Genomic DNA, 123104 nt, shown 5'->3' with positions numbered 1-123104 from the left:
TCATATTGGATAAGCCTGATGAAAGATTATTTCATTTTGTCATTTCAAAAGAATTTCAGTTCATTATTTCTTTTTGAATACTTCATATTATCTTGAGAATAATTTTCCTAGGGTTTTTATACAAACTGAATTCCCATATGTTTCATGTTTATTTTATGAGAGAGACTTCAGGTATAATCTGTGGAGAATTCACAGGGTTGGACTGTCTGCTTGCAGACTGGGGCTGAGATGCGCAGGAGGCATGCTAGCAGCCCTTATCTAAAGCACGGACATGACTTGTCATGGGAGCTTAACATGGCCTGCATAGTGGGCCAGCCTGCCTTCAGTGGTCTGTCCTGGGATGCAGCTCTGCTCTGCAAAGAGCAAATGCGACACCCTCAGGGTCCTCCTCTTCTTAAGGTGGACCCTATCTGGGAGCAGATGAGTGCACAGAAAATCCTCAGACTGTTTTCCATAGAACTTTGCAATGGCAGAAACACTGTGGTCCGGGCCCAAAGTGATGGCGCAAGTGGTAGGGCATCTGCCTTGCACACGCTAACCTAGGAAGGACAATGGTTCAATCCCCCGAAGTCCCATATGGTCCTCTAAGCCAGGAGCGATTTCTGAGCTCATACCTAGGAGTAATCCTTGAATGTCACCAGGTGTGGCCCCAAGAGTAAAACAAAACAAAACAAAACAAAAAGAACTAAAAGAAACATTGTGGTCTGGGGCCTGAGAGACACCACAATGGTAGGGTGTTTGCTTTGCACCCAGCCAATCCAGGACAGATGGTGGTTCAAAATCCGGCAGCCAATATGGTCCCCAAAGCCTGCCAGGAGCAATTCTGAGCACAGAGCCAAAATGTATGCATTCATCTATATATTTTCATCTATATATTGATCCTTTTTTCTTGGCTTTTTTGGATCACACCCAGTGGTGCACTAGAGCTTAATCCTGGCTCTGTGCTCAGGAATCATTCCTGGTGGGGCTTGGAAGATCATATGTGGTGCTGGAGATTGAATTCAGGGTGGTAGTGTGCAAAAAAAGTACTCTGCCTGCTGAATTATCTCCCCAGTACCAAAATTCTTTAGTGCAATTACCCAGTAATATCTAGTAGAACTTTCTGCAATGACAGAAATGTTCTTTTACCTGGAATGTCCAATATGGTAATCACTAGATAAATGTGCTTCTTGATCATTTGAACCATCATTGATGTGACTGAAAAACTGAATTTTAAATTAAATTTGAGTTTAAAATAGGTGGCTACCACATTGGACAATATAGGTCTAGCTAGCTGAGCTTTGGGAAGATTAGTATGGGCTACTAATGAAAGGTAAATAATTAGACTATCTTCAGAGGCAAACACTTACAAAAGATTATTATTGTTGCTTCAATATTTTAACTTAATAGACAAAATACTATAACTCTAAAGATATAAAATAGACAAAAGATTCTACAATACGTGGGAATGTTTTTATAGAGAATTGCTTCAATTTATTTATTTATTTTTTTTACATCCTTGTTTTCTAACTACTTTTCTTTATAAACACACAAAATAATGAGAAGTTCTGTTTCTGTTCATTCTATGAGGTACTTCTTTCCCCGAAGCCCTAAACTTTCTTTCTTTTCTTTTTTCTTTTTTCTTTTTTTTATTTAAACACCTTGATTACATACATGATTGTGTTTGGGTTTCAGTCATGTAAAGAACACCACCCATCACCAGTGCAACATTCCCATCACCAATGACCCAAGTCTCCCTCCTCCCCTTATTTTTTTATTTTATTTTATTTATTTTTTTGTTTGTTTTTGGGTCACACCCGGTGGTGCTCAGGGGTTACTCCTGGCTGTCTGCTCGGAAATAGCTCCTGGCAGGCATGGGAGACCATATGGGACACCGGGATTCGAACCAACCACATTTGGTCCTGGATCGGCTGCTTGCAAGGCAAACGCCGCTGTGCTATCTCTCCTGGCCGAGAATTGCTTCAATTTAAAAATAATCTCTGAGAAGTGGGTTAAGAGATGAAAAGAGGGCCAGGAGATAATTCAAAGACATGGAGTACATGTGTAAGAGGCCTGAGTTCAATCCTGATTTTCTGAGTACCACCAGGAGCGATCCCCAAGCACCAAATCAATAGTGGCCCCCAAACAAACACACAAACACAATTAAAACTCAAACAACTGTAATTTTTTATTAAATGTAAAATGCGATATTTGTAATAGTTGAATAATTTTGTGATTTTATTTTATACTAACATATAATTATGTGGCCAAATGTAAAGATATATTTGAAAAGGAATGGATGGGGGATTTTACACCATTTAACTGCCTATAATTTATATAACATTTACTTTAATTTTAATGCAACCAATCTTTATTTAAGAACCTTCTCTTGTTATTCTATATAGATAAATATAGCATTTATATTTAATTATTTTAAATGACAGAGGTAATTAAAACAAATCCATAATTTGATTACAATATTTACTTTATTCCTATGAATGTAAAAATGTAGAAGTATTTTAAGGCATAATATTTTAATGGAAATATAGAGATTTTTAAAATGTTGCATAATGCATAGACTGATCCATAATTTGATAGTACATTAAAGCAATATGAATAAAAGACTAAAATACATTTTTTAAATTATGATGATTCGTTATTATCATATAAATAAATTATTAACTAGTAATTGCATGGCCATTATGATCAATGTATACACATTTTGTAGATAAAATTTAGATGATAACAAGATCCACACCAGAATTTGTTGTCTCTAAATTTCTAGAATGTGCTTTGGTAGATTGGCAAAATGTCAGTTTGGGGTAACTCATGATGAAGAAGCAAGCAGTAAGCTACAGAATCAGATATTGTCTTTTCTTTCCTGCCTGCTTCTGTTCGTTCTTGCTTCAATGCAATCTGGGGAAGAAAACTTAAAGAATATATTTACATACTCTCTATATGTTTAAGTGCCTTTTTATGATTGCATATTGGATTGTTTATTAAATTTAGAGTATTAATTTTAAGCTTGAAATGGTGCCAAACAGAAATATTAATATCAAGCTTAAGAAGCTTCCTTTAGAGCCTGGAGAGACAGCACAGCGGCGTTTGCCTTGCAAGCAGCCGATCCAGGACCAAAGGCGGTTGGTTCGAATCCCGGTGTCCCATATGGTTCCTCGTGCCTGCCAGGAGCTGTTTCTGAGCAGACAGCCAGTAAAAAAAAAAAAAAAAAACACGAAGCTTCCTTTAGAATATCTAACTATACTAGTATTACCCAGGGGTATAAGTGAGGGATCCTTGGGTCACTAGAGGAAGGAAGTGGACACTCATGTGGATGTGGTGTTGGAATGATGCATGCATGAAATTATCAATAGTATTGTATATCAAAGTACCTCAATAAAATGACAAAGAAATAAGAAAATCTAATTGCATCATCAATATAAAATTGAGATGCTTAGACAACTTAATTGTGGGCTAATCTAAATTATAGATGAAGCAAATTAGAGCTAAATATTGGACACCATTATTAGCCTAAGCAGCAGGTCACAGGAGGACTGTGAGCTCTAAGAGGAAGTTGAGGGTCAGAGGTAGAGGGAGGAGGAAGGAGCCATGAAGTGGGGGTGGAGGTGTCGAGGTTGCTGTGACTAGGTCTGGCAGCCCCAATTCACCTCCCCTCTACACTAGCTGCTCCACCAAGAGTTTTGCTCTTTTACTATGAATCCCAATTTTGGCAGTCTACTCCCAACATATTTGTTGATTTATTATTAATTTCTACTCCCATCTAAACTTCCTTATTTGTGTCCTCCAGCCCTGTAAATTCACTTCCAGGTAGATAAAGAGAAAAATGTCTGAAAGGGTATATAGGGAAGAGAACCTAGACTGAAAGCTGGGGGGCCAGGAAAGAAACCTTTGACTAGCTGTGTGATAGGGCCAACTCAGACTTTGAGGTAAATTTTATGTGGACAGATGTTAGGGATGCATTTTTTCTGCAGCAAGTAGCACGGAAGTGAAAGCTGGTCTCTCCAGCTTGACAAGAAGTTTCCAGAATCTCTTTCAAAACATGCTGAACTCATAGAGACCCACCATGCTGGGAGGACTTCTCTAAAGGTTATGGAGCATGCACAGAGATGCAGAAAATTGGTATCAGCCAAGGTCTATGCTCCCAGCTGAGACCTGATGATGACTGTGATGCCTTCTATTTCATCACTCATGCTACACCTGTTCTTTTTTTTTTTTTTGTGGGGGGGTCACATTCGGTGGCGCTCAGGGGTTACTCCTGCCTCTGTGCTCAGAAATCACTCCTGGCTGGCGGGAGACCATATGGGATGCTGGGGATTTGAACCACGATCCATCGTGGATCTGCTGTGTGCAAGGCAGACGCCCTACCGCTGTGCTATCTCTCCTGCCATTAACCTGTTCTTTTTCTGGACTATTGATGCTGTGTTTTTCAAATCTCTGTGCCTTTTGTGGGTGATTGTTTCAAGTGGCCCCCAAATGTAGGACTGACATGCCTGCTCATGTTCCTCAACACAAGAAGGCTGTGAGAAGTCTAATGTTGAAAGCAGTCATGACAAAGGGTTTTATTCAAGCATGAGTTGTAATCCTCTTGGTCTTGAATTTGATATTAGTATATCAACCTCATATGCTGACTAAAGTGTTTCTAAACAGACCCAGTGTAAGGCAGTCAGCAGGACATGAAAACCAAGTTTGTAGTGCCAAAACAATGATGCAGAATTTCTGCTTCCTGGTTAGTGCCAACGGACAAGAACACCGTGATGTTGAGAATGGTCAAGTCTCCATTGTCCATGAGAGACAGGCCTTCCCTTCTACTTTGTTCTGGGAAGAGGGGATATAGGGAGGTTAAATCACTTCTGAGCCTGATTTTTATTTTGGGGGGGTTCACACCTGGCAGCTCTTAGAGGTAACTCCTGGCTCTACGCTCAGACATCACTCTTGGCAGGCTTGGGGAACCATGTGGGATGCTGGGATTCGAACCACTGTTCTTCTGCATGCAAGTCAAATGCCCTACCTCCATGCTATCTCTACAGCTCCATCTGAGCCTGATCTTGTTACTGTTACCCAGTTTTTTTTTTTTTTTTTTTTTTTTTTGTGGTTTTTGGGTCACACCCGGTAGTGCTCAGGGGTTATTCCTGGCTCCATGCTCAGAAATTGCTCCTGGCAGGCACAGGGGACCATATGGGACGCTGGGATTCAAACAGATGACCTTCTGCATGAAAGGCAAACGCCTTACCTCCATGCTATCTCTCCAGCCCTGTTACCCAGTTTTTATCTAGAAAGCTATAAATGAAAGAAGGTGGGAGCAAGATGCCAGTAAACAAGAATTGTAGGAAGCAGTTGTAGAGGACAAGTAGGTAAGGTTTCTTAGATTTTCAGCAGACAGGCAACTTTAAATAATGTCTGGGCTCCCAAGGGAGTCCCTAATTGTCTCTGTAGCTGATGATTAAAGCCAGTGCAAAATGATACCCAGAAAGGAAGTGGACCTAAATAGCTGAGTAGGAATGAAAACTGACCCACCTTTAGCCAGGGCCTCAGAACAGGGCCCAGACAGCATTAACAAAACAAAACAATATCACATGCCCAAGTGGGATTTAGGGTGGGCTCTAAAGCAATGACCAGTTTCCTTACAGGAGATAGGTGGAAGGAATCTTGTGACATGGAAGTACAGGAGAAGCCATGGGAGGGAAGCTACCACCAGCTAAGGAACCCCAGGCTCATCTTCACATTGGACAAAAGAATTTCAATTGCCGGAGAATATACATGATACTCATATGTGAAGAATCAAACTGTACCAATATCCTCTTGACCCCTCTCTGTACTAGAAAGTAGAAAAACACACACACACACACACTCACTCACACACACACACACACACACACACACACACACACACACACACACACACACACACACACACACATTGAGGCAAACACCATCAAAAGGAGATACACAAGGGACCAGAGCCATAGCATAGCGGTAGGGCAATCACCTTGCATGCGGCCAACTCCGGAAGGATTCTGGTTCGATTTCCGGCATCCCTTTTGGTCCTCTGAGCCTGCCAGGAGTAACCCCTGAGTACCGCTGGGTATGATTCCCCCTCCCCAAAAAAAAGAGATACACAAGGTGTTTTATGTATCTGCACCCTCCAAGGGTTATGTTGAAGCAGTTTGAAGCCTCAACTTTCTGTACTCTATTTTTTTTGTTTGTTTTGTTTTGTTTTGTTTTTTTTGGGCCACACCCGGGGGAGCTCAGGGGTTACTCCTGGCTATCTGCTCAGAAATTCCTCCAGGCAGGTATGGGGGACCATATGGGACGCTGGGATTCGAACCAACCACCTTAGGTCCTGGTCGGCAGCTTGCAAGGCAAACGCCGTTGTGCTATCTCTCCGGCCCCTGTACTCTATATTTTAAGAATCATATTACATGAGGAGTATACAGATACGAATGTTCAGTTAAGAGGGGCAAGAAAGCCCTTTTCACTGAAAGTGGTTTGAGTGTGAAGAAAGAAGCAGGCACTTCTAGGGGACTAATACAATGTATGAAGGAAAACACACTCACAGATACACTCACGGAGACGCATACAGGTTAAACACAAAGACACAGACACACAGACATATGCAAATTTACACACAGATACACTCAGATACACACACACATGTACATAGACACACTGAGATCCACAGAGACATATACACTTACATAAAGATAGAGACTTATACACATTCAAACACAGACATACATACACAAAGATACACAGATATATTTACATAGAATTACACACATATACACAGGCATACTTAGACATATATGCATTCACAGAGAGAAACTACGCATACACACAGATACACACACAGACAAACACACCTTCTTACTTAGAGATACACACGTTTTTACACAGACACACACACACACATTCACATGACTACATTCGCATCAGAGCTGGGGAACCTGGTCTTATCCAAGAAATGATCCACAGCCACCACCCCCCTGAATTGGCTCTTCCAGATCTCTTAAAGGCTTGAGGGCTCAACTCAGTTTAGTACCTGATACACAGTTAAGTGTGTACTGCATTCTGATGCTAAAGTCCTAGAAACAGGCTCTGTGCTCCTTCTATTCTATCATTAATAAACATGTTTGAAATATCACCAATGGGCGTTTCATTAATTAGAACCCACCCTGCTTCTTTCTTAGCATGTGCTGCCATCAGTCATGGCCACATGATGGTGCTGCTGACATGGAAAATTCAGCACTTGAGAGAGTTGATTGGATTGAGTTGGGGAGGGACTTCTAAACACTAGGCTAGACGTAGCCCTTGAGCAAAACCCAAAAAGAAAAACCTAGTTACTCCAGCAGTTAGGGCTCACAGAGCCTCTGTAAGGGTTCCTGGTGCTTGCCTAAGGTCCTGAGAGCAAGCTGCCTTGCTCTGACTGGGCCTGTGGACATTGGCTTTGTCTCAGGCTGGGTGGGAATACCACTTCCTCTTTTAGTGTTGTACTGGGCCAGGAGCAGAGGAGAGGGACACTCAGGGAGCAGAGCATACAGTGTCCTGAGATGAAAGGATTGTTTCTTGCATCCTGCTTTCCTTACACACCTTGTCCCTTGACTGTGGCTGACCTGTCTCTGGCATACAAGAGAGTCAAGGCGAGTCACCCAAGAGTCATCCTTGGCCAATAAGTCTCTGCTTGCCAAATTCCAAGGGAATGTGCAATACTGGGATTTTTGGGACGTGAAGGCTAGTGAGCCTGGTAACCAGACAAGGGAGAGACCAACACCCAAATTTGTTTCTCCTTCTATCTGCCTTGGTCCCAAGGTACTATGACTGGGCTGCGTTGGTAAATTGGACACCTTTTTCTGAAGCTAAGGTAGACCATCTCTTATAACAGGTGTGTTCCGGGGCCAGTGGAAGAGTCCAGAATGCACTTATTGACTATGCTAAAAGAATAACTTTAGGGGCCAGAGAAATAGGAAAGAGATTAAGGCACTTGCCTTACGTGTAGTTGAACTGGGTTTGATCTCTGGTACCACTTAACATTGCCATTTAAGTATTGCCAGAAGTGACTCCTCAGCACAGATACTGAAAAAAGTCCTGAAAACTGCTGGGTATGGCCTAAAACAAGCAAATAAAATTAAAAAAACACAACTCTCTAAATTGCAAGGAAATGTAATGTGGCACCCAAGGACTAAGGATGAGAGATACAGTATAGGCATACTTGGGAGAGATTTAGGTTTCATGGAAAGTTTGGGTCAAAGTACAGAACAGCAGAGACATTCCTTACGGATGGGGTTTGGGAGAGGACAGGAGTGTATTCTGGGGGGCTGAGCCATGTGGAGGCTGCGCCTGAAGCTGTAGTTCAACATATGAGCCTTGAGGCCGCGGGAGGCTGTGCATATAGGTTCATTGGGAGATCTGGAGACAGTCTGGTGCCAGTGGGTTTGCACCTTGCATTGGCTTCAGGGGACTCTGGGCTCAGTGCTGAGATAATTGCATAAAAGATTACCAGCAGGCCCTGACTGCAAAGTGGCAGGTCAAACCGAATCTTTTGGTCCACCCAGCCCTTCACAGGCTTTACTGTGACACTTCCTGATATGATGGTCTTCCAGCGCCCTCTACTGAGCATTGTCATCAGGCCACTATCTTGGACAGATAACGGAAGATTCCAGTTCTTGGATAACGGACACAAATTGAACTTAGAGAAGGAAGCCATAGCACAGCGGTAGGGTGCTTGCCTTGCACGGGGCCGATCCGGGTTCGATTCCCTGACTCAGCTAGGAATGATTCTGAGCGCAGAGATATGAGTAATCCTTGAGCGCAGCTAGGTGTGGCCCCAAAACAAAGCAAGCAAACAAACAAAATAACGCAAATGCAAAACAAAAACAAAGTGAAGATGGGGGGGGGATCAAAATCACTTTAAAAAACAATGATTTTTTTTTTTTGGTTTTTGGGTCACACCCAGCAGTGCTCAGGGGTTACTCCTGGCTGTCTGCTCAGAAATAGCTCCTGGCAGGCACGGGGGACCATATGGGACACCGGGATTCGAACCAACCACCTTTGGTCCTGAATCGGCTGCTTGCAAGGCAAACGCCGCTGTGCTATCTCTCCGGGCCCAAAAAACAATGTTTTACCTGAAAAATTTAAGGCTAAAGATGAAAAGAACTCTAAATATCATATTTGAATTGGTAAATTGGTTCCTGCATCGTGATATTAAACTAACATTCTTTCTTTGGAAAAGAGGGCCTCCCAAATAATACTCAGTGGTCCTGGGGACCACTCTTGATGATATTTGACTAAACAAAATGGAGAGTTCAATGCTAGAGCCAGAGTGATGTAGTAATGGGGTGACAGTCTGGCCCAACAATCCTATAGGGTCACACTCAGCAATGCTCAGGGCTCATATGGCACTAAGAATTAAACTCAGGATTTTAGTCATTCCAGGTGTGTGCCTTGATTCTTGATTTATTTCCCAGTCCTTAGATAAACAATTCTGAAACAATGCTTCATAAAAATTTTAAAAATGCTTTATAAAAATTTAAAGATTTTGGAATGTGTCCTGTTTGTTCACACAATAGGATAGAGATAAAAAAGAAAGGTTGGAATAAAATTTGAGATTAGGGGGCTGGAGAGATAGCACAGTGGTAGGGCTTTGCAAGCGGCCAACCCATGACCAATGGTGGTTCGAATCCTGGCATGCCAGGAGCGATTTCTGAGCAGAGAGTCAGGAGTAGCCCCTGAGCGCCGCCAGGTGTGGCCCAAAACCCAAAACAACCAAAACCAAAACCAAAAAAACCTTGAAATTATAGGGGCTGGAGCGGTCATGCAAGCGTAGGGCATTTGCTTTGCATGCGCTGACCTAGGACAGACCGTGTTTCAATCCCCCGGCATCCCATATGGTCCCCCAAGCCAGGAGAGATTTCTGAGTACACCCCTGAGCATCACTGGGTGTGGCCCAAAAACAAAAAAAAAAAAACAAAAAAAACAAAACAACAACAGCAACAAAAAACATGCCCCAAAAAACCTAACAAAATTATAATGAAAGATATCAGATTGCAATTCAGTAAAGACACAAAGAGACAGAGGAAGTTATAACATCGAGTTGGCTCTGATATCTATAGCTTAGTTGGCTAAGAAGAACTACTAGCACAACTAGGACTGGATATTGGTTTCTAAATATCACTGTCCAATAAAAGAAATGATAGCTTAGAAACGGCTGATTGGAAGCTTTGGGTGTAGAAAATATAAAATGAGCTTAGAGTATCTTGTAGGGCAGGCCAATGTGAGGCCATCCTGAAAGAGATCCCAAAGGCAAGGTTGGAATAATTTTTGTTGTTGTTTTTGTTTTTTTGGGTCACTCCTGGCAGCATTCAGGGGTTGCTCTTCACTCTACACTCAGAAATCACTCCTGGCAGGCTCAGGGGACCATATGGGATGCTGGGATTCAAACCACTTTCCTGGGGCCGGGTAGGTGGCGCTGGAGGTAAGGTGTCTGCCTTGCAAGCGCTAGCCAAGGAAGGACCGCGGTTCGATCCCTCGGCGTCCCATATGGTCCCCCCAAGCCAGGGGTGATTTCTGAGCACATAGCCAGGAGTAACCCCTGAGCGTCAAACAGGTGTGGCCCAAAAACCAAAAAAAAACAAAAAAAAACAAAACAAAAAACAAACCACTTTCCTTCTGCATGCAAGGCAAACGCCTCACCTCCATGCTATCTCTCCGGCCCCAGCTTGGAATAATTTGAGTAGTATATAGCAGAATAATAGATTTAAACCAAAATTCAAATATAAACACTTAAGAAATCATATGGACATAAATTGGTAACTGAAGAAAAAGATGAATAGGCACTAAAACCAAATCTTTTGTTTTTGCCACACCCAGTGCCATTCAGGGGTTATTCCTGGCTCTGAGCTCAGAAATTGCTCCTGGCTTGAGGAATCATATGGGATGCCAGGGATCGAGCCCACATCTGTCCTGGGTCAGCCGCGTGCAAGGCAAATGCCCTACTACTGTGCTACCACTCCGGCCCCCTAAAACCAAATCTTGGTAGAAGACTTGTAAATAACGCCTGTATGTCCTTTTTCATTCAAGAGATAAAATTAAGTTCAGTCTTTATGGTCCTTCTTCTGGGAGGGCTGGACTAACTTTCAAGGAACAGAAGTGAGAGAGGGAAGAATTGTTACTCACTAATGATGGGGTGTTGGGTTACTGTCTTAGTCCCATTGAATGTAATGACAAGGTCACCTCATCTCTTGGGTTTTTTTTCCCTAAAACACACAAACACAATGTAATCAAGACCTTTGGGTTACACTTGGGTGGTGCTCAAAGCTTACTCCTGGCTCTGTACTCAGTGATCACTCCTGACAGGGCTCCAGCGAACATATGTGGTGCCAGGGACTGAATCCTTGTTGGCTACATGAAGGCAAGCCCAAGTGTTCTGCCTCTTTAAAAGGAGATCTTAGTCCTGTCCACAGGACTAAGCCAGACTTTCTTTTTTTTGTTTTTGTTTTTGTTTTTGGGACCATACCCAGTGGTACTCAGGTATTCAGAGCATATTCCTGGCTCTGTGCTCAGGAATTCTTCCTAATGAGACATGGGGAACATGGTGAGCATTGGGGATCAAAACTGGATCAGTTGCATGTAAGACAAAATCTCTCCTGTCAGGGGACCACCTGGGATGCTGGAGATAGAATCGAGAGGTCCATCTTGGGTCAGCCATGTGCAAGGGAAATGCCCTACCACTGTGCTATCACTCTGGCCCCATATTATTATTATTATTATTAATTATTATTTCAGCTGCACGAGACAGATCTTTTTTAAAAAAACCTATCTTCCACTATTCCTTTCTGCTCCTTCCCCAGATGGAGTTGTGATGGTATAGTATGGATACACAAATATGCATATAGTACCAAAGCATCAACAATTTTTTTCTTTTTTTTTTAATTTTTTAATTTTAATTATGAGAACAAAGATGCAAAGAAAGAGGACAAGGTAAAGTTACAGTGGAAGGACAATCACCGTAACATAATTCTCAGAAGAAGTCCCCTTGCTGATATCTTAACTTTGAACTTTCAGCCAAAGAACATTAAGATAAATAAAACAGAATCCATGTACAATTACTTTGTCCCTCAAGTCCCCACATTGTAACACATTATAATATTTCTTAACAGCACACAAGGCAATCTAAAGCCATAAAACTTATGTAACTCCTTAAACATTAGAGGCATAGTATTTTTTACATTTCCATGTACATGCATATTAGCTTAAGTTAACCTCAAATTTTAAGTGGGTATTTTTTTAAGGATTAGAGTCAAAGGAGCACAGTAAAAACAGAAAACACCAACAATTTCAATGCCACTTGGCCTTCTAGATCAAACACTCTGTGATTTTTGAATTGTGACAGGGTGAGGTTTTGGTCTGTTCTAATGGATGAGCAGAGTGGACAGAAGGTGTATGTCGGGCATAGAATCGATGCATGCAGACGCTCTGCACCGGGCTGGTTTCCAGAAGCCCTAGTGACATCTGCCTTCAGCAAATTAAACAAGGAGGCCCTTACTCCCAGGCCTACTTAAGCAAACCAAGATCGAAGGACAATTCACCGCCAAGAGCCACTGAGGCTTCACAGTGTAGTCAGATGCTTTCTTTGCTTCCCCTCCTTCTCTCCTGAGCCTTTCCCTGGTTCCTAACCACTTCCAGTTCTGCACGGCGAAAGTGGAATTGATTTTTGCTCAAATAAGCTCTTCAGTACCTCTTAAGAGGTATGTATATATGCGTATATGTAACTTCAACCAGATCTCAGCCCCAGTTCCTGGCTGCCTTAACCTCAAGGCCTGTCTGTGGGCACTGGAAGCAGGAAGTCTGTAGGTTTGTCCAGAGACAAGTTGCTGATGCCTTTCCCAGGGGAGATCCTAACTTCCTGGGCTAGGCTCTCTAATTTATTTGGTCAAGTACGAGGCCTTGAGAAAGAAGAAGACGAAGGAGGAGGAGGAGGAGGAAGAAGAGAAAAAGAAAGAGAGAGAACAAAGAGAAGGGAGACAGAAGGGATAGAGGAGGCAAAGGAGAGAGTGAGAGAGCAGGTGTGAGACATGGACAAGTATTGAAGAGCAAGAAGAAACACTCCTCCAGTGTGGGGGAGTGAGAACCACAACATTTTGTGTTTCTTAGATCATACTGATTTTAGCCCAATAAAGTTGGCGGGGCTTTTTTTTTTTTTTTGGGTCACAGCCGGCGGTGCTCAGGGGTTACTCCTGGCTCTATGCTCAGAAATCGCTCCTGGCAGTGGACCTGTTCTCACTTTTTCTAGGGACTAGGCCAACATCCTCCCCTCATATCTCTCTCCTGCCTTTCCCGCTGCTGTCACAAGCCTGAAATGATCCCCAGAACTGTGCTGCAAACACAGTCTGAAAGGGCATCTTAACCCTTTCCCCAGTATTGGCATCTTTTTTTTTTTGTTTGTTTGTTTGTTTTGGGCCACACCTGGTGCCACTCAGGGGTTACTAATGGCTCTGCACTCAGAAATGGCTCCTGGCAGACTTGGGGGACCACATAGGATGCTGGGGATCGAACCTGGTCTGTCTTAGGTCAGCCGCATGCAAGGCAAATGCCCTACCACTGTGCTATCACCCTGGCCCCCAGTTTTGGCATTTTAAGGAAGCAGAGTACCAAGCCCAGCTGTGATGACTTGTGTCCTCCTCATGCATAGCTTACAAAGCAGAAATTTTAGGGGCCAGAGCAATGGCACAGTGGTGGGCATTTGCCTTGCATGCACCTGATCCAGGATGGATCTTGGTTTGATCCCTAGCATCCCATACAGTCCCCCAATCCAGGGGTGATTTCTGAGTGCATAGATAGGAGTAACCCCTGAGTGTCACCGGGTGTGCTCCCCCCCCCCAAAAAAAACAAAACAAAACAAAGCAGAAACGTTATAACTTGCAGAGCTAGAGGGGGTGCAGAGCACACCAACAGATCCCATTAGGAGACCTTGTGACAACCACCCACCTGGTCGGAACTGGGCTTCCAAATCTAGCAAGCAGTAATAATGAAAGCACTCCATATGAATCAGCACAGTCACGAACCCTGACTATTTGAATAGCCACTTTGCAGATGTCACTGCAAAACAACAAAAGGTTGTTACTGCCCTTTAGCCTGTTTCTGTAGCATCCCTGTGATTGACAGGGGGTGCTGGTCTTCCCTGCCACCTGCAGCTGTCTTAGGAACTATGTAGGGGCACATCCTTCAAGTAGAACTCCTCCTTTCCCATCAGCTTCTCTGCCTTGCTCTGTCAACACTCCCCCACCCAATTCTCTCTCTCTCTCTCTCTCTCTCTCTCTCTCTCTCTCTCTCTCTCTCTCTCTCTCTCTCTCTCTCTCTCTCTCTCTCCCACACTCAGTGATACTCATGGCTCCGTGCTCAGAAATCGCTCCTGGCTTGGAGGACCCTATGGGATGCCGGAAGTCGAACCAAGGTCCTTCCTGGATCAGCCGCTTGCAAGGCAAATGCCCTACCTCTGTGCCATCGCTCTGGCTCCAACGGTTCATTCTTGTGCCCCAATTGGAAACTGCTTTCATCCTGCATGGATGTGTTCCAGCACCTAGAGCCATGCTGCAACTGGGGAAAGCAGAGTCTGGCTTCCAGGCAGCTGACCTTTCTAACCCCTTTCCAGTTCCTAGCCTCTATCTTAGCCAGATTGCATCCTGGAATTTTTTACTGTCAGCTTCCCTGACTCCTGAAACTCTAGCTGGGCCCCGGACTAATGCAAAACTTAATCAACTGGAAAAAAGATAAAAAAAGGGAACTGGTGTGGGCTTGGGAGAGTGGGAGGCAGGCCAGAAGGTAGACAGATCTCCCCAGAGCTCAAGCATGGAGCACAAGGTGAATATTTTCTGGCGGAAGATCCCTTAGGAGCTTTCCTCTCTCAAGGTGGGTCCTGGCCCTGCCCTGCTGAGGGGATCAGGGGAGACACACAGCTGCTCAGTAGAGAAGTTTGTGCTGAATTTCTCACTGGTTTCTGGATTCTTTCTGTAGGTAACTTTGATGTTCCTGCTTTCTCAACCAGAGTTCGTTTCGGTTGAGCACAGGGCTTTAAGGCCCCAGTGTGGGAGGAGGGTTTACAAGACTGGCAAGACTTTCTGGGGCAGAACATTCTAAACCCTCCTTGCATGACCTTCCCAGCAGGGACACACAGTTTTGTGGGCAGCAGGATGTTATGAGGAGGACAGCATAGGTCTGTGGGGATCTGAGACTGCATTGTGGGTGTTCCAGTTTCTCCTTGCTCTGGAACCTCCATCTTTTCTTCTTTGATTTTTGGGGGGGGCACACCCAGTGACACTCAGGGGTTACTCCTGGCTATGCACTCAGAAATCGCTCCTAGTTTGGGGGAACCATATGGGATTCCAGGGGATCAAACTGTGGTTCATCCTAGGTTAGCACATGCAAGGGAGATGCCCTACTGCTTGCGCCACTGCTCTGGCCCCATCTTCTCTTCTTTGAGATGAGAAGATAATCTCAGGATCCCCCATAACAGGTGGTGAGAATCTGGTACACACAGCATTCTGCATCAACTCTGGCACTGAACCAAGGGTCACCAGTGTTGATACCTGTTCCTGCTTCTCACCTCCATCCTTCTCTGCCTGCTTTCTCCAGAGCTTATGCTCTAAACACTCAGTCCATACCACCTAGAGTACAACTTTGACTTGTGTTTTCTTATGGACATTCCTGCTCTCTGCTGTCCTCTGCAGCAGGGACAAAGCTGAAGGTTGACATTGGAAGGAAGGCGACATAATTGAGTAGAACCCAGCTTTATGGATTGTGGAGGGCTCCCAAAGTCACATGTTCCAATCAAGGATGGGCCTTTTGTGGGGACTCACAGACTGCAAGTTCTGTATGCCTTCATGCAGATGCTTTAAAGAAGAAACTATGTGTATGTATATGTATGTATGACATACCTGGAGACAAACACAGTTAATATTTTTTGGTGTTATGAGTACTTTAATCATAAGATTTCTGCCTACCAAGATAATTATCCAAGTCTAGATCAAAACCATCTTATCATTCACTTTCCCACCCTTCCTTCCCAAATCTACCACTCTCATTGACTGATTGGATTTATTATGCAAATTTATTTCTGTGGTGCTGAGATTACACCCAGGGTCTTCAAGAAGCTATATAAACTATTAGAAAGCATATGCTCCTGAACTGTGCTATACCCCAGTCCTATTCTGAAGTTGGTAGCTGGTGCCTTTTGCTGAACATTATATTTGAGGAACTCAGTCATATTGGTATATTCTCATTTATAAGTTTGTAGTATTTCAGTTTATTTATTCTGTCTATTACAAATAGATATTTGGAATGTTGATGACTCCTTTGATGATCTGTGTTTATGTTTTGGGATCACATACATTTCTATTGTGTGCATTTCTAGGAGGGAAGTACTGGACTGGAGAACTTTCAAATTGTCTAGAGTTTACACTTTTTGCCACCCTGATCTTTCTTTCTTTACATGGCTGTGGTACTTGAGGATGTCTAGTATAAATAAATGATGGGGAGATCATAAAATATGTCATACTCATTTTCCATCCATGTGGAAAGTATGAATTTGACCACAGGGAAAGGATTTACATCATGAAAATTGGCAAATGCTACTGAGGTTTAATTTTTTTGGGGGGGCTACACCCATTTGATGCTCAGGGGTTACTCTTGGCTAAGCGCTCAGAAATCGTCCCTGGCTTGGGGGGACCATATGGGACGCTGGGGGATCGAACCGCGGTCCTTCCTTAGCTAGCGCTTGCAAGGCAGACACCTTACCTCTAGCGCCACCTCTCGTAGGTTTAATATTTATAAATATATTGAGAAAGGATTTAATAGATTTATTGTTTGTTGGTTGTCTTGAGTTAGATTTATAAGGCCAAAAATGTTAATATTGAAGACTAAACTTGTAAGTTTTTGGTGGGGAATTGAGTCATATGGGTGAAATTCAGGACTCACGCTATGTTCAGGGTTCACTTCTGGAAATGTTTGGGACAACATGCTGTACAGAGGATATGGAACTATTATATTTGTCCCAAAATATGTGTTTACGGATACTGGAAATAGTACCACAAGTGAGCTAAGTATTTCTTCAGCTTTAGAAACTATCACCTGATTCAGATATAAGTGGCTAGGTCACTGATGAGTGAATGAAGTTCTGGCTATGTGATTTGTTTTCATCTTATTCTTTAACACACACACACACACACACACAGATATCAACCAATGAAGTGTACTTTCAGAACCTAATATGCAGCACTTCTCAACCTGGCACTGGTCATAGGCTTTATTCTGCTATAGCTGATCTTGACAGATTTTTTTCCAAATTAGATACTAGTTGGAAGGTTTTTTTTTTGGGGGGTGGTTTGAGCCACACCTGGTGGCTCTCAGTGGTTACTTCTGGCTCTGTGCTCAGAAGTCACTCCTGGCAGGCTCAGGGGACCATATGGGATGCCAGGAATTGAGTCAGGGTCTGTCTTGGGTCAACCACATGCAAGGCAAAAGCCCTACTACTGTGCTATCGATCCTGCCCCCTACTTGGAAGGGTTTTTATTTAAAAACAAAACAAAACAATATATAAGAGCTGGAGAGACAGTACAGTGGGTAGAACACTTACCTTGCACATGGCTGACCGGGTTCAAATGTTGGCAACCCCTTCCATAAGGTCACCTAAGTTCACCAAGAGTGATTTTTGAGCAAAGAGCCAGAAGGAAGCTCTGAATACAGCTGGGTATGGCTCCAAAACAAAAACAAAATTTCATTAGTACTTACATCATAGTTCTCTTTACTATCCTAGAAATGGAAGTTATTACTGAATACACAAACTAACACAGGCTAAATGACAGTCAGGGGCGAAAGACTCCACAAACTGAACCTGAGGATGGCTCAGTAGCAAAAGTACCTGCTTTGCAAGCCTGGGGCCACAAGTTTGATCTTTGGAAAGCTTCTCCTGGTGATTGAATGTATAACCACTGCAACTAGAAGTGTGTGGCAGCAGCAAGCACCAGTCAAGTGTGTGACATGATAGTCAAGCTTGTGTAAGTCTGGTCCTTACAGCAGGGTGAAGGAGGGAAGAAATAACCACTACCACCACCACCACCAATAACAACAACAATCACCACCACTACCAAAAGACAATCCAAAACTTTAAGACTGGAAAGAATAAAAAAAAAAAGAGTCTACAGGAAGTTTTCTACAGCGCCATGACTGAGGAAGAGCAGAGAGAGCCACTTAGCTTCCTGGAGGAAGCTACATTCTCATTGCCCAGTGAGTATGAGTGAGGCAGGCAGGACACAAGCACTGTGGTAAGCTAGGACTTGGCCCTATAATCATGACCAAAGAGTAGAGACCCAGTGGCACCCTTTCTCCTGCCTTCCTTGCTTGTGTGGCCTTTGGGAGATCTCCTGCCCTCTATTCAGGAGCCTCCTGGCCTATGTGGAAGGAAGCTGAGCTGGGCAGAGACTAGTTTGATTAATTCTGTTTCCTAGATAGGCTTTATTTCATGACTTTAAACTTTGCAATTTACAACTGTTTAATCTATTCTCAAATTGATTGGTGTATTGATATCTGGAGCAGCAAATGGCCTGTAAAAAATGAACAATCAGGCTGTGGTTCAACCCCCAGCATCCCATTTAGTCCCCCAAACCAGGAGTTATTCTGAGTGCATAGTCAGGAGTAACCCCTGAGCGTCACCAGGTGTGACCCCACCCCCCCAAAATAAATAAAAGCTACAACCTAATATCCAAATAAGAAGAGGTTTGCAGTGGTTCCCGACTGTGAGAAACTGTGAGTGTTGCCTGTGCGGAGAATGGTCTCACTCATCTATGGGTTTTAAGAAAAATGAAAGACATGTCTCAACAATTTTCAGAGACAAAAGAGGAGAGGGCTGGATGTTACAGCTGACCTCATGAACCTCACCACAAAGAGTGATGAATTTAGTTAGAGGAATAACTACATTGTGAACTATCCTAACAATGAGGGAAATAGAAAGCCTATCTAGGGTACAGGTGGGGCAGGGAGGGGAAGAGGGATATTTGGGTCATTGGTGATGGGAATGTTACACTGGTGATGGGGGGTGTCATCTTATACGACTGAAACCCAACCACAATCATATTTGTAACCAAGGTGTTTAAATAAAAAAATCACAACATAATGAACAATCATTTATTAAAAACCCAAACTATAGGCCAGAGTGGGTAGGGTGCTTGCCTTGCCTATCATATATATGGCTGACCTGGGTTGGAACCCTGGCATCCCATTTGGTCCCACAATCCCTTCCAAAGAGTGTTCCTTGAGTGCAGAGCCAGGAGTAAGCTCTGGCATCACCTGATATGAAACAAAACTAAAAACAACATTAAAAAAAATCTCAAAAAATCATTCAAGGCCCGGAGAGATATTACAGTGGTGTTTGCCTTGCAAGCAGCCGATCCAGGACCAAAGGTGGTTGGTTCGAATCCTGGTGTCCCATATGGTCCCCCGTGCCTGCCAGGAGCTATTTCTGAGCAGACAGCCAGGAGTAACCACTGAGCACCACCGAGTGTGACCCAAAAACCAAAACCAAAAACAAACAAACAAACAAACAAACAAAAAAACATTCAGTGCTGGTTTGCCACCAGCTAAGCTTGGATGAAAAGTAGGGATTCAGGAAAAGACTTTACACACCTGTAAAGAAAATATGCAAAGAAAGATTATATTAATTCGTATTGTCATAGTCCCACGAAGGCCGTTTTCTAGATCCTTGAGGAAGGGGAATTTGCTGTTTGAATACAGAATACATAAAATATAAAAGCTGAGTGAACATTGTCTAAGCAAAAGACACTTCTGAAGCTTGTAAATGAGCTCATTGTTCTTTTTTACCTGCAGGATAGACACTTCCTGCTCCTTCTAGCAGAGCTTACAATGCGGTCAACAAACTACAAGCTAGTTTGAGTGGTGAAATTTGCAGTGACAGATTCTGTGCTCTTGGATGGATGTGAGGGCAAAGCTGTGGTTTCTTCTGAGTTGTCAGTCAAGGAAAGGACCACATGAAGAAGAAACAAAGAACCAGAGGCAGTGAGAGCATGGCTTGCTTACCTATCACCATAGCAAGGAGAATGTAGAAGGGTTGAGTATGGCTTGAAAGGTTGTTAGAAAAGCCAGAATCCTAGACTCCTAAAATGTGAGATTCAGTGTCTCACAAGCTGGATGCACCATTTACTGTGTCGCCGAATGGAAACAACCCCGAGATAAAATGGATCCATGATCTCAAAACACATTTGAATAAAAGTTCAGACCTCTACCTTTGTTTTGTTTTGGTTTAGTTTTTAGATAACACCCAGAGAGATGTACTTGGGAGCTACTCCAACTTAGTCCTTGGGGTGATATTCAGTGGTACTTAGTGGGTCATGCACTGCCAGGGACTGAATGTGAGACAAGAGCCCCAGCTCATAGAGCCATCACCCCACTCCCAAACCTCTCTGACTTTGACTTCTGTAGAACTTTGCTATTGAGTGGTTACAGGGAGCTTCCTCCCTTATAATGCACCTGGAAACCAGAAGATCTGTCAGCTTGATGATATCCAGATTCGAATTTCTGGTCTACCCTGTCTCCCAATCTGTCCCAGTCATATTTTTCCGACATGCCAACCAAAGCAAATTCCATTCTTCTAGCTCTTAGGTGTCATCTTTTTTTTTTTTTTTTTTTTTTTGTGGTTTTTGGGTCACACCCGGCAGTGCTCAGGGGTTATTTCTGGCTCCAGGCTCAGAAATTGCTCCTGGCAGGCACAGGGGACCATATGGGGCGCCGGGATTCAAACCGATGACCTCCTGCATGAAAGGCAAATGCCTTACCTCCATGCTATCTCTCCGGCCCCTCTTAGGTGTCATCTTGGTGTCATCTTTGTCTTTCTGATTTTCAGGCATTGCATCTCCTGAATATAAGTAAATTCCATAGTGTCCACCTTAAAAAAAAACCAAGGAGAACCTAGCCCCCTTTTTTTTTACTACCTCCTCACTGCTGCACCCCAGAATGAGCTGTTTCCTAGTTGCACCCCAGAATGAGTTGTTTCCTAGATTATCCTTGAACCCCCTACTATCATCTCTCTGCATTCTCAAATCTTCACTTTCTTTTTTTTTTTTTTTTTTTTTGTTTTTTGGGTCACACCCGGCAGTGCTCAGGGGTTACTCCTGGCTGTCTGCTCAGAAATAGCTCCTGGCAGGCACGGGGGACCATATGGGACACCGGGATTCGAACCAACCACCTTTGGTCCTGGATCGGCTGTTTGCAAGACAAACACCGCTGTGCTATCTCTCCGGGCCCAAATCTTCACTTTCAATCCATTTCAGTCCCCTCTGACAGCTCCAGAGGAAAAGCTAAAGGTCTTCCAGTTACCCACAAGGCTCCAGATTCCTGGTCCTTATATAATATTTCCCTTATTCACTTGGTTCAAGTCAAATCCACCTTATGTCGATGAGTGGAAGCTTCTTGGATGGGAGAATATGGGGCCCTATTGCATTTTCCAGAGCTGCCACAGGTGGAACATAGACCTTTGGTGTCTGGTATTAAATCTAGACCTTTTCTTAGACATTTTACCTTTCCTGTGGGGATAATTGTCTGTTTCCTGTTCTCTTGTCTTTGGGGATCAGGAACCAAAATTAATGCATGGTGATGGCCCCAGTACAGATAAGGACTTGACTCAGACTGAATGCTTTGTGAGGATAATTTAAGCTATGGAATCAGTTTGTACAAGGAATCAGAAAGCCTGATCCTACTCAGCCCTACATACCCCTGCTGGATTTAGTGAGCCAATTGTAAAATAGTGTCAATGCAAAAAGTCAGTTTTAGGAATATCTGATTTTTTTAGTCAAATTGTTTTAACCTCAAGGAGCAACCTCAAGTCAGAAAATTTCCAAATACTGGGGCCGGGCGGTGGCGCTGGAGGTAAGGTGCCTGCCTTACCTGCGCTAGCCTAGGAGACGGACCGCGGTTCGATCCCCCGGCGTCCCATATGGTCCCCCAAGCCAGGAGCGACTTCTGAGCGCATAGCCAGGAGTAACCCCTGAGCGTTACCGGGTGTGGCCCAAAAACCAAAAAAAAAAAAAAAAAAAAAAAAAAAAAAGAAAATTTCCAAATACTTTGGAAATAGCTCACTCCCCTCACTCTTTCTTCTATTTCCTAATAGCCATCAGCTTCTGCTTTCTCTGTGGGATCCTCAGGTTTTGCCCACCAGTTCTTCCTTTTTTGAGTTATCTTCTATGCTCAGGGATTACTCATAGCACTGTTCAGAGACTGAATGTAGTGTTGGGGTTGCAAACCCAGGAGGACTGCATGCAAAGCAAGCACCTGAACCCCATCCTATCTTTTCAGTCCTACATGTATATGACTTCTGTATCCAACTCTAGAGTTCTAGCGTTATCTCATTGTCAAAATGACTTCTTTGCACCCAAGGACAAAATAGAGAAAGACACCTGTTCCCCTATGTTCCTTTGCATCACTATCCACAATAGCCATGACTGGATAAAGGAACTATGGTACATCTACACAGTGTAATATAGCTCAGCCATTCGGAAAGATAAAGTCATGCAATTTGTTGATACATAGAGGGATCTGGAAAGCATCATGTTGAGTGAAGTTTGTCAGATGGAGAGAAACTGATACAGAATGATTTCTTTCATATGCAAGTTATGTGAATATATAGTGGTGAAATAGTGAATATCCAAGGACAATGGAAACAAAGAACATGAAAACTAGTAGTCAGAAGGAAAAGTCAACTGAAGGGGTTGGAATTAGTATAGGAAGGGAGTAATATATAGGATGGAGGGAAGCATTAAACACCACCTCCTCCTCCCAGTTAAATGCTAACTAAAAATGGCTAAAAAAAGTGGCTAAATAAAAAATACAAACAATGTCCCTGCTACACACAAATACATGCACACACACACACACACACACACACACACAATATGATCCCTTTGCCCAATCTTCCCACTTCACCACTTCACCAACTCTTAAGAGGTAGTTTTGTTGTTTTTGCCAGTTTAGTCACTTTAGTATTCATGATAGTGACTAAATCTCTGTTTTTGAGGCTCAGGGGTGGAACGGTTATAAAATCCCACTGCGCAGTCATTTCCCAGTTTCTAGGTATAAGCAGGATGCAGGAAGCCAGCATAGGACCCACCAGAAGGTGAAAGTTATAAATCTCTCAGGCAACTAACTACAAGAGGGAGATAAGCCACGTTTGCACCTCCAGAGAGTCTGCAGATTTTTGTTCCGATGGGGAAAAATTCAAGATTAAATTTACTGTGACTCATCAATATGCTTATCAGCAGCACACAGGTGGCACTGAGGGCTCAGAGATTGTCCTGGGGTTGGAGAGTTAGTACAGAGGGAAAAGCACTTGAAACTCTGGAATCAGACTCTGGTAGAAGACGGATAGGATGGAGAAAGGGACACTGGGACAATGGTGGAGGGAAGAGACACTGTGGTAGACGGTGTGGTGTTGGTAAGATTTATACAAGAAACCCTGTCATTAACAGTACTGCAAACCGTGGTACCTAATACAAATTTTTTAAAAAGGGCAACATTGGCTATCTTTATTCTTTTCTTTTCTTTTCTTTTTTTTTTTTTTTTTTTTTTGGTGGGGAGGACACACCCAGCAACGCTCAGGGGTCACTCCTGGCTCTACGCTCAGAAATCGTTTCTGACAGTCTCAGGGGACCATATGCATGCCGGGATTTGAACCACCGTCCTTCTGCACGAAAGGCAAATGCCTCACATCCATGCTATCTCTCAGGCCCGCTATCTTTATTCTTTATAATTAAGTGCCTCTTGCCCATTCTTTGCAAGAGTTTTTTTCCTTTTGGTTTTTGGGCCACACACACTGGTTTTAGAGGTTACTCCTGGTTCTGGGCTCAGAAATCATTCTGGCAGGCTCAGAGGACCATATGGGATGCCAAGGGATTAAATTTGGGTGGGCCATGTGCAAGGCAAATTTGCCCTGCTCGCTGTGCTATTGCTTTGGCCTGAAAGCTCTCTTTCCTTAAAAAATCTTTTTTTTTCTCTCTCTCTCTCCCTCCCTCCCTTCCTCCCTCCCTCCCTCCCTCCCTCCTTTCTTCCTCCCTCCCTCCCTGCCTCCTCCCTTCCTCCCTTCCTTCCTTCCTTCCTTCCTTCCTTCCTTCCTTCCTTCCTTCCTTCCTTCCTTCCTCCTTCCCTTCCTTCCTCCTTCCTTCCTTCCTTCCTTCCTTCCTTCCTTCCTTCCTTCCTTCCTTCCTTCCTTCCTTCCTTCCTTCCTTCCTTCCTTCTTTCTTTCCTTCCTTCTTTCCTTCTTTCTTTCTTTCCTTCCTTCCTTCCTTCCTTCCTTCTTTCTTTCCTTTCTTTCTTTCTTTCTTTCTTTCTTTCTTTCTTTCTTTCTTTCTTTCTTTCTTTCTTTCTTTCTTTCTTTCTTTCTTTATTTCTTTCTTTCTTTCTTTCTTTCTTTCTTTCTTTCTTTCTTTCTTTCTTCTTTCTTTCTTCTTTCTTTTTCTTTCTTTCCTTCTTTCTCAGGGCTTACTCATGGCTCTGTTCAAGGGACCAGATGTACATGCTGATGAAGATCTAACCTGGGTGGGCCATGTGCAAGGCGAGGTGTTAACCCCAGTAGTATTTATCTGGCCTTTAAAGTTTTCTTTTTTTTTTTTAAATATGGAACACTTCACAAATTTGTGTGTCATCCTTGCGCAGGGGCCATGCTAATCTTCTCTGTATCGTTCCAATTTTAGTATATGTGCTGCCGAAGCGAGCACCCTTTAAAGTTTTCTTATGCCAGAAATTCTCTCATGAATTCTTCATAAATTTAAGTACCTGTTCACCATTCCCAACAATTTGTACCCACATATAAATGAAACAAATTGTATTTCACTCGCTTATTTTACTTAACCTTATCACCTTAAGCCCCATTTATTTAGTCCCCTATGTCATTTTTTCTATTTTTTTTTTTAATAGTAGAGTAGTATTCATGGCATCTTTAGCCAGGCACCCATTGGTAGGTATCTCAGTTGAGTCCATGGTTGGGCTACTGTGAATAGTCCTGCTATGAGCATAAGGGTGCATATACTCTTTCAAATTAGTGTTTGCGTACATCCTTCAGATAAATGTCCAGGAATGGTATTGCTAAATTGTATAATTTTCTCTTTTTCACTTTTGTTTTGGGGCACATCTCCTAGTGATCAGGGATTACTCCTGGCTCCACACTCTGAAATCACTCCTGGTAGACTAGGGAGACCATGTGAAATAAATGGGACTGAACTTGCACAAGTAAAGCACCCACCCAGCAGTACTATCTTTCTGACTCTCCCTTTGAACCTTTGAACTTTTTTTTGTTTTGTTTTTGGGTCACATCTGGGAGTGCTCAAGGGTTCCTCCTGGCTCTACGCTCAGAAATTGCTCCTGGCAGGATCTGGGGACCATATGGGATGCAGGGATTCAAACTACCGTCCTTCTGCGTCTAAGGCAAACACCTTACCTCCATGCTATCTCTCCGGCCCCTCCCTTTGAACTTTTAAAAATAAACCATTGTACCATGTTTCTTAGAGGCTGTACCAGATTATATTCCCAAAGTGTTCCAGGTCCCGCCCCCACCCTTTTTTAAAGTCACTTTATTACCTCCAAGATTTTAGATTTGCTTCGCTGGGAGAATAATAGTTGTGTCTACATTTTGATTCAGAACTGTAAATTGAAGGTTGTTTTGAGATGTTGATTGACATTTAGGCTGAAGTCTCTTGTTCATAATACATCTTCTAAGAGTAGATGTGAGAGCTGAGTAGACAATACAATTCTGGGAATTTTCAGTATGGAGAAGGTAATTTGAATCAAAAAAAAAGAAATGAATGCAAAGTTCCCAAGGAACAATGTATAGGGAAAAGATAGGGGGGGGCAAGGAACAAAATCTTGAGGGCTGGAGCAATTGTACAGTGCTAGGGCATTTGCCTTGCAAGCGCTGACCTGGGTGGGACCCAAGTTTGTTCTTGGGCATCCCATATGGTCCCCTGAGCCTGCCAGGAGCTATTTCTGAGTGCAGAGTCAGGAGTGACCCCTGAGTGCTGCAGGGTGTGACACCCTCCCCCCCCAAAAAAAAAAGAAATATTGGAAACTCTGTTACTTCTGTGGGTTGGAATGTTCCCCTCTGAGATAGGCTGCAGCAGGCAGCAGTGAGAGGCAAGAAGAGAGTAGCCAGAGCTGAGGTGGAAGCCCAAGGACATCCAAAATGGTATGTAAAAATTTTCCTGGGTACAGGAAGATGAAGGAAGGATTGTGAGGTCTTGAGCACAGACCTCATGCAATGATGGAATCTAGAGAGATTGGGGATGTTGATATGGATCTGGCAAACAGGTAAGAGGAGACTTAAGGAAGGCATGCTTTAAGCAGAGGGGAGGATATGGAGAAAGGCAGGAAGGACTGCCTCAAGCAGAAAGAAACTCTGATATTGCTGAGTTTCCTTTTTATTGGGCAACCTTGGGCAACTTCATTGTTAGTTCAGAGTTATTGCTTTTCTCTACCCCAGTCTCCACTCCTCAGCTGCTTCCTAACATCCGCAAACTACACAAGTTAGAGACGCAATATTTGTTGAAGAAGATAAAGAAATGGTGGCTAAATTCTTAAGAATCTTTCCCAATGGATTGTTCTGGAAACTCATATGCTCTGTAGTAAGATTTTGTTCAGGATCAAGAAAAGGGAGTCTGTGTCCCTCTTTTCTGGCTCTCTTATCACTCTGCAAGAAATGCATGGGAGGATAAGGATGTGGGCGCAGGGTGCCCACATCTGAGCCAGTGCTCCGGCACTGGAAGTATCTGCCATAATGCAAATATATATATATAATATAATATATATTATATATATATAATGCATGGATCACATGCATGCACTTCCTGAAGGAACCCAAAAACTGTGGCTTATGCTCCTTTTACTCCTGGTTTTAGTTGATACAGAGATTGGGAGGAAAAGGCAGAAGAAATCTAGAGCTGGGATGGAGAGGGGGGCAAGGGAAGGCAAAAGGCCCTGGAGCAAAGCTAGAATTTGAGTTTTAAACGGGTCAAGAACCTATTTGGAGATTCCAACAAACTCTATTCTACTCTAATTGACAAAGATGAAAGAAGGGGGCTGATCATTATTGCTATTCTTTAGTTCATTATTTTTGGGGCAGTGTCATGGATTGAACTCAGTTTCTACATATACAAGGCAGGTGCTCTGAAGCCTCATCCCCCACCCTTTCTCCCTAGGTAACTTGACCTTACCTGCAAGACCCCGCCCATTCCTGGGAGGGGGTCTTGAAAAAGGTAGATAAAGCCTTTGACCCAGGGGATTCTGGCCTTTTTTGGGTCTCTGCCCTTTTGGTCTTTGGCCAGCATGGAGGTGAAAGAGAAGATGGCTGAAAAGAGTTAAGATGCAGGGCTAGTGAAGAATGGCTGTGCTTGAAAGGTTATGATATAAGCCACACATGTGGTGAATAGGGCATGAATAAAGTTGATGCTTCCTGATGTCTGTCTCTGGATGAGTCTGATTCCTCCGTTCACCTAAACCTGGGACCCGCCAGCTGAATGGGGGTTGCGGAACCACGTGGCCTGGGGTGGCAGAGAAAGATCCCTCCATCCCTCCATCTCTATCCACCACCATCGTTAATTATTTAATGCAACAGTGCTCTACTGTTGGAATACACCCTGTTTTACCCTAAACAAAGACATCCGGCTTCCTCTTTTCTTTTCAACCATCCCTTTTGACAGGAAAAAAAAGTCCACCTAGCTTAGATTAGCTTGAAAGATACTTTTGTCTCTCACTTGACCCTCCCTCTACCGGTTGGGATTTGAGCTGGTGAATAAAGAGAGATTCAGTTTGTAAGGCCTGAAGACCATGAGGCTAGAAGCCATCCAATTCCATGCTTTTTCTCCCTCATAACCGTCTTGTTTTATTAATCATGTGGCGACTGCTTCAGACCTGCTAACCCAAGGTTGGGAATACGAAGTGCAGAGCCTTTACACTCCACCACTAAGCCATGCCTTTGGCCTCTCCTCGGGGAATTCATCTTGTTAAAAGAGAAGATTTATGATTGAATTGCCATGAGAGACATAATTACAAAGTTGTTCATGATTGAACTCCAGCCATACAATCTGCAATATCCATCCAGTGCATATTTCCCATCACCAATGTCCCTGGCTTACTTCTGGCCTCCCTGCTGAATGCCTCTATGGCAGGCATTTTTCTTTTCTTTTTTTTTTTTTTTTTTTTTTTTTTTTTTGGTTTTTGGGCCACACCCTGTGACGCTCAGGGGTTACTCCTGGCTATGCGCTCAGAAGTTGCTCCTGGCTTCTTGGGGGACCATATGGGACGCCGGGGGATCGAACCGCGGTCCGTTCTAGGCTAGCGCAGGCAAGGCAGGCACCTTACCTCCAGCGCCACCGCCCGGCCCCCATTTTTCTTTTCTTTCTCTCTTTCTTTTTTCATTTTAGTTATTGTGATTTGTAATATTGTTACTGAAGGGGTATCATGCATATCTCTTTACCTTCTTCAGTACCCAGTTTTTGTCCAGTGTGATCATTTCCAACTATTATTGTCATATGGTCCCTACTCTGCCTTAACTTTACTCCTTCACTCCTTGTGGCAAGCTTACTACTATGAACCTCCTGGTCCTCATTTCTATTGTGTCAGGTATTACCTTTCTTTTCTTTTCTTTTCTTTTTTTTTTTTGGGCCACACCCGGTAATGCTCAGGGGTTACTTCTGGCTATGTGCTCAGAAGTTGCTCCTGGCTTGGGGGACCATATGGGACACCGGGGGATCGAACCGCGGTCCGTCCCAGGCTAGCGCAGGCAAGGCAGGCACCTTACCTTTAGCGCCACCGCCCGGCCCCCTGTGTCAGGTATTATTACCCTATTATCTTTATTTTGTATCCCACAAATGAGTGTGCTCATTCTGTATCTATTCCTTTCTCCCTCTGATGCATTTCATTCAGCTTAATACTTTTTTTTTTTTTTTTGGTCTTTGGGTCATACCTGGCAGTGCTCAGGGGTTACCTGGCTCTATGTTCAGAGATTGCTCCTGGCAGGTTCAGGGGACCATATGGGACGCCGGGATTCGAACCACTGACCTTCTGCATGAGAGGCAAATGCCTTACCTCTGTGCTATATCTCCAGCCCCCCTAGCTTAATACTTTCTATATCATCCATGTATAAATAAATTTCAATAGTTGCATAGTACTCCATTGTGTAGATATACCATAGTTGATTTTTTTCAATCATTCATCTGTTCTTGAGAAATTGGGTTATTTCCAGATTCTGACTATTGTGAATAAAGCTGCAGTGAACATAGAAATGCAGATGCTTTTCCCGCATTGTTCTTTTGGGCCCCTAGAGAATATTCCCAGGAGCAGTATTACTAGATCTTATGGGAGCTCAATTTTTAGTTTTTTTTTTTTTTTTTTTTTTTTTTGGGAAAAATCTATATTGTTTTCCTAAAAGGTCAGACCAGTTGACATTCCCACTATGTGTGCCAGTCTCTGTAGCATGACATAATGCTGCATTATTGTTTTGATTTGCAGCTTCCTGATGATTAATGATGCGAAGCATTCTTTTTTCATGTGCCTTTTGGCTATCTGTATTTCTTCTTCAAAAAAAATTTCTGTTCATTTCTTCTCCCCATTTTTTGAATGGCTGGATTTTTTTTTCTTGTTAAGCTCTTATATATCTTAGATATTAATACCATATAGAATGGGTATTGAGTGAATAATTTTTCCCATTCTGTGGGGCAGCCTTATGTTCTATCATCATTTCCTTTGAGATGCAGAAGCTTCTTAATTTAATGTAGTTCTAGTTGTTTATCTTTGCTTTCAATTGCTAGGTCAATGGTGATACCTTAGTTTCAATGTTAAGGAGAGTTCTACCCTTGGGACATTCTTTTTCTTTTTTTGGTTTTTGGGTCACACCCGGCTGTGCTCAGGGGTTACTCCTGGCTCTACGCTCAGAAATGACTCCTGGCAGGCACAGGGGACTTGAACCACCGTCCTTCTGCATAAAAGGCAAACACCTTACCTCCATGTTATCTCTCCAGCCTCCCCTTGGGACATTCTTGATGACTCCTCTCATTGTCCCTCTACAGCTGTATTAGCTGTATACAGCTCCTCTGAGCCTCTCCCATACTTCCACAGCTTTGTCCTTGTACCAACTCTCTTCAGGACCCCAGACAAATCAGCCTGCCAGGGAATCTGTGCTTCAACACTGATTGTTCCATTCAAGAAGTCCTTCAGTCCTGCTCAGCACAGATGTTTCTACCCAAGGTCAAGGGCAGGGCCAGACTATCTGTTGGGTGTTCTCTGCAGATTGCAGACTAAGAAGGGGAAAGATGGGTCAATTTATTCCTTACCCTACACAATGTACTGGGGTTGAACATGGGAGATATGACAATTATTGTAAGCCTGTGATAAAAAAAAAATTGCTAGGCTGGGTTAGAGCAAGCCCAGTGGAGGAGTATCCAGAACAAAAATGGTGAGGATGGAGGGAGAGAGAGATAGAGAAACACCACAGGGAGAAGGAAGTCAAGGAGAGAAACATAAAGAGAAAAGGAGAAAGAACAAGGCAGAGACATGGAGGAAAAGCCAGGAAGCAGGACCAGAGTAAGATCGAGTCTTCCCCCAAATGGGTGTTGGGTGGCAGCTGTGTGCCAAGGAGGAAAATCATATAGGACTAACCATGAGGGACATCATGATCCCTGGGTTGGGCTGATTCTTCCTTTACCAAAGTTCCAACCTGAGCCCAGCCTGCATATATGCCATCCAGCATATAACCCCTGCATGGATCAGGTGACCCTAGAACCCTGGCACCAGCTGTTCCCCAAGCTTTGGGCATCAGTGGGGGTTCTTGAGTATCTGTGGATATCCCCAAAGCTTGTCTGTAGCGAGCAACTGTGAATATCAGATGTCAGCTCCCACTTTGCTTCTCTTGTCTTCATCTGCTTTAGAAATGGGTAGATGTTTTGGGTAACACATGCATTCCCCCCCATCCCCCCACCCCCAGTTCTTGCACTTCTGATCACCTCCCTAGCTCTTCTGCTAGTCAAAAACAGGTCTTGGCCTGAAGCTGCTAGAACAGGGTGACACTGGCCAGATCTGGGGACAAGGAGGAAATTGGTTACCTCTTCCCAGACATCCTCCCCCTGCCAGTGGGCAGCAGATATGAGGCAGCAGACACAGAGGCCTCTCTGAGAAGAATGTGGCCTGGGAGGGAAGCAAAGGGAACTCCAGGATCAGGAACTTCCAACTTGGGTTTCTTTCTGGGAAGAAATTTGCATGGGCAACATTGCCTCTCTCCAGGATGCCCTGGCTGGCACCTCTCTAGTTCATGGTCTGGGGCATATTCTTTTCTCAGTGAGAACTGAGATTAGGAAGATTTTATTCCAACCATGGACGTGTGTGTGTGTGTGTGTGTGTGTGTGTGTGTGTGTGTGTGTGTTGTAAATGGGCACAGTTGGCAGCAAGGTCTATTTTTAATAAAGTCACAGGTTTTCTGCTGCTGCCCTTGGGTGTAGCCCCCCTCCTAGTGGCAGTCTTACCATCCACAGATGCCATCCCAGCATTTCCAGATGGTGGGTTCCATGACGCTGCTGACTTGTATCCCTGTGAACTTCTTTATCAGAATACCACTGTCCCAGTGATGGGACCTGATGACGATGGGGGAAAGGGTGGTGAAGCAGAGAGTACTTAGTTTAGTTAGTTTTCATTCTGGCCCACCCTGCTGGGTCTCAATGGAGTCATACAAGAACCATCTATCCATTCCAAGAACGTCTGCACAGGCCACTAGCCTTCATAGAAGTTTGGTCTGGTCCTTGCCTGCAGGGACAAATTGCTTTGACTGAGTCTCTCAGTAGGGGCTCCCAGGATGATAAAAAAAAAAAAAACATGGCGTGGGGAAGGAGGGTAGAAGGGTGTGCTCAAAGTTTGCTGTCTCCCTTCCTGGTGAGATCCATGTAAACTGGGGACTGACCTGGTCCTCTGTTCCTGCCTCCTGAACTCTCTGAGCGTTCTGGGCCCCCATTGTGGGCCTAATGGGACTCTCAGAGCCATCACAGACAAGCTTCAATTTATGTGTTTACTGGGGACAGCAATTTTTGGACTCAGAAATAGTTAGACAGCTCTACTGGAGAAAATTTAAGTTCATCTGGGTGTTAAGGCTTCTGATCTGTCTCTCTCCTAAGATACTTCAGTCCCCACACTAACACTGCTGGGCCCCGAGTGCCTCCAAACAATGGCAAACAGGTAGTACTGTACTATGAGTGAACATAATTCGTAGTTTTTTTTTACTTTCTATAATGTCACTACTAACTGATTTCAAGCCATTTATGGTCTGATAATCCATAACAAAAGTCCTATTTAACCTATGGTTCTACCAGGTTAACAAATGCACACCTCACAAAGAATGAGAACAAACAGTGCTGGCGGGGATGTGGAGAGAAAGGAACCCTTATCCACTGCTGGTGGGAATGCCGTCTAGTTCAACCTTTATGGAAAGCAATATGGAGATTCCTCCAAAAACTGGAAATTGAGCTCCCATACGATCCAGCTATACCACTCCTAGGAATATACCCTAAGAACACAAAAATACAATACAAAAATCCCTTCCTTACACCTATATTCATTGCAGCACTATTTACCATAACAAGACTCTGGAAACAACCAAGATGCCCTTCAACAGACGAATGGCTAAAGAAACTGTGGTACATATACACAATGGAATATTATGCAGCTGTCAGGAGAGATGAAGTCATGAAATTTTCCTATACATGGATGTACACAGAATCTATTATGCTGAGTGAAATAAGTCAGAGAGAGAGAGAAAAACGCAGAATGGTCTCACTCATCTATGGGTTTTAAGAAAAATGAAAGACATTCTTGCAATAATAAATTTCAGACACAAAAGAGAAAAGAGCTGGAAGTTCCAGCTCACCTCAGGAAACTCACCACAAAGAGTGATGAGTTTAGTTAGAGAAATAACTACGTTTTGAACTGTCCTAATATTGAGAATGTATGAGGGAAATGCAGAGCCTGTTTAGAGTACAGGCAGGGGTCAGGTGGGGAGGAGGGAGATTTGGGACATGGGTGATGGGAATGTTGCACTGGTGATGGGTGGTGTTCCTTTTATGACTGAAACCCAAACACAATCATGTATGTAATCAAGGTGTTTAAATAAAAACAAAACAAAACAAAACAAAACAAAAAAAACAAATGCACACCTGGGACTGGAGATAAAAAAAAAACAGTAGGGCGTTTACCTTGCAAGCGGCTGACCCAGGACAGATGTTGGTTTGGATCCTGGCATCCCATATGGTCCCTCATACCTGCCAGGAGCAAATTCTGAGCACAGAGCCAGGAATAACCCTTGAGTGCTGCTGGGCGTGGCCCAAAAACCAAAACCAAAACCAAAACCAAAACCAAAAACCCAAAACAAAACCAAATGCACACCACTGGCAGGGGCAGGAGATAAAGCCTGGCTGGGGTCTCCTACTGGCCAGGCTAGAGTCCAAATGTGAGTGAATACCTTTTTATTTATTTATTTATTTTTGTTTGTTTGTTTTTTTGTTTACAGATGGTGCTACTCAGGGGTTACTCCTGGATCTGTGCTCACAAATCGCTCCTGGCTCAGAGTATCATATGCTGGGGATGGAACCCACGTCCGTCCTGGGTCAGCCATGTGCAAGGCCAACCCAGTGGTAATCCTACCATTGTGCTATCACTCTGGCCCCCAGGATGAATGTCTTTTTAGAAACTCCTTTTTCCTTTTAGTCCATCTAGAGCTGATATTGCTCTGATTTCACACTTCCTTACCAATACTTTTCTTGGGGTTTCAAACCAGAGGTCACTACAAAGGAGCAGGATGTGAGGTTTACCGTCCCATTATGGGGAAAGCTTAGCTTAAACCAGTGTAAAAGGCTTGGCATGTGAATTGCTGGGTTGAAAAGGGCATAAGGCTGGGATAAATGGGATAAGAGTTGTAGTCTCTCACCTGGACTGATGTAGTAATACCAGTGGTTTGAACCAAAGCCACTTTCTTTGTGCTGCTAACATTCAAACTATTGTTCCAGCATTAAAAAAGCTGCATGCTACTTCCTGCCTAAGTTCTGGCCCAGTAACTGCACATTGGAAGTATGCCATTGGTTATGTATGAAAGCTTTGGGGTGGCTAGGCAGAGCTAAACTTGACCCTCATTATCTTTCAGATCTGGCACATTTCTAATAGGATGCTTTGCCTGTTTTTCCTCCTCTTCTTTTTTCTTCTCATTGCTTCATTTATTCATCAAGAAATATTGATGTGGGGCCGAAGAGATAGCCTGAAGATAAGGCGTTTGCCTTTCATGCAGAAGGTCATTAGTTCGAACCCGGTGTCCCATATGGTCCCCCGTGCCTGCCAGGAGCAATTTCTGAGTATGGAGCCAGGAGTAACCCCTGAGCACTGCCAGGTGTGACCCAAAAACCACACACACACACACACACACACACACACACACACACACACACAAAGAAATATTGATGAATATTGATGACTGTCATATGCACAGGGTTAGCTGATTAGAGAGCTGGAGGATGCTCTGAGGCTCTTTGTTTGATGAATTTGGTGAAGGTGCCTAGCTGGAGAGATCAGATCCATTGAGTTTAGGTGGCTTCAGAAGTACTGTCCGGAGACAGATGAATAATGCTCAGGATAAAGGAGATGTTGCTAATATATATATATATTTTTTTGTGGGGGAGGTGGAACACCCAAAAGTGGTCAAGGGTTACTCTTGGTTCTGCACCCCAGTTAATATTTATTTTATCAAGAGGTCCAAACCTGGGGCCGGAGAAATAACATGGAGGTGGGGTGTTTGCCGTGCATGCAGAAGGACGGTGGTTCGAATCCCGGCATTCCATATGGTCCCCCGAGCCTGCCAGGAGCGATTTCAGAGCGCAGAGCCCAGAGTAACCCTGAGCGCTGCCGGGTGTGATCCCCAAACAAACAAACAAAAAACAAAACAAGAGGTCCAAGCCAAAACTTGAGTGACCTTTATTATTCCTAATTACTATTGTTCAGTAATTAGTCCATAAGTAGGAGCAGCAACAATAAAGGCTGTCTATTTGGTATCCCTCTATTAAAATACTCAAATTGTTTAAATTCTACCCTCCCTTCAGTTATTACGAACAAGTGTTCTTCCTCAGATTCTTTATGGGAACCAGGCAATCCTCCTCCACCTCCTACGAGCACTTCCTCTTGCTAGGTTGCCTTCTCTTGCTCCCCTTTGGCCTGTGATCCCTCACTGCTCACTATGCCATGAAGTCTTGCAGGCAGCAGAATGTTGGGTTCAAGTTTATGATCCGTTTTGCCACTCTGTCTCTCTTCACTGGTGCATTTAGTCCATTAACATTGAGGGAGGGAGATTGTTGCCATGTGGTTTGTGCTCTTTTTTTTTTTTTTTTAGTAGAAGTTTGGTGTGTTGTGAGGTCTTAAAGTAGAGCATTCAGTTCTTCTTTTAAAGCTTAGAGGTTGTAAAGTTTCCAAGCTGTTGTTTATCTGTGAAGCAGTGTATCCTTCCTTCAAACCTGAATGAATGTCTAGCTGGGTGAAATATTCTTGGTGAGGTGTTCACTTCACTGAGTTTTCCCCCACTATATCCCACCACTGCCTTGGCCTGTAGGGTTGCTTGTGATTAATCTGCTGTAAATTTTAAGGATACTTCTTTGTATGTAATTTCCCTTTTTAATTTTTGGGTCACACCTGGCAGCACTCAGGGGTTACTCCTGGCTCTATGCTCAGAAATCGCCCGTGGCAGGCTCGGGGGACCATATGGGATGCTGGGATTCGAACCACCGTCCTTCTGCATGAAAGGCAAACGCCTTACCACTGTGCTATCTCTCCGGCCTCTGTAATTTCCCTTTTTGATCTTGCTGCTTTCAGTATTCTATCCCTGCCTTTCATTTTCATATTGTGCTTAGGATATGCCTTGGGGTTCCTTTTTTAGGGTCTCTTTTAGCTGGTACTCTTAGGGTATGCAGTATGTCGGTACATGTCCTCAGTTCTGGTAGCTTCTTAATAATGATGTCTTTGTCTGTTGCTTCTTCATTGGAGTTTTCTTCTTGCCTCCCTAGGCCTACAATAATTCTTATACTATTCCTGTTGAATTTATCCCAAATTTCTTTTTTTTTTTTTTTTTTGGCTTTTGGGCCACACCCATTTGATGCTCAGGGGTTACTCCTGGCTATGCGCTCAGAAGTCACTCCTGGCTTGGGGGGACCATATGGGACGCCGGGGGATCGAACCGCGGTCCATCCTACGGTAGCGCTTGCAAGGCAAGCACCTTACCTCTAGCGCCACCTTCCCGGCCCCCCAAATTTCTATTGTTGTTTGTTTGCTTATTTTGATCTTCTGGTCATTTGTTGTAAGGCTCTTTTCCAATTTCTTCTGTTTTATGGAGATATGCAGCTCATCTTCCTGCTCACTGATTCTGTCTTCTGCAGTTATTACTGCAGAAGTGAGGGTTTCCAGTGAGTTCTTCATTTCAGCTGCCAAGTTTTTCTGACTTGTTATTTCAGTTTGAAGTTTTCTCATTTCTACTCTCATACCCTCTTGAGTCTTATGTGCTGTTCATTCAGTTTATTCCATGATTTTGTTGACCATCCTCCACATTTCCTCACTAAAATCTTTATCAGAGAGGCTATTTAGTGGCTGATGTTAGTTGAGTCTTCAGAACTGCCACCATTCACTAAGTGTGGTAGGGTTCTACATATCTTCCCATTGGGACATTTGCAGTATATGTTTTTTTTTTTTTTAATGTGTTGTGGCTGGTCTTATTGCCTAGAAACAATGCAAAGCCATGAAGCAAAACAGCTTCACTGCCACCTCACTGCCTTGGTTGGCCATCTCACAGCCATGCTCTGGTCACTCTTAGCCTTAGCTTGCTCCCCCAATGCTAATGTGCCATGAACTCTTTTATTTTTCCTTTTTTTTGAGGCAGGGGTCCACATCCGGCAGCGCTCAAGGGTTACTCCTGGCTCTATGCTCAGAAATTGCTCCTGGCAGGCTCGGGGGACCCTATTGAATGCGGGGATCGAACCACAGTCCCTCTGCATGCAAAGCAAACACCCTACCTCATGCGATCTCTGCGGCCCCTACCATAAACTCTTAAAGACAAAGATGAACCTTCCTCCCCCACCTCTTGCCTGGTTGGCATCTTCCTTCATGTAGGGACCATTTCTTTTTTGTTCTTTTTTCTTTTTTTAAATTATCTTTATTTAAACACTGTGATTACAAATATGATTATAGTTGTATGATTACAGTCATGAAAAGAACACCCCCGCCTTCACCAGTGCAACATTCCCACCATCAATTTCCCAGATCTCTCTCCTCCTCACTCCACCCACACCTGTACTCAAGACAGGCTTTCTACTTCCCTCATTCATTCACATTGTTATGATAGTTTTCAGTGTAGTTATTTCTCTAACTGCACTCATCGCTCTATGTGGTGAGCTTCATGTCATGAGCTGCACCTACCAGCCCTTCATCTCTCTTGTTTCTGAGATATTGTTAAAAATGTCTTTCATTTTTCTTAAAACCCATAGATGAGATGCATTTTTCTCTCTCCCTCTGACTTACCTCACTCAGCATAATAGATTCCATGTACATCCATGTATAGAAAAATTTTATGGGCCGGAGAGATAGCATGGAGGTAAGGCATTTGCCTTTCATGCAGGAGGTCATCAGTTCAAATCCTGGCGTCCCATATGTTCTCCCGTGCCTACCAGGAGCAATTTCTGAGCCTGGAGCCAGGAATTACCCCTGAGCACTGCCGGATGTAACCCCCAAACCCCCCCCCAAAAGAAAAATTTCATGACTTCATCTCTCCTGACGGCTGCATATATTCCATTGTGTATATGTACCACAGTTTCTTTAGCCACTCATCTGTTGAAGGCATCTTGGTTGTTTCCAGAGTCTGACTATTGTAAATAGTGCTGAAATGAATATAGGTTTGAGGAAGGAATTTTTGTATTGTATTTTTGTGTTCCTCGGGTATATTCCTAGGAATGGTATAGCTGGATCATATGGGAGCTCAATTTCCAGTTTGTGGAGGAATCTCCATATCGCTTTCCATAAAGGTTGGACTAGAAGGTATTCCCACCAGCAGTGAAAAAGAGTTCCTTTCTCTCCACATCCCCACCAGCACTGCTTGTTTTCCTTCTTTGTGATGTGTGCCAATCTCAGTGGTGTGAGGTGGTACCTCATAGTAGTTTTTTTTTTTTTTTTTTTTTTTTTTGGTTTTTGGGCCACACCCGTTTGACGCTCAGGGGTTACTCCTGGCTATGTGCTCAGAAATCGCCCCTGGCTTGGGGGGACCATATGGGACGCCGGGGGATCGAACCGAGGTCCTTCCTTGGCTAGCGCTTGCAAGGCAGACACCTTACCTCCAGCGCCACCTACCCGGCCCCATCATAGTAGTTTTGATTTGCATCTCCCTGACGATTAGTGATGTTGAGCATCTTTTCTTGTGCCTTTTGGCCATTTGGATTTCTTCTTTTACAAAGTGTCTGTTCATTTCTTCTCCCCATTTTTTTGATGGGGTTAGATGTTGTTTTCTTGTATAGTTCTGTCAGTACCTTGTATATTTTGGATATTAGTCCTTTATCTGATGAGTATTGGGTGAATAATTTCTCCCACTCAGTGGGTGGCTTTTGTATTTTGGGCACTATCTCTTTTGAGATGCAGAAGCTTCTCAGCTTAATATAGTCCCATCTGTTTATCTCAACTTCCACTTGTTTGGAGAGTGCTGTTTCCTCCTTAAAGATGCCTTTAGTCTCAATGTCATAGAGTGTTTTACCTACATGTTGTTCTATATACCTTATGGTTTCAGATCTGATATCAAGGTCTTTAATCCTTTTGGATTTTACTTTCATACATGGTGTTAGCTGGGGGTCTCAGTTCGCTTTTCTGCAAGTGGCTAACCAGTTGTGCTAACACCACTTGTTGAATAGGCTTTTTTGCTCCATTTAGGATTTCTTGCTCCTTTATCAAATACTAGGTGATTATATGTCTGAGGAACATTCTCTGAGTACTCAAGCCTGTTCCACTGATCTGAGGGTCTGTCTTTATTCCAAAACAATGCTGTTTTTATAACTATTGTTTTGTAGTACAGTTTAAAGTTGGGGAAAGTAATGCCTCCCATATTCCTTTTCCCAAGGAGTGCTTTAGCTATTCGAGGGTGTCTATTGTTCCAAATGAATTTCAGAAGTGTTTGATCCACTTCTTTGAAGAATATCATGGGTATCTTTAGAGGAATCACGTTAAATCTGTACAATGCTTTTGGAAGTATTGCCATTTTATTTTATTTTATTTTTTTTTTGTTTTTGGGCCACACCCGGTAATGCTCAGGGGTTACTCCTGGCTAATGGCTCAGAAGTTGCTCCTGGCGTGGGGGACCATATGGGACACCGGGGGATCGAACTGCCGTCCGTCCAAGGCTAGCACAGGGAAGGCAGGCACCTTACCTTTAGCGCCACCACCCGGCCCCAGTATTGCCATTTTAATGATGTTGATCCTGCCAATCCATGAGCAGTGTATGTGTTTCCATTTCTGTGTGTCCTCTCTTATTTCTTGGAACAGTGTTTTATAGTTTTCTTTGTATAGATCCTTCATATCTTTAGTCAGGTTGACTCCAAGATATTTAAGTTTGTGTGGCACCAATGTGAATGGGATTGTTCTCTTAATGTCCATTTCTTTCCTATCATTATTGGTGTATAAAAAGGCCATTGGTTTTTGTGTGTTAATTTTGTTGCCTGCCACTTTGCTATATGAATCTATTATTTCTAAGAAGCTTTTTGGTAGAGTCTGTAGGGTTTTCTAAGTAGAGTATCATGTCATCTGCAAACAGGATAGGGACCATTTCTTACGGTGCCTCACTGCACCAGTACTGGCATACATAAGTGAATAAATAAATTTGACAATACAACAGTTGAATATTATCTTTTTAAGCACTGATCTTCCCTAGATCAGTGTCCCTCTTAGAGGCCCTGGAGGACTGTTTTGTCTGAGAACACATTCCTGCCTGGGATTAGGTTGTTCCTAGCAGACATAGTAAAAGGCACCTGCTCTTCTGCCTCTTGGGCATTACTTAAGCTCAGTCTTCTGTGTGACTTCAGATTCTCTGTGTTCCTGCTAGTGCCATAATAAATAGGAGGTTCTAGAGGTCTTTGATCTTCCAACCTATCTTTTTTCTAATTTGCATGCTGAAATAGAGATATGGTCATGTGTAACCATGTTTTCTTTCTTTCTTTCTTTCTTTCTTTCTTTCTTTCTTTCTTTCTTTCTTTCTTTCTTTCTTTCTTTCTTTCTTTCTTTCTTTCTTTCTTTCTTTCTTTCTTCCTTCCTTCCTTCCTTCCTTCCTTCCTTCCTTCCTTCCTTCCTTCCTTCCTTCCTTCCTTCCTTCCTTCCTTCCTTCCTTCCTTCCTTTCTTTCTTTCTCCTTTTTCTTTTTCTTTTACTCTTTCTTATCTTTCACTCTCATATCCAGTGATGCTCAGGGATGATTCCTGAGTTCTCACCCAGGAATGCTGAGTGAAGTTGAGGGAACATATGGGATGCCAGTAATTTAACCTGGGTTAACCGAGTGCAAGGAAATTGTTCTACCTGCAGTACTGTCTTTCCAGCCCTCATTTTACTTCTTTTACAATCAAAGAAAAGTAAAGCCAAGCTGCTAATTTGGGTACAAAGATGGTTTATTGCTCCTGGGAATTAGTCAATTTTATTTCTTCATTGTTTCTGAAATAGCCTTTTGCAATTATTGATGAAAGCATCTTTCAATATTGCGAGATTGTGTTTCTAAACAATGAGATACTTTGAATCTGTCACTCCAAAGTTTACCTTATTATTCTGGTTAGAAACTTGAACTCTACCTTAGTGACCAACAAACAGAAGTTTTGCTCAGCCCTCCTCCTGTGACATAGTAGGACAGAGGGGGTCCCGCAGTACCTCAGATTTGAGCTGAACCTCAACCAAGGACCTGCTGTATGCTCTCTTGGGTACCAGAAAATATCCAAATCTCCACTAAGGCTGCCTCAGGAATTTCCCATTGCTTCAGGAAACACTTTGTCTAAAACAGTTAGAGTAGAGTTGATCAACTTTCTAGGACAAGCAAACTTCTGAATTATGATTATCCAAATTCATCTTTCAGGAGGGATGACCTGCAATTGTCCTTCCTTCAATACCTACTTTTAAACCTTGTATCTCTTGTATATATATATAATATATTGTATTATATATTGTACATATGTATGTATATATGATATATATGTATTTATGTATGTATATATTATAGAAGATATATATCTTGTATATATCTCTTGTATACTTTCGAACCAAGTATCCCTTGGAAGTAAGATCATCAGGATAGCTTGTCCTTCCTGAGACTTCTGGTGGTACCACAGCAAGGTCACCCCCACTCAAGATGGAGGTTTAGTTTGTTTGCATCTAAACCAGATGGCAAACAGCATTGCCCTGAATACCCTCAGACATTAGTTGTAAACATTGACAAGAGGTATTCTTACAAGCAAAAGGCTAGCTTTTAAGTCTAAAAGTAGCCTCTGCCCATACCTTCCATCTTCTGGGCAGAAAAAACAGTCTAGCTCCTCTACTAAGCTCAAAAGACAATGGTGATTGTCCACTTACCCCAGGCAGTCTGCCATGTCACCACACATGACATTTTGTGACAGATATGGCCCAGCTCTACTACTTAATCTTATCAAACTTCCAGGCTATTCCATTCGTTCCAGACTTATAGATCCTGGACCGTGAAGCTACTCAACACCCCAAATTTTTATAGCAGTATCAGCCCAGTAGCATTATAGGAAATCTGATGAGAAAGTTACATAGGAGACCTTCAAACTCAATGAACCTAAACTTTAACAACACAGAAGCACCAATCAAAACTCAGTATATCCTTAGACACTCAATGACTTTACTAACACCACTGAGATATAGAACAATTATTTCAATCTGACCCTTGTTGACCTAAGTTTCAATAATTCCACTTGTCTTTGTTTTGTGACAAAAAATATGAAATAAATTTGTTTTGTGCCTGCAAAGGGGGGGGGGGGGCAGGCTTGGGTGGTGGGTGGAAAACTGGGTATATTGGTGGATGGAAGATCACTCTAATGGTAGGATTGATGTGTGTACATTTAAATCTTGAAACAACTATATTATAAATAATTTGGCAAATCATGGTGTTATAATAAAAATAAAACAAAAACCCAGTTTCTATGCATGCAGAAAGGGCCTGGTTCCTAGACAGATATAGAAGCGACCCCTAGCATCATCAGGAGTGGCTCATTCTCAATATATAAAATACAAATAGCTTCTGGATCAGAGATGATCAATCCTGTTTAGAGCCCAGTGTGCCCTCTATCCCTTCTAAGTACATCCAAGTATAGCCTTGGAGGCCTCAGCTCAACCAGAGTGACCAGGCGGTTCCCCACTCCATAGGGCAGGAGCTGCAAAGTATCCTTTGGACTTACCATTGAATTGGGGCACCAATTTATTAATGAAAATGAGGCTTGCAATCCATACTATCACCAAAATAACAAGCAAAACAAAACCAACCAACCATCCAAAAACAGCAACAAAGACTTGTGTAGCAGGACTTGTGCTTAAACCAACTTCTGTGGGCAGCCTGAATCAGATCTGACAGCGTGTTCTCTCTCTGCTGGCTGTCCCAGGAAAAAGGGAAAAGGGGTCCTCTCTAGAACTCGGGGCTGGGTGCTGGGCCAGAGCAGCAGAGAAAGTTGCCTGTTCTAATTGTCCTTAGACACCCCCCACTCAGGAAAAGGGGTGCCAAGATCAAGTAGGGGTTCCCCTTGGAAGCCTCATCTGTGTAGGGTTCCCTAGGAAGCAGTGAGACAAAGGCAGGGACAGTTCTGGGGCTGCAACTTCCCGGGGGGGGGGGGAGGATTACAGATTAGTTGGGGAGAAAGAACACCTCAAACCTGAGCTCAGCCAGGCGGATAGGAAGGACTGAGGGGTGTGGCTATGGGCTGGCTGGCCTGGGGCTCCGAGTTTAGTTCCTACCCACCCTTCCTCTAATCCCTCCCCGCCCCTTAGTAGGGTTCCTGGGCCCCCGGAATCAGGGGGTGGAGCAAAACCCTCAGTCACCCAACCTAGATAAAGGGGTGCAGAGAGGACGCAGGTGGCAGAGAGCTTTCATTCTCAGGAGTCTGCTTAGAAGAACCCCAGAAATGAAGCTCATCTCCTCGGCCCTGCTGGTCCTCGGTGTCCTCGGTGAGTGAGGGTACCTGGGATGCGCCCCCAAAGCCCACTAGGCCTTCGTCTTGGGTGATCGTCCCTTCCTACTTCCCCATAGGGTGAGCCCTCCGACCCCGCAACCCATCAGCCAGTGCTCTCCCCAGGTGGTCTCCGGGGGGACCCGGGATACTGAAATTGACTTGCCCTAAGAGAGGAAGGCTGTGCTGGGACGCCCAGGCCCCGCCCACACGAACCAGGCCACACCCACAAGGACTAGGCCACGCCCACATGGACTAGACCCTGCTCACCTGGATCCGCCCCACCTGCACCAGACCACTCCCACCAGGACAAGACAGCCCACATGGGCATAGGCCACGCCCACACATCTAGGCCCCGCCCAGATTGCTTAGGCGCAAGCGGTAGGGCCTTTGCCTTGCACACATTAACCTAGGACGGACCTGGTTCGATCCCCAGCGTCCCATATGGGATCCCCAAGCCAGAAGCGATTTCTGAGCACATAGCCAGGAGTAACCCCTGAGCGTCAGCAGGAATGGCCCCCAAACCAAAAACCAAAAAAAGCAACACAAAAACAAAAACAAAAAACAAACAAAATGTTCTTCCTGGATTTTATCTTATTTTTCTCCTGTTAGGCTAGTGGGTGACTATAGAAACGTCACCAAGCTTGGAAGGGGAAAATAATGAGGCTCTGGATTAATGAGCGACTAGCCCCCCAAGACTTCTAGGAGACCCCAGTTCCAATTCCAGCTCCCTCCAGGCAGTGCAAGTTGGGCTCTCGAGAACCTTTCTGGGTTTCTTCTGCAAAAATGATGAAAAACAAAACTGTGAAAATCCAAAATGGTCCGTCCACATGTCCTGGCCCAGAGCTGTGATGTGAGGCAGGTCTTCCCTGACAGAGGGTGTGAGAGAAAACTTTGAAACCAGCTCAGCCTAGAGGGCACCCCAGAGGGAATTTGGGGTGGGCAGGAGTGATGAGCACATGGGAGGGGGTCTTCCTGCATTGGGGGAGGAGGGTTGGGGCCCCTAGACAGTGCGTGGGGTGTCAGAGTAAAAGCTCAGGGCTCATCTCCTTCTTCCAAAACAGCCTCCTCCAGTTTTAGGGCTTCCTGGATGGAGGGAAGGGGGCAGATTAGAGCTTTGAGTTTAAACTGCCAACCCTCCAGAAGAACATCTCTTCTAGCCTGGCCTTCTGGGCCCATCTCCAAATCCATCCAAGGATGTTGTCACCCCTTTCTTCTCCAAGATGGGGTTGGCCTGGCCAACCAACTGCTCTCCTCCTCTTTGTCTCCTACCCGGTGTTCTTCTCTGTGCACAGGCTTAGGTTTACCTGAGAAATCATTTGTTTTCCTGGTGGGTTTCTCAGTCTTTCGACTGGGATAGTGCGGAGGAGGACTCTGGCTCAGTTGCACCTCCACATTCAATGACGTCTTTGTGGCTTTTGAATTGGAATTTAAATTCTACAGTCAATAGGGGAGTGTCCCACTTACAGCAGCTACTTTTTTGGAGCTGTGTCTTTTCCTTGATTTCCTTGCTGTCCTCTGGGGAGAAATTTAGATTTTTTGCAATTTAAAGAGGCCCCCATTTCTGTAGTTTGTGGGCAGGGGAAAAGCCCTACTTTGTGAATGCAAGGAATCCTTCACCAATTTTTTTAGGGCAGGATAGGTGTCAGTGTGGAGGAAAGAAAACCCAAGTCTTGATGGTCTTTTCAAATAATTGAGAAATCCTGGGGCCAGAGAGAGATAGCACAGCGGTAGGGCATTTGCCTTGCATGTAGCCGATCGGGAGATACCCGTTTCGATTCCCCGCATCCTATATGGTTCCCCAGCCTGCCGGGGGCGGCGATTTCTAAGTGCAGAACCGGGAGTAACTCTTGATTGCAATTGAGTGTGGCCCAACAAACAATTAATCAATAAATAAAGTTTAAAAAAAAAGAAGAGAAATCTTGTTCTAATTGGTACCATTGGTTCACTGGACACCTCCACTGAGGAGAATGAACTGACTCAGAGATGAGCTGAGAGATATGGGCAAACGCCGTCAAGAGGATGAGACTATCTCTTCCAGAGACAGCTCTGGTTGAGTCCTGACTCCTTTGCCTCTGTCTTCCAGGACTGTGTCTGGCTGTCCCTAAGAGAAATGTTCGCTGGTGTACCACTTCACCTCTAGAGAATGCCAAATGCTCTCAGTTCCGATCACATATGAGAAGGTTGGGTGGCCCCTTCGTAACTTGCGTTACGAAATCTTCCCACTTCCAATGCATCCAGACCATAGCGGTAAGTAAATGCCATACACAGGAAGGAACCAAATGGGATAGAACGGAAAGAAAGAGAAAGAAGTGGAATCAAACAGGAAGTATGTTCTCCCATGCAGACTTGCTAGATACCTGTGAGTCAGGAACTGAAGTAAACATACTAAGGTAGGGAGCCCATGGGTGGGGAATCTGAGATCATGTGATAAATTCTTTTTTTTGGGGGGGGGGGTGTATGCCTAGCAATGCTCAGGGATTACTTTTGGCTCTGCACTCAGAAATTGCTCCTGGCAGGCTCGGAGGATCATATGGGATGCCAGGAATCAAACCCACATCCGTCCCAGGTGGCTGCATGCAAGGCAAATGCCCTACTGCTGTGCTATCTCTCCGGCCCCTTGTATGATAAATTCTGTGTGTGTGTGTGTGTGTGTGTGTGTGTGTGTTTTGGATCACACCCGACCACACTCAGGAGTTCCTCTTGGTTCTACACTCAGAAATCGCTTCTGGCAGGCTTGGGGGACCATATGGCATGCTGGGATTCGAACCACTGTCCTTCTGCATGCAAGGCAAACGCTCTACCTTCATGCTATCTGTCCAGCTCCGCATGATAGATTCTTTTTTTGGGGGGGCCACACCCGTTGACATTCAGGGGTTACTCCTGGCTATGCGCTCAGAAGTCGCCCCTGGCTTGGGGGACCATATGGGACACCGGGGGATCGAACCACGGTCCTAGGCTAGCACTGGCAAGGCAGAACCTTACCTCTAGCGCCACCATGCCTGCCCCACATGATAAATTCTTAACGTGACACAAAAGATAGATAGATAACAGGGGCAAAAGTCAAGGTTACCCCGAAGAGAAAACCGAGAGAAGATAACCAAGTATTGACAGAGATAAGAAAATGTTTGTTGAACCAGAGAGGTAGCATAGTGGTAGGGTGTTTGCCTTGCATGGGGCTGACCTGGGAGAGACCAGTTCGATTTCTGGCATCCCATGTGGTCCCCCAGCCTGCCAGGGGCGATTTCTGAATGCAGAGCCAGGAGTAACCCCTGAGCGCTGCTGGGGATGGCCCCCAAACAATCAATCAATCAATACAGTTTAAAAATAAAAAAAGATAATGTTTCTTAAGAAAATGTTGATGGTTTAGGTAAATAATCTATCTATCTACCTACCTATCTATCTATCTATCTATCTATCTATCTATCTATCTATCTATCTATCTACCTACCTACCTATCTATCTATCTATCTATCTATCTATCTATCTATCTATCTATCTATCTATCTATCATCTATCTATGTATCTATGTATCTATCTATCTATCTATGTATCTATGTATCTATCTATGTATCTATGTATCTATGTATCTATGTATCTATGTATCTATCTATCTATCTATCTATCTATCTATCTATCTATCTATCTATCTATCTATCTATAAACTATCTGGGGCCGGAGAGATAGCATGGAGTAAGGCATTTACCTTGAATGCAGAAGGTTGGTGGTTCGAATCTGAGCCTGCCAGGAGCAATTTCTGAGCATAGAGCCAGGTGTAACCCTGAGCACTGCTGGGTGTGACCCCAAAATATATATATATAAACTATCAATTGTGAATATAATAAGTGAACTTGTATAAATAAGTATGAGGGCAAACATGTTTTATTACGGTAATTTTAAGGAGTTTTTTTTTTTTTTTTTGGTTTTGGGTCCCACCTGTCATGCTAAGGGTTATTCTTGGCTCTGCACTTAGGAATTACTCCTGGCAGTGCTTAGGGGACCATAGTAGGTGGCTAGGGATCAAACCTGGGTCTGCCACATGCAAGACAAAAGCTCTACCCATTTGCTCTGGTCCATAATTTTAAGAAATCTTATTATTGGTTTTCTGCTCCATAAAAAAAAACAACAAAATAGAGCGAGTAAGTGTTGTCTAAACAACTTTAGATAGGAATAGGGCACCTGGTGGAGGGAGATGATGGGCAGGCACATCGGGGCAGATAGAAGGCTCATCTCAGGAGTGAAAGAAGTTGGGCAGAGGCCCTTGAACCCAATGATTGGCCATGGTGTGGACAATGTATCATGAGAGAACATGATGAGAAGTGGATCCCTCCCTTTTTATTTTCATATGCTATTTGGTTGAGAATAGAGCAAGTAAAGAAATCCCATAATGAATGAAATCATCACACAGATGTCTTTTTGGAACCCAACCTTCTTATGCACCCCCAAAATGTGCTTTGTGGCTTTAGCAATTTATAAAGAAGGGGGGAAATTACTGAAAAAGGCCATTATTTAATGGTGAAAGAATCAAACTATTGAGGTCCTATGCAGGCTATGGCCCAAAAAATGAAAATGGAAGCTACACAGATCAAGCAAGCCTTGGATTGCTGATAGTAAGGCATTTAGGAGCCAAGTTGGTGAGAATTCTCAGTGAGCACTGTAGGACCAAGTGCACATTGAGGCTGTTGGTAGTAAGTCACACATAGACACACAAACATCACACACACACACACACATCCACGCACACACAGACACACTCCCCCTAAAGAGGAAGAGTTTTACTGGGTTATACATTGTTAATGTTAACTCAGTTCATTTTTCCTAATGGTTTGTGCTATTGTTGAACCAGATTGAGCTCCTCCTTTGGGGTGTGGGGTGACTGGGCCCAGACATTGCTACTTCTGTTGGTGGTGTGACAGGGTTGTATCCTAGACCCCACATCACAAAGTAAAAGACCAAAAAGCAAGTCTGGCATCTGATATGTGCTATGACTTCCGTGAAATTAAGAGCGAGAAACTGATCCTTTGAAAGATCTTCCAGTGGCTTCTAACCTCCTGAAGTTCCAGTGGCCTGGGTTTGGGGCAGATTTTCTCCTGCAGCTGTTTTGGCCTCTGCTTTCAGGAAAACAAGGCAGATGCTGTGACTCTTGATAGCAGTTTGCTGTATCTGGCAGGCCAGCCCCCTTACAATCTGAGACCTGTAGTAGCTGAAGTCTATGGAACTAAAGCAGGTGGGTCCAACCTAAAGACCAGGAAATTGGGGGTGACCTTGGCTCCAAGCTCTGGGGAGTCTTGGAGGTGGGATTTCAGTCAGTCAGCCACTTTGAGGGCTGCAGTGGCTGAACCCTTTGGGTCAGATGCTCCACAAGGGAAGGCCATGTGGGTACCCCTGGAGAACAGAACAGGCTCTCAGAGCATGTGTTTCTTTCACGGGACCTTGGTTGGGAAGATTCTTTTTTCTCCCCTGATCTGGACTCAGGGCGTTCCAATCTTGCTCCCCTCTTTGCAGCGCCCCAAACCCACTACTATGCTGTGGCAGTAGCAAGGAAAGGCACCAACTTCCAACTGAACAACCTTCGAGGAGTGAAGTCCTGCCACACAGGCCTCAACAGGATGGCGGGGTGGACTGTTCCTCTGGGCGTGCTGCACCCCTTCTTGAAATGGAATGGGCCACCTGAGCCTCTTCAGAAAGGTTAGATGGCTGGGATAGGGGGTGGTGGAAACTGAGGTGATCTAGGGCAAGCATTTCCTCTCTGGTCGAATAAGCAAACCACTTGGCAGATAAAAGTGGGAATGAAACCTAGACCTGGGGAAACTTAGGCAGCTTGGAAGCAGCACCAGGAGCCTTTTAGGGTGTCACTGGGGCTACTCTCAGTTACAGAGCTTTTCTCTGAGCTTTTGGCCTCACATAGACTGGGTGAAAGGGCTGGAGGAAGGGGCTCTCTGTCTGGAAAGGCCAACTGTCTCTGTGTTTACAGCTGTGTCTGAGTTCTTCTCTTCAAGCTGTGTTCCCTGTGCTGATGAAATGAAGTACCCCAAACTGTGTCAACTGTGCGCGGGAACAAGGGAAAATAAGTGTGCCTGCTCTTCCGTCGAACCATACTTTGGCTACTCAGGGGCCCTCCAGTGAGTGAAAATGTTTTCTCGTTCCCAACGACCTATGTGCTCTGTGAACTTAGGCCAGGAGGCGTTTCCTTGGATCTAGAGAGGTTATAGCCTACTCATCAGACCCAAAACATGAGGCACAGGTCTGTTGCTACTATGTAGAGGGAGAAACTGAGACCAGGGCAGGTACTGACTTGGCCCCGTGCATGCCCCACTCTACCTGCTGACCCTTTTTCCTCTTTACCAGCCTGAGGAATAGCAATGTTGTCTGTGGTCTCTTCTGTTTTCCGGAGGATTCTGAATCTTATTTTGTCCCCATGTTTGCTCAGATTCCTCCTACCTGGTGCTTCCCCCTCTAACACAGAGAACAGTCAGGCCTGCCTCTTCAACCAACCTCAGGCTGGTGCTGGGTATTGGCATAACTGGGCCTCTGCCAAATACAGACTTTTTCTCATACCTGAACCTCTGCCTAACTGAGTCTCTCCTCCACCTGGGCTCCCCTGTTCCAAACCTCTCCCTGAGCCTGAGAACCAGTGTGTTTTCCCTGACTGACCTCACATCTTTGGTCCCCATTCTCAGGTTCAGCTCTCCTCTTTAGCCTCTTTCCTGAGCAGTCCTGTCTGAAAGAATTTCAGGGCCAAGGACAAAAAGTCTTTACCCTCATGTCTAAGGGATTTTTCACTTTGACATAGAAAGAAAAACAAACAACCCCCCCAAAAAAAACAAACAAAAAAGTCCCTGCCCCCTTAGTTCTTAACGTGGGCAGTGGGGCATCTAGTCTGTCTCTGAGCCTGTCATTACTTGGAGGTAGCCCTTACCACCTTCCTGAAGTGATGCTCTGAAGCCTCAGGGCCAGGAGGTGGTGCCAGAAAACCAGTGCCAGGGATGGTGGCAGATGAAATCGGGAGGAAATGTGGTGTTGACCATCTGGTATATCTATTTTACAGGTGCCTGACTGATGGGGCTGGAGACGTGGCTTTCGTCAGGGGTAGAACAGTGTTAGGTAAGAGCAGGGAGAAGAATACTGCTGTCATCACCTTTTATTGAATCCTACTTCTGGCATTGGCACTGTTGGCATCCTTTTATATCAAACTTCCCTATAGGAAACAGCTCTGAAATGACATTTCCTATTCTCAATGACCAGTTTTCTTGAATTCTCTCTTGCCTCCTACCTTTCTCCTTCTCTTCAAGATACCTGTTCCAAGATGTCCTCCAAGATATATGTGGTCTGACACATGTCCTCCAAGATGTATGTGGTCTCATGAAATGTACAGTGGTGATGTGTATTTCCCACCTTGTTGTAGGGATTAGCCTAAATTATTCAGTTCTTTGTTCATTGATCCTTCATTCATGAAGAATGCTCCATAAAACAGGTCTGTGAGATTGTACTTTATCTACCACTCCAGTCATGGATTAAGTCATCCTATCTTTACCACACACAGTACTAAGATTCATGCCCTTGCATATGTCCCCATATTGTCTTGTAGGAGAATGTACCTAAAAGATTACACATTGAACATGTTCAAGATGAATATATTTTCCTGAGGCCTATATGAGACCAGCCACTACATACTAACTCATGAGAGATAGCTACCAGACTCATAAGAGACAGGCTACTATACATACTTTGGTCTACTAGGTCACTCTGAAAATTTAACTCATTCACTAGCACTTTGCATGTCTCATTTCTCCATAATTTCAATTAGATTTACTTTAGACTTTCACATTTTTTTTGTTTTGGTTTTGGGCCACACCAAGCAGTGCTCAGTGGTTTGTGCTCAGAAATTGCTCCTGGCAGGCTGGGAGACCATATGGGATGCCAGGGATTGAACTCAGGTCTGTCCCAGGTCATCCGTATGTAAGGCAAATGCTCTACCGCTGTGCTATCACTTTGGCCCTAGACTTTCATTTTTTTTGGTGCAAGTAATACAAATAATATGTATCTCATTGGTTGCTTGATTTACCATATATTTCCCTGACATCTATAAATTTGATGGTTTCAATCTACTTGTTAGAAATTTGGGTTTCTCTTTATTTTATAGCTTTTTCCTTTTTTTTTTTTTGATTGTTATTTTGTATTTGGTGCACATGTGGTGGTACTTGGGATTTACTTCTGACTCTGTCCTTAAGGGAAGTTTCTACCAACTAATACATTCGGAAGCAATTTGTAGATGATACAGATAAATAATTTCAAGTGGGGTTGAGTTAATTTATAAAAACAGGCATTTCTATTTTTTAAAAATATATTCGTGTTGAGAAGTAAGTCAACTATATTTTCTATTAAAATTTTTTTTTTATCCTTCATGTTATTTCTAGAGACCGGGGTGGGGTGGTAGACCTATCCTGGTCCCCTTGTCTAGGTTTCTGGGCTCCCCACTAGTGCCTCTTTTCCAGTGAGCTTGTAGAAACAGATGCAGTTTTGGCCTAGTCTCCTTGACTTGTTGGGCGCTGCTGCCAGATCAGTCCTTTTGATCCTGTCATGGAGCAGATCAAAGACTCGACCAGATAGATCACTGCATCAGCCTCCAAGACTTTCTGGCATCTGTCTTTATCTTTTGGAATGTTCTGGAGCAGTTCCCTGTCTTTCTGTTGCCCAGTTTTGTCTACTATGTGAGAAATATCCTTCAGCTCTTATTATGTGAGGATGAGAGAAGTACAGCTCATGGTTATAGCCTGCCGTTGGCACATTTGGGCTTCATCTTCCCTCAGAAAACCTCCCAAATAAGGCCCAGCAGGACCAGTATGAGCTGCTGTGCCCAGATAATACCCGAAAGCCGGTGAACAGATTCCGAGAGTGTCACCTGGCCCGAGTCCCTTCTCATGTGGTGGTGGCCCGAAGTGTGAATGGCAACGAGGCTTTGATCTGGAAACTTCTTCAAGTGGCACAGGTATTCTTACCCATAGTTCTCCCCAAGCGATTGCGTTTAAATGAGGGAGGGACCTTCCTTCTCCCAAACTTCCTGTCACTCCTAAAATCCTTTTGGAGCCTCCCTGGGCTAGAGTTTCTGGATACAATGGCCTATGGCCTAGTGGCCTAGAGTCCTAGACCATACCCTGGGCATTCTCAGATACAACAAGGCCTTTTGTCTCATTGACAACACCTCAGTGGCTGGAGCAGAAGCATAGAAGGGGTGTATTATTATGGCTCCAAGGTTCTGGGGCTCTAGCAGCTAGGCAGAAGATCAGCTGTTGCTACAAGGTACTGGGATGGCATGAGCTGCCCTAAAGGAGGACTTTGACCAAGGTGTCAGTTCTGACTCATCATGAGGCTCCAGATTCACTTGTCCAACACTGTTTTCCCCCATGGTTGCCTCCCTACCTATCACCAGTGCCAATAACTCTTCATTTTTTTTTTTTTTTACCTTGTCCAACACTGTTTTCCCCCATGGTTGCCTCCCTACCTATCACCAGTGCCAATAACTCTTCATTTTTTTTTTTTACTTAGGAAAAATTTGGGGGAAACAGATCCTTGACATTCCAGCTCTTTGGCTCCTTCCGTGGGAAGAAAAACCAGTTGTTTAAAGACTCGACCATTGAGTTTTTGAGGATTCCCTCAAGGGTTGATGCTGAGCTATATCTTGGCTTCAACCTCTTCAGTCTCATGCAGAACCTGACCAAAAGTGAGTGAGAGACTAGCCTCAGTTCAGAGGGCAGGCTGTGGTGTGTGTGTGTGTGTGTGTGTGTGTGTGTGTGTGTGTGTGTGTGTGTGTGTTGGAGGAGGGGGCAGGTAGAGTTGGGGATGAGTGAGGGGACGGAACTTCTCAGAGCACCACATCACCCTACCCTCCACCCCCTGATAGGCAGCAATATCTGTTCTGTCATGATCACCTCCATCTCCACATCCTGGGAATTTAACACACATATGAGTGTCCTCTGTGGATCGAGTCAGTACCTTGTAGACTCTGTAACATGGGTCAAGGGACCTGTCTTTCAGATGACCACCACTTGGTCAGTGCTGTCACATGTTCTTTTCCTCCGTTTTGTTTGCCCCATCAGAAAAACCTGCATAAACTGAGGAGCAGAAGGGGCTGAGTGGAACTGGGGTGGGGGACAGGGGTCCAGCCTAGCCCAGTCACTGCCCTGTCTCTGTTTGTAGAGGATTTGGGTGGATCCAGGGGAACAAGAAGCTGCAATTAATGATGTGGACTACTGAACTTGGGGGAGATTAGGACAGTTCTCAAGGTCCCTTGGGTCATCTCTGGGGGCTGCTACTTTTCCTGTGGCCTGGCCACATCAAGTGAATCATTCCACTAAGAATGGAAGGTTGTATTCAAAGCCAAGAGCAATTGAAATGAGACACGAAGGGGGTTGTGGAAGCTCTGAGAGTTAAGGGGGTGAGGCAAGGCACCCCATCTCCCATGAAGAGAAAGTGTCATCTGAGGGGGTCAGGGCCCCAGGAAGGTGGGGATGGTACTCCCACCTAACTGTGTCTCTTTGGCAGGCAAAGAGCAACTGTTGGAGCGGAGCAAGAGCCTGGTGTGGTGTTCGGTAGGTAGTGAGGAGGAGAGCAAGTGCCAGAGGTGGAGTGTTCTGAGCCAGATGCAAGTGACCTGCACCACAGCTGACACCACCGAGGACTGCATCGCTGCTGTGATGGTGGGTGCCCATCTGCATGTGACACCACATCTTCCTCTACTGGGGAGTTACCAGGAGTTTTTCTGGCAGGGCCAGTTGGGATGCCCTGGGAGGGGACCAGGAGGCTCGCTGGTATACACAAGGGCATACCTTGGTGCTCAGAAACTATTCTTGTGAGTCTAAGAAAAACCCACCCCCTCATCATTGCAGGAGATTTGGAAAACATAAATACAAACTTAAAATTAAACAGAAAGCAAACCACTTGTGATTTCTCAAAAGCATACATTGTAGACAGTCTTCCATTCAGGAATTTTTTATAGCCCAGCTAGGCAGTGGCCCTGCACAGTCTTGGACTGACTAGCTTTATGGTTTCTGATTTCTTCTTTACAGGGTATCACAGCTAGTTTCCCCTGTGAATATTCTTTTTTTTTTTTTTTTTTGCGGGGGTCGAGGCACACTCAGTGGCACTCAGGGGTTATGCCTGGCTCTGTGCTCAGAAATCGCTCCTGGCAGGCTCGAGGGACCATATGGGATGCTGAGAACTGAACCTGGGTCTGTCCCGGGTTGACCACATGCAAGGCAAATGCTCTATAGCTGTGCTATCTCTCTGGCCCAAGATTTAGTTTAATTTAATTTAATTTTTTTTTTAGTTCTTAGGCCACACGCAGCAGTGTTTAGGGGTTACTCCTGACTCTTCACTCAGAAATCATTCCTGGCAGGCTCAGGGGACCATATGGGATGCTGGGAATTGAACCTGGGTCCATCCCGGGTTAGCTACGTTCAAGGCAAACGCTTTACCACTGTGCTAACACTTTGTTCCCCCCCTCTGTGAATATTCTTTGAATACATGGTGACACTCAATTTTAGGATGCTTGTCTGTGGCCATGACTCTGTTGAGCTGTGGCTCTGTTCTGTTATGTTCCTTTTGTGAGTCTAGAGTGGCAAGTCTTTGATCCATAGCTCCAGTTATGGGGAACAGGGTTTGGGTGTGAAGAAATAATTACTCAGTCAAGAAGGTAGCTCTACAGCCTGGCCAAATTCATGCTCTGGTGTTGGAGGGCAGGTTGTGTATTTTTTTTTTTTTTTTGGTTTTTGGGCCACACCCGTTTGACGCTCAGGGGTTATTCCTGGCTATGTGCTCAGAAATCGCCCCTGGCTTGGGGGGACCATATGGGACGCCGGGGAACCAAACCGTGGTCCGTCCTACGCTAGTGCTTGCAAGGCAGACACCTTACCTCTAGCGCCACCTTCCCAGCCCCCAGGTTGTGTATTCTTTTTTTTTTTTTTTTTTTTTTAATTTTATATTTATTTATTTATTTATTTTTTTTAATGCATAATTTTTTTTTTATTTAAACACCTTGATTACATACATGATTGTGTTTGGGTTTCAGTCATAAAAGGAACACCACCCATCACCAGTGCAACATTCCCATCACCCAAGTCCCAAATCTCCCTCCTCCCCACCCAACCCCCGCCTGTACCCTAAACAGGCTCTACATTTCCCTCATACATTCTCAATATTAGGACAGTTCAAAATGTAGTTATTTCTCTAACTAAACTCATCACTCTTTGTGGTGAGCTTCCTGAGGTGAGCTGGAACTTCCAGCTCTTTTCTCTTTTGTGTCTGAAAATTATTATTACCAGGGTGTCTTTCATTTTTCTTAAAACCCATAGATGAGTGAGACCATTCTGCGTTTTTCTCTCTCTCTCTGACTTATTTCACTCAGCATAATAGATTCCATGTACATCCATGTATAGGAAAATTTCATGACTTCATCTCTCCTGACAGCTGCATAATATTCCATTGTGTATATGTACCACAGTTTCTTTAGCCAGGTTGTGTATTCTAATGGTGAGCCAGTGAGTCTTTTCTGTTCATTTATCGACCGGCCTACAAGATGTAGAGTGATGTTGATGACCTGGGATCTGAGAAAGCTTGGGCCCTAACTCCCTATCTTCCCAATGATCCAAAACACACAGGAACACCTCAAGATGGCAGGCAACACACAGAGAGGCTTGTTCAGAGCACAGAGTGATCACCATGGGTAGCTCCCAAAGTAGGTGGCAGGAGAGGGCAGGTGAGGTGTGTGACATGGGCAAGTAGGGAATTGATAAAATGAAGATGTTTCCTTAGAGGGCTCAATTCTGGTGAACTGGGCACCCTACAGGCTATTCTTTTTCTAAGGGGTGACTGGACAGCTTTATCTAGAGGGTTTACAATGTCTTTGCAGAAAGGAAAGGCAGATGCCCTGAGCTTGGATGGAGGGCATATCTACATCGCAGGCAAATGTGGGCTGGTGCCTGTCCTGGTGGAGAAGCGACGTAAGTGGGGGCAGTGTCCTCTCTGGCTTTTCCCTTCTGTATCATAGGGTTAGGGGAACAGAGACTGGGGATGGAGCAATAACCCTACTCAGTGAGTGGGTCCAGATATAAATGAAGATATCAGGTGGGAGAAGGAGAAAGTAAAATCCAAAGGAACCAAGTTACTCCAGAACCTCTGCTGTTGAGAACTGATAATGCAGAGTGGACACCTAGTCTTTGTTTTTTAATTTTAGGGTGATGGAGAAGATTTGGGTTACATTTGGTAGTGATTAAGGCTTACTCCTAGCTCTGTGCTCAAGGATTACTCCAGGCAGTGCTCAGAGGACCTTATGTGGTGCCGTGGATTTGAACTATGCTTGGCTATGTACAAAGCAAGTGCCCTAGCTATTGTACTCTCTCTGGCCTTACTCTCTTATTCTCTTTTTTTTTTTTTTTTTTTGGGCCACACCCGGCATTGCTCAGGGGTTACTCCTGGCTGTCTGCTCAGAAATAGCTCCTGGCAGGCACGGGGGACCATATGGGACACCGGTATTCGAACCAACCACCTTTGGTCCTGGATCGGCTGCTTGCAAGGCAAACGCTGCTGTGCTATCTCTCCAGGCCCTCTTATTCTCAATTCAGATTTTGTTTTCCCACTAAAATATTATATACACAAAGAAAGGGACATAGTAACTATGGTTCCTTGATATTTCACCTACTGGTATGTCCCTAAGTACAAATGAAGACATGATGGAACTCATAAGTTCCCTTGTGCTCTTGGTCACCAATCTCTTACTAGGGCAAGTATATTGATTCCTAATTTTAAACCATGCAAATCAGTTCTGCCCTTTTGGAATTTGTTAATTTATTATTTATTTTATTTAAATTTAAAAAAAGTTCTGCCTGGGCCCGGAGAGATAGCACAGCGGTGTTTGCCTTGCAAGCAGCCGATCTAGGACCAAAGGTGGTTGGTTCGAATCCCAGTGTCCCATATGGTCCCCCGTGCCTGCCAGGGGCGATTTCTGAGCAGACAGCCAGGAGTAACCCCTGCGCAACGCCGGGTGTGGCCCAAAAACCAAAAAAAAAAAAAAGTTCTGCCCTTGATCAGTATTATAGTTGTGTTGTTTATCCATGGAAGTGTGTAGTCCAATATAACACTCTTTGATGTCTCATATTCTACTGAGGGACCCTATCACTGTACTTGATGTATTCAACAATGGATGGGCATTGGGTTGATTCCAGTTGGTGATAATTGTGAACAGTGTGGCATGAACACTGTGCCATGACTCTGTGAGCCTTGGGCTATAATTTTGCAGCACAGAGCTACTTGGACATTCCCTTTGGATCTGGTTCCATATTGTTGAACTTTAAAAAGTCTGTGACTTCTCAATAAAACTAAATGTTTAAAGACATGTTGCCTTTTCTTTATTCTTTCAGAATCCTCCCAGGACTCAGACTGTGTAAATACTCCTGCAGAAGGTGAGTGGGTTATGAGAAAGTTTTTGTAGTAAGAGGATGATGATGATGATAAAAAAAAAACTTAGAAAGAGGAAATCAGAAAAGCTAGTCAGAAATGCTTCAGAGGGCCAGAGCGATAGCACAGTGGCAGGGCATTATTTGCCTTGCATGTGGCCAACCCTGGACAGACTTCGATTCAATTCTTGGCATCCCATATGTTCCCCCCAGCCTGCCAGAGTAATTTCTCAGTGGATAGCCAGTAGTAACCCCTGAGCACTGCCGGGTGTGACCCAAAAACCCACTCTCCCCAAAAAAGACATGCTCCAGAAGTTTAAAGATGAGTAGTTTTGTTGATCTTCACACTTGGCAGAAAGCTTGGCAGCATTCTCCATTGTGTCTTGGCCTGTGGAAAGAGACGTGATAAACAGTAACTCAGAGGCAATTTGAAAATGCCCTGCACCTCAGTCACAGCCTTAGATAATGGGTGGCAGATCCTGGCCCTGAACTAGGGTCCCTTGTGCTGAATCCAGGATTCTGTGGCTTAATGTGTATTGTTAGTGACTCATCCTTGGCTAGGCTCAAGCATCAAGAGTTGTTGTTTAGCAGCCCGCACGTAAAGACAAGTTGCTTGTTTGTAACTGGGCAGGGGATGGGAGGAAACATCTTATGGTTGATTCAAACAGTCTCTGACAATCATTTAAAGGATCAGTTATACTTACCATCTCATCTCATGGCCTGTCTTACCATAACAGAGAACAGCGATGTCAGCATTTTTATCCTACAAGACACATGACTAGTTGGTGTTCTATGACCTATGTTGGCCCTGGCATCCACATTGGTAGAGTCCCCAGAGGGGTAGTAAGACTTACTTTTTATCATCCCAGGCTATTTGGCAGTGGCAGTGGTCAGGAAGGAAAACGCTGATATCACCTGGAATTTTCTGAACGGCACGAAGTCTTGCCACACGGGATTGGACAGAACCGCAGGCTGGAACATTCCTATGGGTCTGATCTTCAACAACACAGGCTCTTGCAAATTTGGTAAGAAGGCAGAATGGAGGCCCAGGAAGCTTGTTTTGGGGGGTTGGGCATGTTGTGCTGTGGTGCTGCTGGGAAGGGGACCAGCAGTGTGATGAGGATGGTGTTTGTCCTCTTGTAAGCTTCTTCCTATGTCATGGAAGGGTTTTGGGCATAATACTTCCAATGCGCCTCTCTACCTACCCCAGGTGAAAAGCTCTGTATCTTGGTCTGTTCCACTGAACCCCTAGAATGGATGCAGATGCTGCAAAATCAGTGCTATTTTATGTATAGATATATACATATATATTTATTTTACCCCTTGGAAATTCAGGTCTGGAGTTTGGATTTCAATTTGGGGAAAGGATTAGCTTGTTCCAAGATGGGAGACTTCTGTGACTAGATTGGTTAGCTTCCCACTCCACATTGTAAAGGGAGCTGAGTATGATCTCATGGCTCCTGGTATCTGGAACCCATCATTTCCAAAACCCATATCACCTGGTTAACTTTACTTGCTGGCTACTCTCACTCTTTGTCCATTCGCAATCCTCATCTCATGGCTGTTCCAGCCACAAGGCAGTGTGACTTGATGCACAAGGAGCAGGCACCCAGATCAAGGCTTTGACAGTGGAGGAGCAGCAAGTGGTTTGAAGGTGTCCTGGCATTGCTACTAGTCTGGTTGCTGATTGTTGGGAGGCCTGTTGACACTGATGGTTGGGGGATGTGTCTGTAGTGGTGATGGCATTGTGATCTGTCTCCCTGGCAAAGGGAAGCAAATAAATCTCTCAGTTGGTAGTAAGTTGTTAAGGAACTCTGGAAGGAGAACACTTCCCATGTTTCTTTTTCTCAGGTGAATTCTTCAGTCAAAGCTGCGTCCCTGGGGCCGACCCCAATTCCAACCTCTGTGCATTGTGCATTGGTGATGAACAGGGCCAGAACAAGTGTGCTGCCAACAGCAAGGAAAGATATCAGGGCTACACAGGTGCATTCAGGTGAGCACTTGCCCTCAGGTAAGCTGCTTGTCTCAGCACCCACAAGGCCAGGTGGGGCAGGACCAGAGTTCACCAATGGAAAGTCCACACTGCCTTTTTTTCTTGGGGAGTTGAGAAGCTTTAGGGCTATGCAGTCTTGGGGCTCTGGAACCTCCAGACTGCTAGGCTCTTCCCCAAACCTGGAGCCGCAGTAACCACTGTTGGCTTCAAACTCTGCTAATTAGAGGATGTTGTGTCTAAATATCTTTCTCTGCTTTGGTTTTTATGGGGTAAGAATCCTCTTTCCCATAACCACTACTCCCCTCCCCGCAAGACAAGGTCTTTATTATAGATTAGGTTTCACTTTTCCCTTTAAGTTTGGTCTTAGAAATGGAAACAACAACAACAACAACAACAAAAATTGGAAACAACAATTTTATTGTTGAGTTATTCACTGAATCTACCAGTCATAATCAAGAATTGCTTGATGGGCACTCTGCATTTCCCGTATTTTACAATCCCATTTGTCATACACCGTTAGGGTTTGCAGGGCACAGCATCTTCATCTACTTTTTGGTACCCATCTCAAGTTGCCAACCTCCAACACTACATCTCCCCAGGAGGTGGCGCTGTGAATCTGAGCTGGACGATGACCAAGTGAGATGATATGAAGAAGTTGCTTTGGCTATTCCTTGAGTGTCTTGTAAAAAATATTTTATGAGGGTGCAAAAGAATCGTTCAGTGAATAAGAACTTGCAAACATAGAGGTTGTGATATTTCCATTCATAAATATCAAGTTGTTTCATGCCTGATAAGGAATTAAAAACCAGTAGTTTCTATTTTTGAAGACCAAAGCAAGATCTTCTTATTTTTATTTTTATTATTTTGCTGGAAAAACCAACATTTTAGTATTTACGTTTATAATTGAGAAAGTTTCTTCCATTTTGCTCACAGTGAAAGCTGGCAGCAGAAGTCCTACCTCTAAATTTCTTTTATATGCATTTTGTTCATTTAGAAATATTAATTTAAAGACCCCATGCTTTACAAAGTTATTGGTAGTAGAGCTCTATCACAAATTCTGCCGCCAGTTTCAACTTCTATCTTTCTAACATACTTCTGATTTTGAATTTTGAGTATTTGGTTATTTTTTGCTGACTTCCTATTTCAGAAGAAGAGGCAGCCTCTCACACTATCCCTGTCTACCTCCTTTCCATAGCCAAAAGCTGCATCTCTTTTGACTGCCTAAGATGACATCTTAGTCCATAGCTGGCATGGTTAAGAATGTAAAAATACCATTCTCATATTAAATATAGCTATAAGAACATGATGCTTTCCTAGAAACCATGGTCTTTGTCTTTTCCACGTTTATTTTTATGTTTCAGGGCTTGGAAAGTATATTGCAAATATTTAGGGAAGCTCAAATAATTTCTCTCCTTTGGAAATGCTTATTTTCCGGACCATTTCAGGTGCCTGGTTGAGAGAACTGGAGATGTTGCCTTTATAAAGGATACTACTGCCATTCAGAACACAGATGGTAGGTAAAGATGCTTCTTTGCCCTAACCAGCAGAGGCCAGTGCCCCAGGCAGCCTGGCACTTAAATTAGCCATTGTGAAGCTATAGAAACTTCAGTTCAATTTCATTCAGAATTTTTTTACCTCGGCATAAAACTTAGTGGCAACTGCTGTTATCACATTGATTTTGAAATGTAATATTCTCTCTCCTTTTCCTCCTTCTCTTCCTCCTCCTCCTCCTCTTCATCCACCTCTTTCTTCTTGTTGTTTTTCTTGTTCTTCTTCTTCTTCTTGTTCCTCTCTCTCTTCCCTTGTCTCCCTCTCTCACTTTCACACACATAGAACCAGCTAGACTTGGTAGTTGTTGCCTCCCTCTTTTTCTCAGGTTATCTACAGAAGTGTATGGACAGTCTGTAACAGTCTATGAGAGACTAGCTGTGTATGATACTGAAAAATATTGAATATATGCAAATAGAAGCTTTCCTTTTTTAAAAATTAATGAGTGAGAGGGGACTTGAGTAATAGTATAGTGCAGGGGTCTTCAAACTTTTTAAAGTGGGGGCCGGATTATGGTCCCTTAGAGAGCTGGAGGGCCGGACTATATGAGCTACTAATTCCTACTCACACTGCACATATCTTATATAAATAAAATGAAACCATTTACAAATAAACAGATCATGCACCAGTATTTCAATGGGAACTGTGGGCCTGCTTTTGGCTAATGAGATGGTCAATGTCCGGTTCCATATTTGTCACTGCCAGCCGTAACAAGTGATGCAAGTGGGCATCAGTTAATCTTGATCTGGTTGGAGATTTCAGATGTTTCATTCTTGAAATAGTCTGTTCACAGGCATAAGTGCTACCAAAGATGGTTACCATTTTGAGTGCATGGTTCCTGATATTTGGATATACACTGAGTGGATATGCTGGCAGGTATCTTGGCAACCAAACAGCGCTCACTGCTGGCAGGCCGGATCAGACTCCTCTGCAGGCCGCCTGTGGCCCACGGGCCATAGTTTGAAGACCCCTGGTATAGTGGGTAGGGAGCTTGCCTTGCACAAAGCTAACCCAAATTTGCTCTCTGGCATCCCATATGATCCTCTGAGTCCGGCCAGGAGTGATTCATGAGTGTAGAGCCAGGAGTTGTCCCTGAGCACCACCAAGTATGGCCTCTTCAACCAACCAACCAACCAACCAACCAACCAACCAACCAACCAAACAACCAAACCAACCAAACCAACCAATCAACCAATCAAGAAACAAAAAAAAAGAAGGGGCATTCATTCAGCTCCATATGTGCCTCACTTGTTCTACCAGTTCAGCTCCACATATGGAGTCAGAGGGAACAAGATCACAGGTGGATGCAGAATGCAAATCATCTCCCAGACAGACATTGCTTGCTCATGTTCCTCTGCTTTCCAGACAGAAATTATAATGACCAGGGCCGAAGCAATAGCACAGCAGGTAATGCATTTGCCTTGCACGTGGCTGACCAAGGTTCAATCCTTGGCATCCATATGGTCTCCCAAGCCCTATCAGGAGTGATTTCTGAGGGCAAAGTCAGAAGTAATCCTTGAGTGCCACTGGGTGTGTCCCCAAAGCCAAATAATAATAATAATAATAACAATAACAACAACAATAATAATAACAACAACAACAGGGGCTGGTGAGGTGGCGCTAGAGGTAAGGTGTCTGCCTTGCAAGCACTAGCCAAGGAAGGACCACGGTTCGATCCCCCGGCGTCCCATATGGTCCTCCCAAGCCAGGGGCGATTTCTGAGCGCTTAGCCAGGAGTAACCCCTGAGCATCAAACAGGTGTGGCCCCAAAATCCCAAAAATAAGCAACAACAACAACAACCACCACAAATCATTATTTGCTTCTTCCCAAACGTCCTCTCCCTTTAGTCGTTGCTCAGCCTCCCCATCCCTGCTCCTCAGCAGGTGACTTGCCACTTTCATTTTGTTCCCTGAGAAAGAGCTGCCTAGAATTTCTGTACTCCTGCTTTAGTGATCACAACACACACACACACACACACACACACACACACACACACACATCCTCTTCATGTACCTTCTCCAAGCTCTCAGAAAGAAAGTTAAGGCCATATATTCAAAGTTCGAATTGTTTCAACATCAAGTGCCCAAAGAGTCATGGTCTGTGTCAAGTGGAGAGGTCAGAGGAACAGACAAGTTGGGATCAACAATGAATATTTACTCACATAGCCACAGACATGTGTATATATATATTTTTTTGTTTGTTTGTTTTTGTTTTTTTGGGCCACACCCGGCAGTGCTCAGGGGTTACTCCTGGCTGTCTGCTCAGAAATAGCTCCTGGCAGGCACAGGGGACCATATGGGACACCGGGATTCGAACCAACCACCTTTGGTCCTGGATTGGCTGCTTGCAAGGCAAATGCCGCTGTGCTATCTCTCTGGGCCCACATAATTATATTTTAAAGTCTGAACCATTAAACTTAGTGCTCTCCAGGGAGCAGAAGGCTGTCAAATTGATTTTTAAACTTCAGTGGTATTTTATTGAAATGAACTACATGTAATAGAATTGGCTAAACATTGAAGCTCCTATCTTTTCTCACGTTGCCCACAGAACATTTGAATATGGAGGGAAGGACACAAGTTCTCTTTGAATATCAACCAGCTATTAGGTCTTTGGAACTTGTGGGAGGTTTTCTTCTTTAAACGGTTTAGCAGCCTTGTTCAATGTGAGATGTGTTCATATTGTGTCAAAACCACATGCCCCAGTGTGGACCTTTGTGACACCAGTACTTCTATAGCTGTGTAGCCATTCACATGATTGCTTTTAGAGACCAGATATATTGAATTAAGTCTTCAGGTTCCAACACCAGAACACTGGAGAGACGTGGGTCTGGAATTGATGGCAGTTCTGAAAAATAATACACACACACACACATGCATGGAGAGAAAAGGATTTTGAGGAGTTTCTCCACATACCCTTTGCTCCTAAAAAAGCAGCCAGATCCCAGGAGATCCGAAACATAAAGGGCTACTTCCTCTTCAACAGAGGAATTTTATCTGAGGGAAAATGTCACACCTGAAAGTTGGTACCAGCTCTCTCAATACCAATCCAAGGTGCTACAATCAAAGCTGATTCCAACCAATGAGTATCAAGGCGTATATTGAGTGAGGTGGAAACGAATCAATCCTGTAATCTCACAACCACACAGCTCCTAAATACTTAAGTTTTCTAGCTGGCATGTTCTGCTCTTTGCAGTTGGACATGGTAACTCTGTTCTCTGGTTCCCTCATTCTGAAACATTGCATATGTGGAACAAGCCCAAATCATGTTGTCTTTGATGACTGGCATCTTCTTGGTCTTATGGTCTAGGTTCTTCCACATGGTAAAAGTACAATGTGGTACTTCACTATTGTTTTTAAGGTTGGAGGGGCCTCTTCTGCTGAAGGTACTCATTTTGTGTGGGTTGATGGTGAGGTGTTTGGCTCATGATATAATGTAGCTTGAGCTCAGAAGTGCTCGGTTCCACCAGGGCCACGCCCAGCACTACTTGGGGAGTTCAATGAATACATTGCCTGGGATTGAACTCGAGGCCTCATGCTGGGCCCTGCTCCATCTGAGTAATCTTCTTGGCCCTTCATGCCTTTTCATGGCGGGAGAAAGTTCTAGTATATAGGTGTTGCTGTCACATCTGGCTTTGTCCTTTTTTGATAGTGCTTGGGAGACTATACATAAGTGTTAGGGATCAAACCGGAGTTGACGGTGCTTTATCCCCGTACTATTTCTCTTGCCTCCCTTCCATTACTTTCTCATTTATTTTATTGTATTTTTGTTTTGGAGCAACACCTGGCAGTACTCAGGGGTTACTCCTGGCTTTGCGCTCAGAAATCACTCCTGGCAGACTCGGGAGACCATATGAGATGCCAGGGATTGAACCTGGGTCCGTCCTGGGTCAGAACCGTGCAAGGAAAACACCCTACCGCTGTGCTATTGCTAAGGCCCTCCATTGCTTTCTGGACTGCAGTCGCCCAGTTTGTGGTAACTGACCTGTCGATGGTCACAGAAGCCTGGTGAGGACCTTTTCTTGGAGCCCTACTGTGTGGCTGATTGTTGTTGCCTTCTTTCTCTTCCCAGGAAAGAACAATGAAACATGGGCCAGAAATGTGAAGCTCACAGACTTTGAACTGCTGTGTCTCAACGGCAATCGGAAGCCTGTGACTGATGGGCAGGACTGTCACCTGGCCATGGCCCCTGGACATGCAGTGGTGTCTCGGGCAGACAGGGCCCACTTTGTGAGGCAGGTGCTGCTCCAGCAGCAGGTAAGAAGCACCAAGGGTTGTGAGCCTCTAAGACTCTCTCTCTGGCTCCCTCTGCTGACAGTAGGTAGTTGACAGCGTTTGCTTCCTGCTTTGGGCCTGCGTAGGCCTCCTGGAGGAAGAGGAAGCAGTGGCATGGTGAGATGTACCTGCTATCCATCTTGGGTTTTGGGTCCCCTGACTTGGGCTCACTGAACTGCCTGAACGCAGTTACTCTTCTTGTTTCTCCTATTGCACTTCATATGAGGGGAATGTTGGTCCTTTCTCCCACAAAGCTGGGTATTGTTTAACCAAACTAGGAGACCTGAGCCTGAGCAGTGTTCTAGACAAGGCCTCTGCATTGAAATCTCTACCAATGAATCTAAAACTTTCTACAAGTTGAAGAAAGTCATCTAGAGGAAATGGTTTGAAGGAAATCTCACAATTTTCTGAAAGTGTGTGATTCCCATTGGAGTTTTTGTTGGACCTAGGTGACTCAGGTATCTGGAAAATTAAGGCAATCATTGCCGTCTAAAGAGCCCTTATCTGGGTACACAACGAGGATTGGTGAGAGCTCTGCCATTCTTTTGGTGCTTGGTTCTAATCATCCTTGCAGGATCCCTGGGGAGTGGAGGAGGTAGTCTGGCCAAGGGAGTCCCCGGGAGCTGCCCAGGCAATGAGCAGGGCAGCAGGCTTTCCTGCTGGACTGCCTCCCTGGGAGAGAAGGTTATTAGTTTTGGGGGCTCATGTCAAAAAGGTCTGTAAGATAAGCCACAGATGTGTCCCTCCCCACAAAAAAGAAAAAAATAGTATTCCAAGGATGGATGGAATAGACTAGAGATAACTATGCTGTAATAGACTGGGCATTTAAGAGAGTAGATCCTAATAATTTCCATTGTAGGATAAATTATTTTTTGTGATTTTGGGGTTACACTCAGTAGTGTTTGGGACCTACCCATGTTTTGGTGCTTTGGGCTGCGCTCTTCCTACCCCACAGGAGAAAAATCTTTTCCTTTCCTCTTCTGTATTGCACTTAACATGAAAAAGCTACAAGCAGAAATGACTGGCAATCTTTTCATAATATGTGCAAGAAAAACCATCATGTCCTATGCCTTAAAGTACATACAGTGTTGGGTTGCAATTATTTCTCAGTAAAACTAAGGAAAAAGAAAGAGGGGAATGGTGAGAGGTGAACTCTGCGGGAGGTGGGGGCTCACTCAGGGTAAGCTCACCTGTTTCCCTCTGTCTCTGTACTACAGACTCAGTTTGGAAAAAATGGAAAAGAGTGCCCAGAAACATTTTGCTTGTTCCAGTCTAAAAGTAAAAATCTTCTATTTAATGACAACACCGACTGCCTGGCCAAGCTCAAGGACAATGAGACATATGAAACCCATTTGGGACCCAGATACATCTCAGCCATTGCTAAGCTGAGGCAGTGTTCCCCATCGGGTGAGTAGAAAGACTGCACCCCTGGCAAAGTTCTAGGGATGAACTAGTCAAGGGAGGAAGAGTGGCAGCATTTTCTAGACATGAAGAAGGGTATAATGATAAGGCAAAGCAATATGTTGATAAGTCAGGCAGTTGCAGTCTTACTAGTAAAGGGAAAGAAAAAGAGAATAATATTAAGCAATCTATAATCTATATTTATCAGGATAAATTTTTTTTGTTTTGGTTTTTGGGTCACACCTGGCAGCGCTCAGGGGGATATTCCTGGCTCTATGCTCAGAAATCACTCCTGGCAGGCTTAGGGGACCATATGGGATGCCGGGATTCGAACCAATGACCTTCTGCATGAAAGGCAAACGCCTTACCTCCATGCTATCTCTCTGGCCCCCAGGATAAATTTTTATAATGCTAAGAAAAATGTCATGGGAGGTATAAAAATGAATCATTGTATTCAGTAAAATGAAGTGTCTCTCTTGATGTATGTACATATACATATAAAGACACATATAAACATATATTGAAAATTTATTTACCATGGAAATTGAAGATTTAGTTACCATAAATACTAAATTGAAAATTTAAAACTAAAATTTAAAACTTAAAATCATAGTTACCATAAATATCAATCATAGACAAAGTCTCAAAATAATTTCACCAGAAAAACATGTTGACAGTCATTGCTACCATATTTGCCGGCGTATAAGACGACTCTTGAAACGAAAAAAGTCAACCGAAAATCGGGAGTTGTCTTATATGTCAAGTATATCCTGAAAAATGTCTCAATATGCCGCTAAACGAAAATCATCTGGATATTACACAAAACGAATTTTCCAACTCGATCCTGCACCAATCACTGCCAGGCTGCTCCGACTGCCTCTCTAACTCAGCCAATCCAAGCAGGCTGTTTGTTTATGCATGCCAATTAGACAATGTTCTGGACCCGAATCTACACTGTCAAAAGCCTGCTCAGATGGGCCAGAGTCAGAGAGGACGTCTATTACAGCATAACCTTTGAACCTTTGCTTGTTGGGATTGGCTCACTGTGGTACATACAGTTGCAGCACAGGAATGTTCTGTCTGATACAGCGAATATAGGCCTAAACCTATGTTTTAATTGTAAAATTAGGGGGTTGTCTTATATGACCAGTTGTTTTATATGCCGGCAAATACGGTACTTTAAAAACATATAGAAGGATGTTCTGAGTGTTCTAAGACTCCAGGGAACAGTCCTAGTTTTTAGCATGTACTTCCCCTCCCCATGCACTTGGGCATTTAGATTTTTCTTCCTAGCCCCTCACTCAGAGGTTCTGAGACTCTGGTGGGATTGGGAATAGTGACAAGTGTCTCTATACTAGGGATTTTCAACCAGGTCCAATTTTGTGCCCAAGGGGGGTATTGGATATACTTGGACATGAGTGCTACTAGCTTCTAGTGAATAGAAACCAAAAGAAGTCACTAAAAAAAGCACAGCAGAAAACTCACAATCGGGCCCGGAGAGATAGCACAGCGGTGTTTGCCTTGCAAGCAGCCAATCCAGGACCAAAGGTGGTTGGTTCGAATCCCAGTGTCCCATATGGTCCCCTGTGCCTGCCAGGAGCTATTTCTGAGCAGACAGCCAGGAGTAACCCCTGAGCACCTCCGGGTGTGACCCAAAAACCAAAAAAAAAAAAAAAAGAAAAAAAAAAAGAAAACTCACAATCAATAATTACTTGGCCCAATGTATTAATAGTCCCTAAGTGGAAGAGAAATGCTGCTTTATGTCAACTGACATCTTAGGGCCTTACTTGGGGCACAGGACTTTACTGTAAGAAACTCAGCCTGTGAGAAATCAGATCATGACTGCAGAGATTCTGTTCCCCTCTGGGCAGAATCTCTGTTCATCTCAGCCTCCAGTCCTTGGCACAGCCATTCAGTAACACAGAAACACAGTGTTCAGAAAGTATTTCCAGATGAGAGAGTGAGAGAATGAGTGGCTGAGCACAGTTGCAGAATTTGTATTTGTATGATGTTGTGAAGTACCATGTTTTTCACTCTATAAGATGCACCAGACCATAAGGCATACATAGCTTTTAGATGCTTTCCTCCCCTGCACTCAGGCTTCAGCTCCAGGTGGCATTTGTTCTATAAGACACATCTTTTGAGGAAAAAAAAGTGTTTTATGGCATGAAAAATACGGTATTCCACTTCTCCTTCTAGAAGTTAGAGGACCATCTATGCCCTGTGGATTCGAGGGTGGGGTGGATTGCTTAACCAGGGCAAGATTGGAAACTCAGGGCTGCCCTGTAGTGCCCATGGCTCTGGGTAGCATGAGCGTGGGAGAATTTAAGTATCCTTCTAGGTTTGCTCATTGATTCCCAAAAGAAATAAGTTTATGACTCTCTGTTTTGTTTCTTAGAACTTCTGCAAACCTGTGCCTTCCTGAGACAATAAAATCCGAGAAGACATCTCGGCCTCCCCACTCAATCATCACTCCTCAGTGCTCCCTCTGTGGGCTGAGACTCTTCATCCTGTATGCGGAGTGTACCAGTTTCAGCTGTTTTTATAATTCCCTTCTGACTCTTTACAAGAAATAAAAAACAAAACAAAAACGCTCTTGGTTTTCATTTCTAAGAGTGCATCACTCATTTTTCTAGAAATGTATCCTGAAATCCCAGTTGGACCAAATAGCCACAGAGTGGGTCATTACTCTGAGTTTTTCTATCCTAGTCCTTTTCTCTGCAGTTGTGGTGACAAAGCCCAGTGGTCTAAGGACAGTCTATGTCTTAAGGTATCAACTGCTTGCTCACAGGCTTTTCTCAGTGTTTGTAGTGTCTGTGTTCATGTATGTGTGTGTGTGTGTTTCTAGGGTCAGCAACAGAGTGGGAAGTGAGGGAAGCAGGAAGTAAGGGCAGAAATGATATCAAGCAGAGTTGTATTTGGTGTTTGAATTGAATAGCAACTGATATAGTAACTATACACATAGAGACATCACAGGAAATTATAGCTGCTACTAGCTCTTGACCTCTGCTTAACCTTGACTTGTTATTTTGGGGCCTGCTTTCCTTAGCCAGTCTCTTCAAAGCATACTTTTGGTGGACTATCTTCCCTTCCTTTAGTTAGTGGGAGGTGGATGGAGAGCTCTTTCTCTCACCCCCACAGTTTGATTCTAACCTGCCCTTTCACCAGGGACTCTAGAACGGGACAGCTGCTCTTCCAAGCTTCCCTAGGTAGGTTTTGCAGAACTCCAAAAAACCCATGATCTCTGCCCCTTCCCCAGCCCTTTGCTCTTTATAATGCTGATAACCACACTTTGAACTTTCAGCTTCATGCAGCTTCTCCTGCTTTGTGCTCTCCCTTTTAATGCCTTTTGAGGGTCAAGCCTGGTCCTCTAAGTGTGTTACTCAAGGCTTTCTTCTCTGGAAATTTGTTTTGGTCCTACTTACTCGAAATTGAGAAAGGACATGAGAGGAAATTCTGCTTTCTGCATAGGGTGTCCAGCAACTTCCTAATATCAGTGACTTTCCTCTAGAAGGAATCATTTATCTGCTCTTTGTATCTTCCATAGACTCATTGATCCCCAATGGCCAAATTTGAAATAGCAGTTCTTCGAACTCAACTAGGGATGCAGAACAATTAAAATTTTTTTAGAATACAATGTTGATAGGAATAGAAGAGCAGTTGTGGGACTGATATCTACAAAAGTAAGGTGAGATAAATGACAGTAAATGAGGTTAGTGAATAAGGAAACATGACACTTCACTTGCACCCTCTAAATCTCTATCAAAAATCTCTCCTGGGGGGCCAGAGTGGTGGCGTAAGTGGTAAGGCATCTTGCCTGCGCTAGCCCCCAGTGTCCCACATGATTTCCCTGCCCAAGCCAGGAGCGTTTTCTGAGTGCATAGTCAGGAGTAACCCCTGCTTGTCACCAGGTGTGGCCCAAAACCAAAACCAAAACCAAAACCAAAAAAACCTCTCCTGGGATTTACCTTAATAAGAAACATGCAGAATTCTGGGAAATATAGTTCAGTAGCCAAGTTGACTCATTATAAAGCCAACGTCTCTACAAAGAGATGATCTTAGGGAGGCAACTCTTATTAGTAAAATGTTTTTAAGAATGATATTCCTGGGGCCGGAACAATAGCACAGTGGTTTTTGCCTTGCACGGGACCAATACAGGATGGACTGTGGCTCGAATTCCGGTATGGTCCCCCGAGCCTGCCAAGAGTGACTTCTGAGTGCAGAGCCAGGAGCAACCTCTGAGCGCTGCTGGGTGTGACCCAACACCCTCCCCCACAATGATATTCTTTGCAACATAAAGTTTGAAGTGATAAAAATGCTATACCAGAGCACAAAGCTTATAGGTATACCAGAATTATTAATTTTATAATCTTATTTATTTAAAGAAATGCATCACATAGTTGACATAATTGATCATAATGCATTTGTTTTTAGATAAGTGAAATCAAAGTTACTGAAAAAACCGGAAAGAAAAAATAAAAAGAAAATGTATAGTAGCAAGCTCATTGGTGAAAATTACTGCATCACCAATAAAGTCACTAATACAATGGAGAAAGTTTAGTAAACTTTTGTTGTTATATGTCCAGTCTATTAAGTTGGGGTGTTCATTTAGAGATGACAGTATCAAACAAATGAAGTTGCCTAGACATTCAAAGCTACCATACTACAAATTTTATATTCAGCTGCAGAGACTCCTGGAAGAAGGCCCTGTTTGAACAGTGGCTTCGGCAGGGTTGTGGCTTGACCTACCCTCTCCTCCTGAGATGGCCAGCATGGCTGGTGTAGTCATAATCTTTCACAGCTCGGTTTACATCTCAGTTCAGAATAGAGTGAGTTTATGGATCTGGTGACTGAGCATGTGGGTGTGGTTACAGCTGCCAAGTTTGCTAAAAGAAGGGAGATACACAAGGAAGGGTGCCTGCACTCACTCCAAAAAAGTCCTGGTGAGGTCAGCTAAACAACTGGAATATCTAGTGTGTAGTCAGATTGGCATACCTACAGAGATAATTTTTATAGTCTTGAAAAAAAAACAAGCATTTGGGGCACAGACCATGTCCACCAACAACATGTGGACCCTCGGAGGCTGAACAAAGTGCCGAGGTACCAGACCCTGTCAACCCAGTGCAACCCAGCCCTGGACTACTCAACCACCCCCCCCCCCCAATGAACCTGCTATACATGATCTTTAGCATGTATGAGTTCAGGCTCAAACTGAAGTAATGTGCTTGGGTTGCTATCTATTGCTCCTTTATTAATTTTGCCAATTCTCAGAGTTCTGAAGACATGAAGCAAATGGGCAGTTTCCTGTTGTCCATCTTGGCTGTAGTGATGCCCTATCTGCAGAACCCGTAACCCATGATGTTCTCCTGGTGAGGACAGCCCAGTGTCCCCTTCTGGACCCCTCCTGACCTCAACCTCCCAATCTGCTACTGCTGCTGCTATTCCCAGCCTGTAAGGCCCAGCGTGGTTGTCCCTGGGGCGTGGGGGGGGGGGCTGTGGCTGTATAGAGGGAGTCAGACCAATCTCCTGGTCCCACTGGGACAGAACAGGGCAACCCCCAGCTTACCTGCTACTACAGGAAAGGAGATGATGCCACCCACACCCACCCATTTCTAGCTGTTGCTTTGTTGTTGTTGTTGGAACCAGTTAATAGAGTTTTGCAATCTAAAAAATAAAGAAAAGAAAAAAGCATTTGGGATGTGTAGAGAGGTCTTCATAGATTATGAATGAACTAAGCAGACTTCAACGCCCTTTGTGGCATTGAGATGCATATGAAAACATGTCTGCAAATAGCAGGAAACATGCAAAAAGTGAGAACATTTGAGATAGGACAAAACAATGTTTTTTGTTTGCTTATTTGTTTGCCTTTTGGCCCACACCGGATGATGCTCGGGGTTTGCTGCTGGCTATGCATTCAGGAATTACTTCCGGTGGTGCTTAGGGGACTATATAAAATGCTGGGGATCAAATCTGGCAAAAGCCTTATACACTGTGCTTTCACTTCAGCCCCCACATACAATGTCTAGGTGGCACATGATTTGCTATTTTTATGTTCCAATATTGGTCTGTGGTAATTATAATTGATTTAGCCATTTTTTATGCTCAGAAATCATGCCCCCCCACTCTTCACCCCAACAAGTCAGTACACCCTCACTAGTCAAACAGCTGCTCCCATTGGACCCACATGTAGAGTTATTTCATTCAGAAGCCACAGATCTTAGTAATATTTCCAATTTATGATGGCAAAAGCTGCTGAAACCTTCTAATATTAAAGTGAGTTATTTAGTTTTCCCAATGGAATATAAACTATTGACAGAAAGTGCTCCCTGTCACCCACAGTCACTTCTCCCTTTGGTTTTGTTGGGAAGCACAAATGCCACCTCTCTCTGGGGGGGGGGGGGGAATCTAATGGTACTTGTATTGCAATTAGAAGTCTCCTCATTCATCCTTCATCCAAACTTTTCTAGTTTATTTAGAAGCGAATTAGCAAAGCCTTTGCCCTCAGTCCTTCAGAGACTGGTGCAGGCACAGATACGCATAAGCAAAATTATCTTCAGATGAACTTGGTCTAAGTTTGCACGTACAGATTGTACACTGTGGAGAATGGAAGGTCTATTCACTTGCATAGGGTCCTGAGATCTGGATCTAGCTGTCTACACCTCCAGGAAACTTGAGGCAAGTGTGCTGCAAAGACAGGCCTTAAAAGGGATTGTGGGCAGGAGCTTTGCTGAGGAAGCTGCCTACAGATTCATAGAGCAGAACTGTTGAACAGATCACATGGTCACAAGCAAAAGAAAACATATTCTATATCGGGTGACATGATCTAGCACTCCTTAATTTCCCTGCAAACAAGAATAAAGAGGTTGAGCCACAGGCCCCCAAATCTTGGAGACAATAGTATTAGTTATGGACCTGTTAGGACTGTGGATGTCTCTAAGGAGAGAGGGGAACCTATGAGAACTCCAAGTCCAGCGCTGTCAGGCTGGCTCCTCTGAAGGAGGCATTCTTCCTGGGTCCCCAGCTGTTGGCAGCATGAGAGCCAGATGGCTGGGAGTAGGTTCCATGGGAAGTGACAGACACCCCTTCCCACCCATTCCCTGGGTAGGCATGGCAGAGGCATCCCAAGTGAATTACCCTTTTATTGAGAGCTAAAGGGAAGGATCAAGAGATTGAAGTTTGAAGCTCACATCAAAGCTTTTCTTGCTAGATGTGCCAGAGATGGCTCTAGGGAAAAGAACTATGCTTCTCTCAGTGGCTATAAATGGGTGGTAAAGGGGAGCAGTGAGCACAGGATTCTCCTCCAATCCTCCAACCTTTGGACTGATATCAAAAATCTAGTGCTTGAATAAAAGGGGATGTACTGGATAGACAGAACCCATATGGATGCACAAGGCAGTGGTTTGTGGAGGCATTTTATGTAAGTAGGAAGAGCATAGGATATCAGGAATGATTCTGTTCATCCAGATAGGAGTGTTGTGTGACTACAGCCTATTTCAACACTTCTGAAGTGAAGCCCTTTGGCTCAATTTCCTTTGAAGAACTTGCTTGCTCGAATGTCTGAAAGTCCACTGGAAGGGGACAGAGGTCAAGAACAGGGCTTGGGTGGGGGAAAAACATAGGCTCATGTGGTCACAGCACATTTGAGAAAGGGAACAAGAGTATTTTTTGTCTAACGGAAATGGCAGATTATCTCAGCTTTCTGTAGCGTAATTTTTTTCATTTGTGCTTCTCGTGATCAAAATCATTTCCATTGTCCTCCTAAATATTTTGCATCAAAAGAAGATTGCTCATGCAATCTCACTATTTTTCTCAAATGTTTCACATCAGAGTGACAGTGTCCTGATAAGGACTTTTTTTTTTTCATGTTAGAAAACAATTTACAGGGTGAGAATGATAATGATAGTTCAATAGACTGGACCACATGCTTTGTATGCAGGATGCATGGGTTTGATCCCGGAAATTCTTGATAACTCGAAACTCGAGATAATGATTTCCTGAGTGTCTTCCAGAAGACTGAATATCATTAGGTGTGGTTCCCAAAACAAAAATAAACATAACATACAGGTTAAAGAAAGAAATACTGGGCCCGGAGAGATAGCACAGCGGTGTTTGCCTTGCAAGCAGCTGATCCAGAAACAAAGGTGGTTGGTTCGAATCCCGGTGTCCCCATATGGTCCCCTGTGGCTGCCAGGAGCTATTTCTGAGTAGACAGCCAGGAGTAACCCCTGAGCACCACCGGGTTTGACCCAAAAACAAAAAACAAACAAACAAACAAACAAACAAACAAAAACAAAAACAAAAAAAAAAGAAAGAAAGAAATACTGAGAGCATAGCAGGTAGATTTTTTAGTCTTGCACACAGCTGACCTTGGTTTAAGATCCTGCGTCCCATAAGGTTTCCTGAGCCTGCAAAGAGTGATTTCTGAGTGCAGAGCCAGGAGTAACTCCTGAGCAATGCCGAGTGTGGCCCTCTTTCTAAAAAGGAAAACTGTTTTCTTGTCTACATCTTACTCACTTTCTTATTTAAAAAAAATTAAAAATACAACCAATTCCTAAATTGAATCTCGGTGCGATACACAGTTACAAGGCTGTTCATGATTGAGTTTCAGTCATATAATGTACAACACCCATCCTGTCACCGGTGCACATATCTATCCACCAGTGTCCCTCCTCTTCATTTCTTCCCCTCTTCCCTCTGCCCTCTTCTCTACCTCTCTCTATGGCAGACATTTTCCCTGTGCCTCTCTTCCTGTTTCCCTTTTAGACACTTGTCATGCTCTTCTTAGTTTTTATTTATTGTTTGTTTTTTCAGTGCAATAATGGAAAGGTGTATCCTATTTTTTTCTCTTTAGAATAACTATCCTGTTCTGACAGAGGAGGGAGATCATGTTGGACCATTAATGTTCCACAAACATCTTCTATGTGTGTGGGCAATTATAGTCAGATCATTTGTTACAAATCTTTGATTTTCTGTAACTATTCAACTGTCAGTCACAGTAAGAGTCTGCAGGTTTTTTGTTTTGTTTTGGTTTTTGGGCCACACCCGTTTGACGCTCAGGGGTTACTCCTGGCTATGTGCTCAAAAATCGCCCCTGGCTTGGGGGGACCATATGGGATGCCGGGGGATCGAACCACTGTCTGTCCTATGCTAGCGCTTGCAAGGCAGACACCTTACCTCTAGCGCCACCTTCCCGGCCCCGAGTTTGCAGGTCTTTAGTCTCTCTAGATTCTATATTTAAAAAAATTTTTTTTTTAAATTTCTGCGGTGGAGGGAGGACAAATTTGGTGAGGGTAATTCCCCTGATTAATGTCAATATGTACCTAAAATATTACTGTGAAAGATATGTAAGCCACCATGATTAAAATAAAAAATATATTAAAAAATAAAAATAATAATTTTTTTAAATTTTTATTTTATTGAACCATTGTGAGCTACAAAGTCCTTCTTAGTTGAATTTCAGACGTACAGTAAATCAGAGTCATTCCCACCACCAGTGTTGACTTCCTACCACCAATGTTTCCAGAATGTTCCTATACTACCACCCTTTGGCCCCTGGTCTGCCATTCTAACAGGACCATTTAAGTTTAGATTGTTAAAATTTAGGCGTCTTTTTTTTCCTCTTTGGTTTTGGGCCTCACCTGGCAGTGCTCGGGGTTACTTTTGGCTCTGCACTCAGAAATTGCTCTTGGCATACTTGGGGGACCATATTGAATGCTGGGGATTGAACCCGGGTCAGTCCCAGGTTGGCTGTGTGCAAGGAAAATTTCCTACCACTGTGCCATCACTCTGGCCCATAGTTTAGGTGTCTTTATTTTATTGTTTTTGATTTGGGTTGGATATTTAGTTCTGTCATTTTTTTCTCCACAAATGCACCTGTAGACTCTATGTTTTATCCCAAAGATGCTGACAAAATAATTATTTGTCATTATGATGTTTATAAATAAAGTGCAAGTGCCATTTTCTTGAAGATTTCTCTTTTACATGTGGTGGAAATGGAGAGAGGAAATCCAGACTTTTTTGGTTTAATTGTTTTAAGAGGATTTACCTCTTTTTCTTCACTTCTTAAAACTCTTGATCTCTTCCTGATGCCATGCATAAATCAAATGTATTAAGTCAAAATGTCAAATCATAATTATAAATCAAAATGTCAAATCAAATAAAAAATCAAAATTAAATCAAATGCCAAATCAAAATGTATTAAATATCTAAAAAGTAGTTCATGATTAGATATTAGACCTGAATCCATAAGGTACATAGAGGAAAATATCGAAAGAACTTTCCATGACCTTGAAACTAGAGGCATCTTTAAAGATGAAATGCCACTGACCAAGCAGGTGGTAGCAAACATAAACAAATAGAACTACATTAAATTAAGACATTTCTGCACCTCAAAGAAAACAAAGACCAGAATACAAATCCTTTCCTGATGAATGAATGAAACACGAATGAAGGCTTTCAGGTTAGGGGTGTATATGGAGGCCTCTACTACTCAGAAAATAAAATTTTCTTCTTTGGAGCTGGAGAGATAGTTTAGTAGGCAGGGCATTTGTCTCACATGAGACTGACCTAGGTTAAATCTCTGACATCCCCTGTGGTTCATCTGTGCCCACCAGGAGTAATTCCCAAGTACAAAGCCAAGAGTAACCCCTGAGCATCATCACTGAGTGTGGCTCCCAGATGAACAAACAAAACATTCTCATTTAATCAATATAAAACAAATTTTCAATCACTTTCCTTAATGGAAAGTAGGAATAAAAGACCCTTTTTGTTTGGGCCAAATTCAAGCTTTGGGTGGGTTCAATGCCACTGAGTATGTGTTTGCAGATATCCACTTCAGATGGAAGGAGAGGCCCAGTGAGTCCCTCCAAAGTGCCTCAAGAGGGACAGTGCTGGCCCCTATGCTTGAGTGCAGAGGAACAGTGACTGGGTGGAGTTGCAGCAGGCATCACACTAGGCCTCTTTGTGCAAAGAAGTACACCAATTCAGCACATGTCTAAGGACTCAGCCATGAACAGTGACTGCATCCCACAGCAGAAAGGCAGAGGTGACCTCTAGGCCTGAGGGACAGAGACCAGTCATTAAGAACCCAGTGAATATGGGTTTAGCAATTAACCATCAACAGGATGATTTGGGAGCAAGAAAGAGCCAACTTCACATAGCTGGGGCCTCTGGGACCCTTGTGAGGAATAGATCTGCTGACTTGGGAGCCTGTACACTGCTAGTGCAGTTATAGAAGAAGATGAGCATAATTTTATAGTTGTGAGCTGGTGAGGTCCAAGACACTAAAGAACAAAACATGCATTAAGGTCAGCACTTCTAAACAACAACTACAATTGGTAAATACTGGGAAATAAATGCTAGAAAACACATCAGTTTTGGGTACTTAGGGGCTTAAGGCTGTGTTCTGAAGAAGCCACGATATTACTTTTTATCTGCAGCGTCCAGGTCTTTCCATGACTATAGAAAAAGAAAACCTGTTTGGAAAACAACTTTAATGTGCACTTCTGAGCAGAATGCAGTCCAGTTGTGTTCTTAAGCACCTTTCATTGAACATGTCTTCTTGCCACTTGTTGAAAGTGTGGCATGCAGGATGAAGTTGAGACTCTGGAGAAAATGACTCCTGTGTCTGTGTCCTGACCCTGTAATGTCTAGCCAAATGTCTGAGCCTGTTCTCCCTCAGAGAAATAGCTCTAATTCTACATACATCTCTGTGGTAGCAATGAAACAGGCAGGAGCCTGTGTTTGTGAATAGCATGGTGCTCAGAAAAATCAGTTCTTAGTAAATGTTTACTTTGCTGCTTCCAAATCACCTCTATCTTATTTTGCATGCAACTGTGTAAAGAATAAAAAGCACCCCTTAGACAAAATATAAATTGAGACATTTCGTGAGAAATTTATTTATTTTAAATAGAGGTCATACCCAGCAGTGCTCTGGGGCCCTTGGAGATACTTGAGGACTCTGGGCTAGGCACAAACTCCACTGCTTGATTCACATCCCTTGTCCATAGAAAATTAATTTAAACATGAGAGGTACAGTTGACTTCTCCTAGTGAGGTGTCTTGTGCAGATTCTGGACGTGACTGATGTGGACTGGCTGTCCACAGATGGCAGAGGTGTGTCCTAAAGGCCTTGTCAAGAATCACATAGAGGAACGGATTGATGCAGCTATGGATGGCGGCCATAATTTTTGTTACCTGAACACCCTTATCCAAGTTGTAGGCTCTCTTGCAGTCACTGAGAGAAAAGTTCTCTCTGAACGTAGACAGGAAAAGTGCAATATTATAGGGCCCCCACATCAAGAGGAAAACAACCATTATGGCAAAGACAAGCTTGAATAGGTCAGACCTTCTATCCTTGTACCTTAATGTTTTTCTCAAGCGTACATAGCAAAACACAAAAGTAAAAAGTGGAAAAAGAAATCCCAAGATGTTCATTTTTAAAGTTAGAAAATGCTTCCAGAATGGCCCCTCTGCAGGCAGAAACTCAGGCTTGTTAAAGGAGCATAGATTTTCCTGGCCTTCCCTGTGAGGCCTATAATATAGAAATTCAGGCAAAGTGAGCAGAATGATAATGATCCAGGCCACAGCGTTGATGATGATACTGCAGAGCCTCATCCTGGCAGCCTTGGAACATCTCATGTTGAAAACCACCAGGTACCTCTGCACAGTCAGAAGAGTGTTTCCAAGAGCCTGGCCATATAGTCCCAAGGAGTAGAGGCCTACAACAACTATACACACGGAGTTGCTGAGAAGTCCCCCATGGTTGGCTGTGTAAGCCCAGAATGGCAGAGCCAGCAAGAAGCAAACATTAGAAATGGCCACATTGAGGAAATAGATGTTTTCCACATGCCTAAGTCCTTTGTACTTCATTAGGACAAGCATCACCATTATGTTTCCCAGGATGCCCACCACGAACACTGAGAAATAGAGTAGTGGGGCCAGCTGGGCCAAGAGGATGCTGGCGTTATACTTCTGGCAGGGAGGCCCTGGGATGTTATCCAGTTCATCCTCTATGAGCACATCATAGTCTTCGTCTGGTGCTGCCGTGTAGTTAGCCATCAGCGGGCTGCCCTGTGGAGATACGTATGATTATTTTCTCTCCATTCAGCAATCCAGTCCTGGAGGAAGCAAACGGGACATGTGTCCAGACTGTCCCACTTTCCCTTCTCTGAGATTTAACTTTAGTCTAAGTAGGGCTATAGTAAATATATCTCTCCCATGTCCCCAGAGCAGCTGCTCTCATTCATCTTTGGTGGTGTTGACACCCCAGAAGAGAGAAAAAGCAACTGTCCACTTTCTTCAGAGAACTCGGATTGGACCTACCTGAAAAGAAGGGAGCAGGAGAAAACACCCACGATGGGACAGAAGCCAGAGTCCGTGGTGTCGGTTCAAGAAATCCGAGTCAGTGACAGCGACAGCGCTGTGTTTAGAAAGCTGGCCCAGCCTCTACGGCCTCTGTGACAGGCTGAGAAGTCTGACGTCTCACAAAGGACGAAAACAAATGTTTGTAAAAGTGAAACTGCCCCGAGTAGCCACATGGATCAAAGGGGTTAAAAACATCCAAGACTTACCATTGACCCAGGCTCCCAGGGGAGGGTACAGCCTTCTGACCCACTATCCAAGTTGCTGTGGGAAAGGCCTGGGGCAGCAGCACCATAGCTTTCTTCTCAGTGACCAGCCCTGACCCTAAAGACAACAGAAGTCCCTATTTTTTCCAACTAGCAGCTCTTACCCCAACCCTATCCCGTCATAGGCCTCCCCAAAATTAAGTAACTTGAAAGCTGCCCCAGATCTCCTGGGTTTTTTAGAGCTTCTGAGAGAAACAGGGAAGTTGTTTTCTCCTCCTGCTTCCCCTTCACCCCGCCTTTGATTTCACCACTGGCTGTCGTCCTGGCAGGGTAGATAAAGGAACTAAGTCACTGCTGGGCTCCTGTGATAGCAGTGAAGAATAAACAGGCACTTCTGACACAGGCTACTCTGAGCAAGTGACAGCTAGAAGTTGGAAACTAGTCTCCTGTCTCCACCTCATCCCCCCACATTTAGACCCCAAGGGATGGCAATGCCCCAGTCAGTGTGAACTCGACATCATTCTCCTATGGGAATACCTCAGGGAGTGAGCAGCGTGTGCCTGGGAGTTTATAGCCACGTTGGAAAAATACCATGTGCTTTGGATGACGGGTGGGGGAACTCAGGGAGGATGGACTCTAATGGTAGTCACAGAGCCATGCCAGTTGAGCAAGACTTTCAGAGACAGGGACTGTTGTGCTCATAAGTGTGGGGGCTATGAGGGTTATGGGGGAAATGGATGATCAGAAATCAAGACACCAGACTCTGCTCCCAGAGGAAGTTTCAGGGAGGAAAACTCCATGGTTAGCTAGTTGAGGCGTCCTCATGTTGACTGATAAATTGTGAGAGGAACAAACAAGCTCAACCTCAGTGGGATGATGGGGGCAGGGGCAAGGCTTGAGGTCAGTGGGACCGGAAATAGAAGAGCACCCTGTGGAGGTGGTGGGGTAGCTTTGGGAAGGAGGAAATGAGAACTAAGAAACATGTCTGAACCTCACCCAATCAATTGTGCCTGTAATGGACCTACTTTGGAAACAGGGCTGACATATTGGTTCAGTAGATAGGCACCAGTTTAACCCCATAGAGGAATCTGAAGCATTCAATCTGCTCAATCCACAATGTGTTCCTGTTGGAATAGAAATAGAAACTATTCAGAGAAAGGAAGAAAAATAAATATTAAGGGCCCAGCCGAATATTTGATAAGCAATTAAATTTAACTCAAAGGGAAACATTTCTGTGTCCCCAGCATGGCGGGGATGGTGCCATGGGAACCATGGCTGAGACCGTTTCCCAACAATTCTATGTCCTGGGAAATTTTGCCTGTTCATGGTTGTGGCCCTCATCTTGGAATCAGTCATGGCCCTTCCTCCTGAAGCTCATCTTAGCTGAATAGGTCATTTAGGGCTATTCAAGGGCTCCCCATAACCTTCACTGAGGAAGTGAGTGTGGCTTATGAGGTCTGGTGGCCTGAAATTCAATTGGGAGTCCCAGGCCAAAAATGGAGGAGTTAGTCAAACTTAGAATTGGAAAATCCCACAAATCACACCTCATATGGTTATGTGGAAACCAGAAAAAGCATGCTAGCAGCACCTCATCTGTCACAGAATCATGTGAACTGTAGTTTCCCAAAGAAAACAAGAACTTCCTGTAGTTAGTTTGGCCTTCACTTTCAGTATGATTTTATGTTGGCTTCATTCCTAGTAACCTGCATATCTATACTCAGGCCAAAATTCTAGGCTAGGGTACGATTTTTGTAGCAGGGAGGGTTCTTGTTAGGGTGAGGGTTTAGGTTTAGCTCTGCTTAAAGTTCAGTATTTCTTTACATGACTGAGACACAACTACAATCATGTTTGTAATCAAAGTGTTTAAATAAAGATATTAATAAAAATAAAGTTGAGGGGCCGGCGAGGTGGCGCTAGAGGTAAGGCGTCTGCCTTGCAAGCACTAGCCAAGGAAAGATCGCGACCACGGTTCAAGCCCCTGGCGTCCCATATGGTCCCCCCAAGCCAGGGGCAATTTCTGAGCGCTTAGCCAGGAGTAACCCCTGAGCATCAAACGGGTGTGGCCCGAAAAACAAAACAACAACAACAACAAAAAAATAAAGTTGAGTATTTGAGGGGGGTAGTGGTTTTGGGCCATTTCCAATGGTCTCAGGGATTACTTCTGACTTTGTAATCAGGAATCACTCCTGGTAGGCTCAGAGGATGGGATGCTCTAAAGTATTCAAGTATTCAAGTTAGGTATAGGTTGATTGTAAAACTTAAGAAAATTATTTGGTTAAGTCCTGGGGTATGGTAAAGTTATTGTTAGGTTAGTATTAAGATTACAACTCCTATTTGGGTCTGAGTTTAGGTTTTGGTTATGTTCAAAGTTGTAAAAGAAAATTCATCGGAGCTGTGGTGCAGCAGTAGTGTGTTCGCCTTGCATGCTAGAACATATCGAGATTTGATCCCCAGCGTCCCATATGGTTCCCCAAGCCAGGAGCGATTTCTGAGCACATATCCAGGAGTAACCCCTGAGCATCACTGGGTGTGGCCCAAAACATCCCCCCCAAAAAAGAAAGTTCAATATAGGAAATTGTTGCACCATAACCTAAGAGGAATCTGATCAGAAGGCCCACTGAGAAGTTTTTCTCTCAGTATGGATGGCTTATCAAGATTTCTAAGGGGGGGTGCTGGAGAGATAGCATGAAGGTAGAGCATTTACATTGTATGCAGAAGAACAGTGATTTGAATCCCAGCATCCCATATGGTCCCCCGAGCCTGCCAGGAGCGATTTCTGAGCGTAGAGCCAGGAGTGTGACCCCCCTAGACCCTCCCAAATAAAAAGATTTCAAAGAGGAATCTCATCAGAAAGTCCACTGAGAAGTTTTTCCCTCAGTGTGAATGGCTTATCAAAATTTTTGTTAATGGAATTGACATTCTGCATGCTTTGTAACAAATATTTAATTAAGCTAAGGATGAATCTCCCTTCTGGTGTATTTAATGTGTATATAGTTGAACCTTATACTTCCTAAAATAAGGATTTTTACAGATAAATATAATCTTGATTAATTTCTCTTTCCCTGGAAAACTCAGCACCAGAAGATACTTAAAATTTTTTTTATTTCTTTTTGTCTTCTAAATGCCCTTGCAGTTTTATACAGAAAGTAAAATTATTCTTTTTGGACATCTCTAAAAGACTTTGAGTATTTGCTAATAAATTCTTGCCTCAGAACTAACATCCAAAGTTTTATCCAGGAAATAGCATTGGGTTATTGAGAAAACCTTCACCAGGTAGATTTGCATCTCTTTCAGATAAGCTTGTTTTTTTTTTTTCCCTAAAAACAATTTCTTAGTCAGATCTTAAGAAGTTAGTTATCTGTATTTAGCCCCTAAAATAAAACCTGCTCCCTGTGAAAATAGGAAAAACCGGCTCCTTGCAAAATCCCCTAATCAGTACTGACATTAAAGACTAGCCTGATAGGAACTGCTTTAACATGTTAAAATTTATCTTCTCTTTTAACCTTGGACTCTTACTTGAAATATATCTATTCATCAGGAGCCATGTGAATTTTTTTTTATTTTTCCGTTTACAAAAGAATTATGCTGTAATTTAACAAAGGAGAACATTCTTTTTATACCATAGAAAAAACTGTGGCTGGCTAAATCCCCCATTTATACGCCTTCTTCTTTACATTAAAACCAGAACCCCTTGTTCTCCCACATACATTGTTTTTGGGACACACCCGACAGTGCTCAAGGGTTACTCCTGGCTCTACACTCAGAAATCACTCCTGGCAGGCTTGGAGGACCATGTGGGATGCTGGGATTAGAACCACCATCCTTCTGCATGAAAGGCAAATACCCTACCTCCATGCTATCTCACCGGCCCCTCCCACATACATTGTGTGGTCTCTCATTTCTTCATATTTTGCCGTTTGGCATTCGTGTTACCCACTCTCCTGGGGAAACTCAAAAGAAGTTCTCTAATGCAACCAGCAGGGCACTTGACAATTTTAGGCTAATTGGAAATTTTAGAATGAGGCTAGAGAAAAGTTAGTATAGGGATAGGGATAGGATTAGATTTAGGATTTTGGCTAAAGTTATATTGTGAGATGGGGCCGGAGAGATGGCACGAAGGTAGGGCGTTTGCCTTGTAAGCAGAAGGACAATGGTTTAAATCCCAGCATCCCATATGGTCCCCCAAGTCTGCCAGGAGTGATTTCTGAGTGTAGAGTCAGAGCACTTCTGGGTGTGGCCCCAAAACCAAAAACCACCTCCCCCAAAGTTATATTGTGAGATTTCAGATTAAAGATAGGATTTAGATGTAGATTATACTCAAAGTGACAATGAAAGTAAGGTATAGGATGAATGTCAAATTGAGGATATTTGGTAAGTTAAGGCATAAACAGGATTAAACTTTAGTATAAGGGTTTGAGTTTGGATTAGGATTAGGCTAAAACTTAATGTTAGGGTTGTGTTTTATATATGATCAAATTGTAAATGAATGGTAGGTACAGGATGATTGTTTAATTTAGGCTGATTGGTAGTATAAGACCTATGCTAGGGTACAGTAAATATAGGGTTGGAATTAGGCTTAGGTTTTGGCTTTCGGTTAGGCAGCATGAAAAGATTTCAATTAGAATCAATTCAAAGTAAAAAATGAAAGTAGTTTTAGGTTGATTGTTTCATTTAATTCCAGGTAAAATTAAGGTTATTTTAGGGCTAGGGTAAGGGTTAGGATTAGTATTAGGATTGCTGTTAGGATTAGGGTTTAAATTTGTATTTGTGGAGAGCTAAGAATTAACATTTGCTATAGGAAGATTGTTCAATTTAGACTAAATGTTATGTTAAGTTTTAGTCTTATTATGGTGTTAGTGTTAGAATTAGTATTTTGGAAAGAGTTTGGGTTCCTGTTAGGGTTAGGGTTTAGGTTTTGGCTCTGTATACAGTTGAAAGTGCAAGTTAGATATTGGGTGATTGTTAAATTGAGGTCAATTGTTTGGTTTAGTTGTAGGCAAGAGAAAGGTTATTGTTAAAATTATGGTTAGAGTTAGGGTTAGAATTTGGGTTAACTATGTTACAAGTTAAAAATGAAAATTTGGGGCCCGGAGAGATAGCACAGCAGCGTTTGCCTTGCAAGCAGCCAATCCAGGACCAAAGGTGGTTGGTTCAAATCCCGGTGTCCCATATGGTCCCCCGTGCCTGCCAGGAGCTATTTCTGAGCAGACAGCCAGGAGTCACCCCTGAGCACCGCTGGGTGTGGCTCAAAAACCAAAAAAAAAAAAAAAAAAAAAAAAAGAAAATTTGGCATGCAACAATTAGAAGGTTATCCATTGGATTGGAAGATCCATTAGCAATATTAGACTAATTGGAAGGCTTATACCTAGGCTACAGTATAGATTAGGGATAGGATTAGGTAACCCTAAAGGATTAGGACAAGGCTGAGATTTTGGGTTAGGTTTAGGGTTTTGGTATGACTGTGCTTAAAGTTGACAATGAATGCTAGGAATAGGTTGAATATTAAATTTTGGGCAATCAGAACATTTAGGCATAGGTACAGATAAGGGTTTGAGTGAAGGGTTAGAGTTAAGGTAAGGGTTTATGTTAGGGTCATGGTTTACTTTTGCTCTTTTGAAAGTTGACAATGAAAATTAGGTATAGGACAATTGTTTATTTGAAGTAAAATAATGAAAGCTTTAGGCTTAAGTTTAGGATTAGGGTTAGGTTTTGGATTAGGTTCCAGAATTCACAATGAAATTTAGGTCTAGGTAGATATTAGAATAATTGGTAAATATAGACCTAGCCATAGTTAAAGGTTAGTATAAAAGTTTGAGTGAGGATTATGATCAAAGTTAGGGTTTGGGTTTGGCTAAGTTCAAAGTTCTAAATGAAAAATTTAGGTATATGACATTTATTTTTCTTTTTAAGTTTTATTAATGCCTGATTATTTACAAAGTTGTTCATATAGAGTTATTTCAGACAAACAATGTTCCAGCACCAAACCCACCATCAGTGTTCCCTTCTCTCCACCAATATCCTTAAATTCTCTCTTTTCTTTGACATCATTGAACATCCTTATTGTAGTGTCACTAAAGACAATAAGAGTTTACTGGTGTTGCTGAGACATAAGGGACTGTGGTGTGGGCCCTTTTATATGGTGGAGCCAGCTGCAACCTATTTGGAAGGGAGGAACTCTGTTTCCCATCCCATTCTGGATTAGACCTATTAATGTCAGCTGGATGCAAGCCTCACCTGGAATGGTCAGAGCAGCCGGCAGAAAGATGTGAGGAGAGAGGCCAGGGAATAAGGGGATTTTTGCAAGCTGGCCTTGAATATAAAAGAAAGTCTCTGTTTAGAGACTTGTGTTCTCGGTTATTATGAGTGCAGCATGAGCTAAGGAGAAAGCCATCCAAGTCAAACAACCTGTCTAGTTGTCTAATAGTGCCATAAGCATTGCAAACGCTATCTTTACATACTTCCTGATTTAATGATGCCAGGGGCATTGTAACCAATATCTTTGCATACCATCCAAATCAATGATGCCATGTACCTTGTGACTGTTGTCTACACATACCATCTTATTGCTGTAATGCCTAAGCTCTATTACCCACATTCTGTTTCCTGCCTAAAGTTTCCCCTTAAAATAAGTCTTGTCCCTCCCTTCAATAAATGAAGTCTATTGTTCTGACAATTCTTCCCTCTGAGTGGTCTGTGGCTCAGTCCGGCCTCTGAGGCTACGGGCTGGAAGAGACCCTCACCTACTCTTGCATCAGCCTTGTTGGGAGGGGGTGGGGGCTAGTGCCAGAACCCTACAGAAAGATAAACTGGTTTTAAAATTGAGGCGAATGAGTAGGCTTAGGCCTAGTCAAGGAAGCTTATTACAGGATTTGGGTTAGGGTTAGAGTTAGGGCTTGTTCTCTTTTTAGAGTTAGTTTTTTTTTTTTTTTATTTTTAATTTTTGGGCCACACCCGGTAATGCTCAGGGTTTACTCCTAGCTATGTGCTCAGAAATCGTTCCTGGCTTGGGGAATTATATGGGACGCTGGGGGATCGAACTGCAGTCTGTCCTAGGTTAGTTCGTGCAAGCAAATGCCCTACCCCTCCGGCCCTAGAGTTAGGTTTTCATTTTACTTTCTCCAAATTTGTAAACAAAACTTAGGTATAGAATAATTGTTAAATTTAGGCTGAATTTTAGGATTAGTCCGAGGCTAGTTTAAGATTTTTGTAGGTTTAAGGTTAGGGTTAGGGTTAGAATTTAGGTTTGACTCTCTTCAAAGTGAAAAATAAAATTTAGGTATAGAACGATTGTTAAATTTAGGCCATATTTTTAATTGTAGGATAGAGTAACATTATGTGATTAAGATAACTTTTTTTTTTCGAGATTAAAGTTTAGATTTTGCCTATGATAAAAATTTGAAAAAAAAAAGGACAGTTATATTTGTTTATTGTATGTTAATTGGAAGATTTAGATCTAGACTAGAGTAAGATAAGTATAGGGTTAAATTTAGGATTAGAGGTAGGATTCTGTTCAGAACCAGGATAATGGTTAAGTTTAGGCCTAGATATGGTTAAAGTTTAGTATAATTATTTAGGCTAGGATTAGGGTCAAGGTTAGGCTAACATTAATTTGACTTTAAATACATTTAAATTTATTTTTATTCTTTTATTTATAAATATTCAATTCAAATAAAACAAAATAAATTAAAAAATTAAATTTCAACTAGAATTTTAGTCATAGGCTAGGCAAGGTGATAGTAGGTGATTAGAATTATTGATATAGTTAGTATTTATGTTTGTATATTCAAAGATACAAATCAGGAATAGGGATATTGTTCAATTTAGATTAATTGCTAGATTAAGGTTTAAGACGAGGTTTAGAGTTTGGGTTAGAATTAGGATTAGGCTGTGTGTTATATTAGTTAAATTAGGGTCTATTCAAAGTAAAAAGTAAAAGTCCTATAGAGATTGTTAAATTTATACAATTAGCACTATTTCCAAGTTAGTCCTAAATTTATGAGTTAGTCCTAAAATAGGTAAGGTTTAGGGTTTAAGGTTTTGGATTTGGGTTCGGGTAAAGTCTAGTGTTAGTGTTAGGGCTCATCATAGAATTAAAGGTTTGGCTATGTTTAAAATTGAAAGTAAAATTGTTGTTGATACTAATAGGTAAGTTTAGGCTTAGATAAGGGTTTCTAAGCACTTAAACTTGATTAGGATCAAAGTTAGAGTTACTTTTTAAAGTTTATGTTAGATAAAAGGTATAGGTTTGGCTGTGTTTAATAGTAAAAGTGAAAGTTAGGCATGGGCATATATTTAATTGAGGTTAATTAATAAGTTTATCTTTAGAAATGGGAGGGAGGTTAGTATGAGAATTTGGCTAAAAACTCATGGTCATACTGGCCTGGCAGCTGCACAAACACATCCTACAACTGTGACACCATTTACCCACTTTACTGCCTTTTCTCTAATCTCAGCAAAGACTCCTAGTGCTCCAAACTCCAGGTATGCTGGTTTTATGGTTGACAGATCCAGGTACTGTTTGAAGCCAGGGTGAGCCATTCTAACAACCCTACCCACTCTGGCCCCCTGTATTTCCAGAAGTCCTGGCAGTCATATCCATGAACCACTGTTGTCACCATCTGAGCTGATTGTGTGATACAGGATATTCCTTACATGCAATGATTTTAATGGGGGTTGTCTAGAACACTCATGGCATCAGAGTATAGTGAAGAGAAGAAATAGAGGGAAGAGTCAGGTGAGAAAAAATGGGGGACAGGAGTAAAGGAGATTCAGGTGCAGTGGGGATGTTAAGAAAGGACAGAATTGGGCCCGGAGAGATAGCACAGTGGCGTTTGCCTTGCAAGCAGCCGATCCAGGACCAAAGGTGGTTGGTTCAAATCCCAGTGTCCCATATGGTCCCCCGTGCCTGCCAGGAGCTATTTCTGAGCAGACAGCCAGGAGTCACCCCTGAGCACTGCTGGGTGTGGTCCCCCACCCCCCCCAAAAAAAAGAAAAGAAAATTGAAGTCTCCATTTGGTTCAGGTTTCTAATAGGGTAGGGTTGGGATTAAGATTTGGGCTAGGGTTAGAGTTCAGGTTGTGTAGGGGTTAGATGTAAGATTTTGGGATATTTAAACTTAAAATTGAGTGTAAATATAAAGATATTATACTTAGGTTAATTGATAGTTTTAGGTTCAGGTTTAGATTAGAATTATGATAAGGGTTAGTATTAGGGCTCTGGCTAGAATTACTGGCAGGTTTATATAGGCATAAATTTAAAAATAATTGATAGGTTTAGAGTGATGTTAAGTTTTTCCGTTAACAAATTTCAAATTGTAAATAAGCTAATTGGAAATTCTCAGCCTTGTATAGGTTCAAATTTCCTACAGTTTGTGGGGCTGGCATTAGAATTAGAACTATGGGCATGTTTCAGGTTTGTATTGGGGTAGGTATTAGGTTTTGTTGTGCCCAAATTGAAATGCATGTAATTTTTTTGGTTCAGTTTTTAAAATTAGGCTAATTTATAACTTTAAATCTCAGTTATAATCAGGGTTAGGTTAGTGTCTGGATTAGGTTCAGAGCTAGGGTTATGGTTTGCCTGTGTTGTGTTTAGGTGGTTATGTTTGACTGTGTTTCAACTTAAAATTGAAAATAAATGGGGCCAGAGAGATAGCATGGAGGTAAGGCTTTTGCCTTGCATGCAGAAGGTCGGTGATTCGAATCCCGGCATCTCATTTGGTCCCCTGAGCCTGCCAGGAGTGATTTCTGAGCGTAGAGTTAGGAGTAACCCCTGAGCGCTGCTGGGTGTGACCCAAAAACCAATAAAATAAAATAAAATAAAATAAATTGAAAGTAAAGTATAGGGTTCAATTTTTGGTAATTGGTAAATTGAGGTATAGACTAGAATAAGATTAGGGTAAGGATTAGGATTAAGGTTAGGGCTAGCCTTATCATTAGTTTATGTGGGGCCAGAGAGATAGAATGGAGGTAAGGCATTTGTCTTTCATGCAGAAGGATGGTGGTTCGAATCCCGGCATCCAATATGGTCCCCTCTGCCTGCCAGGGGTGTTTTCTGAGTTTAGAGCTAGGAGTAACCCCTGAGCACGCCGGGTGTGACCCAACCCCCCGCAAAACAAAACAAAACAAAACATTTAAAAAAAAAACAAAAGAGCTGAGAGTAGGTCCTGGGCTGTCAAGGCTGAGAAGTATGTTTTTCTGAGCTTAGATCATTAGTTTATGTAGGAATCATGTGATAGGTTTTTTTTTCTTTTTAATATTTACTTATTTTGGTTTTGGAGCCACACCTGGCAGTGCTCCGGGGTTACTCCTGGCTCTGCACTCAGAAATCTCTCCTGGCAGACTCTGGGGACCATATGGGATAACGGAAATCAAGCCCTGGTCCGTTCTGGGTCAGCCCCGTGCAAGGCAAATGACCTACCATTGTGCTATCTCTCTGGCCCCTCACATTAGGATTTTGCTGTGTTTATAGTTAAAAGTACAAATTTAGGACAATTGTTAAACTACAGCTTTTTGAAAAGATTAAGCCTATCTTAGATTTACGCTATTTTTAGGTTAGGGTGAGGATCAAGATTTGGGCTAGGGTTAGAGTTTAGCTTTATATTGGCATGAATTGTTAGTTTTGCTTTGTACAACAATTTTAAATTCAAGTGCAAGGAGATTGTTAAATCTAAGTTAATTGGTTGGCTTTGATCTAGTGTAAGAGTCACGGCTTAGGAGGTTGGTGTTATATTTGGAAGGTTTCATCTTAAAATTGAAAATACATTTTTAGATGATTCTAAATTTAGGCAAATTCGCTGTTTTAGGCATAGGCGATTGTCAGGATTAGAATAGGATTAAGGTAATATTAAGGGTAGGGTTAAGGTTGTCAAGTTTGTGTAGTTGGTAGGTGTTAGTTAAAAATCCAAGGTAATGGAGGCAATCCTCTACCAGGGAAGACCCTACCGCTGCTCTGACATTGACCTACTCAAAAGAGACTTCCCTTAACACTGAGAAAACTTAACAACAACAATGACCTGCTTACTGGACAGGGATTTCTGTATTGCCCCTTAATTGTGAGGTGAAACTAGAGGATACTCCACACCAGCTTGACTTCAATGTAGGATGTGCAGACTCCAGGATCTTTAATACAGAAACCTGATGCCAACAATAGGACTGCGTGAAAAATAAAACTGTATTGGCACTACAGACAATGACTTGGATTGAATAAACTAGTTTGCCTGGAGCCTAGAGTTGGTCTTATGTCAGGAAACTTTAGGGGTAGTGGTCTCCTTGTATTTAGACCAAGGCTATTCCTTTCTATGACCCCCATATTTTGGTGGGCCTATGCAAACAATATTTGCCACTCTAACACCATTTTTACTGTGCCCTTTTGACTAACCCTTAAAAACAAACCTCTTAAACTTTTGATGTTAACTTAAACTAATATGTATGTGCATGAATATATAAAAAAATACTATGCCTTCAATGTTTAAGGAGTCACATAAATCTCATGGCTTTAGGTTGCTTTGTGTACTGCTAAGAAATGTTATAATGTACTACAATCTGGGGACTTGTGAACAAAGTAATTGTACATGGGTTCTGCCTTATTTTTCTTAATTTTTTTTTTGACTGTAAGTTCAATATTTAGGCATCAGCAAGGGGATTTCTTCTGAGAACTCTGTTTATGGGCGATTGTTCTTCCACTGTAACTTTACCTTGTCCTCTGCATCATTGTTCTCATAATTAAAAATAAAAAATTAAAAAAATTCAAGGTAAGTAAAGGAAGATTATAACAATTCAGCTAACTGGAAGTTTTAAGCCTAAACTAGGGTCAAGTTTCCTATAGGCGAGGTTTAGCATGAGGATTAGAGCTAAGGTTATTGGTACTTGTTTGTGATGGGTTCATGTTGGTGTTGCTGTGTATAAGGTTAAAAATTCGGCAATTGTTATATTTAGGCTAATAGTAGGTTTAGGCCTAAGTGTAGTCAGGGTTGATACAATATTAGGTTTAGCGTTAGGAATCCTACCCCTATTATGTTTAGCTGTATTTTAATTTAAAATTTAAATAAAAGCACAGGGCAATTGTTAAAGTTTGGTTGATCTTTCATTTTAGGCCTAGGCTGAAGTCAGGATTAGTAGTGGCTAAGGATAAGTGATAGAATTAGGGTTATATATAGGGTTAGGTTTTTATTGATTAATTTTATTTTATTGAAACCATTGTGATTTACAAGGTCTTTCAGAATTGGGTTTTATACTAATGAATTAGGGCCAATTCCACCACCAATGTTGATCTCCCACTACCATTTCCCAGAGTGTATTCCAACGCTTTGCTCCCCAGCTTGGCAGTATAACTGGCTCATTTACAGTTTAGGTGGTTAGAGTTTGAGTCTTTTAATTCCATTGTTGTTGACTTTGGTTTGGATATTTAGTTCTGTCCCTCATTTTATAATCTTTACCAGTGGACCTGAGACCACTTGGCTGCTGATCTCCATCCTTTTATATTTGTTTTGCTTCTTCCATTCAGTTTCTTATCTTCTCCTTGCTATACTTCGAAGCCACAGGTATTTGTGACAGCTTCCATTTAGACCATTGCATTTCCTCATGGAGATATTCTAAATACCGCATATTGGTGATATCATTCTGTATTTATCCTTCTTCTTCTGGCTTACTTCATTTAATATCTTCCAGTTCCATCCAGGTTGCAGCAAATTGCATGATTTCATCATTACTTACAGCTATGTAGTATTTTATAGTATACATGTGCCACATTTCATTATCCACTCGTCTGTTGTTGGACATCTAGGTTGATTCAAAGTCTTAGCAGTGTGTATACATCCTTTCAGATAATTTTTTTTTCTTTCCTGGGGATAGATACCCAAAAGAGGGATTGTTGGGTCATATGGAAGCTCAATTTTAAGTTTATTGATAACCCTCCATACCGTTTTTTTGGGGGGAATCCACACTCAGTAACACTCAGGGGTTATTCCTGGCTATATGCTCAGAAATTGCTCCTGGCATGGGGGACCATATGGGATGCTGAGGGATCAAACCGTGGTTTGTCCCAGGCTACCATGCTCAAGGCAGATGCCTTATAGCTTTGCGCTACCGCTCCGACCCCCATACTATTTTTATAGGTGTTGGACCAGGCAGCATTCCCACCAGCAGTAGATGAGAGTTCCTTTCTCACCACATCCCAGTCAACAGAGATTGTTCCCAGTATTTTTGATATATGCCATCCTCACTGGTGTAAAATGATATCTCATTGTTATCTGGATTTGAATTTCTGTAATGATAAGTGATGATGAACATTTTTTCATGTGCCTATTGGTCATCTGTTGGTCTTCCTCAGAGAAGTGTCTGTTGATTTCCTCTCCTTATTTCTGATGGGGTTTTAAGGTTTTGTGATTAACCTTCGTGAGCACTTGATATATCATAGATATCAAACCTTTAACTAATGTGTTGAGTGCAATTTTTCCTCCCATTCAGTTAGCTGTCTTCTAATGTCAGTCCATGTTTCTTTTGCCATCTAGAAACATTTAGTTTTATGGAGTTCCATTTATTCAGATTTGATGCTATAGTCTTGCCATTGGCATTCTATCATTGAAGACTTCTTTGAGGTCCATGTATTGAAGTATTCTACTTACATTTTCCTTAATAAATGTTATAGATTTGGGTCCAATATCAAAGTCTTTAATCTGCTTTGAATTGACTTTGTGTAAGGTGTGAGAGATATGGATCTTTCTGTTTTGTTCTGGTGCTCAGGGTTTACTCCTGGCTCTATGCTCAGAAATCGCTCCTGGCTTGGGGGACCATATGGGATGCTGGGATTCGAACCACCGTCCTTCTGCATGCAAGGCAAATGCCCTACTTCCATGCTATCTCTCCGGTCCCTTGATATGGACCTTCCTTCCTTCCTTCCTTCCTTCCTTCCTTCCTTCCTTCCTTCCTTCCTTCCTTCCTTCCTTCCTTCCTTCCTTCCTTCCTTCCTTCCTTCCTTCCTTCCTTCCTTCCTTCTTCTTTTTTTGTTTTTTTTGGGCAACATCCAGTGGTGCTCAGGGGATACTCCTTGCTCAGTGCTCAGAAATTGCTCCTGGCAGGCTCGAAAATCATATGGGATGCCGGGGATTGAACCCGGGTCAATCTCGGGTCAGTTACATGTAAGGCAAGAGCCCTACTACTTTACTATCACTCTGTCTCCTCAATCTTTAATTTCTTACATGTGGATATCCAATTGTTCTAACACCATTTGTTGAAGAGACTGTATTCCATTTCAAGTTGTTGGGTCCATTGTTAAATATTAATTGGCTGTATACTTAGGGGATTGTTACTGGATTTTTTTTTTGTTTTGTTTTTGGGTCACACCCGGCGGTGCTCAGGGGTTACTTCTGGCTATCTGCTCAGAAATAGCTCCTGGCAGGCGCGGGGGACCATATGGGACACCGGGATTCGAACCAACCACCTTAGGTCCTGGATCTGCTGCTTGCAAGGCAAACACCGCTGTGCTATCTCTCCGGCTCCCGTTACTGGATTTTTTTTAAATGTTCGGGTCATACCTGGTGGCACTCAGGAGTTACTCCTGGTTCTGTGCTCAGAAATTGCTCTTGGCTTGGGGGACTATAGAATGCCAGAATTCAAATAGCCATCTGTCATGAATTGGCTGTGTGCAAAGCAAATGTCCCACTGCTGTGCTATCTCTCCAGCAAATTACTGGATATTCTTAGTCTTAGAAGAATGTTGTCTGAATTTGGACTTTTTATAGCTAGTTGTTACTATCTTGAGGAAGAGTCCTTTCACACTAATTTGCTGAGGGTCTTAATCATGAATAGGTGTTGGATCTTGTCAAATGCTTTATTTGCACTGATTGATATCATCATATGATTTTTATCCTTTCTTTTACTGATATTGATTGACTTGAATATATTTAGCCATTCTTGCATTCTGGGAATAAAACCCACATGGGTTGTAATATTGGAGTTTCAGGTTATGTAAGAACATGATCTATTGAGTTGGTCGTACAAAACAGTAACTAAAGGTATTTCTACCTCAGAGGTTATTATCTTACACATGTGAGGTTATATACATATGATAAAAATATTGCCAACTAATTCACTGGTTCATTCAACTGAGTTTTAAGTTGTATATTTTCAGAAAGAAAGAAGTGCTAGGTCCAACCTGCCTGGAAATAATTGATATAAATTAGCACGTCCTTGCAGTTTGGGAAGAGGAAAGTTGATGGGAGGGCATAGAGGGTCCCTCTCTCTGCAGACAAACCTGAGATAGGACGAGAGAAAGCAGGTAGGAATGTGGGTGGGATGTGGAAGCAGCTTCTCCACAACTTTTTTTTTTTTTATTTTTTTTCTCTTTATTTGGATATTTTGATTACATAAATGATTGTGATAAGGTTTCAGTCCTATAAAGATCACCCCTCTTCACCAGTGCAACATTCCCGCCACCAAAGTCCCAAATCTCCCTCCATCCCACCCCACCCCCACCTGTACTCCAGACAGGCTTTCCAGTTCCCTCATTCATTCACTTGATTATGGTAGTTCTCAGTGTAGTTATTTCTATAACTGTGCTCATCACTCTTGTGGTGAGCTTCATGGAGTGAGCTGGTGTTCCAGCTCTCCTCTAATTGTCTCTGAGGATTGTTACAAAAATGACTTTTATTTTTCTTAAGACCCATAGATGAGTGAGACTATTCTGCGTCTCTCTCTCTCCCTCTGACTTATTTCACTGAGCATGATAGATTCCATGTACATCCATGTATAGGAAAATTTCATGACTTCATCTCTCCTGACGGCTGCATAATATTCCATTGTGTATATGTACCACAATTTCTTTAGCCATTCGTCTGTTGAAGGGCATCTTGGTTGTTTCCAGAGCCTGGCTATTGTGAATAGTGCTGCAATAAATATAGGTGTGAGGAAGGGGTTTTTGTATTGTATTCTTGTGCTCCTAGGGTATATCCCTAGGAGTGGAATAGCTGGGTCGAATGGGAGCTCAATTTCCAGTTTTTGAAGAAACCTCCATATCGCTTTCCATAGAGGCTGTACTAGACGGCATTCCCACCAGCAGTGGATAAGAGTTCCTTTCTCTCCACATCCCCGCCAGCACTGATTGTTCTCATTCTTTGTGATGTGCGCCAATCTCTGTGGTGTGAGGTGGTATCTCATCGTTGTTTTGATTTGCATCTCTCTGATGATTAGTGACGAGGAGCATTTTTTCATGTGTCTTTTGGCCATTTGTATTTCTTTTTTATCAAAGTGTCTGTTCATTTCTTTTCCCCATTTTTTGATGGGATTAGATGTTTCTTTTTTGTAAAGTTCTGTCAGTGCCCTGTATATTTTGGATATTAGCCCCTTATCTGAAGGATGTTGGGTGAATAGTTTCTCCCACTCAGTGGGTGACTCTTGTATCCTGGGCACTATTTCTTTTGAGGTGCAGAAGCTTTTCAGTTTAATGTATTCCCATCTGTTAATCTCTGCTTCCACTTGTTTGGAAAGTGCAGTTTCCTCCTTGAAGATACCTTTAGTCTCAATGTCATGGAGTGTTTTACCGACATGTTGTTCTATATACCTTATGGTATCTGGTCTGATATCAAGGTCTTTAATCCATTTGGATTTTACCTTCGTACATGATGTTAACTGGGGGTCTATGTTCGCTTTTTTGCAAGTCGCTAACCAGTTCTGCCAGCACCACTTGTTGAAGAGATTTTCTCTGCTCCACTTAGGATTTCTTGCTCCTTTGTCAAAAATTAGGTAATTGTATGCCTGGGGAATGTTCTCTGAGAACTCAAGCCTATTCCACTGATCTGAGGGTCTGTCTTTATTCCAATACCATGCTGTTTTAATAACTATTGCTTTGTAGTACAGTTTAAAGTTGGGGAAAGTAATGCCTCCCATTTTCCTTTTCCCTAGGAGTGCTTTAGCTATTCGAGGATGTTTATTGTTCCAGATGAACTTCATAAGTGTTTGATCCACTTCTTTGAAGAATGTCATGGGTATTTTTAAGGGGATCGCATTAAATCTGTATAATGCTTTGGGGAGTATTGCCATTTTAATGATGTTAATCCTGCCAAGCCATGAGCAGGGTAAGTGTTTCCATTTCCGTGTGTCCTCTCTTATTTCTTGGAGCAGGGCTTTATAGTTTTCTTTGTATAGGTCCTTCACGTCTTTGGTCAAGTTGACTCCAAGATATTTGAGTTTGTGTGGCACTATTGTGAATGGGATTGCTTTCCTGACTTCCATCTCCTCCCTATTATTATTGGTGTATAAAAAGGCCATTGATTTCTGTAGGTTGATTTTGTAGCCTGCCACCTTGCTATATGAATCTATTATTTCTAGAAGCTTTTTGGTGGAGTCTTTAGGGTTTTCTAAGTAGAGTATCATATCATCTGCAAACAATGAGAGTTTGACTTCTTCCTTTCCTATCTGAATTCCCTTGATATCTTTTTCTTGCCTGATCGCTATAGCAAGAACTTCCAGTACTATATTGAAGAGGAGTGGTGAGAGAGGACAGCCTTGTCTTGTACCCGAATTTAGAGGAAAGGCTTTTAGTTTTTCTCCATTGAGGATAATATTTGCCATTGGCTTGTGGTAGATGGCTTCAACTAGATTGAGAAAGGTTCCTTCCATTCCCATCTTGCTGAGAGTTTTGATCAAGAATGGGTGTTGGACCTTATCAAATGCTTTCTCTGCATCTATTGATATGATCATGTGATTTTTATTTTTCTTGTTGTTGATGTTGTGTATGATGTTAATAGATTTACGGATGTTAAACCATCCTTGCATTCCTGGGATGAAGCCTACTTGGTCGTAGTGTATGATCTTCTTGATGATGCATTGGATCCTATTTGCCAGGATTTTGTTGAAGATCTTTGCATCAGCATTCATCAGGGATATTGGTCTGTAATTTTCTTTTTTGGCAGCATCTCTGTCTGGTTTTGGTATCAAGGTAATGTTGGCTTCATAAAAGCTGTTTGGGAGAGTTCCCTTTTTTTCAATTTCATGGAAGAGTCTGGCTAGGATTGGTAGTAGCTCCTCTTGAAAGATTTGAAAAAATTCATTAGGAAAACCATCTGGGCCTGGGCTTTTCTTTTTTGGTAGATGTTTGATTACAGTTTCAATTTCCTCAGTAGTGATGGGGGTGTTTAGATATGCTACATCCTCCTTACTTAAATGTGGAAGGTTATAAGTGTCCAAGAATTTTTCCATTTCTTCTAGGTTCTCATGTTTTGTAGCATAAAGTTTCTCAAAGTAGCCTCTGATTATCCTTTGGATCTCTGCAATTTCTGTTGTGATCTCCCCCTTTTCATTTCTGATACGGGTTATCAGATTTCTCTCTCTCTCTTTCTTTGTGAGTTTTGCCAATGGTCTATCAATCTTGTTTATTTTTTCAAAGAACCAGCTTCTGCTTTCATTGATCTTTCGGATTGCTTTTTGGTTTTCCACTTCATTGAGTTCCGCTTTCAGCTTTATTATTTCCTTCTGTCTCCCTATTTTTGGTTCATTCTGTTGGTCATTTTCTAATTGTTTAAGCTGCGCCATTAAGTTATTCAGGTATGCTCCTTCTTCCTTCCTGATGTGTGCTTGTAGAGCTATAAATTTTCCTCTCAGGACTGCTTTTGCTGTGTCCCATAGATTCTGGCAGTTTGTGTCTTCATTATCATTTGTTTCCAGGAAAGTTTTGATTTCCTTTTTGATTTCATCTCGGACCCACTGGTTGTTCAGTAGCAGGGTGTTTAATTTCCAATTGTTAAAGTTTTTCTTCTGTGTGGCTTTGTAGTTCACATCTAATTTCAGAGCCTTGTGGTCAGCAAAGGTAGCCTGCAAGATTTCTATCCTCTTGATTTTATGGAGGTATGTTTTATGTGTCAGCATGTAGTCTATTCTGGAGAATGACCCATGTACATTGGAAAAGAATGTGTATCCAGGTTTTTTGGGATGGAGTGTCCTGTATATATCTACTAGTCCTCTTTCTTCCATAACACTTTTCAGGGCTAGTATGTTTTTGTTGGGTTTCAGTCTGGTTGACCTATCAAGTGTTGATAGGGCTGTGTTGAAGTCTCCCACAATGATTGTGTTATTATTGATTTCTTCTTTCAGATTTGTCAGTAATTGTATTAGATAATTTGCTGGTCTCTCATTGGGTGCATATATGTTTAATAGTCTGATTTCTTCCTGTTGCACATATCCCTTGATTAGTACATAGTGTCCATCTTTGTCCCTTACCACTTTTCTGAGTATAAAGTTGGTGTCATCTGATATTAATATGGCCACCCCAGCTTTTTTCAGGGTGTTGTTTGCTTGGATAATTTTCTTCCAACCTTTGATTTTGAGTCTATGTTTGTTCTGACTATTCAGATGTGTTTCTTGTAGGCAGCAGAAGGTTGGATTCATCTTTTTGACCCATTTTGCCACTCTGTGTCTTTTAATTGGTGAATTTAGTCCATTGACATTGAGGGAGATGATTGTCATAGGATTTAATGTCATCTTTGTAGATAAGTTTGCTGTGTTTGTTGGTCTCTCTTGTCTTAGAGTAGACCTGTCAGTTTTTCCTTTAAGGCTGGTTTATCTTCTGTGAAGTTTCTGAGCTGTTGTTTATCCGTGAAGCTGTGTATTCTTCCTCCAAACCTGAATGTGAGTCGGGCTGGGTGCAGTATTCTTGGGGAGGCATTCATTTCATTCAATCTTGTCACAATATCCAACCACTGTCTTCTGGCCTTGAGAGTTTCTTGTGACATGTCTGCTGTAAGTCTTAGGGATGCTCCTTTGAATGTAATTTCCCTTTTTGATCTTGCTGCTTTCAGTATTCTATCCCTATCTATGGGATTTGTCATTGTAACGAGGATGTGTCTTGGTGTGTTTTTCTTTGGGTCTCTTTTAGCTGGTATTCTTCGGGCATGCAGTATTTGATTGCATGTAGGCTTTAACTCTGGGAGTATCTCTTTGATGATGTCTTTGACAGTTGATTCTTCTTGGAGATCTCCTTCCTGGGTTTCTGGGACTCCAATGATTCTTATGTTGTTTCTGTTGAGTTTATCAAAGACTTCTATTTTCATCTCTTCGCATGCCTTGAGTACATTTTCCATTGCCTGTTCGTTTGTCTTAATGTTCTTTTCCAATTTCTTCTGTTGTGTTGAGCTTTTCTGCATCTCATCTTCCAGTACTCCGATTCTCTCCTCAGCTGCTGATACCCTGTTGGCGAGGCTATCCATTGTGGTTTTCAGTTGAGCAACCGTATTTTTCAGATCTGTTATTTCAGTTTGGAGTTTTCTGATTTCTGTTTTTGTGTTTACTTCAGATCGATCTATGCTCTTTTTGAGGTCTACAAACATATTCCATATTTCTACTCTAAACTCCTTATCTGAAAGGTTAATCAGGTGGTTGTAATTTATTAGATCAACCGAGCTTTCGTCTTCATTCTCTATGGATGGTGTTTGCCTGCGAGTTTTCCCCATTGTCACGCTTGTAGTGTGGTTTTTCCTGCGTGTTGTGGTGGGGTTCATTGATTAGGAAGAGTTCGCGGCTGCAAAGGGAAGCGAAGCGGCTGAGCGCTTCTGTTGCCTCTAGTTGCAAGTCCTCAGAGTGAACAAAGGCAGGGCAAGGTAGAGCGATCCCGCAGCCCCAGAATGCAGCTGCTCACCAGCTTCAAAATGCAGTTTTTTAGGGGTGCACTCCCTAGGCCCCTGAGGAAACCTTCGGAAGTTCAGAAGCACAGTTTCAGGCAGACAGAGATAGGAGTTTTCCCCGAAGTCCTCAGAGTAAACAAAGGCAGGGCAGGGCAAAGCGATTCCGCGGCCCCACAATGCAGGCACTCACCAGCTTCAGAATCTCTCCACAACTTTTTAAGTGTATCTCACAATGATTTAATGAAATACATTTTAATGAAAGTTAAATATTGGGCTTTTATTACATTTTAGTTAGTTATAGTTTTAGGCATAGATTCAGTTATAATTAGAATAGGGTTAGGTTAAAGATTAGAAATAAGGGGCCCGGAGAAATAGCACAGTGGCGTTTGCCTTGCAAGCAGCCGATCCAGGACCTAAGGTGGTTGGTTCGAATCCCGGTGTCTCATATGGTCCCCCGTGCCTGCCAGGAGCTATTTCTGAGCAGACAGCCAGGAGTAACCCCTGAGCACTGCCAGGTGTGGCCCAAAAATCAAAAACAACAACAACAACAACAACAACAAAAAAGATTAGAAATAGGATTAGGGCTCAGTGTAGGAGTATGTTTGAGTAGTAGTTAGGTGTTTAAGTTTTTCTTTGTATAAAGTTTAAATGGCAGCTTCATTATAGGCCAATTGTTACATTTCAGCTAATTGGAAAAATTTTTTTTAATTGGAAATTTTGAGCCCTGACTAGGTTCAGGCTATCAATAGGCTATAGTTATGATTATAATTAGAACTAGTGCCATATTCTGGTTTGTGAAAGTGTTAGGTTTTATTGTGCACAAATTAAAATGCAAATTAAGTATTGGTGATTCTGAAGTTGATGCTAGTTGGTAGGTTAAAAGCTTGGTTACAATTATGGTTGATTTGATGTTAGGATTAGGGTTAGAGTTAGTGTTAGAGCTAGGATTAGTGTTTTGTTCATTGGGGTTAGGTTTTATACTTGGAATTTTTCAGCTTAAAATTAAAAGTACAGTTTTGAAGATGATTCTTCATCTTTGGTTAATTTGTAGTTTTAGGCATAGGCTATGGTTAGTATAGTGTTAAGATAAATATTAGGAGCAAGTTTAGGAGTAGAGTTTCTTTTTTTCAACAGATACCCACCAATACAGATTGCTCACAGTATTTTTGATATGCACCAGTGTCACTGATGTAAGATGAAATCTCATTGTCATCTTCACTGAAATTTCTCTAATAATAAAGATGATGTTTTATTGTCGTCTTTATTTAGATTTCTCTAATAAAAAATTACGATGAGCATCCTTTTCATGTGCTGCTTTAGGGACTATGAAAACGCTTTTTTTGTGAGACATTTTCTGACCTTGTCATAAGGTCTTGCATTCAGAACCGCTTAGATAGGGCCTGGAGAGATAGCTAAGTGTTAGGTAGTTTGCCTTGCATGCAGCTAACATGGGTTCAATCCCCAGAATCCCATGTGGTCCCCCCAGTACTCTCAGGAGTAATTTTTGAGTGTAGAAGAGAAATAAACCCTGAGCACCCCTCGATGAACCCCGAAACAATCAATCAATCAATCAAACAAACAAACAAACAAAACACACACACAACCCCTACAAAAACCAAAAGATCTACTGAATTAGACCTCTGGGGAAACTGTAAGCCTTATTTCAGTGTAGGTATCTGCTTCTATCATTGATGGAATATCTCAGATGCAACAAGAATAAATGAGCTGTGTAGAGAGGACAAGAAACTTCTTCTTGTCCCCAATAGGAATGGTGGCAGTGAGACAAGTCTTAAACAGCTAAAATGTAAAAGGTTTGTAGGTCTTTCTATGATAGGAGGTCTGGGCTGGTTGCTGGATGATCTGACTGGTTTTCTAAAGTAGCCACACGGAGGCAGTATAGCCCAAGGCTTTTTTTTTTCTTATTCTTTTTTTGCTTTTTGGGCCACACCTAGTGACTCTCAGCTCAGGGGTTACTTCTGGTTATGCGCTCAGAAATTGCTCCTGGCTCGGTAGATTATATAGGACGCTGGGAATTGAACCAAGGATCCCTCCTGGATCGGTTGAGTGCAAGGCAAACGCCCTACCGCTGTGCTATCGCTCTAGCTTGCTTTAAAGCTTTCTAAAGACTGGTGACTCGTTTCTTTAAAACGTTTGTTCTCAGGACTAGAAAGACTGCCTTATATGTAGCTGACTCAGCATCTCGTCTCCCAAGGCACCTATTGAATAACTTCTTAGTGCAGAGCCAGGAGTGACCAATGAGCATTGCAGGGCCAGACCCCAAAACAAAACCGAAGCAAATAAATTCTCAAATTCCTGAAACAAGATGAGCTCATAATCAGTTTAAAATGATGACAATACGGAACCAAAGATATGTAAGACTTGAAAGACATTTATGAAATAATGTGATGGTAAATGGGAAATTTGGTAAGATTAAAACATATGTAATAATATCTAAAATATTAAATTGACTTGGTGTTTTAGAAAATTATAAGCAAACATTTAATGTTTTATTCATTGTTTTTAGTTTGAACTAGGGTGGGGAGGGGTCAATACTCACAAGCAGTGCTCAGAGAACCTGGAAGTCATTCCCTACAATATATAGTAAGCAAGGCCAGATGGTTTGATTATTAAACCTGGCTATACCTGGTGTTGCTTTGGAGACCCTGTAGTGCAAGGAACTGAACTCAGGGCTTCATGCATGCATGGTGAGCTACAGATCTTTGGGTTATCTCCCTGGTCCCACAAACAGTACTTTTATGTGTTTATTTTTGGGGTACACCCAGTGATAGTCAGAAGTTACTTCAGGCTTTGCACTGAGGAATCACTCCTAGCTGTGCTTGAGGACCATATGAGATGCTTGTGATCAAATTTGGGCAACCACATTCAAGGCATGTGTTATTTCTCCACCCCATGACCAGTATATATATATATATATATTAGCTTTTGGGTAACACCTGGTGGTGCTCAGGGGTTACTTCTAGCTCTTTGCTCAGAAATTGCTCCTGGCAGGCTTGGGGGGAGGACCATATGGGATGCCGAGATTCAAACCACCATTCGTCCTGCGTCAGCTGCGTGCAAGGCAAATGCCCTACTACTGTGCTATCTCTCCGTGCCCCCCCCCTTAACCAGTACTTTTTATAGTGAATTTATTTAAAAGCAGAAATGAGTCCAAGGACTGAGTTCCAGTAACTCAGGGATAGGGTGCAAGGCTTCCTAGGTGCCTGGTCTACAAAACACACAACAAATAACAATCACTAATTTTTCCTTCCTCTAGTCCCTGGTTTCCCTGGTATCATAACAATATGATATTGGAAATGCCTTCCTGGTTTTGCTTCTTCTTTCTACCCTCCCTCACACATGACTAGATGCAAGTGATTACACTAAGCACGAGAGGGAACTATTACAAAGTTTCCATATGTTCTCCTTCTCCAAGTCTAGCCTTCAGCTAGGTCCTACACCTTCACTTTGGGCTGTGGACTTGAAAGTTGATGAGTTGAAGGTCACCTTTGGAATCTGTGCTTCCCCCCACCTGTGCCCCTGACTTGTCCCCCTCCCAGACCTATGGGATCTGTGCCCACCAGATAGGTCCAAATATTAGACCAATAAGATCAACTCTTCTTTGCACCAACCAGATGATATAGAATCCTCAGCTACCTTCACAACTTCTGTGACATTACCCCTGCAATTCCAATTGCATGTGGGAAAGAGATTTATTTTATTTTATTTTATTTTGTTTTTGGGTCACACCCAGCAGCACTCAGGGGTTGCTCCTGGCAGGCTCTGGGGACCATATGGGATGCCGGGATTGGAACCACTGTCCTTTTGCATGCAGGGCAAATGCCCTACCTCCATGCTATCTCTCTGGCCCAAGAGATTTATTTTTATTTTTGTTTTTTTTTGGGCCATGCACAGTAGCACTCAGGGGTTACTCCTGGTTCTGCACTCAGAAATCGCCTCTGGCAGGCTCAGGCACCATATGAAATGCTGGGAATTGAACCAAGGTCCTTCGGGGTCGGCTGCGTGCAAGGCAAAAGCCCTACCGCCGTGCTATCTCTCCAGCCTGGGAAAGAGATTTTTAAATGAAATATAAAACAAGTTGTATACCCAACAACCTCCTTGAAGACCAGGCAGAACACTTTTTATATTTTTTCGTTCAAGACACCTGGCATCTGTTTAACTATTCATTGATTTTCTTTACCTCCCCCCCCCCCAAATGTCAGTTCTTTTGCCTGAGCAGTAGGATTAAATTCAAAATGAGTTTTCCGTGTTAACTGCTTGAAAACTCATTTTAGAGGTAGCATCTTTTTTTTTTTTTTTTTTTTTTTGGTTTTTGGGTCACACCCTGCGGTGCTCAGGGGTTATTCCTGGCTGTCTGCTCAGAAATAGCTCCTGGCAGGCACGGGGACCATATGGGACACCGGGATTCGAACCAACCACCTTTGGTCCTGGATTGGCTGCTTGCAAGGCAAATGCCGCTGTGCTATCTCTCCGGGCCCTAGAGGTAGCATCTTTAATTATCTTCCCACCCCATGTGCCCCTGAATAGTTTGCTTCCTGCTCCAGGGAATTGAGAAGTTAAGTGTGTGTGTGTGTGTGTGTGTGTGTGTGTGTGTGTGTGTGTGTGTGTGTGTATGAAAATGTCCCAACAGCTATTTACAAAACGTTCCCTTCATTTTTGTGTGCTGTTCTCTATATACACAATTAACCAAACAACAAACAAACAGCTGCTTCAGAGATTGGCTTTATTCATGTGCATATTTTTTCTTTCAGGCAAATCTTTTGAAAAAATATTTTTATATTCATGGGAACTGTGTTTGTAAATACACACACACACACACGTAGCGACACATATAATGATCAGACTATCTTTGAATTGACCCAGAGGCCAGTGTCACCTGCTGCTTATACTAACTTGAAAACAAAGACTGTCCTTTCCCTCAAGACAGTCATAATCCTCCGGTTTCACATTTCAGTCTCAGAGGAAAAAGTAGCATCTGCCTTATCTGACAGCTGAATCGCCTTCCTGTTTTTCTCACACCTTTGAGTTCCCCGCTTCTTTACAGCCATGGTATTTAGCTGCCCCTTCCAATCTACAGCATGTACAGAATAATAAAAGTAGCAATTTTGCACAGGCATGCAAAACCTTAAGTCACTGCTCTCAATTAATGAAACCCTGAGTGTTAGGGTTCCATTTGATAGAAAAACCACGTGTTAAGAAGGAGCTAAAGTGTCCACCAGCCCCCAAACTTCAACCCCCAAGGCTGCTCTATTGGATTCTAGTTCTAGGCACACTGTTCCCAAATAAATGTGTTCCTACCCATCTTTTGCCTTTTGAAGGTGAAGAGGACTCTTAAACAGGGATGTGATCCATAAAATGGAAACTGGGCCTCTTTGGACTTCCCCTCTTTGGGGAATGCTTATAAAGCCAGGGTGTGGGGTGTGTGGGGTGTTTTCTTTAACCTTGTAATCACCTCCCTTTCTCCTCTTCACTGACTAAAAAGTGTTCCTACCTAGACCTCAAGCTCATGAAAGCATAAATCTAGAGTTTTCTAGTCTGGAAAGGCCTCCTTACTTAGGCTGGCATGGGAAGCACAGCTAGCTGGCATGGAAGACAAGAGAAGTCAGAGAGAGACCATCCAGAACCTAACACTCCCTAAACTGAGCCCTTTCTTGACAACCAACTAACTCTTCCATTATTTTTGGTGATGTTAGTATGGAACCCAAGGTAAAGCAAGGCAAAGCTTTCATGCTTGTAGCAAGGGAAATTCTATATGTCTAAGCCACATCCCCAACCCAGGAGTCCTCTTGTTTTGACTTAATAAACCTCTTCCTCTGGTCTTGGCATCTCTTTAGGGCATCTACTATCTGACTACAAAGCCTTCAGATCTCTGACCATTTACTGCTCCTAACTTACTTCCCTCCCTGATCGTCTTCCAGTGCTCCAGTGCTGCTGACTCAAAGCTTAAACTGGGTGAAAAACCCTCCCATCTTCCCATCTTCCTTCCACCACTTCTACCTCCCTCTGTGGAGGCCTTCCCCTCTTGTGGTCTGCTGATGGCTCACTTTTGCAAATCACCTTTTTGCCATAAATTTGCTGTGACTCCAAACAGGGGCTCCCTGATCTGCTTGCAGACTCTGAGGGCAACGCTGACCAGGTTCCTCATGCTCCAGCCTGTCCTTTCTCCACAGAAGGTCATTTCATAAGTCACACGATTTCTCACAGCCAAGCTCTGTCATGTAGGCCTAGAGTCAAAAGTTCTCTGTACTCCACCATAAGATGCTCTGCCCCAAATCCCTTTTCACTGAGAATATTTTGCCAGCTCCTACCAGGTCACAATCACCTGCTCCAGGACCTTCCTGGAACTCTTCCCTGGATATCTTGGATGGAAGATATTTTTCGGGGTGGGAAGAACAATGTTTAGATCACACCAATTTGTTCTCCAGGCTTACTCTTGGCTCTGTGCTTGGGGATCATTGCTGGCAATGCTCAAGGGATCATATATGGAGCTGGGAATTGAACCAAGATTGACCACCTGTAAGGCAAAATGCCTTTATCCTTGTAATGTTGCTCCAGATCCTTCCTGAGCAGTTTTTAAAAATAATAATCTTTTGCTTGAAGGAAAAACTGGTCAATAAGATAATGTGGAGGAGAGCTGAAAGGTTACTATTTCGCCAACATTGATATATATTTTTTTAATTTTGGGTCACACCTGATGACACACAGGGCTCAGTCCTGGCTTGGGGGACCTTATGGGATAATGGGGATTGAACCCAGGTCCATCCTAGGTCAGCCGCATGCAAGGCAAACACTCTACCGCTGCGCCATGGTTGATTTGGCTCCACCAACATTGATTTGGTTTTCTAGAGTGATTGGACTTGAGCATCAATAAATAAATGAAATCATTTATTCATTCAAATAAATGAATGCATTTTAGATCCTCTATCAAAGAATCATTCTTTTTAAGAAGCTGTTTCCCTCCCCCCAGGCTGTGTCTTAAAGCTGGGTCCACATCACAAGCCCACAGAGAGATCTTGTTCCGCTGTAGACCGGGTATAAACTGAGCTTCCTCGCTCTGAGGCTTCTCTGTGGAAGATAGGATAGCGTTTGCAAAAGCGTCTGGCGATGTGCTTTTGGAAGAATCCTAAGAGGTAGCTCCTGAACTTCTCCCCGACAAAAGCGTAGATGACAGGGTTGATGCAGCAATGTGTCATTCCCAGCGTCTCTGTCACCTGCATGGCCTGGTCCAGCCTGTTGGAGCTCTGGCAGTTATTCAGACCAAAGAATTGCTGGAAAGTGGTCAGCAATAGGACGATGTTGTAGGGGGTCCAGAAAAGGAAGTACATGATCATGATGGCGAAGATGAGTCTCACAGCCCTTTGTCTCTTCTCCTCATTCCGACAGCGAAGAAGAGTTTTGAGGATCCCCGAGTAGCAGATGGTCATCACTAGCAGTGGTAGCACCAAACCCAAGATAACCATCTTTAGTGCTTGAAATTTTTTCCAGAAATGATACTGATTGGTTGGGAAGTGAGGGCTGCAAGTATAGTGGAGACCCTCTTTTTGGGATCTGGTAAAGATGATTCCTGGAAGTGAGGCAAAGATGGCCACCACCCAGGTGACCACGCTGGTCACCACCCCAAAGGTGACAGTTCTAGCTTTTAAGGCAAACACAGCATGGACAATGGCCAAGTACCTGTCGATGGTCAAGAGGATGATGAAGAAGATGCCTCCAAAATAGCCAATGTGATACAGCCCTGTGAAGAGTTTACACATGGCATCCCCCAAGACCCACTTATATACTGCATAGTGTGCCCAGAAGGGGAGAGTGAGGAGGAAGAGCAGGTCAGAGATGGCCAGATTGAGCAGGTAGATGTCACTCATGTTCTTCAGCTTCTTGCATTTGATCAGGGTGAGGACAACCAACAGGTTGCCCACGACACCAAAGATGAACACCAGCGAGTAGAGGGGAGGTAGAAGCTTGGCTGCAATTTGTTTTACACTGGTTTTTTGACAAGGCTCTGACAGGCCATAATCAATGTAATCAGCAGTAGTGGCTACTTGATAATCCATCTTGGCAAACCTGGGAACGAAGGAAAAATGACCTTTTGTAAAGTCCATGGATGCTTATACCAGAAACACAAGCTTCCTTAGACATTCACAGGTTCTAAATACTGATACGTACAGTTCTTTTCTGAACTTAGAACTCCTTTTTAAAGTCTTTTGTGTTTTTGGCTAAAAGATAAAATTTTATAATGGAGAGTGGGGTTGTTGCTGATTTCTGCTAGAGGTGAATGTCACACTGTTGGGGAAATGCACATAAACCTCCTCTCTTCAAATACAATCTGACGTTTCTTAGTCATATGCCATGAATGAATCTTTGATAGCAACGCCAAGAAATGAAGATAGGCTCTCTCCAACCCCACCTTACAATCTAGGCTGATCCATTGGCTGGGCATCCCTCGAGCCAGTTATCTGCTTAGCTCTCAAGGATAGCTGGTTCTACACATCCTTTCCACTCATTTCATGAATCCTCAAGTGACTACGTAAGGCAAGGGAGAAGATAGTTTTCATTCTTCCGAGAAATACCTCAAAACCCATAGATTCCAGGGGAGCTTATCCAAAGATAACACTAACTAGAAGGGAACTGATTTTAAATGTAAACAGCCCACACCCCATTATTCACAGGCCACCCTACTTCTTTCAACTGGGCAGGAGGTCTTTAAAAAATCACAGAATAAAACAATGATTTGGGCTGGGAGTAACCAGAATGAAATGGCCTGATATTCAAATCTCCCAAGAAGGTCTTAGGAGACAGCAGACAATTGTAAAACCCTGCATTCTTGTATTTTCTCTAAAGTTCCTTAACAATTTCTGAATTTGCACAATTGTGCATGCCCATCCTATCAGCAGACCAAATGGAAAACACCTCATTTGGGTTTGGTTCAGCGCCTTCTTGCCCCACTGGCAGCTGCTACTCTATTTCAGTTTCACTGCCACACTGAAGATCTTCTCTAAATAATCTTTGAGTCTCTTGCCCTCTGTAACATGGATTAGGCAGTTGATAAAAGCAACCAAAAAACTTCAATTTTTAAATTCTAAGGCTCCCCAGTAACTTACCAATTGTGCAGAGGAACACACTGATATTAAAGAGAAACTTTGATATTTGGAAATGGATCATATTTTGGGCACTTTTTAGGCATCTGTAGACAAGCAAACTATAAATGTAGACAGACAAAGTTTCTGGTCCCATATCCCTTCAGAGGACATCTTGCTGGCAAGAGAGGAAGAGATATTGTAAATCTCACCAGAAGTTCATTTTTTTGCCAATATTTTGATTAATCATCATTTCTCTAAATTTTTTGAAAGATGAAGAGTCTTTAAACAAAACAACATTATGTCCTTAAATCTTTTACTCACAATCATATTTCCTATCTTAGATGTTATCACAGTCGGAAACTCATTCTAAATTCCAACCCTTTCCCCTTTCTTAAAGATAATGTTCTGAGATAGTAATATGAACCCCTGGTGCCTGCCAGATGTCTTCTATGGGTTTCCTGGAGAGATCTTTTATTCATCACCAGAGCAGGACAAAATACTAGCTAAATGACTGAGGAGTGACTTACCCAGAGATTTTCTTCTTGGGGTAACAGATGTCAGCACCTCTGATCAGCTGGACTGTAAAAATCTACACATAGTGAGCAGACAGTAGGAAATGAAGCTTCATCTGAAGAGGGAGGCGGGGTTTGATGTATGAGCACTGAAAGGCTAAGGTCTTTGAGAATGCTGCTTCTTCTTTTTTCCAAATTGGGCTTAAAAGAAGGTGAACTCTCTGGTGTGAAAGGATATATCCACAAGCTTCTTTGAGAACATCATTTTCCTTTCATTCTCTGCCTGTGAAAATTCACTGAGTTGCTCAGAAGTCAGAAATAATTGAATATACTAGAGTTTCAAAGACAATGACAAACATTAGCCAAATGTCGTCTCTTTAGTCAAAGACACTGTCAATGATTTGTATAAACCATAGGACATCTCAGTGCTGAGGGTAAACGTGAAAGATTTGGACTCTATTTGTTGTCTCTCTATCTATTTTTTTTTTTTTTTTGTGGTTTTTGGGTCACACCCGGCAGTGCTCAGGGGTTATTCCTGGCTCCAGGCTCAGAAATTGCTCCTGGCAGGCACGGGGGACCATATGGGACGCCGGGATTCGAACTGATGACCTCCTGCATGAAAGGCAAACGCCTTACCTCCATGCTATCTCTCCGGCCCCGTCTATCTATTGAGGTGACTTCCAATGGGGAACAATTTTATTTGAGAAGTGGACATTTGATAAGCCCTCTGTTCTCCCTTCCTCCTCTCTTCCTTTTCCCTTTGCCCACTCCCAGCAATCCTTGTACAATTCTCTGTGCATTACAACTGCTGGTTGAAAGAGTTTTAAATACCTGCTCATCTGTGTGCCAAACATCTTTTCCATTTTTCTCAGGCTCAGTTGTCTTGTAAGATCATATCATTACAAAGGGTCATGCTACCTATTCTGTTTCACTACTCTCCATGCCTATTGACCTTTGTGAGTATTTACTGCTTGAGCATAATCTGACTGGAACCCAAGACAGTTTCAATGTGAAATGAACGACAAAGTCACAGGAGGATATAATAAAGGTTAGGTTTATGTGATGGCGTTGCACAAAAGGTTGACGCTTGTTACTTATCTAAACACCTCAATGATTGACAATAGATACCCAGCGGAGAGCCACCACTTAGCCACAAGAACACATGTGAGTGTTTCCATTTCCTCTGCTCATGACTAGGTAGGATGACTAGCGATCTACAGATAGGTGAAGGAGACCCCAAAGTGTGGAGGCGATCTCAGAGGCTTAGCAAATGGCCTGTCTACTCAGACTACCCAAAATGTTTTTCTGATTTCTAGATTGGGTTGAATGATAGTAGCTTCTTCTGGATTTGTTGGAAGAATTGCACAAGGCAAAATTGAGCAATATCATGCACCCCCTAAATATCAGACTCTTAGTTATTCATCCAGCAGCAATACTTAGAGTTCACTTTGTAAAATTTTAAGAAAAACTTCGACTTCTTGGGGTCTTTGTATAGAATTGACTGGTATCAGAAAATAAGAGAAGCTAAAAGGACAAAGGGAAACCTGGTGCTTAGAAATTGGGAGGAAATGACAGTCATTCCGGGGAAAGCCAGTAATGACAGAAATAACTCAGCTTATGAACCACCAAGCCATCATCACCTCTAGGAGCATGTACTGTGTTACAACAGAGTTAGGTAATTGGTGATCATAAGTGCATTGAATCATGAAGGACACATCTGTCTTGTACACACAACACAACGATTAAACCCAGAATCTGGGTTTAGTTCAGCTTTGTCACTTAAACTTGAGCCTGAGAGAATCACTGATCTGCTCACACCTTGGTTTTATATCTGTGAAACAGAAACATTCCTGCCCCCCCTCCCCATAACACCAACCTACTTGACAGGTTTGTGGTGAAGACCAATTGATAGGAATCTGCGGAGCCTTTTCAGATATCTACTCTAAAGCAGGGGACAGGAAGACAAAGGGTAATGGCCACAATGTGTGTGTGTGTGTGTGTGTGCATGTGTGTGTGTGTGAATACCACCAACAATCAGATTCTCTGCTGTATGGAAGACATACCTTCATAAGAAAAACAGTTAAAAAGAAAATATCTATATTTTTTGGTTTTATTTTTGGGATACATCTGGCAGTGCTCAGGACTTACTCCTGGCTTTGCTCTCAGGGAATGACTCTTTGAGGGCTTGAGGACCACATCGGGTATGGGGAATCAAACTTGTGTGCAAAGAAAGCCCCTACGCCAACTTTTTTTGGTTAAAAAAAAAAAAAAAGAGCAGCATACAGAGTTGTTGTGTAATTCCAAAACAATTCCAAAAATATTCACCATAGTATGCTGCGAGGGCTGGAATATAGTTGTAGTGGAAGAACATGAGACCCTGAGTTCAATTTCCTGTACCTCATTATCTCCCAAGTACCACCTGGCATGAACCTAGTGATTAGCAAAGATTACTGGGTGTAAGCTCCCACCATCAAGTTGGTATTGCCAGTCCATTCACCAGAAGTGTCTCCCCAGCTCTGGAGAACTTTTGGGGGTGGTTTCTATATTAAGCAATAAACAAACAAAGAAACAAAAAGTGTGCTTGGAAAAGATCTAGATTAAAGACCATGCTGTATCGGGAATGGGGATGAGAAGGGGGGAGGAGGTAATGTTACACTGGTGAAGGGGGGTGTTCTGGTTATGACTGTAACTCAAATATGATCATGTTACTTAAATAAAAATATATTTAAAAAAAAGATGTGAGATATATTTCATGTCCCTGCCCTTCATCAATTTTTTACCTTTTTATTTATTTTTTTAACTCTATAAAATGAGCTTGTGCTTGGTTTTCTAACAAAGGTACTGTCTAGAAAACAAAAAGATTTGTTTCATGTTTCAAGTGACTAAGCTGGAGTCAAGGCATCAGGGTGGGTCCATTGTTTTGCAGGTATTTCCTCAGAGCCACTGGACAACAGGCTTCCAGCTCCTGCCACTTATACCACTGTCTTTTTTTTTTTTTTTTAATAATTTTTATTGAGACCAATGTCAATTACAAGTCTTTCACAGTTATATTTAAGGTGACAGTGACAGTGAATTAGGGCCATTCCCACCACCAGTGTTGACCTCCCTCTGCCATAGTTCTCAGCATGCCTCCCATACCTCCACTCTTAGGCCCCTGGGCTGCTAGTATAATAGGTCCCTTTTGTATATAGCATGTTGTAGTTTGGGCCTCTTGATCCTATTGCTGTTGACTTTGGTTACACCATTGTCTTTTTGAAGAAGTTTCGATGGTTTTCTTCTGTCCAACTGGTGATGCTCTGATCACAGGATCCAAAGACGGTGGGTATGGTGGGTGGGAGGCAGTGGTAAGAAGAATAAAGCAACCATGAACTTGAGTGGAATGACTCTTGGGTGGAGAGAAACTGGTTCAAAGTTTTCCAAGATGGTGGACATGGACTTACCCTTCCCAGGATGGGGAGATCTCCTCAGAGGTCTAGAGTTTCAAACCCATCAGAAGATCATTTCCCCCATAAATGCATCTGCCATACAGAGAACCAAGTTGAGTCAACTGGTAAGGACAGAAAAGGAAGAAGAGATGCAAAGACCATAAAACCAAATCAACAGGATCCACAACCAGTTTGTTGTCACTGCGGTTTCATTAATTTAGTGCTGAAGAAGTGCCTTGGGCCTCACTTCCTCTGCCTTCTTGGAAGACTCTGGAAGGAGAGGTGACCTGCACTGAACTGCCTGGAAGGGGAGCTTATACCTGCTAAGCTCTGCTTCCTGGTGTCCACCTTGATCCCCCTGTGGGTCCCACCTGCTCTGTATTTTCCAGGCCATCTGATCACAGAGTCCATTTAATTTTGAAGGTGGAACTTGGGCTAAATTCATCCTTGATAGAGGAGGAAGTGGAAGCTCAGATAGAGGAAGATAGAGGAAGATAGAGGAAGTGTTTTCTAAGGGAAGTGGTCAGCCTGGCTGAAACAGTGTTGGTTCGATGGCTCTTTACTGCCCCTTAGAGGTGAATAATCCACCACACGGTGTCCTCTAGAAGGGACACTTATTTGGAGCTAGCGCCACCTTAGATCATGGTATGTGACAAGCCCTCACTGACGATCACATAGATTGCATTATAGATCTGAGCATAACAGGCTATTCAGGGAAGCTTTTCTTGTTGTCTGCAAAAGGCAGCAATTGGACAGGTTGTGTGCTAAGTGCCCCTTAAAATCATGCCACTTGCTAGAATGTTATCTGAGGATGCTTTCTTTCCAGAGGAGATTGTGACATCAAACAAACAAGAGTTTGATCCAAGAAAAAGCCAGTGCCACAACTAGGCTTTTCTGAGCAGACACAGCTCTGTAGGTGCTACAAAAATGGGGTCCCCGCAGGACTTTCTGTGTTTGTCTTGCAACACCCAAAAGGGGCTACATAGGTCATTCAACTTTGATTACTGATCTTTAATAACACATGTTGACACACACACTCACACACTTTTCTCATGGTAACACCCATAGTGCTGAAGTGGTAACTGACCTAAAGAATTACCTGAGGAGGGATGGAGAGATAGTACGCAGTAGTACAGCATGTAGGACACTTGTCCTGTGTTTGATTTCCCAGCACTACATATGGTGCTACAAGACCCACCAGAAGTGGTCCATGAGAGCAGAACCAGGAGTATGTCCTGAGCACTGCCAGATGTGGCCCTAAAACAAAAAACAAAGAACTGCAACAACAATAAAACCTGTCAGTCTCTCCCTGAATTCAGGGCTGCCTCACAGAGCTTAGCTACCCAGCCCCAGTGCCTCTGCTCTTATACTCAGACTCTCCACATTGGTCCCAGTTGCCTTCCTTTGAGATCATCTCTATGGGGTCTCTTTAGTTTGCCAGGGAACTTTTAATAATGAGCAAAGGAAATGAGAAAAAGATAGGGTCTTGCTACCTTAACTCCCAGGATGCTATAGGGTTCTCAAAAACAAAAACACCCAGGGCTAAAAAGGAAGGAGAAAAGGCAGAAAAAAGCTTAAACTAGAAAAAAAATACCCAAAAAAACAAATCTTAAACCATGTCCAGTGTTGAGAATTGCCAATCTTATACTGTAGGAGAGTCTATCTGCAGACCCCAACCACACCAAAGTTCTTTAGATATACCCCCTTAGAATAGTTGTCCTTCTTGTCATCTGCTCAGTGTACTCAAGTGTGCTCCAGGGAATAATGGAGGCTAGACACATCCACTTCTAGAAACAGGGGTCCCTCTCAAATACACTCTTTGGGGAAATAAATTCCTCCTATAGCTATGCTTTGATGTGGGACTGTAAGGTCCGAATGACCCTCTCTCCAGCTGCCCGGCGCAGAGTAATGAAAAAGACTCAAACCCAGCAATGATGCAAGTGAGTTCTGATTTATTTTTCTGATCGATCAGGGTCCGAAAACATTCTCGTAGCCGAGAAGAGGTTTGCGGACCCTGAGACCCTAAACCAGTCTTCTTTTATACAGAATTTTAAAGAGACAGCTGCATTCTTAGCGTTAAAGCACAACCCTGGAGAGAAACAGGAATGAGCACTGACGTGGGAAAACTGTGTTCGAGGGTGGGAGATAAGAAGATTTCAAATTCCAAGGCTTTTGAGTAGGTGGGCCACACAGGAGCAGCTCGTAAAACGCAGGAAACAGGGGAGGGGGAGCCCAGAGCAGGCAGGCAGCATCTGTAACTTCAGCAGATAAGAAATATGCAGGCACAGTATCTGTAACTCAGAGGATAAGAAATATGCAGGCAGCTAAAGAGAAATGACATATGGCTAGTTAAGAAAATGAAACAGAAGTAAGACAATCCAGGCAAGAGAGTTTTATACCAAGTTTTAAGACTTTCAATCTTCATTACATGTTCATTTCTTTCAGGACTTTCATATGGCCAGTCACTTCACTGGGATTCCAGTGTGGGCCATATGCCTTTATCCCTGGACTCTGATACTCCATTAATTACCCATCATCCCTTAACTTGAATCTGGAGGTTCAAGGGCACCGGGATGAACACATCCAAGTTCTGTCTGTAGCCCCAACTCACTGTACCATCCCAGTGAGGTGCATGGTAGGACCTTTTCATTGTAAGACATTTTATCAATGAGGTTACATATACCATGGTCATTCATTAACTTTAATGCTTTGCAGCAATCCTATCTCCATTCCCAAGTCAGTGGCTTAAAGCAACAAACAAGGCATGTGGGTGGGGTCCTGCTCTACTGTATTCCATTTGCTCACCAGGCCTACTGCAGCAGAGGTGAGGTAAGGCTTCTGATACAGAGGTGGCTGGTGGCTAGATAGGAGGATCCCATCCCATTTTCAGTCCAATCCTCCACATGAGTTCTCTTTGCATGACAAGGCCTTTAATCATTGGCCTAACCATTTGTAGATGCAGAGGAGATAGAGGGAGGGAATCATCATCTACAGACCACAACGCAAGCCACATGAGGGTAAGGTTTGGAATCATATAGGAAAGGAGTGAAGACTCATGAATAAGACAAAGTTCTCCATTATGGTGTAAAAGAACAGGTAGGGTTTTTACATCGTGGTATGAGCATTGATGGTGACATGTTAAGCACAAGATACAGGATTGTTATCTTCAGGTACAGTGTTGTCAAGTGGTTCTCTAGAGCATACTTACCTTGCATGATTTATTTTTGGGGCATATTGATAAGTGATTCTAGAAAATGGACTCAGAGTTTCAGTATAGTGGATAGGATGCTTGCTTTGCATAAAACCAACACGAATTCAATTCCCAGCACCTTATGTTGTTTCCTGAGTCCTTTCTGAAGTGATCCCTGAGCACAGAGCCAGGAACAGGCCCTGAACACAGTTAGGTGCAGCCCCCAAATAAACAAACAAACAAAAGAAAATAATTTCTATACATATAAGCTATATTAAGTTTTATTTATTATTATCACCTTTGTTTTTCTTTTCTTGGGGGGGCATACCAGACAGTACTCAGAAATTAACTCCTCGTAGGCTTGTGAGACCATATGGGATGTCAAAGATCAAAGCCAGATTTGCCACATGCAATGCAAGCACCCTACCTGCTGTGCTCCAGCCCTTATCTCTGTTTTTCCATGCCAACTACCAAACTCAGTGCTTCATCTATGTAAGCATGTCCTCTATCATTGAGCTACATTCTATGCTCTTTTTATTCATTTTCAAGAATAGATGAGGAAAACTCTTCTCCACATGACAAAACATGAGTCATGAGGACATGAAATTACAAATGCACACTCATAAGTTTCCCATACACCTGGATGTGTGAAACAATTTACCTCATAGATGAAAGAGTGTGAGAGGTGGGGGAAATGGGGAGTTACTAATCAGGAAGGTTTTTGGTTTTGGTTTTTGGGTTGCAACTGCTGTGCTCAGTGCTTACTTCTCTCTTTGCTTAGAAATCAATCCTTAAGGACTTAAGGAACTGTGTGATGCCAGATATTGAGCCAAGGAAAGTATCTTAATGCTTGTACTATGTCCTTGTTCCACAGACCAGTTTTTAAAAACACAATACAGTTAGAGCATTGATTCATTTTCCATGCCATGGTCGTTTTTTTTAAAAATCAACATTCTAATCAGAGCCAAATTCAATGATTTATTAGATTAACATAGATGCATAAAGATGATGTATACCCCATCTTGCACCCCACAACACACATGTTGTCCAACTTTGATGCAAGAAAGCAAAACCATAGGAATGTCCAGCTCTTTATCACCAGATCTCAGTACTATTGTGTTTTTTGCTTGCATCAGAACCAAAAATGTGTTGGCAGGTATATTCTTAAAGTGTATCAGGAAAGCAAGTTATCATATTCTGAAATGATTTTCACCAACCACATGCTTTCCATATCATCTGTCAATCTTTGTCCAGTGGCCAGTTAGTTTGACTTAACAGTTCTCATGGTCCCAAGGGAGGGAGGCAGTTGGAATGCCGATGGGGATATCTACAAATTATGTAGGCATTGTAATTAAACTCAGAATTTCTCCATGATTATACAAAAAAATAAGGAAAGAAAGAAAGTAGAGAAAGGAAGGAAGGAAGAAAAGGAAGGGAGGAAGAGAGAAGGAAAGAAAGAAAGGAGGGTGAAAAAAAGGAAGTAAAGAAGAGAAGAAAGTTACAGAAACATGATACCAACAACAGAGACTGTGTGAAAAATAAAAGTGTGTTGGCACTACAGACAATGTCTTGGATTGGACAAACTAGCTTTCCTGGAGCCTAGAGTTGGTCTTATGCCAGGAAACTTCAGGGGTAGGGTCTTCTTTGTATTAGGCCAAGGTTTTTCCTTTCCATGTCACTCATATTTTGGTGGGCCTATGCAAACAGTAATTGCCACTCAACACTGTTTTTACTGTGCTCCTTTGACTCTAATCCTTAAAAAAATTTACTTAAACTTTTGAGGCTAACTTAAACTATTATGCATGTGCATGGAAATGTAAAAAAAATACTATGCCTTTAATGTTTAAGGAGTTACGAAATATTATAATGTATTACAGTCTGGGGACTTGAGGGACAAAGTAATTGTGCATGGGTTCTGTTTTATTTATCTTAATGTTCTTTGGCTGAAAGTTTAAAGTTAAAATATCAGCAAGGGGACTTCTGAGAATTCTGTTTATGAGTGATTGTCCTTCCACTGTAACTTTACCTTGTCCTCTTTCTTTGCATCTTTGTTCTCATAATTAAAAATAAAAAATTAAAAAAAAAGAAGAGAAGAAAGAAAGAACAAATGAAAGAAAAAGAACAAGAAAATTGGTGCTGGAGAAGAGAAGGGTACACTGGTGTAAGTTGTATGACTTAATCCAACAATGAACAATTTTGTAACCAAGGTGCTTAAGTAAAGCAATTAAAATAAAGCAAAAAAAAAAAAAAAGAACAAGAGTTTTGGCAGTATGTTGGAGAGAATAAAGACACTGTTGGAATGACAATTGTGCCTTGTAGATTGTGATCCACATGGGTTCCATCACCAGCAACTATTCAGTTCCTAGAGCACTGCACTTCAGTGCATTGCTCCCTCCTATCAACGAATCCTTCCATTGAATTCACAAAAACCCAAACATAGCACAACCTTCAAATGTGTATGCTCAGCATCAGAATTGCCTCTATGACTACTGTCTTTCACTGCATATTTGTCATACCCCCTTTTTTTTTTTCAGTTTAAAAATTAGTTTAAAGCTTTTTTAAAAGCTTTACATGGTGGCCAGAAAAATAGTTCAAAGAACTGAGCACTTATTTTACCTGAGGGTGGGTAGGGCTCAATCCCTGGCCTCTCAGGTTCTTCTATTATTACCACTTGTTGTGATTCCTGAGCACAGGGCCAGTAGTAGCTACCAAGAATTGCCATGTGTGGTCCCAAATTTCATTATAACCAAAATGTTTCACTGAGTTACTGAACTCCATTTTTCCCCAAAGGTTTTTGCCAAACAAACAAACAAACAAACAAAAATCAAAACATCTGGGAGAGTTATGTGGTGAAATAAGATAATGCAGTTTTTTCAGACAGGGCATTATAGAAACTCTTAAAATGATCTTTTACCACATTTTCAGGTTGCAATTTTCAGCTATGAATTTTAATTTAATTTTTTTGGGCCACACCTGGCGGTGGTGCTCAGGGGCTACTCCTGGCTCTGTGCTCAGAAATCACTCCTGGCAGGCTTGGGGGATCTTATGGGATGCCGGGAATTGAACTGAGGTCCATCCTGTGTTGGCCACGTGCAAGGCAACTGTCTCTACCGCTGTGCTATTGCTCTGGCCCGAATTTTAATTTTTAATTATAAAAGAAATTTATGAATAATATTCCTGATGAGAAAAGGAGGAGGGGTTATGGTACTTTGGAAGACACCTTTCCCCCACCTTTCTATAGTTTTCCATTGTACTCTAATTTATACCACAAGATTCTCAGGCCAATGTCTGATTTTAAAGGCACTTGTCCTAAGGGACAATAATTAGTGATAAAAACTAGGAGTTGAAGATTAAGTGGGCCAAGGGTGATGGGGAGTCAGGGAAAAGGTAACAAGCAAGGAAACAAGTAGTCAGATCTGGAGAATGGGCCTTTTGGAATTCTAAGTATTCTTCCTGGTCTCTCTTCGCAGCTGATTCTGGGAACATCTCACACTTCCTTCTGGCTCTGTTACAGCCTGACAAAGGCACTCGTGAGACATCATCTCTGCCTCCTAATCACTACTTCCAACTTTCTCTTTTCATTGGAAAAATCAAATATAGGCACATATATATACATATATATATATATTTTAAATCTCATTATAAAAAATCAGATATGCTACAGTGTCAGGATGGCTGAGTGGTCTAAGGTGCCAGACTCAAAAAATCAGATATGCTATAAACAAAATATATTGTAATAAACATGGAGATAAATGTGGCCTAAGAAATTTAGGAATAATGAGCTAATGAGTAGACATCCAATGTAGGGAGTGTAGGCATGAGAGATAAGCCATTATTAAGTACATACATGTCATGACCTCATGCAGAAGAGGATGGTGTGACCAAACTAAAGCTCCCCCCAAACAATGATGGTTTCTTCTCTTTGTCTTGGTGAAATTCTCAGAGTTAAACTCAGGTGGATGAAGGGCTTGGATGGCATCATTTTATAGTTGAAAGAGCAGATCCCCAAAGTCCATTCTCTTCTAGGCTCAAAGGACTCAGAACTCTCTTCTTGAACTTGTCATTCACCCAGCCTTGCTTCCCTCCATCTTAGGTCTCTCATCTCCATTTTCAGGTGGGCTCTACATTAAAGGCATGGCATAATGGCCATCAGAGAGAGAGAGAGATCTGGTAATGTATGATAAAAAATATGGACACAAGGCAATGTGGCATTTTCAAGAAATTGAGAGAAAACAAGCCCAGAATCCAAGTCTCTCCAGAGTAGTTCCTGAACACATGGTGGCTGTATCAGTAGGTTCATTTGTCTGTCTAGGTGGGAGCACATAGCTTTGAGGTCCCAGAACACTTGAGATGCATAACCTGTCCATCTCAACCTGTTGATGTTCTAAAACAGCCTTAAAGTTTATCATATCTTGATGGTTCACAATTTAAATCTCTTTCAAATGAGTAGCTCAATGCTACTCATTTATAGACCAGCCGAGACATCCTGCTCCCCAGTGGAGGGTGTGTACGTGGAACTTGCCCTATCTGCTGTGTCTCTATAGAAAATGGGGCACTGTTTGCATAGGTTCTTGGCGATGTGCTTGCGGAAAAATCCAGAGAGGTATCTTCTGAATTTCTCCCCAACGAAGGCATAGATGATGGGGTTGATGCAGCAATGTGTCATTCCCAGAGTCTCTGTCACCTGCATGGCCTGGTCCAGCTGCTTAGTACTACTACAGTTACTCAGCTCAAAGAATTCCTGGAAGGTGTTCAGAAGCAGGACGAGGTTGTAGGGGGTCCAGAAAAGGAAGTACATGATCATGATGATGAAGATGAGTCTCACAGCCTTGGTTCTCTTCTTTTCATTCCGGCTTCGAAGCAAGGTTTTGAGAATTCCTGAGTAGCAGATAGTCATTACCAGAAGTGGTAGCACCAAGCCCAGGATGCTCCTCATAACTGTATGAAAATTCTTCCACCCAACTGGAAAATGAGGGCCACAAAAGAATCGAAAATCTTCCTCGTAGGATTTGGTAAAGATGATTCCTGGGAGTGAGGCAAGTATGACCACCACCCAGGTGACTATGCTGGTCACCACCCCAAAGGTGACAGTCCTGGCCTTTAGAGCAAACACAGCATGGACAATGGCCAAGTACCTGTCGATGGTCAAGAGGATGATGAAGAAGATGCCCCCAAAATAGCCAATATGATACAGCCCTGTGAAGAGCTTACACATGGCATCCCCCAAGACCCACTCATCTGCTGCATAGTGAGCCCAGAAGGGGAGAGTGAGGAGAAAGAGCAGGTCAGAGATGGCCAGATTAAGAAGGTAGATGTCGCTCATGCTCTTCAGCTTCTTGCAGTTGATCAGCGTGAGGACAACCAACAGGTTGCCCAGGAAACCAAAGATGAACACCAGTGAGTAGAGAGGAGGCAGGAGCTTGGCTGCAATCTCCTTCACATCCGTTTTCCGACAGGGTTCATTGTCATCATAGTAAAAATTGGTGGAGGGTCCTTCCTCATGACCACTGGGAGTAGCGGTGGAAAGATAAGCTATGGAAGGCATGTGGGTGACTGCCATCTCCCTTTGCCCTGTTAAAAGAGAACAAGATGACATGGAATGCAGAGGTTGCTGGTTCCTACCTCAAAGTGCTCCACTTAATCTCTTTTTTCTTAAAAGCAGACATGCTAAGTCATTGCTTCCCTACATCTCTACAGGTGACGATGCTTCTCAGAAGTGCCTAATGAGCATGTCCCTTTACTCTCTTTCTTCCCAGTGAGCC

General features: G+C 42.9%; 4 protein-coding genes, 1 non-coding gene and 1 pseudogene across 5 annotated transcripts in view; 2 read left to right on the top strand and 4 right to left on the bottom strand.

Moving 5' to 3' along the window:
• Window positions 1-24654: 24654 nt before the first annotated feature.
• Window positions 24655-24761, bottom strand: LOC126015016 (U6 spliceosomal RNA). The gene has a single exon (XR_007497925.1). It is a non-coding gene; the product is annotated as a U6 spliceosomal RNA (small nuclear RNA).
• An 18476-nt stretch (window positions 24762-43237) lies between these two features.
• LTF (lactotransferrin) lies at window positions 43238-69379 on the top strand. Its single transcript, XM_049777350.1, has 17 exons — window positions 43238-43280; window positions 45369-45532; window positions 48401-48509; window positions 48788-48970; window positions 49257-49404; window positions 50331-50386; window positions 52093-52271; window positions 52829-53003; window positions 53825-53979; window positions 56190-56280; window positions 57697-57738; window positions 58602-58757; window positions 59584-59725; window positions 61171-61238; window positions 65343-65527; window positions 66763-66952; window positions 69345-69379. Exons 1-17 carry the CDS (start codon window positions 43238-43240, stop codon window positions 69377-69379), a joined length of 2121 nt encoding a protein of 706 aa, XP_049633307.1.
• Window positions 69380-71997: 2618 nt separating this feature from the next.
• LOC126014398 (PAT complex subunit Asterix-like) lies at window positions 71998-72319 on the top strand (annotated as a pseudogene).
• Window positions 72320-78962: 6643 nt separating this feature from the next.
• Window positions 78963-80004, bottom strand: CCRL2 (C-C motif chemokine receptor like 2). The gene has a single exon (XM_049777397.1). It carries the CDS (start codon window positions 80002-80004, stop codon window positions 78964-78966), a length of 1041 nt encoding a protein of 346 aa, XP_049633354.1. The 3' UTR covers window position 78963.
• Window positions 80005-108130: 28126 nt separating this feature from the next.
• LOC126014074 (C-C chemokine receptor type 5-like) lies at window positions 108131-110833 on the bottom strand. Its single transcript, XM_049777392.1, has 2 exons — window positions 110743-110833; window positions 108131-109199 (listed from the first exon to the last, which is right to left on the bottom strand). Exon 2 carries the CDS (start codon window positions 109187-109189, stop codon window positions 108131-108133), a length of 1059 nt encoding a protein of 352 aa, XP_049633349.1. The 5' UTR covers window positions 109190-109199; window positions 110743-110833.
• Window positions 110834-121807: 10974 nt separating this feature from the next.
• The window catches only part of LOC126014068 (C-C chemokine receptor type 2-like), a 6338-nt gene continuing 5041 nt past the window's right edge, over window positions 121808-123104 (bottom strand). The window contains exon 2 of the mRNA XM_049777386.1: window positions 121808-122913. Coding sequence (XP_049633343.1) covers window positions 121808-122902 — 1095 coding nt within the window. The 5' untranslated portion in view covers window positions 122903-122913. The remainder of the gene's footprint in view (window positions 122914-123104) is intronic.

This window comes from Suncus etruscus, chromosome 7 (assembly GCF_024139225.1).
Source record: "Suncus etruscus isolate mSunEtr1 chromosome 7, mSunEtr1.pri.cur, whole genome shotgun sequence".
NCBI lineage: Eukaryota > Metazoa > Chordata > Mammalia > Eulipotyphla > Soricidae > Suncus > Suncus etruscus.
Note: the sequence above shows the minus strand (reverse complement) of the source record. Positions and strands in the feature narration are given on the sequence as shown.

Excerpts from the sequence above, each read along its gene's own strand:
- LTF (XM_049777350.1), top strand. The coding sequence starts at position 43,238 with ATGAAGCTCATCTCCTCGGCCCTGCTGGTCCTCGGTGTCCTCG. Across the intron at positions 49,405-50,330 it reads GGCTACTCAGGGGCCCTCCA|GTGCCTGACTGATGGGGCTG; the intron begins GTGAGTGAAAAT and ends TCTATTTTACAG. Across the intron at positions 56,281-57,696 it reads TGTCCTGGTGGAGAAGCGAC|AATCCTCCCAGGACTCAGAC; the intron begins GTAAGTGGGGGC and ends TTATTCTTTCAG.
- CCRL2 (XM_049777397.1), bottom strand. The coding sequence starts at position 80,004 with ATGGCTAACTACACGGCAGCACCAGACGAAGACTATGATGTGCTCATA.
- LOC126014074 (XM_049777392.1), bottom strand. The coding sequence starts at position 109,189 with ATGGATTATCAAGTAGCCACTACTGCTGATTACATTGATTATGGCCTG.